Genomic DNA, 123854 nt, shown 5'->3' with positions numbered 1-123854 from the left:
ATCCTGAAGATTATTCTTATACATTGTATAGATATCCCTTTTTAGTTTATGGTGTATTCAAGTGGCTGGAGGGAAGCACCAGAAACTGTTGAACTGTGTTCCAGTAACCTTGATTCTTATAAAGATATAACGTTTACAATGTGACTATGTGATTGTGAAAACCTTGTGTCTGTTGCTCCTTTTATCCAGGGTATGGACAGGTAGGTAAAAATATATGGATTAAAAAATAAGTAAATAAATAATAGGGGGCATAAGGGATAAAATAAATTGGGTAGATGGAAATACTAGTGGTCAATGAGAGGGAAGGGTAAGGGATATGGGATAATGAGTTTTTTTTCTTTTCTCTTTTTATTTCTTTTTCTAGAGTGATGTAAATATTCTAAAAAATGATCATGGTGATGAATAAACAATTATGTGATGATACTGTGAGCCATTGATTGTATACCATGTATGGACTTTATGTGTATGAAAACGTGTCAATAAAAAATATATATATATTTTTAAAGTGACTGGTTCTGGGGATTGGAGAAAATAAAGAAGAGTAAGAAAAGTAGGAACAGGACAGAAGGCAGCTCTTTTACATTATAAAATTAAATGTCATATTATGTGACTCTAACAACCTTTTACATATTACTCTGACTAAAAATATTAAAATTAAAAACAGAAGCAAAGCAGACTGTTGTATTAGTTAGTAAAAGCTAGTTTATCTTGCAGGAACAAACAGTCCAGCAATCTCAGGGGTTTATGAAGACAAGATTGATTTATCACTCATGCCAATCTAAGGTCAGCTGGGAGAATCTGTTCCATTGTCCTCACGCCAGTGCATGGGCTACTGGAACAGCCACCATTTTGAATGTTGCTGGTCATCATAGCAGAGAAGAGCTGACAGCATGCCACGGCTTATAAAGTTTCCCCACAATCACATTACATGGTGACTCAGAGCAAGTCACATGGCCCCACCTAACTTCCAGTATGCTGGGAAGTGCAATCCTGCCAGGTGCCTGGAAGGAGAAAGGGCTGGTACACTCACCACCAACCCTTATGACTGTACCCTGGCAGTTGATTATCCCTGGGAGTAGAGCATGTGTGCATGTAGAAGAAGTAGCAGCCGAATGAGTTTCCTAACTCAAGAGAAACACAGAGATGATTCTACAGGACTTGATGAATGATCACACATGGAAGCATTATGCTGTATATAGTTGAAGGGTGCTTGTTTGGGAGGAGATACTTGCTAGAATCAGAGAGACCTGAGGCTAAATTCTGCCTCCCATAACTTGCTGGCTTTGATAAGTGATTTAACTTCTCTGATTCCAGCTCGGGCCTTGGTAGATTGGCAATAGTCACTTACATACATAGGGTCACCATACATCCCAGCTAGCCTGAGACAGTCCACCTCTACACTCGGTATCTCAGCGTAACCACTGGAAGCACTCTCTTCCACTTGCAAAAGAATCTTGGTTTTCTCTAAGAAGGTCACAGTGCTTGGGTTGCATAACCTGAAAGTAGAGGCTGAATCCAATCACAAAGAAACAGACAAACCTCAGGTTAGGAACATTCTATTAAAATAGAAGGGTACTGAGTTCTTCAAAACTCTTAATATCAGGAAAGGATAAAGAGAGGCTGTAGAAATGTTCCAGATTAAAGAAAGCTGAAAGAAATAGGATACCTGACTACAATACCTATCTAAATGGGGTCCTGCATTGAGGGGGGGGGAAGCCCTAAAGGGCATTCATTGACAAATTGAAATATGGACAGTAGATTAAAGAATTCCATTAATGTCAATTTTACTGATGTTTATTATTCTACTTTGGTTATGTAAAATATTATTATTATTAGAAAATATATTGTGAACTATCTAGAGGTAAATAAATATATGTAATTTATTCTGAAAAAGTTACATACATAAATATACATGGCAAGAGAGACATAAAGGAAAAGGGGCAAAATATTAAAAATAGCTGAATCTGGGTGAGGGGTATATGGGTGTTCTTGGTACTATTTTTGCAGTTTTTCTTTGGAAGTTTCAAATTATTTTCAAAAACTATTTTGAAAAGGATGACCACCATGTACATTAAGCACTTCGCAGCAAAGACATTTAATAAATGTTACTTGCTTTACTTTACAGAAGTCAATGTATAATAGCAAAGACAGAGGAGAAAGATAGAGCAAACTGTACAATAATAACAGGAGAAAATGGTATATAAACATCGAACAATTTTAATCATGCTATGATTATGCCATGATATAAATGAAAATTTCTAAAATAAGTATGAAGGGGAACAGAAAAGCTAAATACTACCATATGCATGGCTATTACAGCCATATAAAAATATATCCATAAAATAAGAAATTAATGAAATAAACCAGATGTTAGGTTTATCATATCTTTTTTCAATTTAAAATAATTTACATATATAAAAAACTAAAAAAAAATTTTTTTTAAATTATCTTTCTCCACTTGAGCAAGTATAAAAACACTGAGTGAAATAGGCTTAGATGCTTCACTTTTTATTCCACTACACATTGTAGAGTTTTGAAGCAGTCTCTTTCAGTTCAGATCAGTTCTGAGTTTGCTTTGGGCTTTTTTGCAATGCAAAGGGTAAATCCGTATACTTGGCAGATATAGGCTTACATGGGATTCCCCAAGTTGTGCAGTCTTGAATGAGTCAGTTAAGCTGTTCTCTAAAATGATGAATTTGAACTAAAAAACTGCTGAAGTCTTCTTCCAGCTCTAAAATCGTGATTCTTCACAATCTCTCTTTACAGCCATGCTTTTCCCAGAACATACAAATGTCTGCCACCAGAGGGCCGCACTGCCCAAGAGCAGGCGCCTTTGCTCACAGCCCCCAGGGTGGAGGCAGGAGCTATGGGCGCAGAGGGCACCCCCCATGACCTTGGATCAACCCAAAAAGTAAGACAGCCGTGGAAAGATTCATTTCAGGAAGGTGGAAGCAACCCAGGAGTGAAAGGGTAAATCCCTGGGTCCCCGTCTCTACAGACACGCTGATGAGGAGGTGCAAAGGGGAACAAGAGAGGGAGAATCACACTCAGAAGCAAGGCTCTTTCTCCACCTGCACCCACACACTTGACTCCGAAGAGTCTCCGTTAAGTCAGAAATGCAACACCAACAATAGCAAGAGCTATGATACTGAACATCAAACTTACTCTTTTCAGGATCTGACACAGGCTCTGAGGCAAAAGTATCAGAAAACCCAAATGTATTTGATGACCACCATGCTCCATATGGCTTTTTACTGGTAGGCATCAACAAAAGACATGACAATGAAATGCAAAGCATAATCTTGGATGTGGGGGAAAAAAGATACAGGGGACATTATTGTGACGATTGATGAGATTTGAATATGAAATGAAATATGGTTAGACAGTAACATTGTAACATTTGATTTTGATAATCTTACCACGGCATGCAAGAAAATGACTCTGTTCTTAGGAAATCCACACTGATTTAGGGATAAAAGAGTACAATGTCCAACTTACTCTCAAATGGTTCAACAAATAAAAACAATATGTGTGCATACATATAACATACACACATATGAACAATACATAGAGAGACTAGGACAGTGGGAAAAAATGTAAACAATTGGTGGATCTGGGTAAGGGCATATGGAAGTTCCCTGTACTCTTCCTACAATTTTCCTGCAAGCTTGAGATTATAGCAAAAGAAAAAGTTCCTCCCCCCAAATCTCAAACACCTCTGGGACAATTGTGCTGAGAACAGACGTTTCTTAATGATAGCAAGAAAATGCAAATGGTCCTTGGACACACCTGGTTTAGTTATGATGACTAAGGTAGGAGTTGAACACCTCTCAGTGGGAAGGGATTTAGGGACATATCAGGACTTGCCTTTCCCGCATGCCAGACGATGTGGTGCAACCTCGGAATGTGGCTGAGACACGGTCACACCTCCTCTTCCATCATCACCATGGTTATGCATGAAAAGTCGCCATACCCATGCCCTTAGGGAGACAGGGATGCGTCATTGTCCCAGCAGGCGCCATCTCTGAAGACTTGCTTACAGTTATAATTTCTTTGGATTTAAATCTAGCCACATGATCCAGCCTGTTACTCTCTACCTCTTTTCAAAATATCATTAAACAGACCCACCACGCTCTCAAGTTGGGAAAGACTGACATCTGCACAACAGCCCCCTTTTTTCCGGGAATGAATTACCAAGTGGTTTGATGTATCATCTAGCTACAGTTGGCCAGTTGGAATCTCCTTCTGCACTAAAAGGAGAATGTTCCAGGTCCCTGCTTCAAACCTCTAAGGAAATGCCAATAAAAGCGTTTTGGATAGAAATATATATTCATGGACTTAAATATACATTGGGGATGTACATTGTTTCTAAAAGTCCATGCCCAGTCATCAATATCAAGAGGAACTGATTAGTGTCCATCAGTGGGTGAATGGATAAACACGTCATAGAATATTATTTAGTCAGAAAAAGGAAAGAAGTTCTGAAACATGCGACAACATGTCTGAACCTTGAAGACATCATGTTGTGTGAAATAAACCAGACACAAAAAACATATATTCTATGATTTTACCTATTTGAAATAACTCGTATTTGCAAATTCATAGAGACAGAAAGTATGTTTTAAGGTTGCCAGGGGCAAGGAGGTGGGTAGGAATGGAGAGTGTGGTGGTTCAAAGCTGTAAGTACTCCAGAAAAACATGCTCTTAAATCTAATCCATGCCTCTGAGTTTAAACTTGTTGTATGCAGGATCATTTGATGAGTCTATTTCAGTTAAGGTGTGAGCCACCTCTTTCAGCATGGGCCTTAATCCTGTTACAGGAGTCTTTTTAAACAGAACAAAATTCAGACAGAATTAAAAAAAGAAAAGAAAAGAAACACAAGCCAGAAGCTGAAAGCAACAAACCCCAGGAGAAAAGGGAAAGACCAGCAGACGCTGCCATGTGCCTTGCCACGTGGTGGTGGAGGAGTCAAGGATTGCCAGCAGCTGGTGTTTGGGGAGACAGCGTCGCCTTGGTGATGCCTTGATTTGGACATGTTCACATCCTCAAAACTGTAAGCAAATAAACTCCCATTGTTTAAGCTGAACCCTTTCATGGTATTTGCTTCAAGCAGTCTAGCAGACTGAAGCAGAGAGTTAATGTTTAATGGGAACAGTTTCTGTCTGGGGTGATAGAAAAATTTTGGTAATGGATTGTGGTGATGGTAGCACACCTTGTGAAAGTAATTAATACCACTGAATTATATACTTGAAAGTGGATAAAATGGGAAATTTCATGTTGTAAATACATTACCACAATTAAAAAATATAATAAACAAAACAAAACCTATAAAGTATATCTTGGGGCCACTTAGAGATTTCAATATCAACTATAAACTAGATAATTTTTTAAAAGATGAAACTATTTCAGAAGAGAACATGTCCTATCTTCTAAATTTTACCAGTTTCTTAGCTTTGACCTGAAATAGGTGGAAGAGATGATAACCCAAACTATGATACCAGCCAGTTTCAAATTCTATACACAGTTTAAAAGTACTGTTAAGAGATACTAAGTCTGTACATGCTAAGCCCTGATTTGCAACTCTCAGACCTAACTCCTCATGAAGTTTTCTAGTGAAATTTCTACCAATATACCCATTTGCAGAAGACTGCCATTGTTTGGCAAGCATGTGGATCTAGCCAAAATCCTAAGAGCCACCTTTCTAAGTGATATCTGACTTGTTAGTTTATTTGGAAAGAGGCTGTAAGTGATGTGATTATCCTGCTATTCCACCCTCAACTGTCTGCTCATAGTTGACACATACTCCCTCCATTCCTTCATTTATTTAAAATTTTTGTCATCTGGAAATTCTTTTCACCCAGCAGACACTGTCCTATCCTTCGGCCTAGATAGTAACACCTTCCTTGCTCCTCTGAACCTCCCACCTAACCCTTTATGCATATTAACACATACAAAAGCCACCTAGAGAGGTCTTCAGTTCCACAAACACAAAGCCTAACAGGTTTAGCCAAGGCACCCTTCTCTCTCAGGCTTTACCTCCCCACCATCCCATAGACCTAGCCATAGGATTATTCCCACTAGACTGCAGTGGCTGAAGGGCAGGGCCTTATTAATGCAGGCCATTCCTCACTGGCCACCCAACATCCCAAAGACCCATCCTTGCCCTTCACCAGCTGCTCTAAACCCTAGGAAACTGGCTCTCCCAAATGGTATCACCTGGCTCCCTTGCTCTCCAGCTTTCTGTAGGGTTTGGCAGATGGGAGTCACCAGGAGGAGATCAGAGAGTGTTCAGTCCCCTGACTGCCTTCCTGCTTTCCTCTCCGCCTAAGCATAACCACCCCTTCCAGGGCCCCTTCCTCTTCCTTCTTTCAGCATAGGGGTGGTAATGGCTTCCTGCTATTGCTAGTCCCTCAGCACTTCCTCATTTCTTGCTGGTTCCCCTTATCCTGCCCACAATTCTGGAAATTGTCCCTGCATTAAATTCTCTCCAATTCAACCCTTTGTTTACGCCATTTATTTCTTGCTAGATACAGAACCCTGACAAACGCAATATCTGGTTCATTAGTTAATACAGTTTCTAGCGCAAAGTAAGTGCTCAACAAAATGAATTAAAGATCGAATGAACCTTAGATAGAAACTCAAAATGAAAGGCAGAGCTTTGAATGTTGGTAGGTCCACCCTGGACCTTTTAAATAGGGAAGTTGGATATTGCTTCACCAAAGCTGAACCCTTGCAAGAGCTCTTATCAAAGAGCCGTGCAAATGGCCTAACCATCTGATCTCTCACTTGTTGACTGGCTCTTTCCAATGGCCCTGAACAAATTTAGTAGCAGCCCCTAATTGATATTTACTTTGCTCATTGCTCTAACAGCTAGAATTCTGTTGTCTTTCATCATTTAGATGGAATAGATAGGGATAGAACAAAAATATATTCACCAAGAAAGAAAACAATGCAATAGTCAGCTGAAAGACTAGTTACAAAAGACAGGCTAAAAGGAAAGACTAGTTCCATGGAAAAGAGCTTTTTATTTTAAGAAAGGGGGTAGGGGGAGAAGCAACATTCTCAAGAGATAGACAATGAAGACACTTCTTAGGCATCCTCAGAGGCTGTGGCTTTTCTGATGTAAACCTGAAACAAAATCCATTCTAAAGGGTGGCATCCAAGTCGGATTCTGGCTGCTTATTTTGTTGTGGTCAGTCTTTGCTGAACATGGCAATTTAAACCAGCCCCACAGAGCCAAGGGTGGCCCTATGCTCCAAGCATTTGTCCTGTTCTCAGTTACTCTTAATTGTAGGACATGTAAGTTGCAAGGACAACAATTAAAGAGGGCATTTGGGACCAAACTCTCCCAGGGTACTTTTTTTCCAAGGTAACCTGAGTTTTTGGGTAATCCCACTGGACCCCAAAGGGACACTGCCAGGATTTGCTCCATGATGTCCTGGTGATCTCTAGGGTCAATTTCAGGGCACCACAAACCTAAAAAAAACCAGTGTTTCCAAATTCCCTGCATTTGGGGCACCAACTGGCTCAGTCACCTACAGGGTTGTGCTGGAGCTGGCTCTTAGGAGCACATGAGAGCCCACTGTTAAATTTTCAGGAATTTTGCAAGCTGGATGATGTTTTATTGGTAGCTTGAAACACTATCATTGATGGGAGTATTTACACCACAGGAATTGGCAAACACACAAATTGAAGCATTTCCCCACCTAGAGAGTCTGACGTTAAACATTTACCCGCATGACATTACCTGTGAAATAATATAGCTCTGCCAAGTGGTTGAAACTACTGGAGAGAACATTATAATCTGCACATATAGTCATGGTAGTGTTGTGACCACAATACAGTATGGCATAACAAGAAATTTTTTATGTCACTTCTCCTGTCTCTATAAGCTCAAAGAGGAGACTCAGTCTTTCTGGGTATATTATTTAAAATGTTGCCCTAAATTTAAATGTCCTCTTAAAAAAAAAATAAACCAGAATTAGAGTATAGAGCCTGAGACCACGGTTTGCTTTGGTTTCAAGTAGGCCCAAGAAGTTTCCAAAAATTAATTATGATAAATTGCCTTATAAAATACAATTTTATAATTGCATTTAAATGACTTCCAAAATTTTACAATGCCATTTCAAAAACTGGGGAAATCAGTCAGTAAGTTGAGTAGTTTAGTGTCTCTCTATAAAGAGAGAAAAGGATTTATCTCAAACCTAGTTTCTGTTTCAAGTGGAAAGGGAGACAATAATACCTAGCTGATCTCAAGACTTTTTCCTTAAATAATGGTTGACCACTACCTCTGTTTTTTTGGTTAAGCCTTCTACTGAAACAAAAACCTTACAATGGCAATGACCTAACTTGGGAAACAATTTTATAACATTTTCTAGAAACCCAAACTTTAGTTTTACTCTTTCTGAAGATCAGCAGTGGAGGTCAGAGGACAGCATAATATTTTGCCTTGTAAAAGAGAAAAGATTTGATAAGGTCAGACACTGGAGGAATATTTCAGTTCAAAAAAGGGCCAATCGTGGCCTGAGAAGTGTTGTCTTCCAAATCAGTAACGAACACACCTCACACAAGCTCACAACCAGCTAATGTTCTGGATCTGTTTCGGCCACTTATTAGGGCAAAAATGGTGGCTTTTATTTATCATATGATAAATTGTGAGCAGGGCAGCTGGTTTTTGACAAAAATAAGCAGGAACAGTGGCTAGCTGCAAAAACAGACTTACATTTTAGAAAAGCCAAGAGAAAAGAAAACACTCCTGAACTTCTTGATGTGGTTGGGAATAAAAGGAAAACTTCTTACATGTGACTCAGATTCTAGTTGGATGAATGCCAAGTTATGCAACATTATTATTGCTGGGGGAAAAAATCTATCAGCTCATCTGAATTTCACCCCAGTAGGCCAAATGCCCTTGCAAAGCCTATTAAATATGTACCAGGGATACACTGGAAGCCACTCAATATACTGTGGCTCGATATACATGTCCTAAGACATGGTAGTTATAAGCATGGATCCTTAAGTTAAATAGTGTGGGTTTAAATCCTTTGTGACCCACCAGCTACATGACAAGATACTTAACCTCTCTAAGCCTCCAGCCTTGTCTACTTAGGGTAAGTAATGATCCTCCCAGCAGGGTCATTATGAGGGCTAAATGATGTGAAAGGCTTCAAATGGTATCTAACACATAGTTAGTGCTCAATAAATATTAGCCATTATTTTCTGCATGTGGCCTGATTTATTTTAAGTATTTGTCTTAGTTTGGAGTCCCCATGAAGCAGACTTTGAGACAAGGGTTTGAGTGCAAGTAGCTTCTTTGAGAGATGATCTTGGGAAACTTCATATGGGGTGGTAATGAGAGAGGAAAGGAGAGACAGCCATAATGGGGTATCATCAAACCAGTTACCTCTGTGGGCAACTGGAGCTCAACACCACAGAGACATCCCACCCAAGGGATAAGGGAGCAGGTTACTTATCCACCCACTCCCTGACCCTCTTTGGTTGAGGGCAGTCTCAAGGGCACCAAAGCTCCAGTACATCCAACAGAAACTCACAGGTGGCTCAAAGGAAGCAACTTTGGTGGACAGAGGTGAGAGTTCAGGGTCAAGGGAGGGGCAGCACCAGCACATGCCACAGCACAGGTGTTCTGGTTTGCTAAAGCTGCTGGAACACAATATACCAGAAATGGTTTGCTTTTGCAATGGGGATTTATTAGGTTAGAAATTTATAGTTCTAAGGCCATGAAAATGTCCCAGTTAAGGAATCAACAGGAAAATATCTTCTCTAAAAGGAGACTATAGGCATCCGGAGTTCCTCTGTCAGATAGCAAGGCATATGGCCATTGTCTGCTTGTCCCTCTCCCAGGTTTTGTTGTTTTCAGTTTTTGGCTTTAGTGGCTCTTTCAGCTTCTGTGGGTCCTTGCTTGCGTCTCTGGGGACACCTCTCTTGGTTTTTATTTTATCTTTTATCCTCATAAAGGACTCCAGTAAAGGATTAAGACCCACCTTGAATTGGTGGATAACATCTCAATTGAAACAACCTAATCAAAAGCTCCTATCCACAAAAAGTCTGCCCCTGCAGGAATGGATTAAAAGATCATGGCCTTTTCTGGGGTGCATAACAACTTCAAACCAGCACACTCTACCCTCTGAACCCCCAAAAGGCATGTTCTTTCCATGTGCAAAATACATTAATTCCACTACAAAATCGTAGAAGTCTTAAGTCACTTCAGTAACAATATTAAGTACAAAGTTTCATCAAAATCAGTTAGAGGTATGATGTATTTTAAAGCAAAATTCTCCTCTGCTTGAGGACCTGTGAAACTCAAAAAGAGTTATTTTCTTCCAATATTCAAAAGATGGACAGTCATAAAATAAATGTTCCCATTTCCATAGGGAGAAACTGAAAGGAAAACAGAGGTCAAAGTTCCCAAACAGTTCTGAAAAACCTGCAGAGCATATGCCATCAGATTTCCATGCCTGAAAGTCATCTATAGGATGATGTTTCATCCTCAGGGCTTGAGAGAGTGACAGTTTGTGCAGCAGCCCTGCTCTCTGCAAACACTGGGGTGACGGCTCCAACAACTCCAAACACTGGGGAGACCGCCATTTCTCAGCCCTGGCATCTGGGTGGCAGTCATACTCTCTGCCATTTCTGGGGCATACTCTCAACCCCTTCAGAACAGACTCCCCTCAAACCCCAGGCAATGTGCCCTCTCTGGGACCTGGGACAGCAGAACTCTTTCTGAACAATAGGATGGAAGGCCCAACCTCTGCAAACTCCAGGGCAGACTCACGCTGTCCACATGCATGGGTGGGTCGGCTTTCCTGGCCTGAGGTTTCTTTGCTAAAGACTCAGTGTCCAAGGTTCTGTCTTTGAAGTTATTTTTCCTTCAGTCTGTCCCTTTTCTCTCTTTTAGTTCAGGCTAACACTGGTTCTGTTCATGCAGATCTCAAAAAATACTTGTTGGTTTTGCATGTAGCATGCAGGGTCCCAACCATCAGACAACAGGACTTTCCACAAATCCTTTCTAGATAACTCCATCACCAATCCTGACTCATACTGAAATGGTTGGCTGGTTCCACGTTTGGTTAAATTCTAACATGGAGCATTATTCTCTGGGGACTCATTTCACAAAAGCTCAGAGTTTTCTAAACTATCAATTTCTACTTTGTTTGTACAGATGAGTTCAGTTCTCAGTTCATCCCTTTCCTCTCGCATTCTACTGTAAGCTGCAAGGAGAAGCCAGGCTGCATTTTCCACATTTAATTTGAAAATCTTGTTGTCTGAATATTACAGCTCATCACTTTAAAATTGTACCTTCCTTCTTACATCAGGACTCAGTTTTACCAAATTCTCTGCCACTTTAAAATAAGGATCACCTTTCTTCCAGTTTGCAATGATACATTTCCGTCTCAGCACTCATCAGAAGTAACTTTGGTGTCCATATTTCTACCAACAGTCTCCTCAAAGCAATCCAGGCCTTTCTTATCAAGCACTCACAATTCTTCCATAATCTTCTCCTTATCCATTTGTTAAGTCATTCCAGCATTTTTTGATATGTACAAATCACAGCACCCCACTCTTCTGGTACCAAAATCTATTTTGGTCTGCTAAAGCTGCTTTAACACAATATATCAGAAATGGGTTGGTTTTTGCAATGGGAATTTATTAGATTACAAATTTACAGTTCTAAGGCCATGAAAATGTCCCAGTTAAGGCATCAACAGGAGAATACCTTCTCTGAAAAGAGACTGCTGGCATCTGGAGTTTCTCTGTCAGATAGCAAGGCACATGGCTGGCATCTGCTTGTCCCTCTCGCCTGGGTTTTGTTGCTTTCAGGTTCTGGCTTCAGGGACTCTTTCAGCCTCTGTGGGTCTTTGCTTACTTCTCTGGGGATACCTCTTTCTGCTCTCTTGGCTTTTTTTCTGTCTTTTATCTTCATAAAGGACTCCAAAAAAGGATTAAGACCCACCTTGAATTGATGAGTCATTTTTCATTTGAAACAACCTAATCAAAAAGTTCCACCCACAATAGGCTTGCCCCCACAGGACTGAACTGAAAGAACTATGGCCTTTTCTGGGGTACATAATAGCATTAAACCAGCACAACAGGTAAATATATTAGCTGAAGTTTCCTCTCTAGATTTGTTTTAATGGCTTAATCCTCTAGTGACAATACAAAACAAAAAGCTGGGTTTATTCTTTGCTGATATTAATGGGGACTCAAAGAAATAAGTTGTGTGACAAAAAATAATGCGTAAATACCATTAAAGCAATGGAATTGAGAATAAAGTATGGAGTTTAAATCATAGTTCTGCTTCAAACCTCCTACGTCTTCCTCAATATCCATCCCCTCAAGCTAGGAATGTATCTAATATTTTCCGCAGGACTGTGGAATAGCCAAGACTCCATGACAAAAAAATCTCTCTTTTTTCCAAAAATCTCCATACCTTTAGTAGCTGCAATAACAGGCTTCTCCAGTAATAGAAATCACTCAAATTTTTAGATCATAGAACATTTTAAGACATTCCCATGCATCCAGGCAGAGGTTACAATACTAAAAAGACAATTGACACCTAAAACTCCATTCCTACATTGAGAAATGTATCCGTTATGTCACCAAATAATTTGTATCCTTTTCACATGGAAAGGGAAAAGTCTAACGCGTAGCCAACTTTTCTAAAATAACTGCCTCCGAGCTTAAGAAGGAAAAGATTGATAGATTTGACTACACCAAATATCCATACTTTGAGGCTACAAAACAATGTTAAAGTCTGAGGGGAATTCTGCCTATTAGATGAAAGACAAAAGTACTATATAAAGAGGGTTTACAAATCAGTAAGAAAAAGATAAGCAACAAGAAAAATCAAAGAACATAAGCAGCTTAGAATTTTCCTGTTACAGGGTCTGACCACCTGTGATCTTTTCAAATGAAAAGGAGATATACCTATATATATGTGGCCTGAGTTTCTAAGCAATTATTTTAGAAATTGATATAAAATGTTAGAGTTTAAAGAAGAAAGGTGTATTGTCAAGAACATGAAGAGAAGTTCCATCTCACTATTCATTAAAATACCGCAAATATAAAATTCAACAAATCAGTTGAAAAAGGTTATAAATACCTACCCACGGTTGATGAGAGAAGGTCTGGAAGCTCGGCATACATTCCCTACTCCTAGGCGTACACACTGTTGTAACATTTTTAGGATGCAAATAGCGAATATGCATCATTTTTCTTTAATAACTCATTAACTTTGAACTAGCAATTCTACTTCCAGGAATTTAGCCTAAGGAAATAATTGGACAAATGTCTGAACCTTCCATCCTCCCAATGGACAGTCATAGCTATTACTTCACAGAGAAAACAAGAGTCATGAAAAGACTCTTTTGACTTCCTACCCTAATACCTGTTATAATTCCTGTTCTCATTCTAATACCTCATTTCCCTTCCCAGAGACCTCATCAATATCTGAGTCTGCCGACCAAATTCTCCTTCTTGAAATACTTTCTTTCCTTAGTTCCATGATTCTACTTGCTTCTTCTCTTCACTTGCACATCTTTGAATTATTGGGATTCCTGGGGGAAGAAGCCCTCTTCTCTTTTCATCCTTAGACTAGTTCTGGATCTTTTCCAGGCCATTGGCTATTATTACTTTGGATTACATTCAGATACATGTATCAGACACCCAACAAGAATGGCTTAACCAGAGAAGAGTTATTTTTCTCTTATAACAGGGGGTCCAGAGGCTCCGTCTAACTCTTCACTCAGCCATCCTTAAGCATGTAGCTTTGGCTGCCATGCTCAGGAGATGGCTGCTGCCCTTCTAGGTACCACATCTACACTAGCAGTGTCTTCCCAATAACCTCTTTGGTATTTGATTCATTTATCTAGTCACCAAATATTTATTGACAACCTACTGTATGCTGACACTCTTCTAGGCATTGGGAATATAGAAGTAGAAAGAAAAAAGTAAAATCCTATTCTTGAGGATTTCATAAGTTCAGATGAACATGTAAAAAAATAACATAGATGGTGATGAGTGTTCAGGAGACAAATAAAGCAGAGACAGGGAACTGGAAGCATAGAAGTGGGTGTGGTCATTTAGGCAGGTGGTCAGAGAGAGGTGAGCCAAGAACAGAAGGAAGTGATGGGGCTAGACAATTGAATACCTGAAGGAAGAGCATTCCAAACACAGGGAAAAGTCAATGCATAAGAATATGTCTGGCTTGTTCAAGGAAAAATAAGGAGGCAGACACAGTTAGAGGGGAGTAAGTAAAAAGTAAAGTACTGGTGCAGGCCACGGTGGCTCAGCAGGCAGACTTCTTGCCTGCTATGCCAAGAGATCCCGGTTCAATTCCTGGTGCCTGCCCATGCAAAATAAATAAATAAATGAAAATAATAAAGTAGTGGATGATAAGGTGTGGTAGATTGGATTATGTATCCCATTAAAGTACAAATTCTTGTTCCCCATGTGATGGTTTGGAAGTTTTATGGATCCCAGAAAAAATAAAAGCTAATCCATTCCTGTGAGTGTAGACCTATTGTGAGTGATTAGGCTATTTCAGTTGAGGCATGTCTCAGGTGGGTCTTAATTCTCTTACTGTAGTAAGAAGTTCAAACTAGAAAGAATGGAACCTGAGGGAGAAGGACACACCCAGGAGTTGAGAGAGGACACAGAAACAGAGAGGAAGCCACTGAAGCCAGAAGCTGGAAGCAATGACACCCGGAAGAGAAGGGAGAGACCAGCAGATACCATATGCCTGGCCGTCTGACAGAGGAGTCCATCCAATGTCTGATGATACCTTGATTTGTATATTTTCATGACCTCAGAACTGTAAGCTTATAAACTAATAAATCCCCACTGTTAAAAGCCAGTCCATTTCTGGTATAATGCATTTCAGCGGTTTTAGCAAACTGAAACATCCTCTTCTCGTGGTTGGAAACTTCTTTGTAAACACAACCTTTTGAAGGTGTTATTAAATTAAGGTGTGGTCAACAGACGAGGGTGGGTCCTGATTCATACTCCTGGAGCCCTATAGAGAGAAGAAACCAGAAGCCAGAAGTGAGAGAAGCCACAGGAATGGATTAGCTTTGATTTTTTTTCTGGGGTTCATAAAACCTCTAAACCATCACATGGGGAATAAGAATTTGTCCTTTAAGGGGGTACATAATTCATTCTACCATACCTCATCACCCACTATTTTAACGTATTCCATAACTGCAAGAGTAGACCCGAGGGGAGAGAGAGATCACCATGTGATAGGAGGCAGAGATTCAAGCCAATGAACCCCAAAGATTCCTTGCACCAAAATATGACAGATTAGGGAAAAAGCATGGCCTGCTGAGGTCTTGATTTGGAACTCCAGCCTCAGCAACCATGAGGCAGTAAATTTCTACTGTTTAAACCAAGCAGCATGTGGGACTTGTCATAGCAGCCTAGCAAACTAAGATATGAGGTCAGAAAGAGTAACAAAGGGGCCAGATCGTGCATGGTTTTTTAGACCCTCAAAAGAATTTTGGCTTTTATAAAGAGAGTAAAGGGAAGTTGTGGAAAGCTTAACAAAAAGGTGGCATAAGCTAACTTACAGTTTAGCAGGTTCACTCTGATGGCTGTGTTAAGAAAAGCAGAAGCAAAGAGGCTGGTTAAGAGACTATGATAATAGACTAGTTTCGAGGTGATAGTGAGGTGGACCTGGGGGCGGGGGGTAACAGTGGAGATTGTGAGAAATCGTAGAATTCTGGGTATATTCTGAAGGTAGATTGGACGTAGGGTCTGAGAGAGAGGAGTTAAGGATAAATCTGAAGATGTTGGCCTGGGAAGAACTGGAAGGCTGAAAATGCCATTTACAAGATGGGAAAATTGGATATACATTTGATAGAAATAAAGGTATATGCTTTGTATTATATAAAAGTTGTATTATATAAAATTATATATCTTTATGGATTAAAGATATTTTAAAAAGTTCAGAAGAACATGTGTATAAACAGTCTCGGTGATAGCAAAGTTCTTCTTAAGCCATATTAAAATCCAATTGCCACCATAAAAAGATGGATTAATTATTTTATCGAAAAAATTATCCATATGACAAAAGACACTATAAACAAAGATAAAAGACAACTAGGAATTATTTCTTTACCATATGTATAAGACAAAGGATTAACAATCAGGATATGTAAATAACTCATAAAATCAGAAAGAGAAGGACATACAGAAGGGAAATCAGCAATACATGAATACATTTTACACAGAAGAGGAAATAAAAAGGCTGGTAAACATGTGAAAAGTTGCTCAACTTCACTATTCAGGAAATTGCAAGTTCAAGTGGTGAGATAGCAATTTTTCACCCATCAGGTTGCTAAATTTACAAAGGTTGATACCATCCAAGCCAAGGGTGTGGGGAAACAGATCCTTTCCTTCACCGTTAGGGAAAGGATAAATATACACAGCCTTCTGGACAGCCATTTGACTGAAGATTTCAAAACTTAAACAGGTGACGACCCTTCAATTCAGAAATTCTGCTTTTCAGTTATCTACTCTAGAGTAGGGCTCAGTCATGTGCACGAAGAGGCATGTCTGAGGTGCTAATTGGAGCCTTCTCATTGGACAACTGCCTTATCAGTAAGGTAATGGATCAATAAACTATGTTGTGCTCATACTACGGAATACTATTCAGTGGAACAAAGAATGGGATAGATCTTTACATAAGGCATAGAAAGATCTCTAAGATAGATCATTGAGTGAAGAAAGCAAGTTGCTGATGGAATAGGATACCATTTGTTTAAAAGAATTACAGGAACACGAAACTACCTATCTACATCTTTCTATTTCCATCTGTTTATTCATCTGTTTACCCATCTATCCATCCATCCATGTACCCAACTATCTGTCCATCCATCCAACCAGCCAGCCATCCAGCCAGCTATCTCTTTCTTTCACCTATCTATATCTATCTAGATTGTGTGCATGTGTGTGTGTGGTGTGTAAAAGTCTGAAAGGATACATTCCAAGCCAATGACAGGGTTTAACCCTGGCGAGGGAGAAGGAGTGCAGGAGAATGAAGGTGAAATTTGCCATATAGACTTTTTTCTGAAATAAGGAGAAGGTATTCTCAAAAAGCTCAAGTAATTAATTTTTTAAATCTCTGTTATCATTGGATAGAAAAGATGATGGGACAATGAATAGGGGACACTTACTTTCTTTGTTATACGTTTTTAGTTTTTTTTCAATAAACCTGTATTTTGTTTTTATAACCAGGGGGGAAAAAAGCAACAATGTGATTTCCATTCTGAAATAAGTTTTAATGCTCTTTGGCTCAACCAGCAGAATGACCTGGGCCAGTCCACCTGTGAGCACAGGGCTCAGGGGGCTCCCTCTTCTTCTGGCAGCCATCGAGGTGCTCTTGCCAGAGCCATCTCCACCACAGTGGCCCCAGTAGCTGCCAACATCCCCTTGGCTACCTGCACACACTCCTGTTCCTAGATCTTGGATGGGGAGAACTCCCTTTCCATCAGCTGGCAACACTTATTAATACAAGATGATCAGAGAAGGAAAGGGAGGAAAACCACAGAAGGCCAGGTCTTTCAAAAGAAGGGAAGTCCTGTTTCCTCAATGTTGATTGCAGGTGCCACGTCACATCTCTCTGATTAATCTGGCTCTCACAGTTTCTCTCTCTCCAGAAACTTGAGATAAGTTTTCCCAGCAGTGGGGATCAAGGGGCAGGTGAATGGTGGTGTCTTGTTGCACTGCTCTTCCCACCTGCATCGTGTGCCAGACCTTGCCAGGCACCTAGTATTTCTCTCCTACTCAAGATGAACTCTTCAACAGCTTCTGGAATGGCCTTTGCTGTTCTCTCTGCTCTCTAACACCCTCTACAATGTGTTCTAGGGTCTTCCTTCTGGGTCCCTTCTTTCTCAGGGAAGTTCATGTGCCCAAGATTGGATCTAGGAGAGCCTGACCTGGTGTATTTGCCAAAATGCCTTTCAGATTGCCTGCCTCCCACCATGATCCTTCCTAGGGACGCTCCCATACTTTACAATCCAGTCCCTTTAGCTGTTTCACTTGAAGCATAGATTTCTGGCCTTAGTCTTTTCTCACTTTACTTCTTTACTAATCTCCCTAACCTTGTATTGATTAAGAACAGACTGTACACACGTGTTCGTACATGCTTGTGTGTCCATGTGCAAGTGCATATGTGTTTATGTGTGTGTGTTAGGGCAGCAAACTCTAAAGCACACATTAGTAAGGAATGCTGCTCAGAGTGTTAACAAACTATAATAGTTATAGAGGACAAATCAGCTGAAAGGCAGATGCAAGCTAGTCTTTGATAAATTGTTACACTGGCCTTTTCATTGGGTACAAATATTAGTATTTATATATATATTTTGAAAATAAAATCAGTAGACAGCAAATTAAGGTACACTGACTATTTCATAAGAAATAAAAAATTCCACTCAAGAGGAGCTCAATCGTTATTTATAGCTCATAATTTCCTGTATTTTCTCTGAATAGTTGATAATCCTAACTACCAATAACTCCCCAGGATCCTCAGTTTCTCATGTATGCAGAGATGGAGGGATTTTTTTTTTTTCACTCATGAAGGAAATTATTTTCTTTTTCTAAGGGGAAAATATTTTCATCTTTACCCGCATTCATTTTTATGGTTGGCAAAGTGTTTCCATCCTATTAGCCAAAGAGTCTGGACTAAATAAAGTTTAAAATCAAAGCCATTTAAAATGTCTTCCTGGCCAAGAAGATATTGCAACCATCTCTGGAAAGTTTCTGGCCTTAGGAAAAACAAATGAAACCTTCGTGGGGCCAGGAAGAGAAGAACCTCAGGGAACCCAGGTCTGGCTTTCAGCTTTTTTTTTTTTTCCTCTGAAACCTTACAAGTGGAATCAGTTTATTTGTTGAATATACTCTTCTTGTTTCTTGTAACCATAGCGTCTGGTTCAGTTGCGTGTTTCTTCTTTCAGGCTGCTACTGAGCCAATATTTATCATTTTAGAAGTTTCCATGAGTCATAAAGCAAACCCGCAGTCCTCTGTACCTTCTATGGGCGTTTCCTTCCTAGAGTTGTTTAAAATAAAAGGGAAAAGGATGAATCTAGAATCCAACACTTGGCATTTATCAGACCACATACATCCTTTCTCTTGCACCAAGGAGGATCCTTCTCGGGCAGGTCAAAAGCAACCCCAGGTGCACTGCATGTGCTGGATCAACCTTCCTACCAACAGCTCTGAGCTGCCAAGGGAAGGAAGCTTTGGAGGTTTGAAGGGAGGAAGTGACTCACTGGCTCAAGGGGTGGGAGGGAAGGTTTTCCACAGGAGCGAGAAGAATTATAAATGAACTAGATAGTCCTTCCACTTCCAGCATGGAAAATCTTGTGAGGGGACTACTGCTTAATGCCTGGGCTTGAATTTACTGACCAAAAAAAAAAACCCACAAAACACAAAAAACCCAAAACAAACAAAAAGCAAAAAGCAAAAACCAGAAAGAACAGGAATGATTGCAAGATGTGACACATTTGCTTCTCACTCACACGGAAGAGGGTGGGAAGCTTATGCTGTTTGCTCTCTTTGTGTCAACCAGCCACGTTTCCCCACGCATGGATAGCTGAGAGAACCCATTAAGTCCACAACCTGGATAATTAGAGTGATTTTTTATTTTTGCTGTAAAAACAGGTTCTGTGTCTAGAGCCCAAGGCCTAGAGCTTATAAATCAAAATTGAAGGGTCTGCTTATATTACTAGAATAGGATACCCCATGTTTTGGTTTGTTAAAGCTGCCAGAATGCTATATATCAGAAATGGAACAGCTTTTAAAAAGAGAATTTATTAAGTTGCAAGTTTACAGTTCTAAAGCCATAACAATGTTCAAACTAAGGCATCCAGAGAAATGTATCTGGACTCAAGAAAGGGCTGATGATGTTCTGGGTTTCTCTGTCAGCTGAGAAGGTACATGGTGATGTCTGTTAGCTTTTCTGTCCCGGCTTCTCATTTCTAACAGCTTTCCTGGGGGCATTTTCTTTCTGCATCTCCAAACATATCTCTCTGTCAGCTCTGAAGATTTTTCCAAAATGGTGGCCTCTTAAAAGACTCTGGTAGGTGGATTAAGACTCACTTTGAATGCGGCAGAGACACATCTCCATGGAAATCACCTAATCAAAAGGTCCTAGCCACAAATGAGTGGGTCCCATCTCCATGGAAACAATAAAAGAGGCCCTATGCAACAATACTGAATTAGAATTAAAGAACATGGCTTTTCTGGGTACACAACAGTTTCAAACCAGCACACCCCATGAGGTGCAAATACTGTGCCAGGCACTTAGTAAGGCTTTCGTGTAGCGCAGGCATCACATTTTTAAGCTAAAGGGGTTGAACTCAACAATGTCCTCAGTTTACAGGTGAGGAAATGGGGGCCCAGGGAGGTGTGTCTTGCACCAGGTCCCACAGCATCAACAGCAGGCATAGGTAAGACCACAAGACGTGACATCCAGTGTCAAATAGCTGGTTGGTGGGCCGGTGAAAGAAATATTGGTGTCTTAATGACAAACACAGAACAGTAATTCAATAACACAATCCCTGTGACATTGATATTCTGGTGCAGTTGGCCTTGAGCTTACTTTGAGTTCCTCATGGGGCAGAGCTGGGGTTCTTTGGCTGAGTCATCAGTTGGCATCATTCCTCTGTCCCCCTCCTTGAAGAAGGGACAACTACGAAGCCAGTTAGAGCCGTTGTTAAGCCAGAAATATATATATATAATAATAATACATATCTATATCTTGTATCTACATATCTAGGGTCATGGAATCTCATTTTTCAGTAGGATTATTTGCTGTTCTCTTTCTTCAAACATTAAGCTCCTGAGCTATGATCCCTCTAGCTTTCTCTTCTGTACTAGTGTTCATCAATATAAGTGAGAAATCAAGTTGGTGACAAATGCTACTTCCTTCAGCTCTAGTGCCTAGCCTCATTAAGATCGGGTAACATCTTCCTGGTTCCACCTGCCCCCACCAGTTCAGGATCCTGAGAATGCCTGGAGAACTTGGGCCAAGTTTATCTTGGCATAGATCTGTTTTCACTTCTGATCTCCTTGTGGCTGGGCCCATGACCTTTCATTTTTGTATGCACACGACAGTAACTAGCACGCAGTAGGACCTCTGTAAATATCTGTGAATCTAATGGAAAAAATTTCAAAGTGGCATCCCACTATGCATGGAAACAAGATACATCTTTGCCTCCAGACACAAACTTTTATTTTTAAATATTTAGCTCTTCTTTTCCATTCAAGAAATTCAGGCTGTATTAATAGACAATGAGGGGCAAATAATTCTTTAAAAAAGTTAGGATGCATGGACTCCTACTTAACTATCATGAATTATACTGAGCCATAAGAAATTCCTGTGTTTGTAGGTCAAAGATAATTGAATGTTGTCTGTCTTCTATGTTCAACTTAATATTATTGAAAACACATATCTACCAACATTTCTTTTCCTTTTTTTTTTTTTTTTATGCATGGGCAGGCTCCAGGAATTGAACCTAGGTCTCCAGCACAGCAGGCAAGAACTCTGCCACTGAGCTACTGTTGCCCGTCCTACAAACACTTCTTTTTAAACTGAGGCTATAATTCAATGTTTTCATTGATCCATCCCAATTTCCTTAGTGTGATCCATACAGCCCTATGTGTTATGAAGGCTGATTCCCCTTTTAGTCTCATCGGGGTCTACAGTCCCTGACTTACAAGGCTCAGTTGCACTGTCTTCCTTCTGTTTGAATACGCCACACTCATTTCCTCCTGCTTCCCCTCCCAGGATGTCCTCCCCTCATGTCTTCATAAGGCTGGGTCCTTCTCTGCATTTAAGCCTCAACTTAAATTCCACCTCTTTTCTCGGAGCACCAATTTAAATAGTGTCATCCCCCTGCACTCCTCCTGCAATTACCCACTGTCATTTCACTTAGCTTTATTGTCATCCAAGCACTGGATATCATTATCCAGTACTTTTCTGTTCAGCTGTTGGTTGCCTGCCTCTGGCCCAGGAGAACCGAAGCTCCAGGACAGCTGGGCCCCTCATGGCTCTGAAGAGTAAGCGTGTGGTAGGCACAAAGTGATTGGTGAAACAACGAATTTGGCAATAAATTAGAAAGTACAGCAGAATCAAAGCAGCAAGCCATAGTTCTTCAACTATTTCCTTCCCTGGGTTTACTAATTTCACTATTTTGGGATTCCATTATACAGAGACTGGCTCTTTCCCTCTACACTCACGCCTCTTAAACTTTCTCTCATGCTTTATGTCTCTTTATCCCTGCTTGGTATCTTCTGAGTTAATTCTTTAACTTCCTCTTCCAACTCATATATTTGTTTGTTTGTTTTGGATATACCCAGTCTATTTTCCAGCTTATCTATTGAGTCTTGAGTTCAGGAATAATATCTTATATCCTTTAATGTCTCAATTTTTTCTAGAACCCTTCATTCCTCCTTCTGTTTTTTTTTTTTTTTCAATATCTTGCCTTATCTCTCTGGGAATATTTACTATGCTCTTTTAATTTTTTGTACTGCTTCTTCTCTTGGTTGAGTTTATTCAGCTGGCTGACTTTCATTACACGTTGATTCTTCCTATTATATTTACCTGTTTCCTTAGGATTATCATATTCCCTTAGGATTTTCATCTACTTCGGCTTGTAGAGAATACCTGAGGGTTGTGGGTGGGTAAGAACTGGCATCACCTTGGAGAGTTTAGGGTGGAAATACAACCACCAGATCAGAACTGAGGAAAGCATGTGCCATGCTTACGAAAAATGGGAAGACAATGTGGACAGATTCCCAGGATAATCTGCTGAACAAATGAAACAAGAAAACAAGTTGCTGTGCCATGTGTCAGCCGAGACCGCGTTCTGCAGGAACGGAGCAGGCTGGGCTCTGGCCCTGCTTTGGTCTCTGACTCACATACTGCTCTAAGCCTGGGCTTCCTCATTTGTAGAACAGAGGCTAAAGCCTCCTAAAAACCATGAAGGTGGTGGTTCCTTACCCTAATAAGTGCTAAATAAATTTTAAAAAAAATTATGGCGATCATTTGTATTTAGCAAAGATCCATCAGGTTTCATGTTAAACTGATAACTGGTAAGAAACAAACTCTGATCTTGGGGTGGAGGTGGGGGTAGGGAGCTGGGGAGTGTTGAAGGAGGAAGGAACTGTGCAACTGTTCGCTTATGTCCACATTGGGTTTCCTTTTTAGGACATTTCCTTAAATATCTAGTGTAAAGGATGGGCTTCAGGGCAATTCACAAGTGCCTTGAAACTGTAAGACAAGCTTTGTGAATGTAAGTGAATGTCTATTTTTCTGAAGAGTTCACACTTTTCATCAGAATTTGAAAGGGAACATATGTCCCAAAAGGGGTTAAGAATTATCAGCCAAGGTTATTGTGCCATTTTCTATTCTACTTTCTCGTGGTTTAACTCAAGAAGCACACTATTACCTAGAAAACAAATAAATATATATGTCACAGCCTTTCCATTTTTAACATTATAAAATTGGTGTGTGACTTTTACTCTACCATCAGGACTAATAGAGAAATCAATAGTGCTGCAATGTAGTACTGCCTCATTTGCAAGAATATACATACATGTATATGGTCTTTTGCTAAAATCGATGCTCAGAACTTTGGAACTGCCTCATCTATCAGCACAAGGCCATGAGCAGTAAGCAAAGGGATGTCCAGAATGCATTTTCTATAGCTTCATTTGTGGAGTTTTCCCAGTAACCCCATTTGTGGTGTTAAGGAAGCAATTGTTCAACCTCATCCAGTAGTTATGTGTCATGTGGTCTGGGGGTAAAGTTCATGGACTTGGGAGCAGCTTGCTGATTCCTCCATGTCCTGGAGGATGTCTCTTTGCTTTAATCCATCTGTAGAATGGGTCCAAATATTAATTAATACAGTGGCAGTCACCACTAGTTATCTTCCAATATTCATTCTTCCCTTCTTCCTTAGTAAAGAAATCTCAATTTCTTAGCTGGGCACATTGCCGGGCAGAGAACAGATCACATTTCCCAGCCTCCCTTTTAGCCTCATTGGTCAATGAGGTATAAGCGGAAGCCCTGCGTGATGCTTCCCTGTGTGGGAAGTTTCTTTACAAGGGACGGTGCTCTTATTAATCCTCTTTCCTTCCTTCTTACTGCTCTAGCAGCCATCTGGGACCATGAGGTGACCTTGGAAAAGGAACCCATGCACAGCAAAGCAACAATACAGCACCTGGGTCTCCAACACAGTGAAGCCAGTAATACACAAAACCTGAATTGTTTGCCTCTGCATTTCTTTAATATGTGAAGTAAACTTCATGTACAGAAATTTAATAATGGTTTAAAGCCACTATTTTGTAAATTTTTGTAACTTACACTTGAATACAATCCTTACTAAAACACCATCTCTTTTATTTATTTAACAAATATTTATTGAACACCTATTACGTGAAAATCACTGTTTTAGGCATTTGGGACAGAACAGTCAATGAAAGAAAGAAAAATCTCAGTCTTGATAGAGTTACTTTTTAGTAAGGGGAGACAGACAATAATCAAGAATAAATGTGTTAGATAAAAATAGGTACAATGACAGGAATAAAATGTGAAAGGGGAAAGCAAAGGTGTTTGGGATGATAGATTCCATTTTAAGTAGACTGATAGAGAAGATCTCACGAGAATCTGACTTCTCAGCAGGAATCTCAAGGAAGTGAAAGAGCAAGGCTTGTGAATATTTGGAGAAGGAGCATTCCAGGCAGAGATATCAGTAGATGCAAAAGCCCTGAGGTTGGAACATGCCTGGCAACCTTGAGTAACAGCAGGAAGGCCAGGGGGTTGGAATGAACTGAGTGAGACAGAGAATAGCAGAATCTGAGATCAAGGAGGTGGCCTGGAAGCTTCAAAGAATTACTGGGAAACTAAATGAGATTATGCACATGTCATTCTTGGAACAGACCCTGGTATACAGCATGTGCTCAACAAATCTTTTCTCTCCCCTCAAACCCTGCCTCCCTTCATTTTACTATGAAATTTTCCAAATATACAGAAAAGTGGAAAGAATTGTACAGCAAATATCCATTACCTAGATGCTAACAATTAACAATAGGCTGTTCTTATCATAGGTCTAGACAACTAGAGAGCCATCAGTTCAACTAACTGACACATTTGATACATTTCGAATCTTATACATTTGATAAGATGCAGACATCAACACACTTCACCCATTAACACTACAGCATGCATAGCATTAACTAGGGTTCAATATTTGTTTAGGCTAGGGTTCTTCTTCACTTTTTTTTTTTTTAGGTAAAATTTACATACAGTGAAATGTACAGATTTAAGATGAGTTTTGATAAACGTATCTTCCCACGGAAACTGAACTCCTATCAAGAATTAACACATCACCATCAAAAAACCAAAAACCAAAAAACCAACCAAACAAAAATCACTATCACTTCTAAAAGTTTCCTGAGGCCCCTCTGCAGTCACTTGCCACTGCCATCCCAATCAAGCCTTATGTTTTTTTTCTCACCTTTGTTTACCTATGCCTGTTCTAGAATGCCTCTGACTTTTATTAAGAAGGCAGTGGAGAGTACACAGGCATTCTCAAATACTGTGAGAGGGAGTATATATTGGTAGACTTTCTGGTGTAACCTTTTTGGAAGACAATCTGCAACATGTAATTATTAAAATAAAAAATGTGTATTCATTTTAACTTAGTGTTTCCAATTGCAGGTAATTCTCTGAAAAGTGGACTCGCTCATGCTTACATTGAGGGTGTGCACAAGGCTGTTCATTGCAGCACTGTTTGCGATAACTGAGAACTACAAACAACCTAAATGGCCATCAGGAGGGGGAGGATTAAATAAATACAGTCATGCTCTATAGCAATTACTAGGTATGATTTATCAATATGGCAAGATCACCAAGATATAGTATAAAGTGTACAAAAACAAACAGCAGAACACTACATGCCAGCCTATATTAAATAATTACACAGAAACACAAGCACAAAGTGTATTTGGGGATCCCTATGAATCTATAAATGCACATAAAGTCTATAAGGCCATAGACCACATTGAGATCAGTGGTTATCTTTGGGGAGGGGACTGAGATCATGGGAATGAAGAGTAGGGGTAACCAAGGACTTATTTTATTTGTATTGCTTGAATATTTTATAATGAGATATTATAATATCCATGTCATATATGATTCAAATTTATTTTTTTAAAGGCTACAGTCATAAATAAGAGGTGGGGATAGGGAATAGGTGATTTGGAGGGGTGGGGTGATATACAGGAGAGAGGCTAAAAGTAGTTTTTACTGTGCAATATACCAGTAGAGTTATTAAGTAGATTGATAGAGAAGATCTCATGAGAATCTGATATCTCAGCAGGAATCTCAAGGAAGTGAAAGAGCAAGGCTTGTGAGTATTTGGAGGAGCATTCCAGGCAGAGATATCAGTAGATGCAAAAGCCCTGAGGTTGGAAGTAGCAGTAGGGAAAAAAACCAGAAGCCCTCATTACTCAAAGTGTGGTCTGGGGACCAGCAGCATCGGTGTCACCAGGGAGCATCTCAGGTCCTATCCCTATCCTGCACTTTTTTGTTGTTGTTGTTGACATGAGCAGGCTCCGGGAATTCAACCCAGGCCTCCCGCATGGCAGGCAAGAACTCTGCGACTGAGCCACTGTTGCCCACTCTCCCTAGCCTGCACTTTTAACAAGATCTGCTACTGATTTGTATGTTTATTAAAGTCCGAGAAGAGCTGACATGTGGGATTATAAAAGAGGGAGCCTCTTCATGATTGATCCCTTGGGAAGTGGTTAGAGACGTCTTCACAGACCAGAGGGGTAATAGAACATTTCAGTCTGAGAAAACTGCAGGCCCATGATCATGGCAGTCATAAAGAGTAAGAGCAACAAATTTAGACTGGGTGGAGCAGTGGGCATTTTGGAAGATGTGGGAGACAGGGCAAAGAAGGTAGGCTAGGCCAGAAGCAGAAGGGACAGACTGTCCTGATGAGAATTCTGAAGGAAGCCACTGAAAATTTTAAGCTGGAAAATGAAATGATCAGATCCTCATGTTTGGATACAATGCTGGTGGCAGAGAGGAGGATGAAATGCAGCAGAGAGGGGCTGGAGCAGACAGACGTGTATCCTTAAATGACCAAGACTCACTAATGAACTAGAAAAGAAGTCCAAGGTGGTGGGGGCATTGAGTGCTAGGGATCTAGCTGCAGACTGGATACAGACGGGGCTCCTTCTCCTCATCCTAAGAGCTCTCACAGTGTGGTCAGGAACCACCAGCATTAGCATCACCTGGAAACTGTTAGAAATAAACGTTCTTGGGTCCTACTCCACATATGCTGAGTCTGAAACTCTAGGAGTGGGACCCACCCATCTTACTTTTAAGAAGTTCTCCAGGTGATTCTGATGCATGCTAAAGTTTCAGAGGCACTGCTCTAGCCTGCCAAAAATCTTGTAGGCGCTGGTAAAAGTTAAGAATTGCCACAACTTGATTACTTTAAAGAACAAACAAACAAAAAACTAAGCAGGACGACAGTCAAGAGAAGGTGGTTTCTACGTTTAGTGGGCAGAAAAAGACCACATGCAACCTAGATTTTATATGGCGCCCAGAAGAAAAACATACTGACCATCTTGTCCCAAAGCCTCACATCTGGAGAATCAAAATAGTTCTGGTAGAGGCCATGATGTTCTCGGTAGCCTAAATTAAGTAAAACTTAAAATAAAAGTCAAGTAATCATCCCAGTTGTAAAATCTATCTGTTCCTTTTATTTCCCACAAAAACACGCTAAGAAAAGACGCTGGGATTCTTTCTTTCAGAGAAAGAATCTGAAAGAAACCGTTTCTGATGCCACCAGCCATTTAAAAAACATAATTCCCAATTAAACCCCCCCTCCCGCCACAAACGGAGAGGTGGGGGCTGGCGCCACCAGCCCAAGACAACTTTCCGGTTTCCCAGCCACACCCCTGTGGGCTGCCGGGCCTCCGTCCCCGGGCAGTTCCCAAAGATAAATAAGTCACTCCTTATTTTCCAGACCTGAAATTAGTGGTGACTCACAGAACCCTGTAAACTGCCACGGTCGCTAGGAAAGGAGGAAAAATGTGCACGTTTTTCCCCTCACCAGAGGGCCAGACCGGGTCAGGCCGAGCCAATCAGGGGAGAGTGGCGGGAATCGTACCAAAGTAGGTAAAAATATGCGGGACGAATCCCCGGCGCCACCGCCCGCGCCTCTGCGCGCGCTGATCCTCCCCCGCCTTCTTTTTCACCGGCCCCGCCTACTCTTTCTCCCCCAACCCCCACACCGCCTAAGCTCCGCCCCCCAGCGGCGGGGCACACCTGGCCAGGTAGCTATTTCCATATAAGGGCAACTGCGGCGCATAGGCGGGGCGTCACGTGACCCTGCCCGCCTAGGGTGGGAGGAGGGAGGTCCACCCCGCCCGGCTCATTCTTTGCCCCTCCCCCCGTCGGCAGGTGCCAGCCCAAGCTCCCCTTCCTGACCCCAGCAGTGAGGGAAACCTCCGCACCCCCGACCCGAATTGGTGAGCGGGGGACCCCACCCTTGCCCACATTCTCGAGCAGGTGCGGAGGACCCCCGGTCCGCCGGGAGTCCGGAAGACAGACCCGGCGGGGCGCTGCCGGGCAGGCCAGTTGCCTAGCAACAGCGGGCGGCGCTGGGCGCGCGCATGCGCGTTTCGGCCCGGGGCGCGCGCCCGCCTGCCCGCCCGCCCCCTTGTAGACTCGCGCGCTTCGCTTCCTCCCTCGGTCGCCTGTTCCAGCTTCCGTGAGGACGACTCTCAGCAGACTCGGTGCCTGCCGGCTCAATTCCCTGCTTCTCTGCGACAAACGTGGTGAAGATGGTGAGTGGGAGGGAACTCCGTAGGCGGGAGCTGTGGCGGGCTGGAGCTCCGTGTCTCCGGGGGTCGCGCTGAGGGGCGAGAACCGCGCCCCTGCCCTGGGAGGGCCTTGCCGCGCTACAGAGCCCGCGCTTCCGCCGCCCGCGCCCCGGAGGGCCCTCGGTGCCTCGGGCGTTTCCCCTGCCGCCGCGAAGCTTGGCCTCCGCGCTCCTGCCGGTACCTGAGTAGTCGCCGAGTCGAGCATCCCCCACCCCACCCCCACCCCTCCATTAAATCGAACTGGGGCCATGGGCGGGGGTGGTCGAGTCCGGCGTCCGGCCACGGTCCAGCGTGGCGCCGACGCGGTCGGCGACTCGTGCGAGGGGGTCAGCGACTCCTCGAGGACCGGTTTGGCAGCCTGTCGGTCTCCATAAGGAATATAAGGTCTTCATTGAACAACCCCAGAGCGTGGAATGATGGCTCGCGAACGTGGCCCTGGCGTGATGAAAAACTGGGTGGCCTTGCTGCTGCCGCTTTGTTTGTCGTATCTGGCAATCAGCTTCCAGCAGCGCGCTCGTAGGGCTTGTCAAGCTCGGCGGTGCCTTTTTTAACCCCTTCTCTACCGGTTTAGGAATAGTTAGATGATCTTTTATCTATAAACGCTTAGGCTCTGCCGGAATTTAGAGTTTTCGGATGCTGGCATGATACTGGGATATGCTAATAAAAGCAAATGGAGAAGCTTTAAAAATGTTGGTTATAAATTATCTGAGTCACTAACGTAAACACCTGCTCAGTTTATTCCGGGTAATGGACATTTTGATTAATTTACATGTTTTTTTCCTTTAAACTGTCAGTCTCACGGACGATCAGGTAGAGCATTTTGCCATTTTCTTCGGTCTGCACACACTATTACCATTTTTGGTCAATGTTTTGCAGGCATAGGCTTACCAGACTACTAGAAATGTTACAGTGTTATTGCATCTGTCTGCCTCTAAGCAGTTAGCACCAGTTTATCCTCATACAAAATGTTTTCACTGAATAACAATTTTGTTTTTCTTGAAGTATTGTACTTTTATGAATATGGAGACTGACTCATTACTGGAAGAAAAAGATTTTAACTGGTGGTTTCTTGATGACTGAGGATACGTAGCAAGAATTTGATATTAAATCGTTCAGGTTTTGGTTCTTTGCTTAATTCTATAAACTATGTGGAGTATCAGCATCTTAAGACTTTTTAAGCTAAGATTGTTGATGTATACATTATATTAAGACATCTTTTAACTTAAGGTCTTGAAGTTCTCATAAATTTGAAACTATCTGCTCTGATAAAAGTGCTTCAGATTTGGAAGGTTTTCTGATTTGATATCTTTTTTGTTATAGTTGTTTTGAGTTGCTAACACAGATATTTTCTGTTTGAAAATAAGACCAAGAAGTTTAAATTTAGTTATTTCATACAGCTTCCGTATTTCTACATAGTTAAAGGAAGGTAGGGTCTGTAATATTTAGTGGCTCTTGAGGGGAGGGACAGAAATAAAAATTAAGGTATAAGGATGACAAATACATTCGAACTTGTTGGCGCTTAGGGAGGTCAGAAAGACCTTACAAGCTACTCTTGTTTAGATGCTAGCAAGGAATGAGAGTTTTAGAATATAGAACAACCACTTAAAAAAGTTTCTCTTTATTTTTAACCTTTGAGTCCAGAGTATCTCTGTTCGTTCCCCTATTTGAGAATATTGTGAAGATGGAGAGCTCTTTTATTATCCCAGATTTTTGGACTTTCCCTCAGTTTTTGAAACTATTTAGATCTGTTAATTAGATACTTGGTTCCAAGTTTCTAAGTTTTTTTAAGATTAAATTTTAACTGCTGATGGGTTTGTTCTGAATTAGCAGAATCACTTCCTGGTACTTACCCAGTCTTCTGGAAGCACTTGGGGAATAAAGCCATTTGAAACCAACTCAAAATATCACTTTCTGAGCACTTTAAGATAAGATTTCATGTTTTCAAACATTTCATTTGACTATGTCTTCCCTTCCCCCCCCCCAAAAAAAGTCTACACAAACCGCATCTATGCACCCTAAGCAAAACTTTTTGTATGTGTACTGGGTGTGCCAACTTCCTTATATAATTAACAGCCTACCATGAAGTCCCTAGTGTTATTTGCTCAGGTAGTTCTAATGTGTATAAATTGAGACATTTTATGTGAACTTGCCCAGCTCCTCTTGTAACCCCTGGTATTAATTTGCAGCATAGCTATTTGGCTCTGTGGGATGTAGGAGTGTAGTACTGCCCCTGGAACAATTAAAGTCTCCATGATAATCTAACCCTTAAATTTAACCTAATCAGGACTCTGTGCCAACAAACTGAGCTAATTGGCTCAGAGAAAATTACAGATGTATTATAACATTTGGTGATTAGCCAAGGCATTTTTACTTTTAACAACTTAGTAAAACAGATTGGGCATGTGTTGATATGTCTCTAACATGAAAAAACTGACTGTAAAGGATTGATTTATGACAAAGCACCTATTCTGTCTCTACATCAGGGTTAAAATAATTTAAAAAGTAAGTTCTGAAACATTTTAAGTAGAAAAGATAACAGATCCCTTTGTTAGAAAAACAGGCTCACATTTTGCCTTATTTCAGCTATTTATATTACCATTACAACTAAGTATGCTTCCTCTTCCTCATTCTCTCTCCTCCCTTCTCCAGAGATAACCACTTTTGTCAAAGACATAGTGTACCCGACATTAAGGAGATGATTTTATTCAGCTTGATGCAGTAGAGAGAAGGTTCATTAAGGAGGAAGAATCAAAGAAAGGAAGGGGGCTGGGTTTTTCTGGTTGCAGGTAAACAAGGAAGTCTTGAAGAGGGGGGAGGCTAGTTTTATCTGGGAATATGCAAGGGCGGGGTCCTTTGCAGTTACTTCTTTCCAGAACACAAAAGTATGGTGGACAGTTTCTTAACCATTTCTGTCTTCCAGGAGCACAGGATATATTTGGTATATTTCATTCTCATTGATAGTTACATCCTTTTAGCTACATACACACACACATATATATCCTTAATAAAATATGTAGATATAGCCTTGATGTATTTTTAAAAATATGTTATGCTGGGCAGTGCTATGGTGGCTCTGGCAGAATTCTCACCTGCCATGCTACAGACCCGGGTTCATTTTCCGGTGCCTGCCCATGTAAAACAAAACAAAACAAATATGTTATGCTGCATGTGTCCTTCTGCAACTTTTATTTATTTTAAAAAACTTTTTTAAAAAGGGGTTTTGGTTTTTTTTGTAGCCGTTGTTTAACTGCTGAATGGTATTCCATTCCATGACTGTACAAGCTTATCCCTTCCCCTGTTGATGGACATTTCCCAGCTTTTTACCATTTTATCTTGTCTGTTGTTTGCAATAGATGATTTCTACATTCAGTATCACTTCTTTCGCCTGTGTTTGTCTTGCCTGGATGTGTATCTAGAAGTGGAAGCCCTGGATTGGAGGACTTGCATATTTTCTCTTCTACAAATACCTGTTGTAGTTTGCATTCTATTCATTACATTTATGAACCTTTATGTTAACTCCATTTCCTTTTACCACTTCCTAGTATGAGGCTTTAAACATTTGCCAATCTGGTGGTGTGGAAATGGCTTATTTTTATTTTCATTTCTCTGATTAGTAGTGAATTGAGTGTTTTTTTATGTTTATTGCATCGTATGATTTCATGCCTGCTGCATCCTGTGAACCTGACATGGTAAATACTCATTTCTTCATCTAAGCTTATTTGTGGAGCCAAAAATAAATTTCGCAGAAAAAAAAATCATCAAGAATGCAATTGTCAACATGCTGAGGACTGTACACATATTCCTTTCTTCTGGCACTTTGGTTTCTTTCCATTTTTGGAAGCTTACACTGCAGTGCTGAGGTTTAGTACTCTGTTAATTCTAGCCAGCCTCCTTTGTCTGGCCTCTGGTAGTGGTAGAGTGCTCAGTGATCCAGGAGAGAGTTCCTTGTTTGCCAAGGGTAGTGGAGATTAACATCCTCCACTTTTTGTACTTATCTCCATTTTTCTTAGGTAAAGGGTAAGATGTTTAAAAACATAAAAAACAAGCAAATAATAAGCACAAAACAACCATGACTATTTTTCATAAGTAGAATTGGTTTAAATCAAAATGATGTTTAGCACAATATACAAGAAGACTCCGTAGATTTGTGGTTTTATGTTAATGTAACCTTATAATACTATAAAACTTTCACTAATAGTTAAGATATGATATGACACCCACCACATTTGAAATCTGGAAAAAATCTTGAAACTCTTGAAAAACTGAATTTTTTTGTTTTTGAGTTGTTTTTATTTGCAGGCAACATTTTAATCTCTGTGTCACAAGGTCTGGTTTCTTTATTTGCATACATAAACCATAGAGTATAATAAATAAGTAGGAGATTGCTATTTAATTACCTTGTCATATAATATTCCTTTCTAGATGGTCCCTGAAAGTCAAAGGTTTATACTTAACACTTAAGAAATATATATACCTATATATGTCATTTTTAGTCTAGAGTGATTCTTAACTGTTACTTTAAGATTAGTTTTCTAGTAGCTAATATGTTACGTAGATGTGATGTTTAAAGTTCGCATGATTTGTTTTGATATCTTAAAATTGAAAAAATCAATTAAAAAAATTTTAAAGACCAAATGATATAAGTAAAAATGCACTTAAAATTTTTAAAATTCAGATTTTAGTCTCTGCTTGAAGTTGTGAAAAGGCTGAAACTTATGTCTGTTTTTTTAAGCATGAGAGACTCATCAAAGAACCGTTGTTGCCATTTGGCATAGAATGAGTATTTCAGAGAAACTTCATTTTGTACTATGTAGGAAACCTAAAACTCATTTGTCATTATGTTTGTTCTTTTGGATTACAGTCAAAGGAGGACTGCTTACTCCTCTCAACATTTTTATGTTATTATATAGATTGGAACTTAACATAAAAAACAAAGATGAATTTCCTACCCTTATTCCTATATTGATTTGCTGTCAGAAAATAGCTAGTTTGTAAATGTAATAAGCATTATTTTTTAAAAAAGAATTTTATTGACAAAACTACATACAAACACAAACATTCTTAATAAACGAACATTCCATATTTGGTGTACAATCAGTGGCTCACAGTATCATCACCTAGTTGTATATTCATCACCATGATCATTTCTTAGAATATTTGCATCACTCCAGAAAAAGAAATAAAAAGAAAAAAGAAAAACTCATAATACCATACCCCTTACCCCTCCTTCTCCTTGACCACTATTATTTCCATCTACCCAGTATATTTTAACCTTTGTCCTCATATTTTTTTCTATATCCCTTACAACTCCCTTTCATTGATTGCTAATATTTCAGTCTACTGAATTGATTTTAACCTTTGTTCCCCCTACTATTTGTTTTTTATCCATATTTTTTACTCACTTGTCCATACCATAGATAAAAGGAGCATCAGACACAAGGTTTTCACAATCACACAGTCACATTGTGAAAGCTGTATCATCTTTAAGAAACATGGCTACTGGAACACAGCTCTGTAGTTTCAGGCACTCCCTTTGGCTTCTTTAATACATCTTAAACTCAAAAGGGGATATCTATATAATGTGTAAGAATAACATCCAGGATAACCTCTCAACTCTGTTTGAAATCCTTCAGCCATTGACACTTTCTTTTGTCTCATTTCTCTCTTTCCCATTTTGGTCGAGGTTTTCTTAGTCCCTTGATGCTGAGTCCCAGCTCATTCTAGGATTTCTGTCCCATATTGCCAGGGAGGTTTACACCCCTGGGAGTCATGTCCAGTGTAGAGGGGAGGAGGGCAATGAGTTTGTTTTCCTTGTTGGCTTAGAGAGAGAGAGAGGCCACATTTGAGCAACAAAAGAGGTTCTCTGGGGTGAGTCTTAGGCCTAATTTTAAGTAGGCTTAGCCTGTCCTTTGTGGGTATAAGTTTCATATGAATAACCCCCAAGATTGAGGGCTGGGCCTGTTGAGTTGGTTGTCCCCATTGCTTGCAAGAATATCAGGAATTCTTCAAATGGGGAAGTTGAGTTTTCTCCCTTTCTCCCCAGTCCCCCAAGGGGACTTGTAAATGTAATAAGCATTAATGTTTAATTGCTTTCATGTGGTACATTTTTATTGTTGGGATTTTCATGTACTAATAGAGTAAATACTGGTAGACTCTTTTAACTTGCCATTGGGCTATGTTTTGGATCAGTTCTTGGAGCCTTGGAGCACTGAGGAATTCTCAAACCATTGAGGCTGTGTTATGAGAATGTTGCAAGTTGTCTTTAGACCAGCATTGCTGAATAGAAATAAAATGTGAGCCACTTCCGTACTTTGTTTTCTAGTAGCCCTGTTACTAGTAGCAAGAAAGGATAAAATGTGTTTAATCTGATATACATGAAATAGTATATGAACAGTTAATCAATTAATATAAATATTAATGAGAAATTTTTCATACTAATGTTTAAAATCCAGTGTATATTTTATATGTACAGCATATCTCAATTCAGGTGCTCAGTTTTCATGAGAAACATTTGATCTGTATTTAGATTTTATAAAATGATTTTATGAAAAGTTTTATAAGATTTTATAAAAAGTATAAAAGAAGAAATATATTCATATAGCCAGGTTGCACCAGATATCCTTACGCATTTTGCATAAATGGAATTGAAAGTCAGTTTTTAAATTTTAATTAATTATTAAATAATTAAATTAATTGTATAAATTAAATTAATTTTGATTAATTAAAATTTAAAAATCTAGAGAATCAAGATGGTGGCTTAGCAATGTGCGCACTTTAGTTCGTCCTCCAGAACAACTACTAAGTAACCAGAAACAGCACAGAACAGCATACCCCAGTCTGGACCAACTGGACTGGCTGCAAGCCCATCCAGAACTGTGAGTTCCCCAAGCCGTGGCGGCCAGCGCCCCTCCCCCACAGGCTGCTTCCCAGAGGGGAAAGGAAAGAGACTTTACCAGCAGCAGGGACAGAGCCCAACCAAACACCAATTGTGGAATTAATTAACAAATTCTGACTACTAAAAATAGTCAATATTTGACCTCCACTGGTCAAAGCAGAGGTTGCTCATTTTTGCCCCAGCACCAAGGGGGCAGAGCTGACAGAAAAAGAAAAAAAAAGGAAACAGGTTTTTGTGGCTGTGTTTCTACACAGGCTTGACTGCCTTTGGATACAGCTTGGCAGGGCTTCTCAGGCTGCAACTGCCCCAGGCATAGGCAGAAACAAGCTTGTTTGAGGGCTTGTCTGGAGCCTGTGCCTTCCCCAGGGGAGGGGTGAAGCCCAACTCAGGTGGAATCCCTCCCTGAAGGAATTCAGATACCAGGGCTTGGTAACTTGAGGCCATTAAAACCAGCCTACAACCTCTCCTCTATCTCCACCATGCCCCCAGCAGGGAGAGTCTGCCAAAGTTAAAGGTACCACATCATCTTATGCTGGGGGGACCTGCAGGCAGACAAGCGCCACATACTGGGTAGGATAAGAAAAACAGAGTCCAGAGACTTCACAGGAAAGTCTTTCAACCTGCTGGGTCTCACCTCAGGGAAAACCGATGTAGGTGACTCTTTCCTCCTGATAAGAGGCCAGTTTGGTCTGGGAAAATCCGGCTGGGATCTATAATACCTAAGTAGACCCTCATGGGGGGGGGAGGCAGAAAGGCACCATACAAGCAGCGCAAGGAACAAGAAAACAAGAACTGAAAAATTCTCCTCTGTTAAACAAAACCTAAGCTAGAGGTCCAGAAAAAGCTGAACTGAATGTCGAAGAATAGATAGACAACAAATTCATCTAGCAGGAAAACCCTACGTGAAAGAAGTGATGGGAGTCTCCAGAATAAATTGACTAAGGTAATTAAATGCTTAGACGCCAGCAAAAAATAACAAATCACACCAGAAAAATTGAAGATAGGCCCAGTCAAAGAAACAAACCAACAATTCAGATGATATACAGGAGCTGAAACAATTCATGGAAAACCTCATCAAAAGCCAAATCAATGAATTGAGAGAGGATATAAAGAAGGCAAGGAATGAACAAAAAGAAGAAATCGAAAGTCTGAAAAAACAAATCACAGAACTTATGGGAATGAAAGGCACAGTAGAAGAGATGAAAAAACAATGGAAACCTACAATGGTAGATTTCGAGAGGCAGAAGATAGGATTAGTGAACTGAAGGACAGAACATCTGAAATCTGACAAGAAAAAGAAAATATAGGGGAAAAAATGGAAAAATATGAGCAGGGACTCAGGAAATTGAAGGACAATATGAAGTGCACAAATATACGTGTTGTGGGTGTCCCAGAAGGAGAAGAGAAGGGAAAAGGAGGAGAAAAACTAATGGAGGAAATTATCACTGAAAATTTCCCAATTCTTATGAAAGACTTAAAATTACAAATCCAAGAAGTGTAGTGTACCCCAAAGAGAATAGATCCAAATAGACATACTCCAAGACATTTACTAATCAGAATGTCAGATGTCAAAGAGAAAGAGAGAATCTTGAAAGCAGCAAGAGAAAAGCAATCCATCACATACAAGGAAAGCCCGATAAGACTATGCGTAGATTTCTCAGCAGAAACCTTGGAGGCGGGAAGACAGTAGGAGGATGTATTTAAATTATTAAAAGAGAAAAACTGCCAACCAAGAATTCTATATCCAGCAAAATTGTCCTTCAAAATTGAGGGAGAAATGAAAACATTTTCAGACAAAAAATCACGGAGAGAATTTATGACCAAGAGACCAGCTCTGCAAGAAATACTGAAGGGAGCACTAGAGACAGATATGAAGGCAGAAGAGAGAGGTGTGGAGAAGAGTGTAGAAAGGAAGGCTATCCGTAAAGGTAAAAAGAAGGAAAATTAGATAGGACATATAAAATCCAAAAGGCTAAATGGTGGAAGAGGACACTGCCCGTGCAGTAATAACACTGAATGTTGATGGATTAAGCTCCCCACTCGGGGGACATGGACTGGCAGAATGGATTAGGGAACGGGACCCATCTATATGCTGTCTCTACTCAAAGGACCTGAGGGCAAGGAAACAAACGGACATTTGCACACCAATGTTTATAGCAGCATTATTTACAATTACCAAGAGATGTAAACATCCCAAATGTCCATCAACAGACGGGTGGCTAAACAAACTGAGGTATGTACGTACAATGGAATATTATGCAGTGCTAAGACAGAATAAAGTTATGAAGTATGTAACAACATTGGATGGACCTTAAGGACATTATGCTGAGTCTGATTAGCCAAAAACAAAAGGACAAGTACTGTATGGTCTCACTGATATGCACTGACATTAGTGAATAAACTTGGAGAATTTCATTGGTAACAGAGACCATCAGGAGATAGAAATAGGGTAAGATATTGGGTAATTGGAGCTGAAGGGATACAGATTGTGCAACAGGACTGAATGTAAAAACTTGGAAATGGACAGCACAATACTACCTAACTGTAATACAAATTATGTTAAAACACTGAGTGAAGCCGAATGTGAGAATGATACAGGGAGGAGGGCTGGGGGCACAAATGAAATCAGAAAGAAAGATAGACGATAAAGACGGAGGTGGTATAATCTAGGATTGCCTAGAGTGTATAATGATAGTGGCTAAATGTACAAATTTTATAAAATGTTTTTACATGAGGAAGAACAAAGGAATGTCATTACTACAGGGTGCTGAAAATAGATGGTAATATAATATTTTAAAATTTCAGCTCGTGAGACTAAAGCAAAAAATGTTTATTTGGTACAAAATTTATATTTTGACTAGTGCATTTCCTAATATAACTTATGTAGATAGCTTGGTTGAACAACATAAGTACATGAAATCTTGGGTAGGACATGAGATTTTGTTGGTTTGTCCAGAGTGATGCCCTCATGAATCCCAGAGTGGTTTGATCAGTGAGTGGAAAAGTATTTGCAAAATCCCCTTTGGGGAATGGTGAGAACGGGGGAAAATTCAACCTCCCCAAGTTGAATTCTTTATATTCTCACAAGTAGTGCGAACAACCAAAGCTCTAGGCTGAGACCCCAGTCTTGGGTTTGTTCATATGAAACTGAACCCTACAAAGGATAGGTCAAGGCTACTTAAAATTAGGTCTAAGAGTCACCCCCAAGAGAACCTCTTTTGTTGCTCAGATGTGGCCTCTTTCTCTCCAGCCAACACAACAGGCAAACTCACCACCCTCCCCCGTCTATGTGGGACATGACTCCCAGGTGTGTAGACCTTCCTGGCAATGTGGGACAGAAATCCCCACGTTGAGACTCAGCATCAAGGGATTAAGACAAACCCTAGAGTGAGCTGAGACCCAGCATCAAGGATTGAGAAAACCCTCTCGACCAAAAGGGGGAAGAGTGAAATGAGACAAAGTTGTCAATGGCTGAGAAATTCCAAACAGAGTCGATAGGTTATCCTCCTGGAGGTTATTCTTACACGTTAAGTAAATATCACCTTGTTATCTAAGAGGTAATGAAGAGGCTGGAGGGAACTGCCTGAAAATGTAGAGCTGTGTTCCAGTAGCCATGTTTCTTGATGATGATTGTATAATGATATAGCTTTCACAATGGAGACTCTGTGAATGTGAAAACCTTGTGTCTGATGCTCCTTTTATCTACCTTGTCAACAGATGAGTAGAACATATGGAATAAAAATAAATAATAGGGGGAACAAATGTTAAAATAAATTTAGTTTGATATGCTAGTGGTCAGTGAAAGTAGGGGTAAGGGTATGTATAATTTCTTTTTTTCTGTTTTCGTTTTATTTTTCTGTTGTCTTTATTTCTTTTTTTGAATTGATGCAAATGTTCTAAGAAATGATCATGATGAATATGCAACTATGTGATGATATTGTGAATTACTGATTATATATGTAGAATGAAATGATCGTATGTTAAGAATGCTTGTGTTTCCTTCCTGTAATTTTTTTTTATTTAAAAATCAATAAAAAAAATATCGAGAGATAAAACAGATGAGACACTATTAACTGTTGAATCTGGAGAGCACATGTACAGGACTTTACTGTTCTTCCTACTTTTCTATAGCTTTGAAATTTTTCATAATAAAAAGCTTTTTATTTTCATGCAAAAAAATAGATAAATGGGACCTCATAAAAGTTTAAAACTTTGTGCCTCAAAGGACTTTATCATGAAAGTAAAATGATGTCCTACACAAGGGTGAGAAAATATTTGGAAACCACATATCCAATAAGGGTTTAATATCCAAAATGCAAAAAGCAATCCTTCAACTCAACAACAAAAAGACAAACCAATTTAAAATGGGCAAAAGACTTGAATAGACATTTCTCTGATGAAGATATATAAATATCTTAAAAAGCGTGTGACAAGATGCTATTAGGAAAATGCAAAACAAAACCACTATGAGATATCATTTCACACCTATAGAATGACTAGTATTTTAAAAAAAATTACAAGTGTTGGAGAGGATGTAGAGAAATAGGAAAACCCATTCATTGCTGGTTGGAATGTAAAATGATGCAGCACTGTGGAAGACAGCTTGGCAGTTCATTAGAAAGCTAAGTACAGAATTATCATATGACCCAGCAATCCTACTACTAGGTATATACCCAAAAGAATTGAACGCAGAAACTCAAATGGATATTTACACGTCAGTGTTCATAGCAGCATTATTCACGTTTGTCTAAAAATGGAAGCAACCCATGACTACAAACCAATGAATAGATAAACAAATGTGTTATGTACATGTGATGGAACACATATCAGAAAAAGGAATGAAAGGAATAAAAAGGAATGAAGTCCTGATGTACATGACAACATGGCTGAACTTTGAGAATGGTATGCTGAGTGAAATAAGCCAGGCACAAAGGACAAATAATTATATGATCTCACTGATGTGAATTAATTACAATAAGCAAACTCATCAAGTTAGAATCTAGAATATAAGTTACTGGGGCATAGATTCAGGGTAGAGAATGAGAAGCTGATGCTTTATTTGTACAGAATTTCTGTTTAGGTTGATTGTAAAGGTTTGGAAATGGGTGGTGGTGATAATAGCACATTATTGTGAGTGTAATTAACTGCCCTGATTTATGTACGTAAATGTGGTTGAAAGGGGAAGTTTGGGATTGTAGATGTTACTAGAATGAAAGTTAGGAGATGAAACATGGGACTGCATTACAGTGAGCCCTGTCGTTGACATGGACTGGGGTTATAGTACAAGTATAAGAATCTTCTTTCATGAATTGTAACAGATGTACGGCACATAAGTAAGGTGTTAATAATAGGATGATATGTGGGAAAAATACACCTAATGTAAACTATGGACAATGGTTAATAGTACTATTTTCATATTCTTTCATCAGGTACCACACTAATACAAAGTGTCAACGATAGGGTCAATATGTTGAGTGAAGGAAGCCAGATGCAAAGGGACAGATATAGAATGACCTCACTGATAGGAAATAACTAGAATATGCAAAATCATGGAGTCAGACTCTAAAATATAGGTTATCTGAGTCCGAGGTGGGTATAGGGAATAGGGAGTTAATGTGTGAAACGTACAGAGTCTATATTTGGGTTGATCATAAAGTTTTAGTAATGGGTGGTGGTGATGGTAGCACAACATTGTGAATGTAATTAACAGCACTGAATTATATATTTGAATGTGTTTGAAAGGGAAAGTTTTAGGTTTTAGCATGTTGCTAAAAATAAAAAAGAACCCATATCTCTGTACAACACAAATAGTGAAACCTATTGTAAATGATGGACCATAGTTAATAATACAATTATAAAAATGTTCTTTCATGAATTGTAACAAATGTACCACACCAGTGCAACGTGCTAATCATAGGGTAGTGTATGGGAACTCTATTTTATGCATGTTTTTTCTATAAACCTAAAAGTTCTCAATAAAATATAAATAAATAATATTTTTAAAGGTATAAAAAATTTAAAAATCTAGTCCTTCACTCACTCTAGACTAGTCACAATAGTCATGCGTGTAATGACTATTTTAATAGGCCAACCTTAGATTTTGCGTACTGGCTTACTTAATTTGTAACATGGCATTAGTGTGGGTACCAATACTGTTAATTTTCTACATTTTTGCATATGCCTAAGAAACAGTTCTAAGATAGCATATGAACTCCTTTCAGAACACTTAAGATGTGTTTTGAAACTAGACTGCTGAGCTCATTTAAGGGTTTGTACAATTCAATAGCAAGAATGAACCTGGATGAGTGAATGAGAGGTATTCTTAATGATGACAGAACAGATGGAGTCCTTTAATTTTTAACCTTCTGTTCTCACACACCTAGTCCCCCCCCCCACCTTGGTCACGTGGGTGCTCTTTTTTAAAAAAATATCTTTTATTGAGCAGTCTTAAATCCCATTCATAGTATACAATCAGTGGCTCACAATATCATTACATAATTGTATATTTGCTATCTTAATCATTTTTGGAACATTTGCATCACTCCAGAAAAAGAAATAAAAATTATAAAGAAAAACCCTTACATTCCATACCCTGTACCCCTCCCTCTTGTTGACCACTAGTATTTCATCACATACCTACTTTTTTTTTTTTTTTTTTTTTTTTTACATGGACAGACACCGGGAATCGAACGCAAGTCTCTGGCACACATACCTACTTTTAATGCAATGGAAACTGAATTTGTTTAATACTGAACTGAATAGTACCTCCCCTCTGTATACTGCATTACAGTTTTTAAAATCAGAGATATTTCACCCTGTTAACATCTTGCGTTAGTATGGTACATTTGTTACAATTCATGAAAGAACATTTTATAATTATACTATTAACTACTATAGTCTATCATCCAATAGTGGTCACTCTTTGTGTTGTACAGTCCTTTTTAAAAAATTTTTATATTAGTAACATGAACAACCTAAAAATTCCCTTTAACCACATTCAAATATGTAATTCAGTACTGTTATTACATTCACAGTGTGCTACCAGTACCACCATTCCTTACCAAAACTTTACCCATCAACCCAAATAGAAACACTGTATAATTTAAGCATTAAGTCTCCATTCCCTATCCCCACTCTGGCCCCTGGTAACTTACGTTGCATTACAGTTTAATTTGAGTTTTATAGTGAAAATTCTTTGATAGACAAGTATTATTAAAGTAATTCCTTTAAAATAATTCTAACATTAGAACCCCCCCCCCCCAGAAAATGCTAGTTCTCTTTCTTTTCTTAAATATGAAACTGAATGGTATTTAATGCTCATTGAAGCATCCTCAACTGAGAAAAAGCGCTTGAAGGCCTAACAAGTGAGTCAACAAGAAAAAATGCTATCTTAGTTAACTCATAAGTATGTGTTAGGCATTATGTTACCTTATCTCATTTAATCCTTACAGCAGCCCAGTGACATAAGTGTTATTCTTGTTAAATTATACTGAGAAGTGGTTAAGACTATGGGCTCAAGAGTATGGCTGCCTGGGTTTTCTGAATCCTGGTGCTACTACTTACTAACTGTATGGTCTTGACTAAACTACTGACCTTTCTGTGCCTCAATTTCATCATTCTTTCAAATGGAGAGATGATAGTAGTACCTCCCATAACAATAATCTTATCTGGGCAGTGCATATAACTAGTTTAAATAGTACATGTCACATAGTAAAATGCTTATCAGTGTTGGCCAAAATAATATTAAATAATAACAGCCTTAGATCTTTAATTAGATTTATAGTGTTTTTCCATCACTAGCTATATGAGCGGAAAAAGTAAAAATCAACTTATTCAGTTCCTTGAAAGTGGATTTCTGCAAGGCTAATCAAAAAGCAGCTTCTTTTTCAAGGTCTGGCTCTGGGAAGACCTCCCTGGAATGAGAACTCCAGTCACTCCCCTCATCCTGAATAACTCAGTCCCCAGGGCTGCCAAAGCATAGAGTTCTTGCTGCTACTTTAATACTTATCATATAGTATTCCTGTTTGTATATGTTATTGTTGTGGGTTGAATTGTGTCCCCCCAAAAGATAGGTTCCAAGCCCTAAATCCTGGTACCTTTGAATGTGACCTTATTTGAAAATAGTCTTGGCAGATGCAATAAAGTTGAGATGCTGAATTAGGGTGGGTCCTAAATCCAGTGACTAGTATCTGGAGAGGAAGATTTTGACACAGACACACACAGGGAAGAAGGTCATGTGACAGTGGAGGCAGAGATTATAACGATGCAGCTACAAGCCAAGAAAGGCCAAAGATTGCCAGCGTTCACCAGAAACTAGGAGAGAGACATGGAACAGATTCTTCCTCAGAGCCTCCAGAAGGAACCAAAGCTGCTGGGTTACAGTTTAATGGTGTCAGGCATTTCCCTCTAGTTACTCCAAACACCAAAAACTGAAAAGAAATATCTATATATTACATTAACAACAACCTCCAGAAAGACCTGTAGACTCTATTTGAAATCTCTCAGCCACTGATGCTTTATTTTGTTTCATTTCTCTTTCCCTTTTTGGTTCAAGAAGTCTTTCTCAGTCCCATGATTGAGATGGGCCCAGCTCACCTGTGGGACTCAGGTCCCACATAGCTAGGGAAATTTATACCCTGAGAATTACATCCCATGTAGGGGGAAGGGCAGTTTACTGTGGGGTTGGTTTTGAGAGAGAGGCCACATCTAAGCACCAAAAAAGGTCCTCTGGGGGTGACTCTCAGGCATAATTATATGTAGTCTTAGCTCCTCCTTTGCAGGAGTAAATTTCATAAGGGCAAGCCCTAAGATTAAGGGCTTGCCTATTAAATTGGTACTCCGCAATGTTTGTGAGAATATCGAGTCTTCCCCAAGTGGGGAAGTTTAATATTTCCACGTTTTTTCCCAGTCTCTCAAGGGGGCTTTGCAAATACTTTATCTTCTGCCCAGATTATCCTGGGATGTATCAGGGCATCACACTAGCCTATGCAAACCAACAAGATCTATACTCCCTCTTCAAGGTTCTATGTAATTATGGTGTTGCAATAAACAGACCATACGGGTTAAATCAGTGTGCTACAGAAAACATAAATTTTGCACCAAGTAGAAATCTCTTCCTTTGCACGCCACAGAAGTTGAAGTTTTAAAATACAGTCAATATTATCCTTTACCTTGTAGTCTGATTTACCTTAGTCATAATCAGATTGATTTCATTCATATCTCTAATTGAAGTCTGATCTCTTTTTTAGCTTTTTAAACGGTTGCTGTATGGGGTAATGCTTCCTTTCATAGCTGTAGAACTCCAGTTCTGAATCTCAGGTGTCATACAGATGTCCAGAGTGCCAGGGAATAAGCAGGTTATACAGAAAGAATTCCACACCTCAGAATTTAGGTATAACAATTATAACTCAGCAATAGATGTGACTGCTGTAAGAGCTTACACTGATAACCTGTGCTCTCGAATTCAGTTCTTGAAGAGTTTGCTCATTATAGGTAGTCCATATTAGTGAGGCGTTATAATACCTGTCTTTTCGTGTCTGGATTATTTCACTCAACATACTGTCCTTAGGGCTCATTCACCTATTTGCATGCCTCACAACTTCCTTCCTACTTGCAGCTGCTCAGTATTCTATACACCACAATTCACCCTCCCATTCATCAGTAGATGTACCCTTAGGCCACTTCATCCATTGCAAATAGTGAATATTGCCACTATAAACACCAGTTTGCAAATGTCCATTCTTGTCTAAACCTAATAATGGGATTGCAAGATCATATGGCTACTTAACCTCCTGTGGAACTTCCATACTACCCTCCAGGGGACCTGCATCATTCTGTTTCGCTACCAACAGTGAATTGGTACATCTCTCCACATTTTCGCCCGCACTTGTTTCTTTCTGTTTTAAGCAGTTTTAGTCACATGCCGTATAGTACATCCTAAGTAATCAATCAGTGGTTCCTAGTATAATCAGTTACACATTAACCACCACAGTATATATGAGGACATTTCCATTTCTTCCACAAAGAAAGGAGAGGAAAAGAAAATGAAGAATAAAAAATATGAGTAATAAAACATAAAAGAGAAATACCACCACCAGGCATCCCATGCCCCCCCCCCCTTTGACTTTTTTATTGTATAGTATAACATATATACAAAGCAAAAAAATAAAACAATAGTTTTCAAAGCACTCTTCAACAAGTAGTTACAGGACAGAGCGCAGAGTTTGTCATGGGCTAACATACAATCCTCTCAGATTTTTCCTTCTAGCTACTACAGAATATAGGATACTAAAGAGGTTAAATATTTCTTTTATCATCACAATCGACTTTTTTTTCCTTTTTTTTTTTTTTTGGTGAGAAATAACATATACAAAAAAGCTACAAATTTCAAAGCAAAGCACTATAATTAGTTGTAGAAAATATTGCAGAGTTTGATGTAGGTTACAATTTCACAATTTTAAGTTTTTACTTCTAGCTGCTCTAAAATACTGGAGACTAAAAGAGAGATCAGTTTAATGATTCAGCATTCATATTCATTTGTTAAATCCTGTCTTCTGTGCATCACTCCACCATCACCTTTTATCTTTCCATCCCTCTCTTTAGGGGTGTTTGGGCTATGGCAATTCTAAATTTTTCATATTGAAAGGGTCTGTAACTAATATGGGGTAGGGAGATGGAACTGTCTTATGTTCTGGAGAGGCTGGGCTAGGTTTCAGTACTTCTCTGGACCAGGGACCCATCTGGAGGTTATAGGTTTCTATCATGTTACTTGAGTGCATGGAACCCTTGTGGAATGTTATATATTGCCCTGGATGATCTTTAGAATTGGCTGGGATGGTCCTGGTTGGGGGTTGGCATGTTAATGATAGGTAGCAAGGTCTAACTGAAGCTTGCACGAGAGCAACCTCCAGAGTAGCCTCTTGACTCTGTTTGAACTCTCTGCCACTGAAACTTTATTAAATTACACCTCTTTTCCTCCTGTGGAAAAGTCTGACACAGTATCAGGCGATTCCCTGATGGTAAGGTTTAATAGTTCCATATTTTTCTCCCCTCCCTCAGGGGATTTTTCCAATACTTTTTGATTATCTGCTTAATCTAATCTAGGATGTATCCAGGCATTACAATAATCTATAAAGGATTAAAGGACTTTTTTTTAAAAACTTTTTTTATTAATTAAAAAAATTAACAAACAAAACATTAGGGTATCATTCCATTCTATATATACAATCAGTAATTTTTATATCATCACATAGTTGCATATTCATCATTTCTTAGCACATTTGCATCTATTTAGAAAAAGATTTAAAAACAAACAGAAAAAGAAATAAAACGATAACAGAGAAAAAAAAAGATTATACATACCATACCCCCTACCCGTCGCTTTCATTTACCACTAGCATTTCAAACTAAATTTATTTTAACATTTGTTCCCCCTATTATTTATTTTTATTCCATATATTCTACTATTCTGTTGATATAGTAGCTAAAAGGAGCATCAGGCACAAGGTTTTCACATTCACAGAGTCTCCATTGTGAAAGCTCTATCATTGTTCAGTCATTATCAAGAGACATGGTTACTGGAGCACAGCTCTACATTTTCAGGCAGTTCCCTCCAGCCTCTCCATTACATCTTGAACCACAAGGTGTGATATCTACTTAATGCATAAGAATAACCTCCAGGATAACCTCTCAACTCTGTTTGGACTCTCTCAGCCATTGACACTTAGTCTCATTTCACTCTTCCCCCTTGGTCGAGAAGGTTCTCTCATTCCCTTGATGTTAATTCTCAGCTCATTCTAGGGTTTTTCTCAATCCCTTAATGCTGAGTCTCAGCTCATTCCAGGATCTCTGTCCCACGTTGCCAGGAAGGTCCACACCCCTGGGAGTCATGTCCCACACAGAGAGGGGGAGGGTGGTGAGACTGCTCGTCATGTTGGCTGGAGAGACAGGCCACATCTGAGCAACAAAAGAGGCTCTCTTGGGGGTGACTCTGAGGCCTAAATTTTAAGTAGACTTGTCCTATCCTTTGTGGGGTTAAGTTTCATATGAACAAACCCCAAGACTGAGGGCTCAGCCTATAGCTTTGGTTGTCCACACTGCTTGTGAGAATATCAAGAATTCAACTTGGGGAAGTTGAATTTCTCCCCGCTCTCACCATTCCCTGAAGGGGGCTTGCAAATACTTTTCCAGTCACTGATCAAATCACTCTGGGATTCATCGGGCCTCACTCTGGACAAACCAACAAAATCTCATGTCCTACCTGAGATTCCAAGTACTTATGACATTCAATCAAACTATCTACATGAGTTATATTAGGAAATGCTCTAGTCAAAATATAAATTTTGTAACAAATAAACATTTTTTGCTTTAGTCTCACATAAGGTGACATTTTAAAGTATTAATTATCATCTGTTTTCAGCACCCTGCAATAATGACGTTCCTTTGTTCTTCCTCATGCAAAAACATTTTTAAAATTTGTACACTGTGCATTTCACTATTATTATACACTCTAGGCATTCCTAGATTATACCATCTCGATCTTTACCATCTGTCTTTCTTTCTGATTTCATTTATGTCCCCAGCCCTCCTCCCTCTATCATTCTCACATGCAGGTTCATTCAGTATTTTAACATAATTACATTACAGTTAGGTAGTATTGTGCTGTCCATTTTTGAGTTTTTATATGAAGTCCTGTTGCACAATCTGTATCCCTTCAGCTCCAATTACCCAATATCTCATCCTATTTCTATCTCCTGATGGTCTCTGTTACCAAGGAAATATTCCAGGTTTATTCACTACTGTCAGTTCATATCAGTGAGACCATACAGTATTTGTCCTTTTGTTTCTGGCTATCACACTCAGCATAATGTCTTTAAGGTCCATTCATGTTGTTACATACTTCATAACTTTATTCTGTCTTACAGCTGCATAATATTCCATCTTATGTAAATGCCACAGTTTGTTTAGCCTACCGACTGTTGATGGACATTTTGGCTGTTTCTATCTCTTGGTAATTGTTAATATTGCTGCTATAAACATTGGTGTGTAAATGTCCATTTGTGTCCTTGGCCTCGTGTCCTTTGAGTAGAGACAGCATATAGATGGGTCCTGTTTTTTAATCCATTCTGCCAGACTATGTCTTTTGATTGGAGAGTTTAATCCATTAACATTCAGTGTTATTACTGCATGGGTAGTACTTTCTTTTACTATTTTGCCTTCTGGATTTTTTATGTCATATCTAATTTTCCTTCTTTGTACCTTTACTCAGTCTTCCTTTCTACACTCTTCTCCACACCTCTCTCTTCTGTCTTCATATCTGTCTCTAGTGTTCCCTTTAGTATTTCTTGCAGAGCTGATCTCTTGGTCACAAATTCTCTCAGTGATTTTTTGTCTGAAAATGTTTTAATTTCTCCCTCATTTTTGAAGGACAATTTTGCTGGATATAGAATTCTTGGTTGGCAGTTTTTCTCTTTTAATAATTTAAATATATGATCCCACTGTCTTCTCGCCTCCATGGTTTCTGCTGAGAGATCTGCGCATAGTCTTATTGGGCTTCCCTTGTATGTGATGGATTGCTTTTCTCTTGCTGCTTTCAAGATCCTCTCTTTCTCTTTGACCTCTGACATTCTCATTATTAAATGTCCTGGAGTATGTCTATTTGGATCTGTTCTCTTTGGGGTACGCTGCACTTCTTGGATCTGTAATTTTAAGTCTTTCATAAGAGTTGGGGAAATTTTCAGTGATAATTTCCTCCATTAGTTTTTCTCCTCCTTTTCCCTTCTCTTCTCCTTCTGGGACACCCACAACACGTATATTCGTGCGCTTCATATTGTCTTTCAATTCCCTGAGTCCCTGCTCATAGTTTTCCTTTTTTTCCCCTATGTTTTCTGTATCTTGTCGGATTTCAGATGTTCCGTCCTCCAGTTCAGAAATCCTATGTTCTGTCTCTCGAAGTCTACCATTGTAGATTCCCATTGTTTTTTTTTCATCTCTTCTACTGTCTTTCATTCCCATAAGTTCTGTGATTTGTTTTTTCAGACTTTCAGTTTCTTCTTTTTGTTCTTTCCTTGACTTCTTTATATCATCCCTCAATTCATTGATTTGGTTTTTGATGAGGTTTTCCATGTCTGTTCGTACATTCTGAATTAATTGTTTCAGCTCCTGTATGTCATTTGAATTGTTGGTTTGTTCCTTTGACTGGGCCATATCTTCAATTTTCCTAGTGTGATTTGTAATTTTTTGCTGGAGTCTAGGCATTTAATTACCTTAATTAGTTTATTCTGGAGATTGCTTTCACTTTTCTTTTTTCTAGGGTTTTCTTGCTGGATGAATTTGTTGTCTATCTGTTCTTTGACATTCCATTCAGCTTTATCTGGACCTTTAGCTTAAGTTTTGTTTAACAGAGGAGAATTTTTCAGTTCTTGTTTTCTTGTTTCTTGCCCTGTTTGTGCGGTGCCTTTCCCCCACATACACTTAGGAGGGTCTACTTAGATATTATATACCCCAGCCAGATTTTCCCAGACCAAACTGGCCTCCTATCAGGAGGAAAGAGTCACCTGTGTCAGTTTTCCCTGAGGGTGAGACCCAGCAGGTTGAAAGACTTTCCTGTGAAGTCTCTGGGCTCTGTTTTTCTTATCCTGCCCAGTATGTGGTGCTTGTCTGCCTGCAGGTCCCACCAGCATAAGATGATGCGGTACCTTTAACTTTGGTGGACTCTCCCTGCTGGGGGCATGGTGGAGACAGAGGAGAGGTTGTAGGCTGGTTTTAATGGCTTCAAATTACCAAGCCCTGGTGTCTGAATTCCTTGAGGAAGGGATTCCACCTGAGTTGGGCTTCACCCCTCCCCTGGGGAAGGGACAGGCTCCAGACAAGCCCCCCAAAGAGCTCACTTCTGCCTATGCATGGGGCAGTTGCAGCCTGAAAAGTCCTGCCGCTGTATCCAGAGGTAGTCAAGTTTTTGTAGAAACACAGCCACAAAAACCTCTGTTTCCTTCTTTTTTTTCCCCCCCCTTTTTCTGTCAGTCCTGCCCCCTTGGCACCGGGGCAAAAATGGGCAACCTCCGTTTTGATCAGGTTCACCTAAGCTGGGGGCCTATTTTTAGTAGTCAGAATTTGTTAATTAGTTCCACAATTCGTGTTTGATTGTGCCCAGTCCCTGCTGCTGGTACAGTCCTTTCCTTTCCCCTCTGGAAAGCGGCCTGTGGGGAAGGGGCGCTGGCCGCCGCAGCTTTGGGAACTCACAGTTTGGGGGGTTGCTCGCAGCTGGTCCAGCTGGCCCAGACTGGGGTATGCTGTGTGTCTGGTCACTGACGTGGCCCCAGGAGCTGTTCTGTACTGTTTCTGGTTATTTAGTAGTTCTGGAGGACGAACTAAAATGCGCACGTTGTTAAGCCGCCATTTTGACCCGGAAGTCCTCAGGACTTTTCTTATTCTGTGCTCCCGGTGTTTCAGTTGCTCAAATGAGCTATACACATAGGTTGAATTAGATTATGCACTACGGAATTTCAATTCTAGACTGTTTGCTAGCTACCAGAATGCAAAATACCAGAAACAGAATGGCTTTTAAAAGGGAAATTTAGTAAGTTGCTAGTTTACACTTCTAAAGCTGAGAAAATGTCCCAATTAAACAAGTCTATGGAACTGTCCAATCTAAGGCATCCAGGGAAAGATACCTTGTTCAGGAAAACTGATGAAGTTCAGGGTTTCTCTCTTGGGTGAGAAGGCACATGGTGAACAGGTTCAGGGTTTCTCTTCTCTTCTGAAAAGGCATGTGGCGAACACGGCATCATCTGCTAGCTCTCTCTCCTGGCTTCCTTTCATGAAGCTCCCTGGGAGGCATTTTGTTTCTTTATTTCCAAAGGTCGCTGGCTGGTGGGCTCTCTGCTTCTCATGACTATGTTGTTCTCTCTGTGTCTCCCACATTCTCCAAAATGTTTTCATTTTTATAGGATTCTAATAAACTAATCAAGACCCATCCAAATGGGTGGAGACACATCTCCACCTAACCCAGTTTAACAGCCACTCTTAATTGAGTTACGTCTCCAGGGAGATGATCTAATTACAGATTCAAACATACAGTATTGAATAGGGATTATTCTGCCTTTCAGAAATGGGATTTTGATTAAAACATGGCTTTTCTAAGGTACATACATCCTTTCAAACCAGCACACAGACCAAATAAACTTTTCTTCCATTGGTCTCAAAGACAGTGTATGGTTCTAAAATATAGACACTGTCTTCCTTACCCCTATGCTCTGAATTACTTTAACCCCAACCTGTTCAACTTGTTCTTATCTCTAAACATCAGATTATATATATAAACAGCCTCTCTAAATCCAGAAATAATAATCACCACTCTGTACTTGATATGTCTGCTCTAAAAGCTTATAATCTCGGTCCCTGTTTCTTATGACAGTTGCATGCCTCACGACTTTATTCCTTTTTGTAGCAGCACAAGCTTCGTTTATAAGTATACACAACCATTTGCCAATCTACTTTTCTGTTAGTGCACCCGTCAGCCACCTGCATTCATCACGCATCATGTAGAGGGCCCAGAATCCACAGTTCATCAGCATTCTCAGTTTTAGATAGTTTCATTGTTCCCAAAAGAAAGGAAAAACCAATAAACACACCCTCGCCAAATAAGAAATCTAAACTGTCTCTTAACTTTTGTCCCTCACCCCATTATTTACCTCTGCTGTTGCTGTGGTAGTGCCGATGGTTTCCTTTTAAACATAGCTCATAGGATGCAATAGCAATTTCCCCTTGTGCCCTGGACTTAAACACTCTTTATACAAGAATCATATCTTTGAAGTAATTCTTACAAGAACTAATTCATATTTCCAGTGTTAATCAGTGGGATATGTAGGTTTATACAACCCTTTCAATATTGTTCATCTTCAATACAGTAATATTACTTACAGACCCACTAGAGAATCATCTTTGCTCCTGTCTATTCCCTTACATTGGAAGTCAGCCTCATAAGCTAACGGTTCACCCATCTCTGGCTTATATGATCTCTAAGTCCCCTATACGCTGTATTATAAGCTCTGATTATACCTTTATGCTGGTCATAAAAGTGGAATCATACAGTATTTATCCTTTTGTGTCTGGCTAACTTCACTCAGCATTATGTCCTCAAGGCTCATCCATCTTGTCATATGCTTCAGGACATCATTTTGTCTTCCTGCTGTGTAATATTCCGTCGTATGTATAAACCACATTTTGTGGAACTACTTGTCTATTGATGAGCATTTGGTTTGTTTCCATCTTTTGGAGATTGTGAATAATGCTGCTGTGAACATCAGTGTGCAAATGTCTGTCTGTGTCATTGCTTTCAGCTCTTCTGGGTATATACCAAGTAGTGTTATTGCTAGGTCATAGGGCAACTCAATACTTCATTTCCTACGGAAGTGCCAGACAGTCTTCCATAGTGGCGGCACCATTATACATTCCCACCAGCAGTGAATAAGTATCCCAGTTTCTCCACATCCTCTCCAACATTTGTAGTTTCGTGTTTGTTCAATAGGAGCCGCTCTTACAGGTGTGATGTGGTATCTCATTGTAGTCTTGATCTGCATTTCCCTTATAGCCAATGAAAATTAGCATCTCTTTATGTGCTTTTGACCCAACTGTATTTGCTCTTCAAAAAATGCTTATTCAAATATTTAGCCCATTTTATAATTGGGTTGTTTGTTCTTTTGTTGTTGATTTGTATGATTTCTTTGTATTTACAGGAAATCTTAGGGGAAAGGCTTTCAGTCTCTCTCCATTGAGTATGATGCTGGCCATCGGATTTTCATATATTCCCTTTATCATATTGAGGTAGTTACCTTTGATTCCTATCTTTTGGAGTGTTTTTATCAGAAAAGGATGCTGAATTTTGTCGAATATTTTTTAGCATCAATCAAGATGATCATGTGATTTTTCCCTTTCACTTTATTAATGTGCTGTATTACATTAATTGATTTTCTTGTGTTGAACCATCCTTGCATTCTTGGTATAAACCCCACTTGGTCATGGTGTATAAGTCTTTTAGTGTGCTGTTGAATTCGATTTGCTAATATTTTATTGAGAATTTTTGCATCTGTGTTCATTAGGGAGATTGGCCTGTAGTTTTCCTTTTTTTTTAATAGCATCTTTACCTGGTTTTCATATTAAAATGATGTTAGCTTCATAAAATGAGTTAGGTCAAGTTCCTTTTTCCTCAATTTTTTGTAAAAGTTTGAACAGGATTAGTGTTAGTTCTTTCTGGAATGTTTGATAAAATGTCCCTGTGAAGCCATCTGGCCCTGGGCTTTTATTTGTAGAAAGATTTTTAATGACTGATTGAATCTCTTTATTTGTAATTGGTTTGTTGTGATCTTCTGTTTTTTCCTGAGTCAGTAGCTTGTTTGTGCATCTCCAGGAATTTGTCCATTTCATCTAAGTTGTCTAGTTTGTTGGCCTATAGTTGTTCATAGTGTCCTCTTATGATTTCTTTCGTTTCTTCAGGGTCTTTGGTAATGTACACCTTCTCATTTCTGATTTTGTTTATTTTTTTTTTTTTTTTTTTTTTTTTTAGAGAGAGGAAGGAAGGGAAGGAAAGACAGAGAGAAGGAAGGAAGGATGGAAGGAAGGAAGGGAGGAAGAAAGGGAAACATCTTTAAACATTTTCTTGTTTTATTGTATTTTGTTTGTTTGTTTGTTTTTTACATGGGCTGGGGCCGGGAATCGAACCGAGGTCCTCCGGCATGGCAGGCAAGCACTCTGCCCGCTGAGCCACCGCGGCCCGCCCATGATTTTGTTTATTTTTATCCTCTCTCTTTTTTTTTTTTTCTCAGTCTTGCTTGTGGCCCATCAATTTTATTGATTTTCTCAAAGAACCAACTTTTGGTTTTATTAATTCTTTCTATTGTTCTTTTGTTCTCCCATTCATTTATCTCTACTTTAATCTTTGTTATTTCTCCTCTTCTATTTTCTTTCGGGCTAGTTTGCTGTTCTTTCTCAAGTTCCTCCAGGTGTGCTGTTAAGTCCTCGATTTTTGCTCTTTCTTGTTTTTTAGTATAGGCATTTAGGGCAATAAATTTCCCTCTCAACACAGCCTTTGCTGCATCCCATAAGTTCTGATAAGTTGTGTTCTCATTTTCGTTCATCTCCAGATAGCTATTGATTTCTCTAGCAATTTCTTCTTTGACCCACTGGTTGTCTAAGAGTGTGCTATTTAATGTCAATATATTTGTGAGTGTTCTTGTTCTTTTGTGGTTATTGAGATCCACCTTCATCCCATTGTGATCAGAAAAAGTGCTTTGAATAATTTCGGTGTTTTTAAATTTATAAAGACCTGTTTTTTGTCCCGGAATATAATCTATCCTGGAGATGTTCCATGAACACTAGAGAAGAATGTATATCCTTGTGCTTTAGGGTGCAATGACCTTTGTGTGTCTGTTAGGTCATATTCATATATCGAGTTATTTAACGTCTCTATTTCTTTGTTGATCTTCTGTCTGGTTGTTCTGTCTAAACAGGAGAGTGTGTATTGAAGTTGCCTGCTATCATTGTTGAAACATCTATTATCACTCCCTTCAGTTTTGCCAATGTCTGTCTCATATACTTTGGAGCTCCTTAATTGGGAGCATAAACATTTATGATTGTTATGTCTTTTTGGTGAATTGACCCTTTAATTAGTATATAGTGTCCTTCTTTTTCTCTTATAATGGCTTTACATTCAAAATCTATTTTTTCTGTTATTAGTATAGCCACTCCTGCTTGCTTTCTTTTGGTTACAACTTGCATGGAAAATGTTTTTCCATCCTTTCACTGTTTGTATCCTTGTGTCTAAATGAGTCTCTTGTAAGCAGCATATAGCTGGATTATGTTTCTTAATCCATTCTGCCAATCTGTATCTTTTAATTGGTAAGTTTAGTCCGTTAACATTCAAAGTTATTACTGTTTCTTGGTTCCATCATCTTATGTTTTAAATTTTATTTGTCAGATCTATATATTCTTTTCCCTCTTTCTCTTTGTATTCTTTAAATTACCCTTAGTGGTACTCTTCAATTGTGTGCCCTCCACCAGGCCTCCCTCTCCTGTCTATTTATTTTTCAGCTGCCAGAACGCCTTTTAGTATTTCTTATAGGTCTGGTCTCTTTTTATTTATTTATTTATTTATTTATTTATTTTTATTAATTAAAAAAAAACTTTTTTAAATACCAAAAAACACGAAACGCAAACATTCTTAACTCTTGATCATTCTGTTCTACATATATAATCAGTAATTCCCAATATCATCACATAGTTGCATATTAATCATCATGATAATTTCTTGGAACATTTGCATCTATTCAGAAAAAGAAATAAAAAGAAAACAAAAAAATTCATACATACAATACTCCTTACCCCTCCGTTTCATTGATCACTAGCATTTCAATCTAAATTTATTTTAACATTTGTTCCCCCTATTATTTATTTTTATTCCATATGCTGATAAGGTAGATAAAAGGAGCATCAGACACAAGGTTTTCGCAGTCACACAGTCACGTTGTGAAAGCTATATTGTTATACAATCATCTTCAAGAATCATGGCTACTGGAACACAGCTCTGCATTTTCAGGCAGTTCCCTCCAGCCTCTCCATTACATCTTGACTAACAGATGTTATCTGTTTAATGCGTAAGAATAACCTCCAGGATAACCTCCAGGATAACCTCTCGACTCTGGAATCTCTCAGCCATTGATACTTTATTTTGTCTCATTCCGCCTTTCCCCCTTTTGATCGAGAAGGTTTTCTCAGTCCCTTGATACTGAGTCTCAGCTCATTCTAGGATTTCTGTCCCACATTGCCAGGAAGGTCCACACCCCTGGGAGTCATGTCCTGTGTAGACTGGGAGAGGATGTGAGTTTGCTTTTCTGTTGGCTGGAGAGAGAGGCCACGTCTGAGCAACAAAAGAAGTTCTCTTGGGGATGACTCTTGGGCCTAGTTTTAAGTAGCCTTGACCTCTCCTTTGTAGGGTTAAGTTTCATATGAACAAACCCCAAGATTGGGGGCTTAGCCTATAGCTTTGGTTGTCCACGCTGCTTGTGAGAATATCAAGAATTCAACTGGGGGAAGTTCAATTTTCTCCCTTTCTCACCATTCCCCAAAGGGGACTTTGCAAATACTTTTTTATAAACTGTTCAAATCATTCTGGGATTTATCAGGACATCAGTCTGGACAAACCAACAAAATCTCATGTCCCACTCAAGGTTCCATGTACTTATGATGTTCACTTAAGCTATCTACATAAGTTATATTAGGAAATGCACTAGTCAAAATATAAATTTTGTACCAAATGAACATTTTTTGCTTTAGTCTCATGCATAAATTAAAATTTTAAAATATTAATTACAATCTATTTTCAGCACCCTGCAGTAATGACATTCCCTTTTTCTTCTTCATGCAAAAACATTTTTTTAATTTGTACATTTAGTCACTATCAGTTTACACTCTAGGCATTCCTAGATTATTCCATCTCAGTCTTTATCGTCTTTCTTTCTGATTTCATTTGTGCCCCCAGCTCTCCTCCATCATTCTCACATTCAGCTTCATTCAGTGTTTTAACATAATTGTATTACAGTTAGGTAGTATTGTGCTGTCCATTTCTGAGTTTTACATTCAGTCCTGTTGTACAATCTATATCCTGTCAGCACCAATTACCCAATATATTACCCTATTTCTGTCTCCTGATGGTCTCTGTTACAAATGCAATTCTCCAAGTTTATTCACTAATGTCAGTTCATATCAGTGAGACCATACAGTATTTGTCCTTTTCTTTTTGGCTAATTTCACTCAGCATAATGTCCTTAAGGTCCATCCATGTTGTTATATACTTCATAACTTTATTCTGTCTTACAGCTACATAATATTCCATCATATGTATATACCACAGTTTGTTTAGCCACTTGTTTGTTGATGGACATTTTGGTTGTCTCCATCTCTTCGCAATTTAAGTAATGCTGCTATAAACATTGTTGTGCAAATGTCCGTTTGTGTCCTTACCCTCATGTCCTCTGAGTGGATACCTAGCAATGGTATTAAGGCCAGTCTCTTATTGAGAAATTCTTTTAGGATTTCTTTGTCTGTGAAAAATTAAATCTCTCCCTCAATTTTGAAGGACAGTTTGGCTAGGTCCAGAATTCCTGGCTGGAAGTCTTTCTGTTTCAGGATCTTGAATATGTTATACCACTGCCTTCTTGCCTCCAGGGTGCTAGATGAGTAGTCTGAACTCAGTCTTATTTGGGTTCCCTCACATGTAGTAGATTGTCTTTCTCTTGCCTCTTTCAGGATTTTCTGCTGCTTTTCAACATTTGACAGACTGATTAGCATGTGCCTTGGGGAAGGCCTATTTGAATTTATTCTCTTTGGAGTTCGCTGGACTTCTTTGACTTGTTTATTTATGTCCTTTATGAGGGTTGGGAAGTTTTCCCCCATTATATACTCAACTACTTTTCCTAGCCCTTTACTCTTCTCTTCTCTTTCTGGGATGCTAGTGATTCTTATGTTTGCGTGCTTTGTTTTGTCTGTCATTTCCCTGAGTTCTCATTCAGTTTTTTCCATCTTCTTTGCCATTTGCTGTTTATAGTCTTCAAAGTCAATTATCCTGTCCTCTTTATCACTTACCATACCCCTCCCTTTTATCCCTCTCCTGTTGGCGTTTAGCTTTGGCACTTTGCCTTGTTACATTTAATGGAAGCATGTTACATTGTTACTGTTAATTGTAGACACTGGTTGCATTGATTGTGTGTTTTTTCTGTATACCATGGCATTTTCAACTCCTTACACTGTTGACATTCATTTGTTCTCTCTCATGTGAAACATGTAAAAACATTCTTATATTTGTACATTCAATCACCATAATTGTCTGCTCTAGGTTTTGCAAAATTATGTAGTCCTAGACTTTATCTTTTATCTTTTCTCCTGGTGTCATACATGCCCACAGGCCTCCTCCTTCAACCATACTCACACTCAGCCTTGTTTGGTGTACTTACAGTATTGTGCTGCCATCAGATAGAACTGTACTATCCATTTCTGGATCTTTACAATCAATCCTGTTGAACATTTTGTGCTCCTTCAGCATCAGATGCACAACGTCTACTCTTTCTTAATCTGTGTTCCCAAGTTTAACTCTCAAAGTTTGCTTATGAATGTTCGTTCATGTTAGTGAGACCATACAGTATTTGGCCTTTTGTTTCTGGCTAATTTCACTCAACATAATGTCCTCAAGGTTCACCCATGTTGTTGCATGCATCATTACTTTATTCTGATATATCTTTTTTCTCTCCCTCTCTTTTTACCTTTACTGAAAGTATTCATTTCTACATTCTTCTTCAGACCTCTTTCTCCTGTTTTTTCTTATCTGCCAGTAGTGCCCCCTTTTGTAGTTCTTGTAGAGCAGATCTCTTGTTCACAAATTCATTGTCTGTCTGAAAATATTTTAAATTCTTCCTTGGACATTTTTGTCGGATATAAACTTATTGGTAGCAGTTTTTCCCTTCCATTATCTTAAATATATCATACCACTGCCTTCTCACCTCCTTGGTTTCTACTGAGAAATTCCCACATAGTCTTATCAGGCTTCATTTGTATGTCATGGATCATTTTTCTCTTGTTGCTTTCAGAATTCTCTCTTTGTCTTTCACATTTAACAGTCTGATTAATAGTAGGTCTATTTGGATATATTTTGTTTGGGGTACGCTGTGCTTCTTGGACCTGCAATTTTATGTCTTTAAGACTTGGAAATTTTCAGTGATTATTTCCTCCATTATTCTTTCTGTCCCTTGTCCCTTCTCTTCTTCGTGGTCACCCATAACATGTATATTCATGTACTTCATGTTGTCTTTCTATCCCTGAGACCCTACTCATATTTTTCCAATCTGTACTTTTGTGCATAGGATTTCAGATGTCCTGTCCCCTAGTTCACTCATCCTTTTTTCTGTCTCTTCAGATCTGCTGTTGTAAGTCTCCATTGTGTTTTCCATCTCTTCTGTTGTGCCTTTCATTATTCCCATAAGTTCTGCCATTTGTTTTTTCAAGCTTTTGAGTTCTTTATGTTCACCTGATGTCTTCTTTGTATCTTTCTTCTCCTTTGCCATATCTTCCCTTAACTCGATTTGGTTTTTTAATTGATTTAGCATCCTTGTTTGAACATCTTTAATTAGATGTTTCAACTCCTGTGTCTCATTTAAAGTGTTTGTTCCTTTTGGTTGTATCTTCATTTTTTCTAGTGTGAGTCATAATTTTTTGCTGATGTCTAGGCGCCTGATTTCCTTGATTAGTTTATTCTGGAGGTTGTTTTCACTTTTACCTAGGGTTTCTTGCTAGTTGGCTTTGCTCTCTATCTGTTCTTTGGCATTTACTTCAACTTATTCTAGACCCCTATCCTAGCTTCTGTTTAATTGATAAGAATTTTTCAGCTCTTTTTTTTTCTGGTTCTTGATTGGCTTTGTGTGTGTGTGCGTGTGTAAAATAACATATATACCAAAAAAGCCATATGTTTCAGAGGACACCACAACAGTTAGTAATGGAACAGATTTCAGAAAAACAATTTTAGGTTTTTCTTTCTAGCTGCTCCAGGACGCTGGAGACTAAAAGAAATATCAATATAATGATCCAGCAGTCATACTGATTTGTTAAATCCTATCTTCTCTGTTATAACTCCTCCTTCTCCTTTGATCTTTCAAAGTATTTGAGCTCTGCCCATTCTAACTTTTTCATGTTGAAAAAGGCTGTGGATAATATAGAATGGAACTTGATATTTTGGAGAGTCTGGTAGCCTTGGGTTTGAGGACTTATCTGACCTAGGAACCTGTCTGAGGGTTGAAGGTTTCTGGAAAATAATCACTTGATGTTGCTTTTATGGAATCTTTTTTGAGAAGGGTCTATCCAAATATGATGACCCCAATCAGATTTTCCCAGACAAGGCAGGCCCAGATCTCAGGAGGAATTTGTGATCAGTATCAAGTTTCCCTGAGGGTGAGACCCAGCAGGTTTCTAACTTTCCTATGGAGCCTTTAGACTCTGTGCTGTACCTATCCTGCTCAGCAGGTGGTGCTTGTCAGCCCTCAGCATCCCACTTGCGTAAAGTGATGTGGTGCTTTAATTCTCAGCAGATCCTGTCCCTCCCAGAGGCATGGTTGAGACAGAGGCTGAGGAGGAAGGCAAGCTTAAGCTGTTTCTGATTCCCAGCCCCTGGGTCTGAATTCTGTAAAGGAGAGCACTGCTTGAACTAGGCCCCGCCCCAAACCCCCTTTCTTGGGGGAAGATGTGTCCTTTAGGGAATGATCTCCTTCACTTGGCTTGCTGCTTTGCTTCTCAGACCACTCTTAACTCTGCCCTTGCCTGGGTCAGAGCTGACAATTGAAAATACCTGAGGCTTTCTCTAATGAACTACTTAAGATGTAAAGAAAAAGAAAGAGGTAAAAAAAAAATTAAATAAAATCCCTTTTTCAGAGCCAGTCCCCAGCCCTGGGTTTGCCAGTCAAGAGACAGAGTTGATACCTGCCTCTCTGTGACCCTTTTCTTGGGGCCCAGCCTTTTACTAGTATTCTGAACTTGGCCTACTCCAAAAGTCTCCATGCCCCCACCCCTGTCCGTCTCTTCTCTGCCAGGAGAAACCTCAGAGTTACTTTCCTGCTTTCTGTGGGTTTATCTTTGCTCATAGCTTGTATCCAGTAGTTTCAATTTGTTGATAGAAATTCCTGTTAGAACTTTGTTGAGCTACTTTCCCTGGCCCCCAGCAGAGACTGCCTCTTTTTCTCCAACAACCTACTGTGCCAGTGGGAGAGGGGTGCCAACCTCTGCAGTTTGGGGGCTTTACACTTAGAGTTCCCTGCTGTGATCTCAGCCCTTCCATCTGTTCCAGGTTGGTGTATTACATGTCTCCAGTTGCATATGTCCTCCAAACAGTTTTAGACAATTCCTGTCTATTTACTAAGCTGCTCTAGAGGACTGACTAAATTCCACACCTCTGTAAGCCACCGTCTTGTCCCACATCCACAGTGATAGTATCTTGACTGTATGGTGATAATATTCAGTTATCCCCCCCTGTTAAAAATTTAAATCTAGTATTCTGAGTAATGCTGTGTCATCTCTTTGCTTAAACCTTAGCATGCATTTGCATAATTCCTTCAAAATAGAGTTCTAGACATAGAAATCAGTGAAAAAAAATTTGTATTTCTAATTTTAATGTGTTCATCAGAGAAAATTGGTGAAAAGATAATAAAATCACTTAAATAAAATTGAAGATTTTATTTCTCTCTATATTCTGTTTTGCACAGTTGAGATTAACACTGTACATATAACTTTGTATTAACCTCTTTTTCCACTTCAGGTAAATCATAGACATTTTTCCTATGTCATTAGAAATTTCCCATATACGTAATTTTTTTTTTGAGACAATGAAAAGAATTGAGAGGCAGAGGTTGAATATATAAGATAGAGAAGGGAAAGACAGTGAAAAGTTCCCAAGAATGTAAGAGGAGAAGGAATACAAAGTCTAGGTTAGAGAGAATCAGGGACAGTTCTTCATTGCAGTATATTCTAGTTTGCTAGCTGCCTGAATGCAACACACCAGAGATGGATTGGCTTTTAATAAAAGGGGATTTATTTCATTAGTTCTTCAGAGGAAAGGCAGCTAACTTTCAACTGAGGTTCTTTCTTATGTGGGAGGGCACAGGATGATCTCTGCTGGTCTTCTCTCCAGGCCTCTGGGTTCCAATGACTTTCCCCGGGATGATTTCTTTCTGCATCTCCAAAGGCCTGGGCTGAGCTGCTTGTGCCGAAATGAATTATGCTGAGCTGCTTTGGCTGTACTACATTGTGCTCTCTCATTTAAGCACCAGCAATTAAGTCAAACATCATTCATTGCAACAGGCACATCTCCTAGCCGACTATAGATGTAATGAGCCACAGATGAGGCTCACGTCCACAGCAACAGAACTAGGTACCTTCACCTGGCCAAGTTGACAACTGAATCTAACAAGCACACAGTAGTTCTCAAATTTATTTTTATAAAGACTTATTTCTTTATTTCTGTCCTGCCCCAGAGTTTTTAATTCAGGGGGTCTGGGGTGGGATTTAAGAATTTTCATTTCTAAAAAATGATGCTGATGCTGATGCTGATGCTGCTCATCCAAGCACCAGAAGAAACAGGAGGTCAGGTTAAGTGCAGTGGTAGGTAGGTTCTTATGTTTTGGTAAAATACAAATCAGGGAGTTCTTGCTGATAAATTCTGAGATCATTTTGAAGGACAGGAAATCCTCTGCAGAGAGCAGATGAGAGAAAGTTGGGGTCTTATGGACAGCAGAGAAGTGTGAAATATTCTTTGGGGAGAGTCGAAGAGTTTTGACCTGAGAAATATAGACTTGAAACACAAATTTCAAGACCTTCTTGAGGTTGATGATCATGAGTTTTCATAGTGATTCTCATCTATACCTGTTTTGTAGTTTTCTGCAGCACAGCATGGCTTCTCAGATGCAGACATAGAAAAAGTGGATTATTTGTTTCAATTAAGAATAATAGTTGCAAAATGCATACATGTGATTTTAATGGTTGCATCAAAAACCATCTAGTGGATATATTATAATTTATTTTACAGTTCTCCTACTTTTATTTTGAACCATCTGGTTTTAATACTGTTCATCTTATTTCCCTAGGATAAATTCCTAGTAATGAGATTACTGGGCTCAAGAATCAAAGGGTATAGATTATTTTATGGCTCTTGATACATATATGGTCAAATTGTTTTCTGAAAGGCATGAGAGAGTAGTACACGTGACTGCATAGAAGTAGGTTGGAGGTGAATCTGTAATGGTAGGTTGGTTCAGGCACTAAAGGACCTTTTATACTTTGTTAATGAATATGAACTTTATCTTGTAGGTGCTGTGGAATCATTAAAGAATTTTAATCTAGGGGGTGATTTGAGATCTTGAGAGGAGAAGAAAAGGAGTAGATTTGCAATACATATTTAAGGAGGAATTGGTAGGACCATGTAACAGGTAGATTGGTTGACTAATAGCATCAAATCTGTTTCCTCACCTAGGTTCATTGACTTGCTAGCTGACCATCCAGAGAAAACTGTGTCAGATTGTCAGACTAAGAGAGATTTTTTACCGTTAGCTTATTATTTGTTCAACTCAGTCTTTCCCAAAGTAGTGTTTTTATAGTTACTGCTGAAATAAAGATTAGAAGTAATGTATAGTTATTTTTTCCATTTTTAAAAATTTAGGATAATTTACACCAAGTGAATTGATTTTTTTAAAAATGTAAGTTCTGCAAGTTTGGACAAATGTATATAATTGTGTAATCATTATCAGAGTTAAGATATAGAACAGTTTCTTCACTTCCCAGATTCTCCCGTGTCAATTGCTTCTCCCACCCCTAAACCCTGACAACCACCTGTTTTTTGTCCCTGTAGTTTCACCTTTGCAAGAATATTTAAATAGAATCATACAGCCATACACTTTGAGTCTGGCTTCTTTTTCACTTAGCATAATGCATTTGTGTATCAGCTCTTTCTTACTTTTTTATTGCTGAGTAGTATTCCATTTCCTATATGAGGGATGTGTTGTTTCTTGTCTTAGTGAAGGATGAGGCAGAAATTGTAAAGTTTTTTTTTCGTAGATAAATCCTTGAAATAGCCACTCTCCACCTTGTATAGAACTAATAAATCTTATTATTAAAAAGTGCCTTTTTGGTTTTTTAATTGTGGAATCAAACTACTATTTTACAAAAGGCCATGGTTTGTAGATATTTTGAAATGTGTCTCCGTTTTATGGGATATTGATTTCTTTAAGATAGTACTCTTTTGCATTTTAGATTAATGTGTAAATAATGTCTCTTATGGAGCAGTTATCCTGAAATTAAGTGATACATATTGGACATTTTAAAAATTAAAAAGTACACATCCATGACTTAGAATAAATAATAATTTTTGAACTTTTATTGATTGAGTAAACATTTATTAAGCAGCTTCACAATTCTGGATTAGGTGGGGCATTGTGTATGTGTGTTGGACAGAGGGGATTAATAAATTGAGTTAGTTCATGCTCTTAAGTAACACCCTCTCAGGAGGGATCAGACAACCAATAGACAATTAACAGAATTAGATAATATTGTGACAAATAATTATGTTCTGTATCAGTACAAGAAAGATCACAAGGCTTAGATTAAGGAGTGGTGGTGTTTGGGGAAGTAAAGATTGCCTTTTTAGAGGAGGTGATATCTGAACTGAACCTTGAAGGACTGAACCAAGTGAATAGCCCAGAAGGTAAAGCATCACAAGAGAGCATGGCATATTCAGGGAATTGCAAGGAAATTGGGTACTCTGGAATTATAGGAGAAGTGTCAGTGTCAGGCAGAAATGGGAAAGGAAGCTGGGGAGGTAGAGCATAAAGGGCTTGTGTGCTTAATACCCCTAAGTCCTGTGCCCCACCCCCAGCCACAGCCCAGACTGTTTTTCTGTTTAGTCTCTACTTTGAAGGAGAGGGGGCAGGCAAGAGAATATTCTTTCCTCCCACTTTGAGACTTATAAATCTCCTTTTTGTTCCTACTGCCCTTATCCTCCCTTTCTGATTTCCTTACTCCCAATTGGTGTAGGAAACCTATTAACAAACCTTGTTAGGATTATTTATAAATAAGATTGCATACAATCTGAGTGAGATGGGTTATTTTTAGCAAGTGGGCTTTCTTATAGCTGATCTTCTTTTATGGTTACATATCTGTCTTGTTTTAAGGGTCTTTTTGTATGGGATGTATGGGGAGAGGGTGGTAGTCTACGGAGTTTAAGTTATTGAATATATGCATTTTTTCCCGATGAGATAAGGTTTAATCATAGAGGTGTTTTGTCAGAATTCCTTGTACATTAATATATAGCTAGTAGAATTATTTGGTCAGCATAAGCGATCTCAAGGGCGTTGTCTATACTTTGCTAAGGGGTGAATGAAGGATTTCTGTACTTTGGGGATGTTGCACATTTAACAGCTTCCTCACCTTGGTTTTCTGGAATGAGCCAGTATCTTAAGGCAAAGATTTAACTTGGAACATTTTCTGGATCACTGATAGCCTATGTGGCAACTTTGTAAATTAGAAAATGTGCTCCCTCTGGGTGATGCAGCCTCAGGAGGCAAGCATATGGTGCCCCACTGAACAGTTCCCTGCAGGTGCATGTCTAACAGAGCATGAACTTGAATTAGCTGTCTTGGCCCCCTCTTGGCCCTCAAGCAAGGTACAATCTGTAAAAAAACTGCCTAGTGCAGCTTTGGATATTTTGAATGTATCAAGGGATTTGTGGATTTGTTGTGTGTTTGCTTGCCTAATACATACAAGGAATGTGCAAATTTTAGGACGAAAGCTATAATATCTTCCTATAAGCTCCAATTTTCATCATTGTTGATTTTGATTTAGTGCTATAGATGATAGTGATGCCTACGAAGAAGGCACTATAGTGATAAGAGGTAGTGTAATTGAATCTTACTGTCTTAAAGAGGACTGTTATTCTTCTTTTTGCTTTTGCATGTGTTTGCTGTTTAACAACCTAGTGGTCCCGGAAAGAAAGAAGAGCTAGAGATCAAATGTCAATTTTGCCTTTTATTTGCAGTTATCAGAGACCATGTCAAATGTCAGTATTTCTATTATCCATAACATTCTATTACCCAAAGACCTCAATAAGAATGGCCACATTGATAACTGGAAGGAGCTGAAGAAGCATTTATAAATTTTCTGGTTAATATAACAGCCTACATGTACGGAATGATGCTATTGCCAGGCACTGTATTTAGGTGCTTTACATATGTTGTCTTGTCAATAATACTAGGAGTTAGGATTATCATAATCTCCACTTTACAGATGGTAAAACTGAAGTTTAGAGAAGTTAGCTAACTTGCTCAAGTTAAAAGATTTGAATGTTTGGTTTTAACCCTATGGTATGTATGTTTTCTCCTCTGGTTAAAAAGGTTTTCTAAGGTTAAATGTTTCAAATTCTGATTATGAAAAGAACACACAAGTTGATTTGTTGTTTTTTTTTTTTTAACTTTTTAAATTTGTGTAATAGAATATATTTACAAAGCAAAGAAAGAAAAAAGCAATAGTTTTCAAAGCATTCTTCCAGTAGTTATAGGACAGATCCCAGAGTTTGCCGTGGGCTATCATAGTATCATCTCAGGTTTTTCCTTCTAGCTACTGCTCCAGAATATAGGAAGCTAGAAGGAATATTTTTTTTTTATCATCACAATCGACTTTTTTTCTTTTTTGTGAAAAATAACATATAAGCAAGAAAGCAATAAATTTCAAAGCACAGCACAACAATTAGTTGTAGAACAGATTTCAGAGTTTGATATGGGTTACAATTCTACAATTTTAGATTTTTACTTTTAGCTGTTCTAAGATACCAGAGACTAAAAGAAATATCAATTTAATGATTCAGCAATCATATTCATTTGTTAAACCCTACCTTCTCTGTATAACTCCACCATCACCTTTGATCTTTCTATCCCACTCTTTAGGGGTATTTAGGCTATGGCCATTCTAACTTTTTCATGTTGGAAGAAGTTGTCAGAAGTATGGGGTAGGGAGATGGAACTATCTGATGTCCTGGAGAGGCTGGATGGGCCCTCTAGGTTTCAGGACTTATATGATCCGGAGACCCATCTGGAGGTTGTAGGTTTCTGCAAAGTTACCCTAGTGCATGGAACCTTTGTAGAATCTTATATATACAAGTTCTTTCTTTTTTTTTTTTTCTATGTTCTATGGCAGGGTCACATTTCATTCTTTTTTCCATTTGACTATCCCATTATTGCAGCACCATTTGTTGAATTTTCTCATTCGTTTGTTTTTGTTGGTTTCTTGGTTTGTTTGGGAAGTACATGGGCCAGAAATCGAACCCAGGACTCCCACATGGCAGGCGAGAATTCTACTGAACTATGCTTGTACCCCTATACAAGTTCTTTTTTAAATCAGAATTTAAAAAATTTCATATCTGATTTTTTTTCAATTTGTTTTAAAAAATGTATTCCTGATTGTAAGATTCATCTGGAATAATTCTGTGTGTGTAATGCATAAAATGAAATTGTCTTTATTGCTTTTACATATATCTTGTATTTTAAATTCATTATTTCAGTTCTTCCTCACTATGAAGGAATTAAAAAATTATTTTGTTGTGCCATTTCTAAGAATTAAAATTTTTGCTTAAAGTCAAGTCCTGTCTGAAACTTTGACTACTCTTACTTTTGATTGCTTTGACTCTTCCATAGCACTCAGAATATGTATTTTAAAAATACATATTTTAATTTGTATATTGAATTTCCCCCGAAGATTGGTTCCTTGCCCCCAGGAATACTCAGCCATAATTATTCTAGTAACTATAGTTGAATTCCTCACTCTTGGGGACATTTCTGTCATTGTATATGATAATAACTGAGGTTCCTGGTGATGCCGAGGCATCACTAAAACTGAAAAATAGACATGCCTTGTTTTCTTATGTACACAGAAATTCACTGATATTAATTACCAACCTCTTCATCCAGCTCTTCCCTGAATGCTGCAAGGGTTCTCCTAGCTCTGGCGTTCCAAAACAGTTGGCTCAGATAGTTCCTGCTAGTGTAATAGTTATTTTGTTGGAGGAACTGATTTGATTCCTGCAGCTTCCTGCTTCACTGTCTTCCCACAGTCCTCTCTCCATTGAAGTGTTGTAAGCATGGTGATTGGATTCATATTTCACATCTCTCTGTGTGAGAATGAATTGGAACGTGGAGGAGATTGGTAGTGAGCATGGGAAGTTTGTTGTATTAGAACAACTGTGGTAACAAATTGAACACCAAATTTCATTGGTTTAGCACAGTAAAGATTTACTTCTGTCATGCACAGGCTGGTGAGGTTGACCATCCCTTTTCCATCCTGTAATGTATCTCCCAAGAGTCATTTTGGCCAGGCAGGATAAGACTTAAAGATTACTTTTAAATGGCCAGGGCTGAAAGTGCTTTATATCGTTTGTGCCCACATCTCACCAACCAGAACTCAGTCACATGGTCCCATCTGTACTTGCAAGGAAGTCTGGGGAGTATAGGACTTAACATGGAAAGGCTGGGAGCTCAGGAAAGCAGAAGCCTGGACAAGTCTCTCACAGTTTGGATTAGATGATTGAAGTCCCAAGCTTGATAGAACCTCTAGGGGCAATACAGTATCCTTTCTCTCTACTTGTACTGCCATCTGCGTCCACTTTCTCCACTTCTGCTCTAGATTATTGGAAGATTACTGCGGTCTGTGCCACATTGCTCTACTTCCACCTTCTCTGACCTCAGCTGGATGTTTAGAGGTCCTCAGAGCCTCCTGCTTGTCGTTAGGTGGTTCCCTTTGGAACTCCATATTAGCTGTTCTAAATCTTAGTATACCCTTAAACCCCTGCTCTTTGTTTTTACTTCGGAGAGAACAGTAGAGCCTTTCAAACACAATTTTGGTAGTATTTCCCTTCTCCATCGTCCCTGTTTTAGACAAAAAAAAAAAGCATATTTATGTATCTGTTTTGATATACATTTCGATACCCCTCCATCTGTGCCTAGGCTTTCATCAGTCTTTCTTGAGTTCTTACTCTTAATTAAAAGTATGTTCCATGCCAAATTGCCTGAGTTCAAATCCCAGCCCTACTATCAGTTCCTATCTTTGTACCCCTAGGTAAGTTATTTAATCTTCGTATGACTCTTTCTCCCATCTGTGAGGTAAAAATAATAATAGTAGCTACCTCATAAAGTTGTGATTTAGAACAGTGTCTGGAAATAAAAAGTACTCAGTATTTGCTTTTTTTTTTAAGTGTTTTGCCTCTTTGTCTTGTTCCTTGAAGCTCTTAAGCTTTTAGTATGATCAGGTCTCCCCAGTCATAAGACAAGTACCATAAAGTTGACACCCCATCTTCCCTTTTCCCTTTGCTATTAACTATACAAAGGTAGTCTGTGTTTCTGCTTTTGCCTCGTCAGTTCCCTGTGTATCCTCCATCCATTCCATCAGCCTACGTCCACTATGCTAAGCCTCAGTAATCTGTTTTTATTTTTCTCAAACTGCTGTTTTTGGTATTTAAGACCTCCCTTTTCAGAATACTCTCACTTGGCTTCTAGAGTGTTATTTTCTTCTTTCTTAACCTTTTTTTATAGTTCCTACTTTTCTTTTCCTTGACAGTTTTCTTGCCACCTAGTGTAGGTGCCCCTGTGACACAGATGAATGAAATGTTTCAATTGGCTGTAATCCCATATATCTACTAGGTGCAGTTTTCCTGTTAGATCCGTGCCCATATTCCCAGTTTGTGACTGGGCATCTTCACCTAAATGTCTTGCACATTCTTCAAAATTAAAATGTCAAACATTGCCAGCCCCCACCCACCCCTGCCTTCTCTTTAAGCATCATAGTCTTTCTAGTTACCAGTCTAAGGACTCCTGGGTCATCTTTGATGCTATTCCTTCATTTTTCATTCAGCTGTATTGATTCTACTTTTTGTTTATTTTCAATGCCATTGCTATAATTTGGAGCTTGCATCTGTGGATATTTACAAATGTTGTAAAATTAGTTTTTCTCCTTTATAGTCTTCTGTGCTGATTTCCTCAACCAGAAATATCTGTAATATTCCCCTCATCAGAAACCTCCACTGAATCTCATTTCTGATAGAAAAAAAGCCCAGACTTCTTAGTGAGGTTTTTAAGGGTCCTGTAATAACGGAACAATTCTGGCTGAAGCTTAGATGCAGAATACATCATATATGGACTGTGTAATGTAATCTTTTAAAATTGTATGAAAAGCACATGTGCTTGAGTAAAAAGCACCATGGAAATGTAGGAAGTTAAAAAAAATACAAAATAAATCTGAGATGTGAAACAAAAAGATTCCATTTTGTGAATCAAAATAAAAAGTTACTTTGCTTTCTGAAAAAGTGTTATTTCAATATATTAGGAAGTCTTTTGATGAGAAATACAAGGCAAGACTTTTCTGCAACTACTCAAATTTGGCCTATTTAGAGGTCTTTTAATGAGTGAACTGATTAAATAGCCCAATCACCTTGGTATTAGGTAGATGCTAGGATCCTAGTGTCTTTTCCTCCCAGAATTCTTTTTTTTTTTTTTTGGTAAATATCTTGATTGTGAAATCTTGACACACATACAGTCCATATATGATGTATAATCAGTGGCTCACAATATCATCACATAGTTGTATTATTCATCACCATGATCATTTTTGGACATTTTCATCACTACAGAAAAATAAAAAAGAAAAAACTCACACATGCCATACCTCTTTATCGACCCAATTTTTTTTTACCCATTATCTTCCCCTATTATTTATTCATTTAATCCTTTTTTTTATTCATCTGTCCATACCTTGGATAAAAGAAGCGTCAGACACAAGGTTTTCACAACCACACAGTCACATTGTAAAACCTATATCATTAAACAGTGGTCTTTAAGAATCAAGCTACTAGAACGCAGCTCAGCAGTTTCAGGTACTTCCCTCTAATACACCATAAACTAAAATGGGATATCTATATAACGTGTAAAAATAACCTCCAGGATAACCTCTTGACTCTTTGAAGTTTCTCAGCCACTGAAACTTTATTGTCACATTTCTCCTTTTGGTCAAGAAGGCTTCCTCAGTCCCATGATGCTGGATTCTGGCTTATCCCCAGGAGTCAGGGCCCACGTTGCCAAGGAGATTTACATCCCTTGGAGTCTTGTCCAGCATAGCAGGGGGAGGGCAGTGAATTCATCTGCCAAATTAGCTTAGAGAGAGAGGACACATCTGAGCAACAAAAGAGGTTCTCTGAGGGTGACTTTTAGGTAACCATAAGGAGGCCTAGCAGAAATAACACTTCATATGGCAACCCCCAAGATCAAGGGTTCAGCTCAGCCTATTGAATTGGTTGTCCCCACTGTTTGTAAGAATATCAGGAATTCCCCAAATGGAAAAGTTGAATATTTCTCCCTTTTTCCCCAGTCCTCTAAGGAGACTTTGCAAATACTTTTTTATTCATTGCCCAAATTACTCTCCCCCCAGAATTCTTACATGCATTTTAAAAATAACAGCTTTGAGATGGTGTGATTCACATACTGGAAAGTTAATCCTTTTAAAGTTACAATTCACTGGTTTTTAGTGTATTCACAGAGTTGTTCATTTATTGCCACTATCAAATTCCAAAACATTTGCATCACTCCAGTAGGTGTGTGGGGAGCTTTTCCTATTAGCATTCACTCCTCATTACCCTCTCTGCGCAGCCCCTAGCAATCACTAGTCTACTTTCTGTCTCTGGTTTTTGCCTGTTTTGAACATTTCATGTAAATAAGAATCATACAATATGTGAACTTTTATGTTAGGCTTTTTCCCCATAGCAGAGTATTTTCAAGATTTATCCCATTTGTAGCATGTATCAATACTTCACTTTTTTTTATGGCCAAGTAATATTCCATTGTATGTATACAGTTTCGTTTCCTCATTCATCTGTTGATGGATATTTGTTTCTTTCTTTTGGCAGTTTGAATAATGCTGCTATGAACATTGGTATACAAATATTTGAGTCCTTTCAATTCTTGGAGGTATATACTTAAGAATGGGATTGCAGTAATTGTCATCCTAGTGAGTGTGAAGTGGTGTCTTGTGGGTCCCTCCCCTTAGGGCATTTTCTTCTTTAGGACAATTTTAAATGTAAAGAAAATTTGAGAAGATATTGCAGAGGTTCCCATATAAACCACACAAGTTTCATCTATTATTAACATCTTATTTTAGTACATACATTGTTACAATTTTAAAGAACAAGTATGGATACATTATCATTAATTATACTTTATTCAGGTTTCCTTACTCTTAACCTAATGTCAAAACCAGACAACTTAGATGAAGTAGACAATTTTCTAGAAACACACAAACCTACGCTGACTCCCATTAAGTAGGCTGCCTTTTCATCCTCTTGACAAAGTCCTTTGGAGTACCAAAGTACTCACTTTTGAGGAGCTCCCATTTATCTGTTTTTGCTTGTGTTTTGGGTATAAGGTCTAAAAAAACCACCTCCGACCACAAAATGTTTTTTTTTTTTTTTTAATATTTTGAGAAATCTTTACATACGTACAGTCCATACAAGGTATACAATTGATGGCTCACAGTATCATCACATAGTTGAGTATTCATAACATGATCATTTTTAGAACATTTGCATCACTCCAGAAAGAGAAATAAAAAGAAAAAGGAAAAAACTCATACATCCCTTACCCCTTACCCCTCCTTCTCATTGACTACCAATATTTCAGTCTACCCCGTTTTTTACCCTTTATCCCCTCTATTATTTATTTATTTTTCTATCTTTTTTTTTTACTTCTCTGTCCATACCCTGGATAAAGGAGCATCAGACAGAAGAAGGTTTTCACAGTCAGACAGTCACATTGTAAAAGCTGTATCATTATACAGTCATCTTGAAGAAAACATGGCTACTGGAACACAATGCTACAGTTTCAGGTACTTCTCTCTAGCCACTCCAGTCTACCATAAAGTATAATGGGGATATCTGTATAATGCATAAGAATAACCTCCAAGATAACCTCTTGACTCTTTTTGAAATCTCTCAGCCATTGACACTTTTGTCTCATTTCTCTCTTCCCCTTTTGGTTGAGAAAGTTTTCTCAATCCCTTTATGCTCATCCAGGATTTCTGTTCCACATTGCCAGGGAGGTTTATACCCCTGGGAGTCATGTCCCACGTAGAGGAGGAGGAGGGCAGTGAGTTCACTTGCCTTGTTGGCTTAGAGAGAGAGGCCACATCTGAGCATCAAAAGAGATTCTCTGGGGGTAATTTTTAGGTCTAATATTAAGTAGGCTTAGCCTATCCTTTGTAGGGATAAATTTCATAGGGGCAAACCTATGATCAAGGGCTCAGCCTATTGATTTGGTTGTTCCTACTCCTTGTGAAAATATCAGGAATTCTTTTTGGGAGATTTTTGATGACTGATTCAGTTTCTTTACTTGTGATTGGTTTGAGAATGTCTGTTTCTTCTGGGGTCAGGGTGGGTTGTCTGTGTGTTTATAGAAAATTATCCATTTCATCCATGATGTCTAGTTTGTTGGCATACAGTTCATAGTTTCCTCTTAGGATCTTTTTTGTTTCTGTTGGGTCAGTAATATCACCCTTCTCATTTTTTATTTCATTCATTTGCATCTTCTCTCCTTGTTCCCTTCCTAGTCTAGCTATGGGCTTGTCAATTTTGTTGAACTTCTGAAAGAACCAACTTTTGGTTCTTTTGGTTTGAGTTTTTTTTTTTTTTTGCCCCCTCATTAAAATTTTTTTTCTGCTCTAATCTTTCTGCTTGCTTCAGGATTAGCTTGCTTTTCCTTTTCTAGTTCCAGATGTGTTTTTAGGTCTTTAGTTTTTGTTCTTTCTTCCTTTTTTTAAAAAATAACTAATATAAAAATTTTTAACTTTTTAAAATTGTATAATGTAACATGTATACAAAGCAAAGAAAGAGGAAAAAAAACAGTAGTATTCAAAGCAGTCTTCAACAAGTAGTTACAGGACAAATCCCAGACTTTGTCATGAGGTCCGATACCATCATCTCAGATTTTTCCTTCTAGCTGCTCTAGAACATTGGAGGCTAGAAGGAATAAATGTTTTTTTATCATTGCAATCGACTTTTTTTTCTCTTTGTGAAAAATAGCATATACAAAAAAGAAATAAATTTCAAAGCACTGAGCAACAATTAGTTGTAGAACAGATTTCAGAGTTTGGTATCGGTTGTAATTCATTTTCTTCCTTTTTAATGTAGGCATTTAGAGCTATACATTTCCCTCTCAATTCTTCTGCCTTTGCTGTTTCCATAGGTTTTGATATGTTGTGGTCTTGTTTTCATACAGTTACTGATATTTCTTTTTTGACCCACTGATTGTTTAAGAGTGTGTTGTTTAACCTCCATAAATTTGTGTATTTTCCAGGCCTCAGCCTTTTGTTGAATTCCATGTTCATTCCTTTAGATCAGAGAAAGTACCTGGTATAATTTCACTCTTTTTGAATTTATTAAGACCTGTTTTGTGACCCAGCATGTGGTCTATCCTGGTGAATGATCTGTGAGCACTTGAGAAGAGTATATATCCTGCTGTCCTGCTTGCTGTCTTGGGTTTCTATATATCTGATAGGTCTAGTTCATTTATCACATCATTCAAGTTGTCTATTTCCTTATTGATTCTCTGTCTAGATGTTTTATCTGTTGATGTGAGTGGTGTGTTGAAGTCTCCCCCTGTTATTGTAGATATGTCTGTTTCTCCCTTCCGTTTTGCTAGTGTTTGTCTCATGTATGTTGGGTATCCTGGTTGGATACATATATATTTACGGTTTTTATTCTTGGTGGATTTTCTTTTTTATTAATATATAGTGCCCTTCTTTGACTCTTATAACATTTGTATTTAAAATCTATTTTATCTGATATTAGCATAGCTACCCCAGCGTTCTTTGGGGGTATTGTTTGCATGGAATATCTTTTTAGCCTTTTACTTTGAACCTGTTTGTATCCTTGGGTCTGAGATGATTCTCTTGTAGATAGCATGTAGATGGCTCATATATATATATATATATATATATGTATCCTTTCTGCCAGTCTGTGTCTTTAGATTGGGGAGTTAAATGTTCATTGTTATTACTGCAAGGCAGTATTTACTCCAGCCATTTTATGCTTTGGTTTTTATATATCATGTCTTATTTTTGTCTCTCTTTTTGCCCTTTTAATTATCCTTACTGATAATCTTTATTTCTACATTCTACTTCAAGCCTCTCTCTCCTGTCTTTTCTGTCAGCCTGTAGAACTCCCTTTAGTATTTCTTATAGGGAAGGTCTTGTTAACAAGCTCTCATTTTGGAAGGATGATTTCGCCAGACAGAGAGCTCTTGGTTGGCGATTTTTTCTTTCAGTTTCTTGAGTATATCATACCCCTACCTCCTTGCCTCCATGGTTTCTGATGAGAAATTGGTGCTTAGTCTTATTGGGCATTCCTTTTATGTAATGAATCGCTTTTCTCTTGTTGCTTTCAAAATTCTCTATCTTTGGGATTTGACATTTTGATAATTAAGTGTCTTGGAGTATGTTGTGCTTCTTGGGCCTGGATATCAAGGCTTTTCATAAGCGTTGGGAAGTTCTTGGCAGTTATTTCCTCAGATATTCCTGCTGCCCCTTTTCCCTTCTCTGCTTCTTCTGGGACATCCATGACTTGAATGCTTGTGCCCTTCTGTTGTCAGTCAGTTCCCAGAGACCCTGCTCAATTTTTTTCCCATTCTTTTCTGTTTTTTTTCTATTCGAATTTGGTTGCTCTGTCTTCTGGCGTACTCATCCTTTTCTCTGTTCAAATTTGTTGTCATGTGCTTCTAGTGTATTTTTAAATTTCATTTATTGTACTTTCGTTCTTATAAGATCTCTTATTTTTCTTTGCCTACTTTCAGATTCTTCTTTATGCTCATCCAGTGTCTTTTTTAATGTCCTTTATCTCATTAAATTTATTTAGGAGATTTACTTGAATATCTTGTTTCAGATTCTGTATCTCCTCTGGCTTTTTGATTCGCTTCTTTGAGTGGGGCACATCTTCCCATTTCATAATAAGACTTACTATTTTTTGCTGATGTCTGGGTATTCGATTATCTTGATGAATTTACTCTGAAGGTCGGATTCTTTCTTTTGACAAAGCTTTTGTTGTTGATTGGGTTTGTTGTTAATTTGAGGTTTTAGCCCCAACCAGGGCTGGACTAGAGACCCATGAAGGGGACGCAGGATGCACACCAGTTCCACAGAGTCCCAGGGAGGTCAGGAAAAGATGTTTATGCTCCTTGGCCTGCCCAGCGTATTGCCCTCTTCATCCAAAAACCTTTTAGACATCTTCCCAGAGGTGCCCTTTCCTCGCCATTCAACAGATGATCTCATCAGCAACCCATTTCTCAGCCCTCAGAAGGCAAGCTATTTTCACCTGTTTGTACCAGGCAATGACTTGGTCAATGAGTAGGTTGGATTGAAACTGCTGATGGTCCCAGCAGTTCACATTCATGGACCAAAAGCTGTCACAGTGCTTGGTCATGTCCCATCCTGTTCTTGGGAGAGTGGACCTCTGCTGCCCTTTCAATCTGGAGCTGCCTGCCTGCCTGCCAGCCAGCCAAAGACTGGAGAACCAGGCACTCTCTGTCTTGAAAGTGGGGGTGGATGCCAGGAGCTGGGGCTTAGGGTGTTCTGTCTTTTCCCACAGCTTCCTCATCTCATCATCCCACACTTTCCTGGGTGCTGCAAAGCATCCCCCCAGTCTCCAGAGCTCTGGATCCATTGTTGGGAACGGTTTCTCACTGACCCCTAGTTGTTTTTCTGGGAACGAAGCTAGCCTAGCCTCTCCCTAATTAGTCAGGTATATTGGATATTCCTCTCCTTTGTGGTTTAGATTTGCATTTCCCTAATGACTAATGATTTTTAGCATCTTTGCATCTTTTCATGTTGGTCAGTTGAATATCTCCTTTGGAGAAAAGACTGTTCGTATCTTTTGCCCATTTTTACATTGGGTCATTTGTTTCTTTGTTGAGTTTGTATAATTTTTTATATATTCCTGATACAAGTTCCTTATTCTATTGACTTGCAAATATTTCTTCCATTTCTGTGGGTTATCTTTTCATCTTATACATTAAAAAAATTTATTAATAAAACCAATCAACATTCTTTTTTTATCACATAGTTGTATATTCATTGTCATCATTTCTTAGAACATTTGCATCAATCCAGAAAAAGAAATAAAAAGAAAAAATTTCATATGTACCATACTCCTTACCCCCCTCCCTTTCATTGATCACTAGCATTTCAATCTACTAAATTTATTTTAATGTTTGTTCCCCCTATTATTTACTTATTTTTAATCCATATGTTTTACTCGTCTGTCCATACCATAGATAAAAGAAGCATCAGACACAAGGTTTTCACAATCACACTGTGAAAGCTATATCATTATACAATCATCTTCAAGAAACATGGCTACTGGAACACAGCTCCACATTTTCAGGCAATTCCCTCCAGCCTCTCCATTACACCTTAACTAAAAAGGTGATATCTGTGTAATGCATAAGAATAACCTCCAGGATAACCTCTCAACTCTGTTTGGAATCTCTCAGCCATTGATACTTTATTTTGTCTTATTTTTTCTCTTCCCCCCTTTGGTTGAGAAGGTTTTCTCAAACCCTTGATGCTGAGTCTCAGCTCATTCTAGGATTTCTGTCCCATGTTGCTAGGGAGGTTTACACCCCTGGGAGTCATGTCTCACGTAGAGAGGGGGAGGGCAGTGAGTTTACTTGTTGTGTTGGCTGAGGGAGGGAGGCTACATGTAAGTAACAAAAGAGGTTCTCTTGCAGGGTGACTCTTAGACCTAATTTTAAGTAGGCTTAGCTCATCCTTTGCAGGATTAAGTTTAATATGTACAAACCCCAAGATTGAGGGCTCAGCTTATTGTTTTGGTTGTCCCCACTGCTTGTGAGAATATCAAGAATTCATCATGTGGAGAAGTTGAATTTTCCTCCTTTCTCACCATTCCCTCAAGGGGACTTCACAGTTTTTTTTTTCTGAAAGATTTTTACAACATGAAATAAATCCAGCAACATGCGAGGCACTTCTTTCCTGGTTTAGGGTAGGGTAGCAAGAGCTGCTGTAGTCAACTTCATTTGTCCCCACATAACAGTGATGCAATTTTTTAAATATATATCATCTTTTAAAAAATTTGCTATCTGATATTCATACTGTTTTTATAGCTCAGTGTTTCCAGTTTTTTTTTTATTGGATGAATATTCCTTAAATGTTTTAAATGTATGCCCATGTGTAACCAAAAGTTATGTTTTATGTTTGTCATTATAAAAATGACAAAGTTCTTTCTCATTTCTTTTCTCCATTTAGGCCTCAGGAGTACAAGTTGCTGATGAAGTATGTCGCATTTTTTATGACATGAAAGTTCGGAAGTGCTCTACACCGGAAGAAATCAAGAAAAGAAAGAAGGCTGTCATTTTTTGTCTCAGCGCAGACAAAAAGTGCATCATTGTAGAAGAAGGCAAAGAAATCTTGGTTGGAGATATAGGAGTGACCATAACCGATCCTTTCAAGCATTTTGTGGGAATGCTTCCTGAAAAAGATTGTCGCTATGCTTTGTATGATGCAAGCTTCGAAACCAAGGAATCCAGAAAAGAGGAGTTGATGTTTTTTTTGTGGTAAGCATCATAAGAAATACTGGGCCTCTGTAAAACTCAGAGTTAGTCTCTTTATTGTCAGCATTTGCAGAACTCTGGGACCAAAGTAATTTATATTCAGGCTCTTTGCAGTGGTTATTTAATTTTTGTGTACATGGTTTCATAAGGTCTTAGCCATTTGCTGTTTGTGGGGCCGACACTAAATATTAACCACTGTTTATCTACTTGAGAGAACATGGCTTTCAATCATTAATTTTGGAAAAAGTAATGGGAGGAGGTCAAATTTCTTTGCAGCCTCTGAACTTACTACTTGTAAGCTAAAATTTCTCTGAGTTCTTCCTAAAATACTGAGGAGGTTCATTCATCAAAATCCTCCCTCTCCAGTGTGTCATGCTGGGAACCTACATCCCCTTTTTAAACACCCATTCTCTACTTGTGGCTCTATGGTTTGCTACTTTTGAAGAAGTTGGTATTATTGTTGCCTCCAGCTGCATGATCTGTTCTACATCCACTCTGTCCAGTTGAGTAGCCACTAGTCACATGTGTGTGTTTAAATTTAAATTAACCAGTACTAAATTCTGCTTCTCAAGTTCATTAGACATTGCTACATATCATAACTTGCCATTCCTGCCAATCCTAAAAAACACCTAGAGTGTTTTATAAGATTCTGCAAAGGTTCCATGCACTGGGGTAACTTTCCAGAAAGCTATAACCTCCAGATGGGTCACTAGACCAGATAAGTCCTGAAATGCAGAGGGGCCAACCTCTCCAGAACATGGTGTTTGGCATACCTTCATAAAAAGCAATATCTAGCTGAAGCTTGCATAAGAGTAGTCTCCAGAGTAGCCTTTCAACTCTATTTGAACACTCTCAGCCACTGATACATTATTTGTTACAATTATTTCCCCCTTTTGGCTAGGCTCATCCCTGGGAGTCATAACCCATGTTGCCAGGGAAACTTTCACCCATGACCCATATAGCGGGTAGGGTAATGATTTCACTTGCAGAGTTGGGCTTAGAGAGAGAGGCCACATCTGAGCAACAGAAGAGGCCCTCTGGAATTAACTCTTAGGTATAACTACAGGTATGTTTAGCTTCTCCACTATATAAATAAGCTTCACAAGAGCGAGCTTCAAGATCAAGGGTTGGCCTATTGACTTGAGAGTTGCTAATGTTTGAGACAGTATCAGGGGTTTCCCCAGTGGTAAAATGTAAGAGTTTCATATTTTTTCTCCCATCCCTCAAGGGACTTTGCCAATACTTTTTCATTATCTCCTTAGCATACTCTGGGATGCATCCAGGCATTACATTAAACTATACAGAATTACAAGCCCTCATTCCTGTTCCAGGCTCCCTGTGTTTTGGTGGTTTAAATGATCTGTCCAGACTGGCTGAGTTAGATTATGTGCTACAGAAAATTTAGGTTTTGGACAAAATAAACCTCTCTTCCTTTTGGTCTCATAGAGTAGGTGAACTTCTAAAATGCAAGCAGTGTCCTCCTTACCCTCCCTGTGTTTTGATTTACTTTAGTCCTGACCAGATTGGCTTTGTGGTTATCCTAATTGAAGCCTGATCTCTTTTTCAGTTTCTTTAACAGTTGTTGTATGTGGCAGTGCAGACCTTCAGAACTGCAGAAGTCCTACTCTGAGCCTTAGGTGACATACAGGTACCCAAAGTTCTAGGGAAATACCAGGTTATATATATATAGCACAGCCTCTCAAAATCTAGAAATAACAGTTACACCTCCAGACTAAATGTGACTGCTATAAGAGCTTACAATCTAGGCCCCATTTTTGTTATAAATATTTTCTAGATGAGACCAATGTTTGCTCTTTTGTGTCTGGCTTATTTTGCATCACATAATGTCCCAGGGTTCATTCTTCACATTGATGACTATTCCTTTCTGTAGCAGCATAATATTTGATCATATATACTCCTTCTTAACATTTGGAAAATAAAAGAAAGTTGTTAAGTTAGTGCAGTGGTTTATTTTGCACTATCTTTTTTTTTTTTGAAGGGGAAAAGGTGAATAAAAACTGATGTGAGTATTCCATACCAAGCTCTGTCCAGGGCCCAGAAGCTTTTTTAAAATCTGGTTAGAGTGAATTCAGAACGGGGATTGCTTTTTCATGACTCTGACCTATTTGTGTAAGAAAAGTACTTTGAGTTCACAGCATCTGCCAGATCAGATGTTGTTAGGGTTTTAACTCCCTTCCTTGAGCCATTGGGAGGAACAAACATCTGAGAGACAGACAGACTGCCCTTTTTCAGGGTCCCATGCATAAAATCTCTGCCCATTTGGGTAGGGGATAAACACAAGTGAGGTCCACGCCTGAGCCCACGATTTTAATGATTGTTGAATGTCCGTTATAATGGACTCATTAAATGCTTAAAAGTATTTCGCTATCTACCATATTCTCATTGATATTTTGGTAGTATGGACTGGAGGTAGGCTTGGAGGTATAGTGGAAAATTAGGTATACAGAGTAGAATGAAACTTTTCTTTCCATTGTTAATATTTCTGGTATTTTTCAATATTGCTGGTAAAGAAAATGGTGAGGCATAAACTGCTTCCTTCCAATGTTCATTCAAGAAGAAGTCATTTAAAATGCTGTAAATAGAGGATTATAATAATAGTGACAAGTTAAGACATATTGCCATTTAGTCTTAAAAAGGAAATTCTTGTGAAAGCTGTATTGAGAATCATTGTGGGTGTGGATTATAATACTTTTTTTAAGAGAGTAATTAATTGAAACTCTTATTTTGACTCATTTAAGTGGTTGTACATGTTATGTTAGACTAAGATGGAAAACAAATACTCATTTGGTCAGATTTTGCTACTGGAATAAATAAAAGAAGGGATTGTGGAGGGCATGTAAGGGGACTTTTACTCTATTTGTAATATATAAGTTTAAAAAAAGAAAACTACCTGGAGTAAAAACGCTAAAACACTTGCAACTTTTAATTCTGGATGCCAAATACTTGACTTCTAGATTATTCTCTAGGTGTTTCTGTATTTGAAACTTTTTTCTGATTAGAAAAAACGTCAAAAACTTTTTAAAGTATGACTTTTATTAGGGTGATCTAAAGGCTTTGTTAATAGGAAAAAATTTTTTATTTTAGAGAAAAAGAATCAGGTGATATTGATTCTTTCACTACAGCCACATTAATCTATTTTTAACCAGTGATTCTGTACTTTTTTTCACCCTGGTCAAACTGTGAGATTCTGTACATACCCTTCCATAGCAGTTATTCCCTAAGGAGGTAGGGAAATAGAAAAAGTTTCTTAGAAGATTCAGGGGACCCTCCCCCATCACTGATACAATGCCTAACAGGGCATTTTAAATTGTACTTCTTTTAAACCAGTTTTTCCATTTTGGGCACTTCTCTTTCCAGGGCACCAGAATTAGCACCTCTGAAAAGTAAAATGATCTACGCAAGCTCCAAGGATGCAATCAAAAAGAAATTTCCAGGTATGATGTAGATTTATCTCCAGATATTTAGGGGTATGGGGAGGATCCTGGAATGGGGACTATAACTTTTCTAAGAAGCATGTTGTTTGGGGAGTCTTGGGCACAAAGAAGAAAGTGCTGCCTCTTTAAAGAGAGAAAACGGAAGCTTGAACCCAGGTTTCAGTGTGCCTTCCACCTGGTGCTGGCTGCTCTGGGTCTGGACACATATGTAATAGTAACCTGACCCCTGAACATTGTGTTAGAATCACCTGGTCAGGCTGCTTTTCACCTGTTTTTCTCACCTTGTCTCTGGCAAGGAATTGGCTTGTGTTGGTGATGCCTAATAAATTTGCTGTTGCCTTTGAATGTAGTTGATAGAATGAGGTCTCAAAAAAGGAAATGTTCGGGCAGGCCTGGTGGCTCAGCAGGCAAGAATGCTTGCCTGCCATGCCAGAGGACCCAGGTTCGATTCCCGGTGCCTGCCCATGTAAAAAAAAAAAAAAAAAAAAAAAGAAATGTTCATAAATGGGGAGGGAGAGAGTATCCCTGACTTTACTCTAAATTGGAATGTGATTTTAAGTAATTGATTTATCTGTGTTCCAAGTAAGCTGTGCTCAGTCTTTGAGGTGGCCAGTTATATTTTATTGGTTCCTGGGTAATTGGGATCCTGATGTGATGGCCTGGCCATGCGTATTAGCTCCAGCCAGGAGGAAGTGTTGATAGGATGTAAGGAGCCCGGGACAGGTGCCTGAAGATCTGGGTTGAGGCTAAACTTATGTCTAGCTGCTGTGTGAACTAGGCCAAAGTGCTGTACCTTCCTGGGCTAGGATTCTCTCAGCTGTAGAATGAGAGGCTTGGTCTGGATCTTGTGTGTGCTTAGTCTGCCGAGGTTGCCCACCATCTTCCTGCTAGGCCAACTCCAACTGGTTGAGTGAGCCTGGGTCACAAGGGTTGCACCCACATGTACTTTTTGTGCTGTTTTATTTGACTGATTTTTATATTCTCGTAGCAGAACAGATTTGCCCTAGCTTGTTTTACTCAGTGGGTTAAAAAAAAAAAAAAAGTATCCTCATTTCCCTTCCTGAACCATGGTTCAGTGCTTTGCAAGTACTATATGCATTTGATTTGACATTGTGGCAGCCCCAGAAGGTGTTCACTGGTCTGGTGACTGATGTTTTAAAATGATTTTTTTGGCTTCAGTGCTTCCAAAATGCAAGCGAAGAGGATTCAGAATCAGCTCATCTTTATTCCTATTCTGCCTTTCAGAAAAGGAGAATTGCTATATAGAGTTGATTTGGTGATATAAAAAGATGGTTGCCTTGCCATCTTTACTTACTGAAATCATCACAGGTTTGCTGAAATCATTCATAAGTAGCCTGAAAGCTGACCTTGCATGTTTTCAGTGGCTTCAGAAATGGCCTTGAAATTATGGATAATTAGAAACAATGCTGTTTAAAAAAGATAGCAGCTGTGTTCAGAGAAGCTACGTATATACTTCCATAATTGAGCTCATTCTGCAGTGTGGCAATGTAACTTTTCTGAGAAAGCAGTGGGTAACACATTTTACATAGTTGTCATTGTAATAGATTAAATGTATAATGTAATTCCACTGAAGAGAGCTAGCTGGTTTTTATAACAAAAGTGATGCTGTTTGTAAATAGTCATACTGTTCAGTAGTCGACTTACAGCAAGTACAAACACTTAATTCATATTTAAAAAAAAAAAAGGAAAAAACGATTACCAGAACTGCTCTTTTACTTTTTATTGAAGTACAGTGTACATACAGAAAGATGTACATCATAAATTACTGAAGAGCTTGATGAATTTTCACAAACTAAACATAACTTTTGTTTCTTGAGCTAATGGCCACACCCCCAGAAGCCTTGCCTGTGCCCCCTGCCAATCAAAACACTCCTCCTCCACCTTCCTTCACATGGGTAACTATTGCCCTGCCTTCCAACAGCATTTGTTGATTTTATGTTATACAAATGGAATCAGAAAGGATGTACACTTTTCTATTTAGCTACTTTTTGTCAACATGTTTGTCAGGTCATCCATTTTGATGCATGTAGTTGTGGATTTGTGGATTATTTTCATTAATGGCTAGTATTCCATTGTTTGTTTATTCTACAGTTCATCTATCCATATTAGAACTGGTCTTTCAAAACAGTTGGATAGCTTAGAGAAATAGATAGCTTCTGCCATAATTCTAAATAGAATTGTTGTTTTTCCTCCCTAGGCATAAAACACGAGTGTCAAGCAAATGGGCCAGAAGACCTCAATCGGGCTTGTATTGCTGAAAAGCTAGGTGGATCCTTAATTGTAGCTTTTGAAGGATGCCCTGTGTAGGATCATCATTCAGTGCCACAAATCAAAAGCTTCCGTGTTTAATGTTATCCTCTTGCTATATAAGTAAAGCAAATAAATATTTAGGCCAGGGTCTCACTGAAGGGGGAGCTGTCTTGTCATCTTCTAAAGCAAACTAAATATTTTATAAACATGTGCAAATGGCCCTAAATAAATCTAAACTCTAAAGTACAGTATCTGTGTGAAATTAAATTCTTACTTGGCCAAATGCCTGTTTTGGTGAGTTGGCTTGCAAAGAGTATGGTTAAGCTTAGGATTTTTATGGTTGCAGTTCATGAAACAGTACAAGGCTGTATGAAGAGAATTATTCTGTCTTTAACTGTGGCAGTTCCTTTGTCTGTTTGCCTTGGAGAATTGGTCATAATCTGGTTATAATCTTGGCCCAACTTCTTTATTTTTCCTTGAGCTTAAGTAATAAAAAAGAATTTTCCTCACCACATATAATAATACTAATACACTAACGACAGTAAGATTGAGTCAGGCAGTTTTCACTTCTACCCAGTGGAGACTGCCTCAGAATTGCCTACACTCACAGTAAACACTGATCTTGCCGAGCACTGTTTTGAGCACTTGTGGGAATCCAGGAAGAAGCATTTCCTGTGTCTGAGCTCCCTACGCACCAGCCAGGAGACTAATAGCATGACCTTGCATCTTAGAAATCATGGTGTGTCTTCAGGACAGTGTGTAGTATTTGGAACAGCTAGATCTCCTTATAACGCAAGTTAGGGCTCCAATGTCATATACTTGATTAATGTGAACAGCATGTGGGCAGGCCAGGACATCTGTGAGTGCGTTAACTGCATTTTCTTCAGAACTTGGCTGCTTCTAGTACAATCGGGTGTGGGGAACTTTAAGGTTTACTTTAGAGTAAATCTTTGGAGCCTCAGAGAATTTCTCAATTTCCTAGAGCAGTTTGTTGACTGTGTGTGAAATGGGGAGCATGTGTGACATTTCACACTCAACATGAAGCAACTACTGGATGACACATTGAGGTAGATTGTCTTTAACATTACTTTGGACAATATAGAGATGCACAAACAGTTGAACGTAGAAGTAGCAGTATTGGCTTTATGTAATAAAGGAAGCATTTTTAACTTATCTTTTGTGTAATTATTCATGGGTGACTTTGGGATAAAGGAGATTGTGCGTTCTATACGGGGTGGGGGTGAGTCACCGAGGTTTGGGGTATTTCTGACAGGGCACAGCTCTTCTGGAGGGAATGAGAAAGTTGGTGTAAGAATTGGGAGTCTTATTACAAATGTTTATCCAAATGCCATGCTTTTATGTCCTCTGATCTATTTGGGAGGCAAGAAAGGTCATATTTTAGTCATAATACCTCTTTCAAAACCATCTAGAAAATAGTACTGATAAGCCCCTTGGCATTCTTCCCCCTGACTGTTTTCTCTATTGCAAAGCAGTGATTGTAGTGACTGTGCATCTAAACATGCTTCCACTGAAGCGGCCTGGGCCCAAGGCTGTCCTGCTCAAGAATTAACCTCGTAGATGGAGTGAGGTATTTGGTTAAAGAGTTTTAGGAATGAAAAGAATTTTCTGAGGTTTCTGCTTGTGAAGTGTGGCACCCATTGGTGCTGTCATGCAAACACCCCTGCATGGGTGAGAAATGCATGGTATGGATTTTAGGCAGTGTACAGTAATGTGGTATAATGTTAAGTCCAGTACTCCACTCTTATTCCCAGGATTGGAAAGATGCTAATAGTTATATATCTGCCCAGGGTAGCTTTGGAAGAAAAAGCTAGTGGATTCGAGGTTGGGGCCTAAGAATCTGTTTTTTTAAACAAGCACTCCAGGTGATTGTGCAAAATTAGGTTTTCAACTTAGGCTGACATTGCTCAGCAATAAAACAGCAGGTCATCTTTCCTTCCAGAAAACATATTTACATTTTCACAAGTGTTGAAATGTGTGCGGGACGGCATCTTAGGGTTCATCTATTGATTACTCTTTTGCCCTGAGAAAGAAGTAACTAAAGCCACAGAAATTTAGAAATTCAGTCAGAACTTGCCTGCGAAGTCGGCTATTTCAGAGAATATTAATCTGAGAAAACAGTGAACGCAGTGACTCGAGTAATAGAATTAGGCTTAATTGAGTGGTTTTCTTTCTGGAGAACTACTGCCCATAGTGCTGGCTGGGCCAGATGCGGAAGTGCAGCTTCCGTGTCCTGACCAGCTTACTGCCCTCTGGACCATTGGAGACTGGGTGCATACAAGGGTACCTTGTACTTTCTCATGACTTGGGGCATTACTGAATTATGCTAACAAGTTCCAAATGGGGTTCCAGCTGTGCTGCAGCTCAGGGAAGGGGAAGAGTCAGGGTCACTTACTGCATCGTGGCTGGTTCCTCCCTATACGGGTGTGAGAGGGGTGTAGGCAGTTCCAGGAGTTGGGGTTTCAGTGGAAGGAAGCCACTGAGTTGTGTTCGGCATGGCCAGAGCTTTCTAGAGGGTGGGGGTTTGTACTCTGCCCAAGACATGCAACTATATTGGCTGAGTTCCAGGAGGGTCCACCTCTGGTCAGCCCTCTCGGTATCCAGCCGAGAGAGGTAAAACACACAATTAGGGTCACACAGCTCCTAAACAGCAACCTGGGCTCCCAGTTTTTGGGCCTGAGCTGTCCCTACCACACCTCTGAAGAGTTGTGCTTCATTTCTACTATCTGGCATTCTAAGGTGAGATCTTGTTCCTCACCTGGAATGAGACTTGGCTCATTCTTTGGACTGAGCTGTAGTTAGACCAAAACCTGAATAAGCTTGCCAAGACCATTGTGACAATGTTTAGTGCTGTGCCCCATTGCCCTGCCACTTCCCTGCCCTCCTGTCTTTGCTGTACTGCCCTCTTTCTCCAATACTCTGTGCCAGGCAGCCTGCTGTTTGTGCTTTCCATGGAAAGATGTGTAGTGTATCACAGGGCACCTGCCTGTGAGAGATTTGTGTGTGGGGGCCTTTGTGGCCCTGAGTGTCACTTCACTTCCGGGACCAGTCTTCTCCACCCTAGTGGGAGGGGAGTGAGCTCAATGCTCACAGGACTGTCAGTTCTAGTCCTGGGAGAGGAAGGTACAGCACCGTGCCAAGACTAGAAAGGGCAATGCTTCCCGGTACCAGCCGGTTGGGGTCTTAGCTGATGGCACCCAGTCCTGAGTGATATGTCTCCACAGGGAGCGTCCTTGTCCCCCTGTGCTGTGAAGGTCTGCTCTTTGGTGCTCCAGCACATTTGCAGGACAGGGACCTGTGAAGGGCCAGGCAGTGAGCAGGCTCCTGTGGTCTTTGCCATGTGAGGGAACACCCAGGCGGCCATAAACACATCTTTCACAATAACCTGCCACAGGCTGCTGCCTCAGCAGCTCTCTCCTTTGACCCAGGATAGCTGAGGCTGCCTGGCCCAGTGAGGTAAGGTCCGCCCAGGCTCCCTCTGTTGGCTTTCTGTGTCAAGTCATGGGGCTGGACACAGACCTGTTTCCCACCTACTCAATGGGACTCCAAACCACCCATCTTGTCTAATATTACCTTTGAGCAGGTTGAGGTACCTCACGTACCTAGGGCATGTGGAAGGTAGTGTCATGGGACAGATTCAAGGGGTTTTGATTTGCGACCAGATCCCCTTACCCCCAAACAAAGCTTTCCCCAACACTGGCCCACTCAGGCTGCTTGTATTGTCAGAAGTTTAAAACCTGCCTTGCACCAGGTGAGTCCTACCTGCACTTTTTCATGAAGTTACTTTACACAGTGGGCCGAGGTTCTTCTCGCATTCCTGGGAGAACCATGTACAGAGATGGGCACGGGGGAATTGGGTTTCTACTGGTCACTTCCTCCTGGCCAGAAACCATGGAGTCCATACTCCAGGATCTATGGGCTCCCTCCTTTAGTTCCCTCAGGAGAATTGCAGAGTGGGTAGTCTTCCCTTAAAACTCCTCTGGTTGGTTCCCACTGTGTTCATTCACTGGCTCCAGATGCCCCCTCCCCTTGCTGTGACCATCCTTCCAGACCTACCCTGTCCTTTCCACCCACAGGTACCTGCCTCTAAACTACTTTTCTGTTGAAGATTCAGATTTCTGTTGCATAAGCTAAAAATATTGACAGTCTCAAGCTCCCAGGGTATTTGGCACCTGAGGATCACAGGAAAAGTGTGAGTTCGTTTCTGCCAAATCATGCTCCCAGCCTGGTCTGCTTGCAGAGGCTCAGCAGGGGCTGTCCCTTGCAGAGACCCTTGTACACGCAGCACCCAAGGCTGCCAATTGCCCTAAGCACCCTCAGATCCTCAAGGCATGGACTGTGGTCAGACAGCTCACCTGGCCACCAGGCATTACCAAGCCCCGTTCCTGCTGATGGGGTCAGGGGCTCCACAGGGACCCTGGAAGCAGCAAATGACCCCACGCTAGAGAAAAGCTGGGTCCCCCAACTTCAAAGAAACCAAAGACAAGGCTTGCTCTTTCAGGCACCAGCCTCTGCGGTCCTCTTCCCTGGCCCCACCACAAGACCAGATGAGACGCAGTGCCGGGCCATAACGTTCGTTTTAATGGCATTAAATCCAGGAGGTCACACATAGGTTCTGGGTGGCAACTTCTTCCAGGGAGATAGGCTGCTGCTTGCTGGGCTGGGCCACAGCCCTCCAGTCTTCTCCATAGGCACAGGGCTCGCCACTGCCTGCCCAGCTCCCACCCCACCCCCTGGAGATAACCCCCACTCCACCTATTGCATTGATTGACAAATCCAGAGCCTGTCCCGGCCTCCCGGCATGTGGCCTGGGCTCTGTTCACAAAGGTGGATAAGGGCTTTGGCGTCTGCTTGGCGACCGTCCAGGGCTGGTCTTGGGGAATGTTATCAAATGGTACAAAGGTTCTTTTACAAACTGGGGGTCTGGAAGATTTATTTCTGTGGTTCTAAGAGACTCGTCTTTAATGGCTTCTCTCTCGGAGCTACCAGAAGTTGGGCCTGGATAACGCTGTGTTGGTTGGTTGGTTGATTTGAAAGGAATGTGTAAGGCATTTTGGTAAGTTGAACAGTAACTTCTTTCTCCACAGAGGAGACTCAGACAGAGGTACCCTCCTTTGAGCTGCTACCATCCACCTGCAAACCAAGGGGGGCCCAGTCAGAACCCTGGTAACCAGGCTGGTGACCCTGATGACACCACACCTTCCCGAGATCCTGGGGACCTCTAGTCCTCTCCCTGATTTAATGAACCCACCCATTCCAGTCACTGCAAAGAACTCTGGAGTTGCTAGCAGTATGTTTGGGTAAACAGAGCTGACCACGCCTGGGGCTGGAGGAAAAAGCCAAGGCTTCAGAGAAGGGCCTTGGGTCTGGATGAGAAGATATTCCCCCAAGCAACAAGGGTCAGAGCTTGCTCCCCAAGAGGAAGAACCATGCAAGGAGGGATGCTATATGCAGCAGCCACATGCCCCAATGTCCCCTACGTCCTGGTACACCCATCTCTCTCCTGGCAGCCACACAGGCGTGGGACCAGCAGCACCATGTTTTCAGGTGCTCTGATTTTGGTTGCAGGCCCCTCCCACTGGGAGGCTGACAGCCCTGCCATAGGCAGCACTCACTGCTTTGTCCAGCTGTTCCTGCAGCTTCTTCACTGTGTCTTTCTCCTTTGTCAGCTGCTCCTGGGTTGTCTTTAAAAGCTCCTGCAGTTTGGTGGCAGCACGGCCCAGATCACTTGTCAACTTCTTCTCTTTCTCCAGTCTCTCCTGTGGATCAGAGGGGATCAGCCTTCACACCTGTATGTATGTGTGTGCACATGTGTGCCCCTGGCCATCTGGGACAGGCAGTGGCAGGTAGGAAGAAGCCCTGCACTCCGTGTGCACATCTGTGTCTGGTCAGTGTCAACACTATGCCAGAGGGCTTTTCAGGAGGAGGGGAGGGGCCTGAAGTACTAGAAATGGGGCTACTGGGACTCAAGGACCACAGTGTAAATTTTATTTGACACTGCAGGTTTAGCCACTGTCCACATCCCCCTGCCCCCCACCCACTCCAGGTTGGAGTGGTGACAGCAGGTGGTGAGTGTGGAGGGATGAGAGGACCAGAGCCCTGGAGCATGTCATCTCCCATCCCCATGCCAGCCCCAGCTGTCTACCTTCAGTTGTGTGGCCTCCTCTGATTCTGAAGATCCCAGGGGAGCAGCTGTGCGGAGTTTCTCTAGCTCTTCTTGTAAGCGGCATGCTGAGTTCTGAGCCTTGTCAGAGAAAGGAAGGGTGAGCAACCAAGACACCTTCTCTAGCTAAGGTGTCAGACCTGCCCAGGCCCCACAGGGGAGACTCAAACTGGAGGCTGGGGATTGACCACTCAGCACTTCCCACCCGCACCTGGGGTCACAAGGACTGGGTACCACCACAGATTCTTGGGCTCCCCTAGAGTGCCACACCCTCCCAGGAAACTCAGGGGAGGGGACCCCAAAGCTGATGGGTGCTAAGGTCACTGGGAGGGAGGGCTGACCTCCTCAAACTCGGCTGTTAGCTTCTGTCGCTGCGTCTGCTCATTCTCCAGGATGGCTTCTGTGTGCTCCAGCTGTGTCTTAAGCTGTGTGCAAACACCCACAAATATCCTTTGGGAACATGGTGAGGACCCCCTTGGGAGCTCAGGGTTCCCAGGCAGGCCGAGACCTCAGGGCCCTGCCTTCCAGGTGCTCTGGCCTCCCTCTGCCTCATCCACCCACCCACAGTGGCTGAGTGGGGAGATGGTACCTTAGCCCACACCCCCTTCCTTTCAGCTGCTCTGAAGGTAGAAGCCCCTCAGGCACCGAAGCTGGTGAGCTCAAAGAGACATGCTGGGGGCTGCGGGCGGGGGTGGGAGTAGGGTGGGGCTTCCACTGGCCTCAGGCACCTTTAGCAAGACTCTCAGTAAGAAGAGAGCCCTGGAACCCCAAGCCAGCCCCTTCTGACAGCCATAGCCCCACCTCTTGGTGACAGATCTGGAGCAGTTACTGGGGTCAACACTTTGGAGAGGAAGTGACCTCATAACACCCCAGCCAGGGCCCAAATGAGGTAGACATCCCTGCAGTGTCTTTGGAGCAGAGACAACTGCTCACGGTGGAATTCCCTGGCCCTGAGGGCAGCCCTGGGAGGTACACCTACCTCTCTGCCTCCCTCCCACTCTCCTCTGGTGTTAGGTTCCAGGGCCGCTCCACTCCCCCTGCCCTTTCCTTTGCTCTACAGCTTTCTGGGAACAGAGTGACCCCTCTTCTGGGCATCTGAGCAAAGCAGGTAGTGGGAGCTCAAAGCAGCCGGTGGCCATGTTCAGGGAGAACGGAGGCCCCAGCACCCCCCACACCAGCCCCGGGTGGGTGGTTAGTGACAGACATCTGGGGACTCGCTCACCGCCCTAACCTCTGTGGGGTCTTGCTCGGCTGGGGGGGCCTCTGGGGGGGTAGCCAGGGACCCAGCTACATCACCATCCTCTACGTGGCTCTTCATCTCACTCAACTGCTGCCTGACCTGAAACAGGGAGGGGTTTGTGCAAACACACACCACACACACCACCACCGCTGTGCATACACCGCCCTGACCCAGTACCAGGAACCTGGGTTGAGTCCCCACCCCGTATAGTCCTTGGAGGCAAGAAACCACCTGAGGGCCACAGCTCATCTGAGCCAAGAACCTTAGCAGTGCAGCAAGATGTCCCACAGCCCTGCCTGCGCCCTGGTGTTCCTTTTTTCCAGAATCCAGTCAACTGTCTGGCTCTTTTAGGGTTCTGACTATGAAATGGTATCCTTACCTAACAAGACCCCTCCCTGCCTCTGAGCTCCACACTGGAGGTGGGAAGTGGTGCTTGGCTTCACCCCCAGACAAGAGAGCCTGAAGTAGAAGTGGCAGCCACAATATGCTGGTGGGCTCCAGCCCCTCTAGCTCCTAAATGAGAGACCCAGATAAGGCACTGGGCTGCATGCCCTTGGCCTCCTGTCCAGGGGATGTGGGCAGGTCTGAGGCTTCATTCCAAGAGGCCCTGCTCCATGGGACAGTACCCCCATGCATCCTTCCCTCCAGTAGCCCCCAAGGTGAAAGCCAAATGCACATGAATGTACATGAGAAATTCCCAAGAAGTTTTCTCTGCCCCTGGGGCCCACTGCCCAGAGCCAGCTTAGAGCACCTGGCTTGGCTGAGTTGCTCTCAGCTGCAGGAGGAAGGTGTGGCTGGACAGCACTGCACCCTGGTGTAGCCGGGCACAGAGCAGTGGTACCAGGTCAGGCTCAAATGAACCATAGATTCCTGGGGAGCTGGAGCGTGAGTCTAGAGCAGGGAAGCCCATGGGACGACCTTGAAGGCCAGATCCACAGGTCAGACAGAGGCTCTGCTGGGCAGACTTTCCTGCTACTGTAAAGCCTCTCCTGAAAGGAGGGCAGGAATGGCAGTCCCAAGGGATCAGAAAACCAAAGGTAGACAGTTGTAATTCTTTAAAGACTGAGGCAAACAGAAACCATCTGTGGGTCTCCTGGGTGGCTGGTATGGGACCAGTGAGGCCCCACTGCCTGCCCTCTGCTGTCTCCCTCGACCTTTCCCTAGAAGCTAAGCCTCGGGGTCAGTGCTCTAGCCACACAGAGGGGAGAACTTGGGCCACCTGTGGTTCCAATGAACTGGCCTGAGCTCACACTGCCTCAACCAGGGACCTTGCTGTCAGAGAGAATGGAAATTGAGCGTATCCCCCTGGGTTCTAGTGGCCACAAGCCCGGCCTGGCCTGGAGTTTCTGAGAAACTTGCAAGGAGATGCCATTTAAGCCTCCCAGTCCCAAGGCTGCCCAGATGCCACACATACTCCCACGGAGCTGTGTTCCCTTGAACCAGTGTAAAAACATGACTGCAAGTTACACACACACAACCCCCCACACCTCACAGGCCTCCCAGGTGACACCAAGTTCATGTACCAGGGCAAGCTCATCCCTTTGTTTCTGAGCTTCAGTCTTGGCTGCGTCCAGTTGAGACTGAGATTCCAATAAAAGCTGCCTCAACTTAGGGAGAAAGGAAAGAGGAAAAGCTTTTTATTTATGTAAACATAATTTATGTAAATATAAATTCCAACACCTCCATTTACTCAAAACACTTGAGAAATGGCACTAGGGCTAGCAGGACGGCCTCCATGGCTCCTGTTTTGAAGACAGGATGGATGGCATTCACTGCATGCCTCACCTTAGACTTCACAAAAGTCTACAGACTGCCTCTTGCAAAAAAAGGCAAGAAGTTTGGTATTAAACCAGAATTGGGGGCTTCAAATTTGTGCTTTTTAAACAACAAGAAAAAGCTATCAGAAACTTAAACCCTTTCCCCACCAGAAATGGGGGTGACTAGGAAGTGCTTCTTGGTATGCACAGCTAGGTCCTGGCCCATGACAAGCTCAGGGCCCGGGTGCCTGCAAGGATGGGCAGGAGCAATGCTGTGGGGGCCTGAGACACACTGGGCAGGGCCTCCTGGGTGGTGTACTCACCCCTGCCACCTCTTTGGCGTAGCTCTGGCACTCAGCGCTGGCCGCCGCCATGTGCTTCTCCAGCTCAGCCTCTAAGTGCGAGGTATGCTCCCTCACCTTGACACACATGCACACGTTTCAATTGCCTGTGGTCAGCCAGCAGGGGCCACCAGCCACGGGCAGTAGGGCCTGGCTCTGAGGAGACCTTCTTGGCTGGTCAGCTACTGGGCACGTTTGAGACCAACAAGAAACTGCCCAGGGAGAAAGCCCACCCTGATTAGAATACCCCCCCCCCCCCACATTACCACTATCCCCGACATGTCCTCAAACCTCAGATGATTGTGGGGAGAACATTTTAGATGTGCTGGCAAAGCAGCCCATGGGACATCCTTTTCCAAGGCCGAGGCCGACTGTGGACTCTGAGCCATGGGTTGAGAGGCTCCACTGGGCAGGCTACCCTGCTGCTGTAAAGCCTCTCCTGAGGGGAAAGCAGGGCTGGTGAGCTCGCCTGACTTGATAATAACAGCCTCTTACAAGCCTGAAATGGGCTCTGCGATTGTGCCATCTTTCGGGGACTCATGGGACAAGAGAATGCAGGTCTGCGAGCAGAGGAGAAGGTCTGCATGTACCTGATCCGAACTCTCAAGCTCTCCTCTCAGCTTCTCTATGACCTCTTCAAGATGTTTCACTGTGATGTGTGACTTCAAAGCAAGAGAATCCATCAATGCCTTGGAGGTGACTTCCAAACTGTCCCCGCACCCCCATGCAGGCTGTTCTGCAGCTTCCTTCCCTTCTTCCTGCAGCCCTATCTCCCAGACCACCCAGCCGGCAGTGGCCCTCCCTGGGTGGCTGCTTGGAAGGGGCTCTTTGAGAGACAGCTCAGCTACTGTTCTGCAATCACACGTTACATAGCATCCCCAAAAAACACCAGCCATGATTTGTGTCTCACAAGCACCTGGGAAGAGTCAACTTCCCCTGGAGCTTTACAGAATTTGACCTGGTAAGCTACATTTCAGTTCTCTGGAGGGTGGGACCACAATCCCCAGGGCGGGGGTAGTGAGCTCAGGGGCCAAGGGCTTGGGCACCACCCTGTTACCTTTTGCAGCTCCTCCTCTGCAGCGCCCACTTTGGCCTTCCACACCTGCTCCTCCTCTTCCACACTCTTCTGCAGGTCTCTGAGCATGCCCTCCTAGCGGTGGGGTGGGCAGGGCCACTGAGGCAGGGCACCCAGGGGATGGCACAGGCCCATCCTCAGAGGCCCTTTCTTCTCGGCTCCCCTCCCTCTCCCCATGGCCTCTCAGCCTCCCATGGCTGGCAGCTGCTAATGCTCAGAATTTGATGAAGTCTGTGCTACCCAGCAGAGGGGAAGTGGGCTGTGGTCCTGGGAATGGAGACTGTGGGGCTGTGTGCAGATGCTAGTTGCATGGCCACAAATGGGGAGGAAAGGAGCCATGAGGACTCTAACCACTGGGCTTGCCACCAGTGCCGGTCTCATCTGCAGCCCAGGACAGAGCTGGGTGGAAAGCCAGGGAGGGCTGGACATAGTCTGGAAAGGGGCTCTCTCCAGCAGCAAGCCAAATGTTCACCTTTTCCTTTCCAGGTCCACCCAATCCATCCTGGTTGTAACAAGGGTCTCCTTTCCATTCGGAGGCCAGCCCCAAATCTTCACCTCAACCCTCTCCTCAGCTCAGGAGCAACAAAGGCCACGGCAAGCCTTTGTCCCCAACATCATCTCTGAGCTCCAAAAGTGGTAAGCCAGCGTAGAGCCCAGGATTCCTTCTCACAGGCCGGAGGCATTCCGGCCAAGCCAGCTGCCCCTGCCCTGTGGGGCAGCCCTGGCAGTACCCCTGCTCACCGTCTCTGCCAGGATAGTGCGGTACTGGTCACACTCTGCCTGCAACGTGCCCTGGGCCTCCTCTGCCTCCCTCAGCCTGGGGGCCAAGTCCTGAGGGTGAAGCATAGTGTGGGGTTAGCCAAGGCACACGTTTTCTCACGGATGCTAAAAAACACACTCCCTTCCCAGGGGTGTGCCTCAAGGGGAGACCAGCAAGGAAGCCACTTGTGCACGGGGCCTGACACCCTGCTTTACCTCAGAGGGGTCTTTGTTGGCTGGTTGCTGCCTCAGCAGTGTGGAGCCTTTCTCTTTGAGTTCCTGCAGCCAGTCGATGTAATTCTGCAACAAGACATGCAGGGTGGGGCCCGGTGAGGCCATGCCGGGCAGGTGGGCCTGAAGGAAGGGGCAGCCTGCCCTGTTTAGTCTGGTGGGAAGGGCCCCTCTACCTGGTGGTATGTGGTGGAGAGCTCCGGGAGCAGAGCGCTCAGGGCCTCTTTGGTCTGTGCCTCCGTCAGGCTGAGCTGCTTTTCTGATTCCTCCTGCAGGAGGGAGAGGGAGAGGGAGAGGGAAAGGGAGGCATTTGGCTTTGCCCAGGGAGGGGTATGGGACTGTATGACTGGGGAGCTGTGCCCAGGGAAGGGCCAGACTCCAAAGACATGGAGGGAGGGAGAGAAAACAATACCCCCACCTCACAGATGGAGGTGCCCACAGGTGAGGTCAAGGCCCTCTGCTCCAACTCATCCTCTTCAAGAAGGCGATGCTGGAACCCAAACTGTGCTGAGCCAGTACCCCTGTGGCCCTCCTTGAGGTGGGCTGCTCCATTCAAAGCAAGAATAGGGACCAAAGGCCTGAGTGAACAGGGCAATGCCAAGGACAGCACCACCCCCTGGGGAAAGATGAAGCCCCTCTCCTCACACCCTGCAGCTGTCCCCTGGGGATTTCTGGTTATAGGCTTATGGGAACTGCTTGCAGCAGGCTGAGACCCCTGGGAGGCGATGGGTGTTTGTAACTGGATCAGCGCTGTCAGCATATAACTCTAAGTGGTACCCAGGAATAAGGTGTGAAGAAAGATGACAAATGGATGCCCGCATGTTCTGAACAAGGCTGAGGAGTGGGTACTCAATCTGCCCGGCATCCAGAGGGGCCCAAAGCCCACCTAACCGCCACTAGGCACCATCACGGGCAAAGGCAAGAGTTGTGAGGAGCAGAGCTCTAGCTTTGAGAGGCCACAAGCAACTCAGAGACGTTTTATCGTGGCTCGGTGTTAGCCTCATAAAGGCCAAAGGTCTCCCAGGTTGTTTCTGGGCTGAGTCCAAAACTTGGGGTCCAAGATTCATAGCTCTCCATTCCTGCCACATCTCTTGTCTCCACAGACATCAGGTCTGACAAGACCCTGATGTGGCAGATGGCATTATGTACCCCAGAAAAACAAGTTCTTAATCTCTATCCATTCCTGCAGTGTGAGCCCATGGCAAACAGGGTGTGTTGATGAGGTTATTTTAGTGAAAAGTGTGGCCCCACTGCATCAGGATGGGCCTCGATCCTGTTCCTGGGGCCTTATGGAGGCCACAGGGTGAAGCCAAGGGAAGAAGCCAGAAGTCAAAGGAACCCAGGAGAGAAAGAAGGTGCCACCATGCGCACTGCCACGCGACAAACACCAGGGACCAAAGGTTGCTGAAAGCAGCCCCAGAATGCTAGTCTTCTGGGAGAAAGACTGCCTTGCTGATGTCTTCACTTTGAGACTTCTCCTGGTCCCAGGGCCATGAACCAATAAATGTATTGTTTAAGATAAGCCACTGCATGCTATTTGTTTCAGCAGCTAGGAAAAGTAAAAATATCTGAGGCTTTCTAGGAGAAAGGAAAGTCAAGGTGATAGGCAGACACTCCTGCAGAAGGAAACGTGCTGCAAAAACGAGGAGGGGGTGGGGGGCTCAGGACCACCCTCACTTAGGTTTGGAGCTCCTATGCTATGGGCTCCTCGGCGGTGCAGGGGCTCCCCAGAACTGGAAAGGCACCATGCTGCCCCTCCCCACCTGACCAGGGTGAGCTTAGGGGTTGGACCAATATGGCCTCTGCTCCTGTGTTCCCCGCTGAAGACATCCTTCCCATCTATGCCTTATTCTAAAAGTTACTCGCAGAAACCACTGGGCCATGACTGCTTGATTTCAGAGGGTCAAGAAGGAAGCAGAATATCAACAAAATGCCATGGGGCAAAAAAATCACAAAGTACACAAACAGCTCCATTTCAAGCTCACTGCCAAAGGCCAATGCAGCCTCTGCTGTTCCCTGCCCAGGCAATTATACTCACCTCTACACCAGGAGAGAGAGAGTACAATCGAGTTGACGCCTTTTCTGCTCATCTTAAGGAAAAACAAAAGGAAGGAAGGGGAGTGGGGAGAGGGGCCAGGTTCTGACCTTGGCCTGGGTCAGGAAACGCAGCTTTTCCTCACAGGCTCTCTCGGCAGAGGCCAGCTCCTCCATGGCCTTCCAGTTCTTCTCTCGGAGGTCCTAGGGGAAGGAGATGAAGAAGAGAATCAGAAAAGGTTCCCACTGTGTCCTTGCTTAGGCCACAAAATGGCTAGCAGGGCATGACAGGGCAGCCAGAGAGCATCAGACCTGAGAAGGCTGGGCAATGGGTGTGGCTGAGCCCATCCTGGCCCCCAAGAGGAGGGAGGGCACAGCTGCTGCGGCCCGGCTCTACACCCCCTTCTTCTGACACCAGCCACCCCTCCCAGGGGAGATATACCTGCTGGCAGGGAAAGTAGACTGGTAGAGCAGGTTCCATGGGAGGCTAAGTCTAGGGTTGCTGTATGATCCTGCAATCCTGTTATTGGGTATATTCTTGGAAGAACTGAAAGCAGTCCCAAGCCCTGGGACTTCAGGTGAAACAGAAGAGGGTGGGACCCCCAGACACAAACTGGCCACACACAGAGAAAGGGACACTTCCAGCTGTGAGTAGGATAGGGGCAGGAAGGAATACAGCTGACCCTTCCCTGTCTAGCCTGGGGCAGGTATCAGAGAATAGCTTCTTCTGGTTGTTTTAGAACCACCTTTACCAGGCCTGGCTCCAGCCACCCCTGCCCACTTCACACTGCCCCTGCCTAGTTTCTTTCCCTACCAGGGCCACTCCTCAGACACTCACATCGTTGTGTATTTTCTGCTGCTCCATGGCTTCCCTGAGCTCGGTGGCTTCCTTCTCCAGAGACAATACCTGAAGCTCCAGCTCCTTGAAGCTAATTGGAGAAGGTGGGGGTCACTGCCCTGGCTCGGAGACCCATGGCCTCTCTCCAAGGCCACCCTCCAGCAGACCTGCCCTCAGGGTACCCCTGGCCCCCCAGAATGCTGTCAGAGCCTGCCATCCACGCCTAGCTCATAGTGTATGAGCTTACAGGGACCCTGCGCTCCTCCCCTAGGCCCTCCTCCCACCTCAGTCCACAGTGCCCAGGGGCTTGGGGTAGGCCCCATTTTGGTGTGCTCGCACTGCCAGCAGAACTAGTCAGGATACTGCAACAAGTGCAGGTGGGCCTTGAACAGCTCTGGTTTCCAGAACATTCTTCTAGTGAGCTAGGCTCCACCACCCAGTGAGCTGCTCCTGCTAGACCTGGTCTTGCCCTGTTACCACAGAACATGCTGGGCCTTCCTGGAAGACACCCCAAGCTGAAGACTCACTAGGTACTCCATCTGACCCATCCAGACTCGGCACTGCTCCCCTTGGCAGTTCCCCTGAGCTCCCAACTTCCACCAAGCATGAGACTATCTTGTTTCTGCCTCAAATCAAACTCTTCTCTGACCTCTCAGCTCAGTCCCAGACAAGCCCTGATGCTGGGTGATCTGCATGGTGCTGGCCCAGCTCTTCCCCTGCTTCTTCTCAGACCTGAAGCCAGTGGGTCTTGCTTACGTGCAGCACCCAGAAAACAAGGGGCCGGCTACTAGAACTGCACTAGCTCTGCTGAGGAACAAGCTTCCCACCGCCATCTCTGCACGATGATTTAGGGCAGATGGCGAAGGCCCAGGAGTGAAATGTGAAGTACAGAACTGCTCAACATTGACTTCAGTCTAAGCAGCCTCCCACCAGAGGGGACTGGGTACTCTCTGCAAGGGGCTGCTCACCTTCTCCTAGCAAAGGTGAACATAGCCTGAGAAGGCCTTTTTGAATGTGTGAGCCTGGGTTCCTTCTTCTAGGCCTTCTCTGCAAAGGCCCCTGTGGGCTGGTGGCCCTGCCTCACGGTTCAGCCTGAGGACCATTTGTGTTTGGTTTTAGAAACTGTGGCTGGTCAGAGGCCCACAGAACCTTGGTCCCTACCACCCCAAAGCTCCACTGGGACTGCTCCCCTACAAAAACCCACATATCATGCAGCAACTGCTTCCACCAACAGGCCCAAGAACCTCCCAAGTGAACAAGACCCCGAAAAAGAAGAGTCCGTGGCCAGCGTCACCAACAGGCTGACCCTCACCCCCTGGGTGACCACTGCCCAGGTCAGGCTGGCTCCCTCATCTCCACACTAGAAGAGGATGGGCTGGCCTAGATGCAACTTTCAGATAAACTGCTTGGAAGGGAAATAGAGTATTTCTGACAGACAAATCTGCATGATGCAAGGTTTGCCTAAGGTTTCTGGGAAAAAGCATACTGGGAAAGCAAAGTGCAGAGTGTTTGGTCCTGGCTCTTCCACAAGGCATGCAGGGCCTTTGGGGAAGGTAGTTTCCTTCCTCAGCCCCCTCAAACCAGAGCCCCAAGCCACGGAACAGGGAGCTGGGGAGCTATGCCTGACGAGAGATCTATGAAACAGTGGCTCATGCAGTATCTCGGCAGAATGAGGAGCCTTGCTGGATAAATGCCTGGGATCCATCCTGCCACCTGTGGGACTGGAAGACACCCTGCACAGCTCCCCTGCTCCAGGGCTTCCCCCTATGGCTCTCCTTCCATGTGGCTGGTCTTAAGGACCTTTTGCTTTGGCAGTCAAGACATGCCCCAGCCTTGTGGGCACTTGCTCAGAAGTGCACACTCCAGAGATAATGGTCCCAAGGACTCCAGCCCCACAAGGAGTGCGCCACTGGATGCTGGCTACAGCCGCAGTCCCTGAGCCCAGGCTGGCACTGGGCCTGCTGACGCCCAGAAGAATCAAAGTCCAGACAGCAGAAAGGCTACCTCACAGACAAAGCTAAACGAGACCTGACTGGCTCTAAACTGCACGTAAGGTCCCAAATCTGCAGGCCAACCAAAAAAAAAAACCTGGACTATAGCTGAGGGTCTCCATTCTGGGTTTTGCAGCAGTTTTTCCTATTTGATTTACTGACCTCAGTCCCTAAAATTGCTTGCCTCCAGTCCTGCCTCATAAATACATAGAGAACCTCCCAACGACCTGGTTTACCCTGTCGGGAGATGGAGGATGCCAAGTATGAGAACAGGGTCACCCACCCCTGCTACAGCCCTTTGATGCCTCAGGAGCTGCTGGCAAGCTGCCTTCTTCCTATTCAAGTCAGTCCCCTGCCTCTAAGTCTCTGGGGGAACACAGCAAAGGATGGGGCTTTGATTCCTCCCCAGGAGCTCTCAGGAGCCCACAGCCTCTGCCTTGCCAGCTTACCGGGCCTGCTGCTGGTCGGCCTCTGCTCGGCTGGCCTGGAATGAGACAGAAAACCTACTGGTTACTGGGAGACCTGCTTCACACAGCTGTTGGTCAGCCCACTCTGCACAACGAGTAAGGAGCGTGGCTGGGCTCTCCCTGCTCCTTCTGTCAGTCCCAGGAGAAGGGCCGGCTAACCTGGGCATCCCGGGCCTGGCCTGCCTCCAGCAGGGCCTCAATAGACCGGATTCTCTCCACGAGCTGTGAATTCTCAGCCCTGGCCTCCGACAGCTGCCCGTGGAGACCACTCAGTTCCTCACATTTGCTTTTCACCTCTGCTTCAGAAGACTGCAATTTGCTGTTTAGCTCTGTTGCAGAAAGTAGGAAAACAAGAGGGAGGGTCAGGGCAGGACATGCTGAGGGATAGGTCACTGACACAGCTGCCATTTTGGTACCTGTACAGCACTGAGACCCCTGCCTGCACCACCTCCCTGTGTGCCTGAAGCTGTGATAATAATAACCACTGAGCTTATTATTCATTTCTGTAAACTATACCACACCAGGCTTCGTAGTCACACCAGGCTTAGTCTAGGATACCCTGGGGTGAGATGCCCTCAGACCCCAGATGGGAAAGTAGTAGTTATCTAAGATTAAATTCAGTGTGTTCCCAAAGATTCAAAGTCTCTCGGAAGCTCTGGTGCCTGTTAGCTGAGACTGAGGGCAGGGGTGACGCTACCAGAGTTCTGTGAAAGTGACTATTGGCCACGCCTCCCCAGCTCCGTGGCAGCTCTTGCCCACCCTCCCCTACCCCCGACCTCTCAGATCCTCTAGGCACTACAACAGGTCATCTGTGGCTGCTTTGGCACCACGAAGGTAAGAGTTGATTGGTGGTGCCTTTTACAGCAACAGCTTGCTGGCCCTCCCAAGGTCATGCTGGCTCCAAGTCTCTGCAGAGCTGTAAGGCTACCGCAGGCTCCTGCCAAGTCTCTAGTGCCCCTGAAATGTGGACACATAGCAGCTGCTCACGAAAACACTCAGGAATGGGTGATCGTCCAGCTTTCACCACTGGCAGCCCCCTCCTCCACAGGGCCCCTGGCCCTGCTAGCTAGCTTCCTCCCAACCATAAAGCAGCCCATGGCACAGGCAAACTACAGGCCCTACGACCCTCCACATCCTGACTGGCCACCTGCAAGGTCAAGACAGGAGAGTAAGAAAGGCCCAGAACATGCACAAGACCAGTGACGACCAGCGGTGGCTTCAGGAGCAGCGTCCAACTTGCCCCACAGCCACATGGATTGGAGGGGAGTCCAGAACCCTCTGGGCTCTCCTCTCTGGCTCAAGGGCCGAAGGGAGGCAAGCCGAGGAACTGAGACCTCGCACTAGTCCATGCCCAACCCTCTCAATTGCTGATCCTGTGTTTCCAGCTCGCCCTGAAAAAAGCAGCAGAGCCATGGGTTCACCCTGCTGCCACAAGGCTTACCCAGCTCCCTCACATCGCTCTCACCTGCCATTTGCTGCTGCTGCTCCTGAGCCTTCTCGGCATTGGCCCGGAGACTGGCATGGCTGGTCTGGGAGCGGCAGAGCTCCCTGCTGACCTCATCCAGGCGTTTTTGCAGGGCCTCCTCGCTCTCCTTGTGAGATGCCTGGTGAGGGGAAGAGAAGAGGAGGGGGCATGAGGGTGTGGGAAAGAGACCACAGCATCAGTTAGCCTGAGTCAAGGAGGAAGAGAAAGCTCCTGTGGCCCACTCTCCTACCCCTGAGCAAGAAAGAAAGCTGTGTGTAGCCTTTGGTCTGTCTAGACACAAAAAAAACCTCTTTCCTTAATGCTCTGGAATCTGCAGCAAATTTCACCCCAGCCAGCACCCTGTGTCATTTCAGCATTTCCACAATCTCAAGTGATATGTGAATATACACCTGTTACAAAGCAATAGAAAAATACAGATACAGAGTAAACTGGGAGTTTCCCCAACATGGCCTCAATTCCGTTTCTAGGACACAGTTTGGTGGAGCCATCCCTGGTGTTCTGTGGGTTTATATGTATACATATGTGCTATGTAGTCAAGCCTATTTTATATGGATGGCTTCCTCACTTGGTTCTTTCACCTGAATCTTAGTTTGACCCACGTGATCCTGCCAGTGCTCAACCAGTTTTGACCTCCGAAAACTGCAATTCCCTATGGTTCAACCTATTATCTTGTAGACATTTTCCATCAGACATATTCTTGTTGAGCAGCTACACGGTGGTCTGGCCTGATGGTCAGGCTCAATGAACCCCAACACAGGGGCCAGGTGAGAAAGGACAGATACCTGCTGAGAAATGACCCCCACCGACTGAAGTGGGGTGTCGAGCTCATGTTCAAACCCCAATTTTTGCTTCCTTTAAGGGCAACAGCTTTCCAGGGAAGGTGGGGACATGCACTTCTCCCAGGCTGCGAGCAGGCTCAGCAGGGTACCCAATAATGGGCCCACTCAAGGCCAGGACTGTGTGACCTATGTGCAGCCAACCAGCTTTCCCATCACAGTCAAGGCCCAGCCAGGTCGGTGGACACCAAAGTCATCACCAAGGGCACCCTCGTCAGGCCAGGAAATAGAGGATGGAAAATTCTGGGAAGCTTTAGGGTGAGCAATGTTTTCCACGATGGCATATGACAAGGAGTCAGTTGAGCTCAAACTCCAAGGATGGAAAGCAAAGAAAGGAATGTGGTGATACACTGTCCCCCACCCCCATGGCTGCCGCCTCTCGGGTAGGAGCCTGTGTCCCTCCCCTGGTTCAATAACCCTAGGATCTGCAGTCACCAGGAGGCCAATGGGGCACAGTCTGCAGCTGGACAAAACTACCAACTTCCCTCTCTCCCTCATTCTCTTTCTCCTTCTTCCAGAAAAGGAACTCTAGCTCAGACCTTGGGGAGCCCGACTGCATATATTTTTCCCATTTATTACTGACATTAATTAGAATATTAGTTCCAGCAACAAGCAAGTAAGCAAACAAAATCCCACCTGTCCTTAGAACCCAAAATGTAAAAAGTCTTGAATGGTTGCCATGTGTATGCCTCTCAGGGCAAGGAGATGACAGCTCCCCTGCCTGGAAGGAGAATGTAGTGGCACAGCCCATCAAACTGAGCAACTGCAGAAGCCGGTCTCTTAGCTGCACGGGGCCAGCTGGGACTTTCATAAAGCCCTCCTGGGTCTCAAAAATCCAGTAGCACATCCATGGAGAAAAACAACCAGAGGCCTTCAGTGGCCACAGCACACTTTTGTCCCAGGAGGCCCTGCTGAGCCTTCCAAGGAAGCTGGGCACTGGGGTTCAGGGGCCCTTGCTCACACCAACTTGGGAGGAGTACACTGGTGGGGCCCCTGAAGAACCAGCTCACTGGGCAGGAGTCACAAAATGAAAAAGGCCATGCCTTAATTTGGTGGAACACAGAAATGCCACCTAAAATCCAATTTTCCCAGTCTAACTTAGAAATCTCCTGAATCAGACTTTTTTTTTTGAGAACAAATCCAAATTTTGTTTTTCAATAAGTTTAAATCCTTGAAGGATACAGCATCATAGATTCAGTGTCCAGTGGCCTTAGCAAGAAGGTTGCTTTGATATTGTGAGCCACTGATTGCATAATAAGGTTGGACTGTATGTGTATGAAGATTTCTCAATTAAAAAAAAATACATACACATACACATATATACACACATATATAAAAATGGTTGTTTTGATAGGCTAAGCCTACTTAAAATTAGGCCTAATAGTCACCCCCAAGAGAACCTGTTTTGTTGCTCAGATGTGGCCTCTCTCTCTCAGCCAACACGACAAGCAAACTCTCTGCCCTCCCCATCTCTATGTGGGACCTGACTCCCAGGGGTGTGTACCTTCCTGGCAATGTGGGACAAGGAATCTTAGAATGAGCTGGGACTCAGCACCAAGGGAATGAGAAAACCTTTTTGACTGAAAGGGGAAAGAGAGAAATGAGACAAAATAAAGTGTCAATGGCTGAGAGATTCCAAACAGAGTCAAGAGGCTATCCTGGAGGTAACTCCTACGCATTAAACAGATACCACCTTTTTAGTTAAGGTGTAATAGAGAGTCTAGAGGGAACTGCGTGAAAGTGTAGAACTATGTTCCAAAGGTTATGTTTCTTGAAGATGATTGTATAACAATACAGCTTTCACAATGTGACTCTGTGACTGTGAAAACCTTGTGTCTGATGCTTCTTTTTATCTACCTTATGGACAGATGAGTAAAACATATAGATTAAAATTAAATAAATAATAGGGGAAACAAATGTTAAAATAAATTTAGTAGATTAAAAAAAAGAGAAATTAAAAAAAAAAGATTGCTTTGGAATCTGACCTGAACCATGCCGATCTTTCCCCAGGTCACCTGGGTGTTGTTAGGTTTGCTGCCAGGAGTCACTGTAGTTTCTGCTTTGTACACATAAGCACACTTCTTGCCCAAAGAGAATTCACCTTCATCTTGGTGAATAAATGCCTTCAATTTCAAGAAGAGCTGTGTGCTCCCCTCTGGATCTGGAGACCCTGCTTATAGCCAGCAAAAATGGCCCTGGAGGGCAGTGCAACAGTGGCTCAGTGGCAGAATTCTCACCTGCCATGCTGGAGACCTAGGTTCGATTTCCGGAGCCAGGCCATGTCAAAAAGAAAAAGGCCCTGGACCTCACTCTAAGCCCAACTCTGTAAGCGAAATCATTGCCCTCCTCTCCACATGGGACATGACATCAAGAGGTGAGAGTCTCGCGGTAGCATGGGAGATAACTCCCAGGTATGAGTCCAGCCTTGGTACCACGGGATCAACAATTCCATCCTGACCAGGGGGAAAAGAAGCGTAACTAATAAAGTATCAATGGCAGAGAGAGTTCAAATAGTGTTGAAAGGCTACTCTGGAGGGCACTCTTATGCAAGCTTCAGTTAGACATCGCTACCTATCACAACTTGCCAAACCCCAGCCAAAACCATTCCAGCCAATCCTAAAGAACACCTAGGGCAATATATAAGATTCTACAAAGGTTCCATGCATTAGAGTAACTTTCCAGAAACCTATAACCTCCAGATGGGTCCCTGAACCAGATAAGTCCTGAAACCTAGAGGGCCCAGCCTCTTCAGAACAAGATAGTTCTTTCCCCCTACCTCATATTATTGACAGCCCCTTCTAACATGAAAAGGTTAGAATGGCCATAGCTCATATACCCCTAAGCGTGGGATAGAAAGATCAAAGGTGATGATGAAGTTATACAGAGAAGGTAGGGTTTAACAAACGAATATGATTGGTAAATCATTAAATTGATATTTCTTTTAGTCTCTTAGAGCAGCTAGAAGTAAAAACCTAAAATTGTGGAACTGTAACCCATACCAAACTTTGAAAAGTGTTCACAACCAACTGTTGTGCTGTGCTTTGAAATTTATTGTTATTTTTCAAAAAAAAAGAAAAAAAGTTGATTGTGATGATAAAAAAATATTTATTCCTTCTAGCCTTCTATATTCTGGCACAGCTAGAAGAAAAAATCTGAGAGATGATAGAGTAGCCCATGACAAACTCTGGGATCTGTCCTGTAACTACTTGTTGAAGAGTGCTTTGAAAACAATTGCTTTTTTCTTTCTTTGCTTTGTATATATGTTATATTAAGCAATAAAAAAAAGTTAAAAAAAAATGGCCCTAGACCACAGCCTTCCAGACATATTTGCCGTTTTAGAAGTCCTGTCCCAGCAGGCCCCAGTTATATGACCCAGCCAGAACTTCACTCACCTCCCTGAATCAGACTTTTTAAAGTTCACCTCTGCTGAGCTCTTGTAGGGCTCCGATACAGCACTCAGTGCCATCTACATGCTAAGTGTGTCTGTGTAGTCTGTCCCCATAGCTTGTCCATGAGGCCAGGACAGACAAGAAAGCTGCTGCAGATCAGACGGTGTCACCCAACAGAGAAAGACACCTGAAGCAGTCAACGAGGCTTTGGGGGAGGGAGGTGATCCCCTCCCATGGCAAAAGGCCCCTCTGAAGGAGGAAAGCGAGAGCCCTCCAGGCCCCACCCAGGGACTGAGAAAGAAGCAAGCCCACCAGGCCTAGAAGCCAGAGGCTGCATTGTGGCCAGTTAGCTTGGCTGGTTCCTAGTGGAGCTGAGGAGAGCATGGGAGGAAGCTAGACTCCAGGGTTTAAGCTTACCTCTGCCTGGCCCAACTGTGTGAACCTGCGGTAGTTCCTTAATTTCTCTGTGCCTTATTTCCTTATGGGTATAATGAAGATAATAGAGACAAGAGCACCTGTGTCACAGGGTCACACTGAGAACATCCTGATAACTCAGGATGCTTAGAACAGTCCTGAGCACAAGAAAGCACCCACTAAGGGCCAACTGTTGCTGTTACTACTGAGGCCAACATCGACAGTGGTCCAAGAGCCAGCCTGGCCCGTGTCTCCCACCATCATAGCCACAGCTGGGAAGAGGTGACCTGGTTTGGCCAGGCAGATGCTTGCAGACAGTCTTGGAGAGCATATGGGGGTAGGGTGCAGGGGTTATGAAGGCGGCCGTGCTAACTCACCTGCAGCTGTAGGATCTGCTTCTCGAATGCAACTGCCTTGGCTTCCAGAGCCTTCCGCTGCTGCTCCTCCTGCCGTGTGGCCTCTGACTTCTCCACTAACTCCTTGCTGACTTTACTGAGCTCCTGCCGGAGCTTGGCCAGTTCTGCATTCTGCCTGCAAGATAGTCACCAGCCCCCAAATGACAGACAGAAGAGGGTTCATGTAAGCTCATACCTGCTTTGAGTACAAGCTGGTGGTCTGTGACTTTCCTCTGGGGCCTGGCTCTTCACAGATCAGAGCCACTACTAAAGCCACTCAGCACCACCTGCCCGGCGTGTCTGGGGTGCTTTGTTGAGGACATCATTTGTCCAGCATGGGATGTGGACCAGAGAAAGCAAAGAGCAAAACATGCTCTTAAGATTCCACAGGAAATGATCATTGTCGTGACTACACAACTGTGTGATGATGTTGTGAGCCATTGATTATAACCATATCAAGAACATTTGTATGTTTGTTATTTACAATAAAAATAGTAAAAAAAAAAAAATGTCCATAGTGTCCTCCCAGAAATGCCTGGACACACCGACAGAAGAAAGGTAGATGTTCTTTTCTTTGCCCCAAGGCAGACAGGACCCTGGGCACCAGGCACTGTGCTCTCGCCCTTACACACCCTTCCATGCTGTGCTTCCAAAGTTGGAGCTCAGGACCTGAGAGGAAATCTCAGGAGTTGCAGAGACTTGACTGAACAGAAGAGGGAGCAGCTCAACACCTGCCTTTTCACCTGGGAGGAGAGTAACAAGGACACCACTCCCTCCAGTAGCAAAGATTAGATCTTGCTTCAGACTGGGGGCCACTCACAGTCACAGACGTGGGCACATAATGCCCCTCGCAGCCACCCCCGAGCTGAGGTTCCCCGACCTGCAAGGCCCCCATGGACTTCCAGCTAGAGGACCAAACTGGATTGGTGCACTCTGCTTTAGTCAGCATCCTCTGCTCGGCAAGGCCCAGGGACAATGCGAAATCCCAGAACAGTCCTTGCAGGGTGTCCCCCAGGCCAAGAAACCAACCCACCAAGAGAAATCAAAGAATAGGAATAGAAAGAAAGTGCAGTGGGGTCCCCAGGGTGGGGTTGGACTGGCCAGTCAGTCTCAAGCAAGTGCACCTGGCCCATACAAGGTTGCTCCCAGCCTGCAGATCTGGTCAGAAAACCAGAGCCTCAGGTTGCAGCCTCATGAGAGGCACATAGGAACCTGGGGGGTTTTGGAACCCCTGGGGATGGCCTGATTCTGTTGGGCAAGGAGGGCTCTGCTTACTTGCTCTCAACCTGGCTTGTGGCCTGGTTCAAGGCATCCCTCAGGATGGAGTTCTCCTGCTGCAGGCGGGCCAGCTGAGTGTTGGGGCCGTTTTCCAGCTGCTCCTGAAGAGTCCGGACCTGTACATTCATTGACGAGGGCATCAGGGATCTACTCAGACCCTAGGAGCTGGGTGAGGCTCTGCTTTACAAAGGGAACCCATCACTGGACTGATGCTGGTGAGGATGCAGCCCACAAACAGAAACCCCTAGAAAGCTCTGCCTTCTCCACAGAGTGGCTGGGAGGCTCCTAAAGTAAGAAAGGTCTGTGGACCACACAGCTGCAGTGTGGGCTGCCAGTGATATGCCTCCTCTACTGCTTTGCTGGGCTGCTCAGCCATCCCCGAGCCTCCCTTCCGTGTGTGCACCTCTAAGGTTACCCAGTAACTGTTGTGAGGTAATGGCCATGGCCATAGCCCAAAAAGACCCAGAGGATGACCACACACTTTCTGTCCTCAATCCTCCTGTGCCACATTCCAAGACACCACCAGCAGGGTTACAGCTGCGACAAGCAGAGGGCAGATCGCAGGAGATAACCACCATGGCTCAGCCAAGAGAGACCAGTCTGCAAGGGCAGCTACCCTCACCGGCCTTAGCGCCCCCGATGCTACAGCTGAGTGGTTCTCAGGTCTCTTGTTCTATGGGAGCCTCCCAAACTCTGTTCAGAGAAGGCAGAGCCAGAATGACTCTAGTTCCACCTGGGAGGCCATGAACTTGCATTTGACCCACGGTCACACAGGAGACTAGACTTAGGGGGGCTGCCTGAGACCAGGCTCTATGGAAAAGTGCTCTTTAGATGTATTCCCTTCTTGGTTATTAACATTCAACACATGCACAAAATGGACTGCGTGATACTGTTGGGCCACATAGAACTGCTCCTGGCCCCTCCAAAACCCCTGTAGCAGCCCCCACAGTCCTCCAGGGCCTCCTGCTAGTGCTTAGCCTCTGGGAGTCATCCTGGGGGTGGGGCTCAGCCTTGCCCCAACCCCTGCTCTGCTGCCCAACCCACCTTGCCCTGGAGCTGCTGCACCTCCTTGACGTGTTCACGGTAGCTGGCCTGCATGCGTGCCTGCACAGCCGCGATCTCCTGCTCCCGCGCCACAAGCTGCTTCTTTACCTTGGCCTCTCCCGCTGTCGCCTTGGCCTTTTCTGCTGCCAGCTCCTGGGAGGACAGCAATGGAGAGAGAGGCCAGTTATGAGGCAGGGGCAGGAGTCATACATAAGACAGGTTCAAGATACTCACTAAGTAGATTCTGTCAGGGCATCCCCAGGGCTGAGGGAGGGTGGAAAATAGAGCAGGTCTTAGGGGCACCACTCGGCTCCACTGGGCTGAAGCTACTGTGGCCTGGCTCAGTTACTGATGTTTAGGTGGTCTGAATGACCACTTCTCCAGTGCCTCTGTCAGGACCAGGATGCCTGGGGCTGCCCATCCCCCCAACCGGGGGCCCAGTCTCACTTCCAGAAGGCCTGGCTTTCACAGGCAGCTGCTCTGACCTCCCGCTCCAGTCAGCTGTGACCACCCACAATGAACAGAGGGTGCTGGCTTGAGGGACCCAGCACCTCAGGCAGTAGACCAGGGAAGTGGGTAAAGCCTCTCTCCCCAAGGGAGATGGGAGAAGCCCAGAGGCTGGGAAGGTGGGAGCCTACATGTACTACGGCTGCCTGTTCAGAGATGGTCACCTTTTAGGCTTTATCCAAGGTGAGAAGCCCAAAGAGGCACATAAGCCCATTTTAAGGACACTCTATTAAGCACTTCCAGGAAGGGAGAGGGAGCTGGCATGGGGAGCCCTTCTGTGACAAGCAATTGTCAAATCCTCTCAGCAATTTTATAAGGCTCATTCTCTCCTGTGAAAGCTGAGAATGTTAAGCTTTGTCTGAGAAAACAGCCCTAAGCAGTAGGGTTGGGATTCAAACCTGGGCCTATGTGAGCCCCAGCCGGTCCCTGAAAGGAGGGGGTGTCGAGTTACAACAGCTCTGGCTGGCCCAGGAAGCCCTCAGGAGGCAGGGATGGCAACATTAGCAAGGCCTGAAGGCCCCACTGCACACTCTTCTCCAATGCACCCCTAGCCCAGGGTAGGCGTGGCAGGAGTGAGGGGTGACGTGGAAGCTTCCCCATGTGAGCAAGCAGGAGGCATCTTCCTGGAGACTTCTCTCTGCTGGGTCTCCCAGACAATAGCCCACATGCTGATGGGGGGAAGGGAAGGAGCCACAACTCAGAAGGGCCCTGGGTGCCCATGGCCTACACACAGCCACCCCCCTGGCCTCTACCCACCACATCACACCCAGAGGCTGAGACTATGGGGTCTGGGGATGCACCCTCCACTAACTCAGCACAGTAACGAGCATGTCCCAGAACTTGGGGGAACTCAAGGTGTGCAGGACCTAACTGCCTGGGGTCCAGGAGAGGGGTGTCCAACTAGACTCAGTTCTTTTTGACCAGGCTAGGTGATGAGGCATGAGCACTGGTTCTAGTCCCTGACTCAAACTTGACACTGCTATTAGGTACTGCCCCAGGCCAAGATGAGGCCTGCATGGGGTGAGCTTCTGAGGGCTGCAGAGCACCCTGGGTCCACCTGCCTCCCCAGCCCCACAATACAGACCTCTTGCCCTCCCCGGCCTCGGTCCGACCACACCCAGACCCAGAGCCTGGAGGACACAACAGGCAACAGCTGGAAGGAACTTTTTCCAGAAGGGCTATATACTGCTGGAGCCTGCCCTAGAGCTGAGACCCCTCAAAGCCCATCATGGGTTGGGAGGTTAGGACATAGCCCCTGAGGGACTGAGCCCATAGCGCCTACAGAAAGGGCCCAAAATAGCCCCTTAACCCAGATCTCCCTTGGACTTCACAAATTCATGATGCACAGAAGCGGCAGATGAAGTTCTCAATGGGGTCAGATCATGCCTTACGCCAGGCCCCAAGAAAAAGAATTAAGCAAAATCTCTTTTTTAGCTATAAAAACTTCTTTATGAGGACAAAGAAAACAGACATAGGGGAGCAGACCCTGACACGCAGAGCCTATCACTCTCACCAGCTCCTGTGGGGAACGAGGTTGAGAGGAACCTGCACGTTTTCAATAACTGATTTCCTCAACATGGTGTGGGGCTACGAGATAAGACATAAGAACAAAAAGAGCACAGAGGCTCTACTCAAACTCTCAGTAGAGCTGCTGGGACTCAGTGTCCATACATTCCAGGACGCCAGAGAGGGAAAACAGCCAAATGTATAAACTGCAGGCATTTAACCATCTATAGGTGGAAGAAGTTTCACAGCTAGAAGGGATGTGGGCAGGTATTTGCTCTCCAGGGGCTCCTACTTTTGACAATGGACACAGCGACAAGGAGGCATAACTGTAACAGTGACCTAAGTGTAAGGAGAGGAAAATGGAAGATCCAAAGCTTCCAGAACAAAGGGGGCTGACTTGAAGATAAAGAGAAATATTCCAGACAACCAAGCAGGGAAGGCATCTGAGACTGAGGGAAAGCTGGAGGACAGGCCCAAAGATGACAAGAAAGCAAGAGAGGGCATGGCACATTGAAGTGCAAGGAAGATGGGGGTGGGGCCAGAAGAAGCAGAGGTGGAGGTGCTTGGGGTGCCAGCTTTGGTTCTCAGATAAGGAAGAATTCAAAGAGGGTCCTGAGAGGACCAGGTTTGCATATGAGAGCCCAAGAGGACCTCCCCAAGTTTCAGGGAAGAGGGAGTGCCTGGGGGAGGAAGGGAGGTCCTGGTTGGACATACCTTTCAACTCTTGCTCACCTCACAGCCCCAGGCTGCCACCATGAAGGGTGAGAAAGGAAAAGCTAACCCCAAGAATGTCATGGGCCCTGCAGTTCACAGCCAGATAGAGTCTCCTTCTCCAACCAAGAGGGCTTGGAAATGCATCTGGGGGTTGATGAGGCCATCTGTGGATTAGCAGCCTTCATGGTTTTGGAAATCTTACCAAGAGCCACCACTGAGAGCCCAAGAGGCAGGTCCAAGGGGACCTGCTGCCCTTTCCAACAGGGGCCAGAGATCCCAGCAGTGGGGAACAGTCAGGCCCAAGAGTCACCACCAGAGGCTGCAATTTTATGTGCCACTCTCAAACCAGGCTCCCTGATCGGGGCAGGCCTTAGAGCATTAACCAGGCAACTAACTACACAGCCAACTAGCCCTGTAAATGCTCACCCTATGGTTTCTTGTAGGGCTCTATTTTGAGGTCAACAAATTTCCCAGGGATTTATCTGGAGCAGCAGACACTTAACCAGCCAGCCCTCTGGGTGGGGGCCTATTTGTAGCCATGCCAATCCCCATGGTGTACACACTGCCACCACCATCTATGTCATGCTGCGGTATGACATCACCAAGCACATGCTCCTGGGAGCATTTGACCAAGGACCAAGATGGGCTTGTGGGCAGGCTGTGTGAGGATGGGTCTGGAGAGGTCGGACAGCAGCCTCGTGGACAGAAGGCTGAGCTCTTTACTTGTCCTGGGTGGAGTGGTCACGAAGAGTGACTGCCCAGAAACTCATCTTCTGTGCCTGCCTGCCTGCCTGTCTCTCTCTAGGGGAGATGTCCTCTGGCCTGGAGCATTGCCTCTGGGTGGAGGGTGGAACATCAGGCTGCCTCACCCACAAGTCCTCATGAATGACCAGATGGAGGTGACCAGAGGCAGGGCTGTGATGAACCAGGGCCAGATGCCGCAAGGCCTGCCCAGGCCCTCTCCCTGATACTGCCCTGAAATCTAGACACAGGCAGGGGAGGGCAGGGGAGGAGGAGTGCGGGAGGAGGGAGCACTGGGGAGAGGGGACTGGGGATACCCAGAGCACACTCTGACCCACTGGACTGTGATCAGCCCATGGGGATAGGGCTCCCTCCCTGCCCCAGCACTGCATTGGAGCAGCAGGGGCACCAGAAGAGGGGAGGGTGGCTGGCCTATGCCATGCGGGCTGGCAAAGCCTGTACAATGCCCCCAGCCATGGCCATGGCAGCAATGTGGCCAAATGGGTGTTTTTCTGCCAAACCCAGTTGTCACCACATATTATTCGCTGAGAACATGTTCGATGGGCCACTGATCACTCCACTGAGTTCAGAAGATGGGAGAACAGCAACCCCTCTGCTCATTCCCATAGGTTTTTGGTCTCAATTCTCAAGTAAGCCATCTTCCTTTCTGGCCTGTGGCGGAGAAGACACAGCCCATCGCCACAGGAGCCGTCAGCAAGGGAGAGTTCTGGTCCATCCAATCTCCAAGGTTCCTACCCCCAAAATGAAGGAGCAAGCCCACCTGCAAGGCTGCTCTGGGTGGGCCCAGCCTCATGGACCACAGTGCTCATTTGACTATAATGTCTTCTGAAGCTGTGTGTGTGCCATGCCAACCCTACATTGGGGTCTCAGACCCGCCCCCTGCAGTCCTGGCCGAATTCCACAGAGGAGGAATTCCCCAAGTGCTTGCGTGCAGGCCATACCTTGTTGAGCTCCCTCAGTTTGCTCTTGGCGACGGCTGCATCCTCTTGCTCTGTGGCCAGCAGCTTCTCCTTCTCTTCCAATTGGCGCTTCAGAATAGCCACGGGGTCGCCCTTCTGGGTGGCCTGGAAACACCAGTAGAACATGTTACCAGCACAGCAGGACGTCCATTTGGCAGAGGTCTACGGGGCCTGGAGCAGGGACAGTAGGGCCTCTACCTGGACCCTAGCCACTTGTGGGGAACAAGGTGCCCTGCCTCAGCCTCCCACATGGGCAGGGACCTCCAGACCTGGCATATGTGGGGACCACTGGGCCCTGACATCCTGCACTCTGGGGGGCATCTGCCATTGCTTTGGGGCAGGGTGACCTATGGACAGGCTGGGAGGGGTGGCTGCTGACGGAGCCGGGGCTCGGGGGCTGTCCCCAGGAGGGACCATCCCTGGCACACTCTCGCACCCTGCCCAGTGACACCCCTACCATCCAGTGCTCTCCCAGAACAGCCACCCCCGGGCACTGTGAATGACCCCTCAGCAAATGCTGGCGGGAATCAGCTCTCAGGACAGGGGCCACCCAGTCAGACTCTCAGGACCCCCAGAACATCTCTAACTACTAAGAAGCACAAAAATTTCCAGCAAAATCAATTCCAACTGTGGTTAAGAAACAGACAAACGTGTGTTGCATGGCACTTCGTGGGGCGGGGGGTAGGGGGGATTGCAGACCATTTACCAGCAGTCCCAGACAAATACAGCCCTGACAGTGTAAGGGAACTGGTGGGAGCAAGGCTCCTGGGGCCTTCTGAGATCTCCTCATGCACAAAGGATGACCCCTGTACCTTCTTCCTGCACCCTGTGCTATGGCCACAAACCAGTTACATCCCAGCCTCCTTGTTGCCCGAGGCCTGCTCCACCCCTGCAGCAGGTCTGATTCCGGCCGTAGCCAAGTTCGAGCCACCTGCAGGGTGAGGGCACAGCCAGAACCTGGGAAGGGGAGCCATTGCCATGAATACCTCCCTCCTGGTGGGAGGACACTCAAGGGGTCACTGAGCAGTGGCAGGGGAAGCGGGGCTCACCTTGTGCCACGTGTCCTGGAGGACGCCAGTCTTCTCAGACAGGATCTCAATGAGCCGCTGGGCCTCGCCCTCTGTGAACACCATGCTTCCCACTGTGGAAACCAGTGTCTTGTAGGGTAGGCAGAGAGGGCTATCACCATTCAGGACCACTGCATGAGAAGGGGGGAGCAGGGCTGGGACCCACAAGCACCAGCTTGTGGCACGGCCACAAAATCAGAACCCCAGGGGAGGAGGCAGGGTGGGAGCAAAGCCCCAGCCAGACGTCTGGAGTCCACAGGCTGAGGACACAGCTGGGCCCCAGGATCTCAGATGCTTCTGAAGAACTGAAAAAGTGAATAAACTGAGGTCCTCCTGACTTGTCTCAAGAGAAAAAGAAGAAGGGAGAAAGTCCAGGAAAGAAAGGCAGAGCCTCTCTGAGTCAGGAGGTAATGTCCCTCCTTTTTTATCATCAAAAGGGCTGTGCTGGTTTGAAAGGATGTATGGACCCTAGAAAAGCCATGTTTTAATCAAAATCCCATTTTGTAAAGGCAGAATAATCCCTATTCAATACTGTATGTTTCAATCTATAATTAGATCATCTGCCTGGAGATGTAACCCAATCAAGAGTGGTTGTTAAGGCGGATTAGGGGAGATGTGTCTCTGTCCATTTGGATGGGTCTTGATTAGTTTCTGAAGTCCTATAAAAGAGGAAACATTTTGGAGAATGACAGCGATTCAGAAACAGCAGAGCAGAACGACACAGACACAAGAAGCCGAGTCCACCAGCCAGCGACCTTTGGAGATAAAGAAGGAAAATGCCTCCTGGACAGCTTCCTGAAGGAGGAAGCCAGGAGAAGCTAGCAGATGATGCTGTGTTCACCATTTGCCCTTCCAGAGGAGAGGAACCCTGACCATGTTCAACATATGCCTTTTCAGATGAGAGAGGAACTCTATGTTCACCATGTACCCTTCCACTTGAGAAGGAAACCCTGAACTTCATTGGCCTTCTTGATCCAAAGTATCTTTCCCTGGATACCTTAGATTGGATATTTCTGTAGACTTGCTTTAATTAGGACATTTTCTCAGCCTTACAACTGTAAATAAGCAACTTATTAAATTCCCCTTTTTAAAACCGGTTCTGGTATATTGCATTCTGGCAGCTAGCAAACTAGAACAAGAGCCCTGAGTAGGGAGTGCGAGGGTAGTTCAGTAGAATTCTTGCCTGCCATGTGGGAGACTTGGGTTCGATTCCCAGCCCATGCACATCCAAAACAAAAACCAACAAAAACAAATAATTCAACAAATGGTGCTGCAATAACAGGATACTCACACAGAAAAATAATAAAATGTGACCCTGCCACACAGCATACAAAAAAAAAAGGGGGGGGGCCTGAGCAAATTAAGCAAGGCATGTTTTCCCTAAAGGCTCTTTGTTCCCCTTCCTTCTTTTTCTAGCACGTTGCTTGGCCTAGACCCTGTCCCACATGGCTCAGTGAGGATCTCCCACTTGCTGGTGAACAACACCATGGGCCCTTGATCACTGGCAAGGCTATGATCCACCACAAATTCAAATCCCAGTCATCTGCCAGTGGTCAGGGAAGGCAGAAGTCAAAGGGCTTGCTTCTCCAAGGCTGCTTCCTCTGTGGTCCCATATGACAAGGCTGCCATGGCAAATCTAGGTTAAGCATTCTCTTTCATACTCTGCCTGGAGGAAGCTCCAGCAGAGACAGGCTTGGGGAGAGGGAAGGCTGGATTGGACTCTTCTAGGATGGGCGCATCCCTCCTCAGTCTGCTAATGGCCACTGGAGGACAGAGAGCCATTGGGCAGCAACTGACTGTCACCTCCGGAAAACTCCTAATGCTTTCCACCCAGAGTCTTGCTCTTGTCTGTGTGCCCTCAAGCAGCCTTGCCAGTGAAGGGCCCGGCCTGAAATGCCCCAGCGAGTTCTTTAGTTGTGGTCCAAATCTGCCCCATACCTGGATGACAGAGACCAAGATAGGCTAGGGCAAAGAGAAAGGGCAGAGGAGCCAAGATGGCAGCTTAGTGAGGAGTGGAATTTAGTTCATTCTTCAGAGCAGCTAGTAAATAGCAAGAACAGTACTGAACAACTGCTGGGGCCATGTCAGTGACCAGACACACAGCGTACCCCAGTTGGGACCAGCTGGACCGGCTGCGAGCCCACCCAGAACTGGGAGATCCCAAGCTGCAACGGCCAGCACCCCTCCCCAACAGGCTGCTTCCCAGAGGGAATAGAAAGAGACTTTACTAGCAGCAGGGGCTGAGCAAGACCAAGCTCCAACTGTGAAATTAACAAATTCTGACTACTAAAATAGGCCCCCAGCTTGGCTGAACTCCAGTAAAGCTGAGGTGGCTGGTTTTTGCCCTGGTGCAGAGGGGGTGGGGGAAACAAAACAAAACAAGGTTTTGGATAGGACAGCACAAAATACTTGAAAGGTCTGGGCCTGAAGGAAAGGAGGAGGCACAGGACCTGGAGACAACAGAGAACGTACCAACTTAAGTCTTGATTGGGAAACCCGGGGAACCGGGGCTTGCTCTGAAAAGGATTTTTTTCTTTTCTTTTTTGTGGCTGTTTCTATCTTGACTGCTCTTTGGATACAGCTTTGGGCTTCTCAGGCTACTGTCCCAGGAATGAGCAGAATTAACCTTGTCTGAGAGCTTGTCTGGTGTCTGTGCCTTCCCAGGAGAGGGGTGGGGCCCAGCTCAGGTGGAATCCCTCTCAAGGAATTCAGACCCCAGGGTGTGGAAAACTGAAGCAATTAAAAAAAGCCAGTCTACAACCTCTCTTTTGTCTCAACCACACCCCCAGCAGGGAGAATCTGCTGAAGTTAAAGTTACCACATCACCTTATGATGGTGGGACCCACTGACAGACAAGTGCCACATAATGGGCAGGATAGGAAAAACACAGAGTCCAGAGGCTTTATAGGAAAGTCTTTCAATCTGCTGGGTCTCACACTCAGGGAAAACTGACACAGGTGACTCTTTCCTCCCGAGAAGAGGCCAGTTTTGTCTGGGAACATCTGACTGGGGTCTATAATACCTAAGTAGACCCTTTGAAGGGGGAAAAGAAAAAACACCATACAGGCAGGGCAAGAAACAAGAAAGCAAGAACTGAAAAATTCCGATCTGTTAAACAAAACCTAAGCTAGAGGGCTAAAATAAGCTGAACTGAATGTCAAAGAACAGACAGACAACAAATTCATCCAGCAAGAAAATCCTAGGTAAAAAAAGTGAAAGGAATCTCCAGAATAAACTAATTAAGGAAATTAAATGCCTAGATGCCAGCAAAAAATAATGAATCATGCTAGGAAAATTGAAGCTATGGCCCAGTCAAAGGAACAAACCAACAATTCAAATGAGATACAGGAGTTGAAACAATTAATTCAGAATGTTTGAACAGACATGGAAAACTTCATCAAAAATCAACGAATTAAGGGAGGATATAAGGAAGGCAAGGAGTGAACAAAAAGAAGAAATCCAGCCTGAAAAAACAAATCATAGAACACATGGGAATGAAAGGCACAGGAGAACAGATGAAAAAAACAATGGAAACCTACAATGTTAGATTTCAAGAGGCAGAAGCTAGGATTAGTGAACTGGAGTGCAGGACACCTGAAATCCAACAAGCAAAAGAAAATACAGGGAAAAGAATGGAAAACTATGAGCAGCGACTCAGGGAATTGAATGACAAATTGAAGTGCACAAATACAGGTGTTGTGGGTATCCCAGGAGGAGAAGAGAAGGGAAAAGGAGGAGAAAAACTACTGGAGGAAATTATCACTGAAAATTCTCCAACTTTTAGGAAAGACTTAAAATTACAAAAACCAAGAAGTATAGCATACCCCATACAAAATGGATCCAAATAGACGTGCTCCAAGATACAAATCAGAATGTCAGATGTTAAAGAGAAAGAGAGAATCTTAAAAGCAGCAAGAGAAAAACAATCCATCACATAAAAGGAAACCCCAATAAGACTATGGGTAGATTTGTCAGCAGAAACCATGGAGGAAAGAAGACAGTGGGATGAAATAGTTAAGATACTAAAAGAGAAAAACTGCCAATCAAGAATTTCGCATGCAGCAAAATTGTCCTTCAAAAATGAGGGGGAAATTAAAACATTTTTAGACAAAAAAATCACCGAGAGAATTTGTGACCAAGAGACCACCTCTGCAAGAAATACTAAACGGAACACTAGAGACAGAAAGGAAAAGATAGGAATATAGAATTGCCATATGATCCAGTGTGGAAAAGAGCGTAGAAGTGAAGACTGTTAGCAAAGGTAAAAAAAAGAAAAATCAGATATGACATATAAAATCCAAAAGGCAAAATGGTAGAAGAAAGTACTGCCCTTACAGTAATAACACTATATGTTAATGGATTAAACTCCCCAATCAAAAGACACAGACTGGCAGAACGGATTAAAAAGCAGGATCCATCTATATGTCGTCTAAAGGAGACACATCTTAGACTCAAGGATAAACACAGGTTGAAAGTGAAAGGTTGCGAAAAGATAATTCATAATCAGAAAGGACCAGGAGTAGCTATATTAATATCCCACAAATTAGACTTCAAATGTAAAACAATTAAAAGAGACAAAAAGGACACTATGCATTAATAAAAGGAACAATTCAACAAGAAGACATAACAATTACAAATATTTATGCACCAAGCCAGAGTGCTCCAAAATACATGAGGCAAAACTGAACACACTGAAAAGAGAAACAGACACATCTACCATAATAGTTGGAGACTTCAATTCCACGCTGTCATCAAGGGTCAGAACATCTACACAGAGGATCGATAAAGAAACAGAGACTCTGAATAAAACAATAAATGAGGTAGACTTAACAGACTCAACAGGAGGATACACTTTTTTCCCAAGTGCTCATGGATCATTCTCAAGGATAGACCATATACTGGGTCACAAAGCACATCTCAAATTTAAAAAGACTGAAATCATACAAAACATTTTCTCAGATCATAAAGGAATGAAGTTGGAAATCAATAATAGGCAGAGGGCCAGAAAATTCAAATACATGGAGGCTCAACAACACACTCTTAAACAACCAGTGGGTCAAGGAAGAAATTACAAGAAAAATCAGTAAATACCTCAAGGCAAACGAAAATGAAAACACAACATATCAAAATTTATGGGATACAGCACAGGCAGTGCTAAGAGGGAAATTTATTGCCCTACATGTCTCTATCAAAAAAGAAGAGCAAAAATGGAGGAGTTAACCGTCCACTTGGAAGAACTAGTGAAAGAACAATAGCAAACTAACCCCAAAACAAGCAAAAGGAAAGAAATAACAAAGATTATAGCAGAAATAAATGAAATTGAGAACATGAAAACAATCAAGAAAATCAAAACCAGACGTTGGTTCCCCGAGAATCAAAAAGATTGATGGACCCTTAGTGAGGCTGACAAAAAGAAGAGAAAGGATGCAAATAAATAAAATCAGAAATGGAAGAGGAGACATAACCACTGACCCTGCAGAAATAAAGGAGGTAATGAGAAGATACTATGAACAAATTTATGCTAATAAAGTAAACAATTGAAATGGACAACTTCCTAAGAAGGCATGAACAACCAACATTGACTTGAGAAGAAATAGATGACCTCAGCAAACCAATCACAAGTAAAGAAACTGAATTACTCATTAAGAAGCTCCCAAAAAAGAAACGTGCAGGACTAGATGGCTTCACATGTGAATTTTACCAAACATTCAAGAAAGAATGAGTACCAATCCTGCTCAAATTCTTCAAAAAAACTGAAGTAGAGGGAAGGCTACCTAACTCATTCTATGAAGCCAACATCACCCTCATACCAAAGCCAGACAAAGATATTACAAGAAGAGAAAACTAAAGACCAATTTCTAATGAATATAGATGCAAAAACCCTCAACAAAATTCTTACAAATAGAATCCAGCACCACATTAGAAGAATTATAGACCATGACCAAGTAGGATTCATCCCAGGTATGCAAGGATGGTTTGACATAAGAAAATCAATTAATGTAATACACCATATCAACAAATCAAAGCAGAAAAACCACATGACCATCTCGATTGATACAGAAAAGGCATTTGACAAAATTCAACATCCTTTCTTATTGAAAATACTTCAAAGACTAGGAATAGAAGGTAACTTTCTCAACAAGATAAAGGGAATTATTGAGAAATCCACAGCTAATGTCATCCTCAATGGGGAAAAAACTGAAAACCTTCACCCTAAAACATGGATGTCCACTATCACCACTGTTATTCAACACTGTGTTGGAAATTCTAGCCAGAGCAATTAGACAAGAAAAAGAAATACAAAGCATCAAAATTAGAAAGGAAGAAGCAAAACTCTCACTGTTTGCAGATGAGATGATATACTACATCGTAAAACCTCCGAAAAATCCACAACGAAACTACTAGAGCTAATAAATGAGTACAGCAAAGTTGCAGGTTACAAGATCAACACTCAAAAATCTGTAGTGTTTCTATACATTAGTAATGAACAATCTGAGGGGGGAAATCAAGAAAAAAAATCCATTTACAATTGCAACCAAAAGAATAAAATATTTAGGGATAAATTTAACTGAGGATGCAAAAGACCTATACAAAGAAAAGTACAAGAAATTGCTGAAAGAAATCACAGAAGACTTAAATAAATAGAAGTGCATATCGTGTTCATGGATTGGAAGATTAAATGTAGTTAAGATGTCAATTCTACCTAGATTTACAGATTCAATGCAATACCAATTAAAACCCCCAAAACTTACTTTTCAGAAATAGAAAAACCAATAACCAAATTTATCTGGAAGGGAAGGGTGCCCCAAATAGCTAAAATACCCTGAGAAAGAAAAATGAAGTCGGAGGTCTCACACTACCTGACTAAAGATGCATTATGAAGTTACAGTGGTCAAAACAGCATGGTACTGGCATAAAGATAGATATACTGACCAATGGAATTGAATAGACTGTTCAGATGTAGAACATCTCATCTATGGACAATTGATCTTTGATAAGGCAGTGAAGCTAACTCACCCGGGACAGAACAGTCTTCAATAAATGGTGCCTAGAGAACTGGATATCCACATGCAAAAGAATGAAAGAGGATCCATATCTCACACCCTATACAAAAATTAACTCAAAATGGATCAAAGACCTAAACATTAGATCTAAGACCATAAAACTTTTAGAGGAAAATGTAGGGAAGTATCTTATAAATCTTATAATAGGAGGCAGTTTCATAGATCTTACACCCAAAGCACGAGCATTGAAGAAACAAATGGGAACTCTTCAAAAATAAACACTTTTGTGCATCAAAGAACTCTGTCAAGAAAGTAAAAATATTGTCAGTGGAGACAATATTTGGAAATAATATATCAGATAAAGGTCTAGTATCCAGAATACGTTAAGAGATTGTTCAACTCAATAACAAAAAGACAAACAACCCAATTACAAAATGGGCAAAAGACATGAACGGACACTTCTCAGAAGAGGAAATACAAATGACTAAAAGGCACATGAAAAGAGCTCAACTTCCCTGGCTACTAGGGAAATGCAAATCAAAACCACAATGAGATATCATCTCACACCCAGCAGAATAGCCATTATCAATAAAACAGAAAATGACAAGTGCTGGAGAGGATGTGGAGAAAGAGGCACACTTATCCACTGTTGGTGGGAATGTCAAATGGTGCAACCACTGTGGAAGGCAATTTGGCGGTTCCTCAAAAGGCTGAATATGGAATTGCCATATGACCCGGCTATACCATTGCTAGGTGTCTACTCAAAGGACATGAGGGCAAGGACACAAACGGACATTTGCACACCAATGTTTATAA

The 123854-nt window shown here is 42.5% G+C and overlaps 2 protein-coding genes and 1 long non-coding RNA gene across 8 annotated transcripts in view; 1 reads left to right on the top strand and 2 right to left on the bottom strand.

The window, feature by feature from the left end:
• Positions 1 to 17364: 17364 nt before the first annotated feature.
• On the bottom strand, positions 17365 to 28303 carry LOC143645943 (uncharacterized). Its single transcript, XR_013157213.1, has 3 exons — positions 28066 to 28303; positions 27659 to 27729; positions 17365 to 19062 (listed from the first exon to the last, which is right to left on the bottom strand). It is a non-coding gene; the product is annotated as an uncharacterized LOC143645943 (long non-coding RNA).
• A 450-nt stretch (positions 28304 to 28753) lies between these two features.
• Positions 28754 to 85011, top strand: DSTN (destrin, actin depolymerizing factor). The gene is made up of 4 exons (XM_077115033.1): positions 28754 to 28886; positions 78733 to 79040; positions 82416 to 82492; positions 84711 to 85011. Exons 1-4 carry the CDS (start codon positions 28884 to 28886, stop codon positions 84818 to 84820), a joined length of 498 nt encoding a protein of 165 aa, XP_076971148.1. The 5' UTR covers positions 28754 to 28883; the 3' UTR covers positions 84821 to 85011.
• A 4328-nt stretch (positions 85012 to 89339) lies between these two features.
• Positions 89340 to 123854, bottom strand: part of RRBP1 (ribosome binding protein 1) — a 73969-nt gene continuing 39454 nt past the window's right edge. Inside the window, exons 3-24 of one of the 6 annotated variants that reach the window (XM_077115000.1) lie at positions 116017 to 116165; positions 114950 to 115072; positions 110520 to 110672; positions 109473 to 109591; positions 108180 to 108333; positions 103143 to 103281; positions 101837 to 102006; positions 101660 to 101694; positions 99220 to 99310; positions 98493 to 98585; positions 96524 to 96616; positions 96333 to 96416; positions 96099 to 96188; positions 95340 to 95432; positions 94873 to 94944; positions 94265 to 94360; positions 93708 to 93791; positions 92167 to 92283; positions 91286 to 91369; positions 90927 to 91025; positions 90397 to 90540; positions 89340 to 89914 (exon numbers count right to left, since the gene is read on the bottom strand). In XM_077115000.1, the coding sequence (XP_076971115.1) occupies positions 89876 to 89914; positions 90397 to 90540; positions 90927 to 91025; positions 91286 to 91369; positions 92167 to 92283; positions 93708 to 93791; positions 94265 to 94360; positions 94873 to 94944; positions 95340 to 95432; positions 96099 to 96188; positions 96333 to 96416; positions 96524 to 96616; positions 98493 to 98585; positions 99220 to 99310; positions 101660 to 101694; positions 101837 to 102006; positions 103143 to 103281; positions 108180 to 108333; positions 109473 to 109591; positions 110520 to 110672; positions 114950 to 115072; positions 116017 to 116165 (2321 nt within the window). In that variant the 3' untranslated portion in view covers positions 89340 to 89875. The remainder of the gene's footprint in view (positions 89915 to 90396; positions 90541 to 90926; positions 91026 to 91285; positions 91370 to 92166; positions 92284 to 93707; positions 93792 to 94264; positions 94361 to 94872; positions 94945 to 95339; positions 95433 to 96098; positions 96189 to 96332; positions 96417 to 96523; positions 96617 to 98492; positions 98586 to 99219; positions 99311 to 101659; positions 101695 to 101836; positions 102007 to 103142; positions 103282 to 108179; positions 108334 to 109472; positions 109592 to 110519; positions 110673 to 114949; positions 115073 to 116016; positions 116166 to 123854) is intronic. The other 5 variants (XM_077115007.1, XM_077115015.1, XM_077115022.1 and 2 more) reach the window with 5 other exon arrangements.

Source organism: Tamandua tetradactyla, chromosome 1, assembly GCF_023851605.1.
Source record: "Tamandua tetradactyla isolate mTamTet1 chromosome 1, mTamTet1.pri, whole genome shotgun sequence".
NCBI classification, from domain to species: Eukaryota; Metazoa; Chordata; class Mammalia; order Pilosa; family Myrmecophagidae; genus Tamandua; species Tamandua tetradactyla.
The sequence above is the reverse complement of the archived record's forward strand: the minus strand, read 5'-3'. Positions and strand labels throughout refer to the sequence as shown.

What these genes read in the sequence shown, in the direction of transcription:
- DSTN (XM_077115033.1), top strand. An exon ending in GAGTTGATGTTTTTTTTGTG is followed by an intron (nt 79,041 to 82,415) that starts GTAAGCATCATA and finishes TTCTCTTTCCAG; the next exon opens with GGCACCAGAATTAGCACCTC. An exon ending in AATCAAAAAGAAATTTCCAG is followed by an intron (nt 82,493 to 84,710) that starts GTATGATGTAGA and finishes TTTCCTCCCTAG; the next exon opens with GCATAAAACACGAGTGTCAA.